This window comes from Haemorhous mexicanus, chromosome 3 (assembly GCF_027477595.1).
Source record: "Haemorhous mexicanus isolate bHaeMex1 chromosome 3, bHaeMex1.pri, whole genome shotgun sequence".
NCBI lineage: Eukaryota > Metazoa > Chordata > Aves > Passeriformes > Fringillidae > Haemorhous > Haemorhous mexicanus.
In genome coordinates, this window is record NC_082343.1 from 19706179 (window position 1) to 19850357 (window position 144179).

Genomic DNA, 144179 nt, shown 5'->3' on the forward strand with positions numbered 1-144179 from the left:
CCATGGACTCGTGTTCCTTCCTTCATTCCTCTTAAGGTCCCTTAGATGTTCTTGAATCTGATCTTCTCCAATGGGTAGCTTTTTGTTCTTGAAGTCCCCATCTTTACCTACTGTGACTTGGCTGGTATGGAGCACTTGCTGGTGAAGGCTGAGGCAGAAAAAGTTTTTACCTCAGCCCTCTCCATATCCCAGATAACCAGGTCTCCTTTTTTCTTCTGGATATAGCTTTCATTTCCCCTAGACTTCATTTTATCACAGATGTACCTGGAGAAGTTTTTCTTGTTGCCTTCGAGATCCCTGGACACATATGATTTTACAAGGGCTTTAGCTTTTCTAACCTAATTGCTTTGACAGTTTCTCTGTAGTTCTCCCAAGCTGCGCCTCCTAGCTTCCACCCTCTGTAGGCTTCCCTTTTGCATTTGAATTTGTCCAGGAGCTCCTTATTCATCTACACTCCTACTGGTTTTCTCTGACTTCTTCTTTTTTGGGCTCCTCCTGAGCTTGGAGGAAGTGATCCTTGAATATCAACCTACTTTTCAACCAACCCCTCTTCCATCATGGGGTTTACCCCAAGGTTCTTTACCAAGAGAATCCCTGGTGAGGCCACAATCTGCTCTCCTGAAGTCTGGAGTCCTGCTTGCTGTGCACTATTCCTTCTGCCTTAAGGATCTTAAACTCCACCATTTCATGGACACTGAAGCCAAAACTGCCTGGCAGGAAGGGCCGCTTCCAAATCATTGGGATCATACCTTGTTTTTGTGTAGCCTCAGTACACACCAGACATGCTTTTGCTAGTGAGCCTCCATAGTCTGATCACCTGCTTTCATCGCTGCTGGTTAGACGGCAGGCAGCAAGACAGTCAAGGGTAGACAGCAATGGGTGATGGAGACTTACCCACTGTGACCTTAAGACTTGCAAATGATGTTCTGCAAAGAGTCGGGGAAAGGGCTTCTGCCTCTTGGGAAAAGGACAGAGATGGCATTGTTTTATGCCTCTTGAAAACTTACCAGTGAGTTTTATTAACACCAGTCTCACAATGAGATCAATAAATCAATCAATTTCCATATTTGCAGCATATTTGCCAGAAGTGCCTTAAAGCACTTTCCAAAAATACAGATGTCCCTGTGAAATCTTTACATAAACAAGATGGCTGGCGAGGGGAGAATCAATGCAATTTTTATGTGTGTATTGATATTTCATCCTATACATTATCTGTAAATGGGTAGACAGATTTTATATAGTATGTATGACCTTATAAAAAGCATGTAGCTGTGATGCAGCCATCTACTTGCCCTTTCTTTTCCACCTGCTGAAAGGTCGTTGTGTAATTACTGAACTGCACAAATCACACTTCCTCCTGGGTAGAGAAAGCAGCGGAACTCTTATGTCTTAAATGTCCTAATAATGATGCAGTAAAACAACATTCAAGTCTTTAAATATGCACATCAAATAGGCAGACTGAAGTCTCACAGAACATGCCAAAGAAAACTTTATATTCAAATTATCTGTAGAGCAGTACCATGGTGGGTCTTTAACCAAGGCAACAGTATTCAGGAAAATAAGCCATGTGGGACTTGAAGTAATTCAGATTTGTAAAAAATAGTGGACTCTCATACAGGAGTAGAACAAGAAACTAAAGGAAGAGCATTGGATTCAGGCACAGGATGATCCTGTTTCTTGTGAGGTCTAAGTAATATCTATCATTGTGCTTTTCTAGATTCCTGAAAGAGGCAGATGATAATTGAGCCATATATAATAGTAACAGAGAGATGAACAATAAATTCTTTGCCCAGTCAAGCATGGCTTAGTTTCTGCCTGAATTTCATTTTCAGCAATTGCTAGACAGTCAAGATTGAATTCCAGACAAGCAGAGGTAGGACCTGGATTGCATCAAGAATTATGTGTTAGTCATGAGAATTACAGCATGATCTATTATTAGAGCAACAGAAAATAGCTTTGTGAAGTAAAGGAGAGGCTGAGAAGCAAATAAACAAGACCTGAGAGGGATCTCACTGTGTCAAAATAAAAGGAAAATAGCAATTTTCCCTTCTGGCAACATATTTTTAGGCTTTTCTGGTGAACTTGGCAGTGTTAGGTTTATGGTTGGAATCAGTGATCTCAGAGGTCTTTTCCAGCCTAAATGATTCCATGATTTTGTTCTGCAAAATGCTGCCTCAAATAGGAAGGAACAAATAGGAGGGCTCTGTTATATCCAGATGTCTTTGAATTGTCTGCCTCCTCCTTGGGGTGGATGGCCCTGACCTTTCCAGGTAGGTGAACAAGGATTTGTTCCCTGTCCTTAAAGGCATCAACTCCCTTAGCTTGGGAGTACCTCTGTAGCCTGCTCTTGCACCTGGCCAGGTGCCCTGTTGATTGTGGGCCAGATCCTCACCCCTGGACTTGACTTTCCAGCTTGACCTCAGAACAGCCTTGTTATTGTGGATTGACTTGGTGGTCTGGATTCTTTGTAGACCCTGGTTGCAACTCCTGCGTGGTTGTTCTCAGGGCTGGAGGGCCAGGCATGTTGTCCTGTTGGCCTCAGAGGATGCATGGCTCACTGTGTGTATGGGATCCTCTGGCACCATGCCATGGACAACGGTGGCAATGCATTGGGACAGGCCGGACTCAATATGAAATCACCAGCTCTGCTAACACACAGGCTGCCCCCAGAGATCCTTCCCAATTTATCTGTACCTCTCCAAAACTCCTCCCTCTTCTAAAGTGAAACGTTTTGGTGGGATCTAGTTCAGGCCTGCAGCCTCACTGTTAAGTTCACTTACATCAAAGGCCAGATAGGCCAAAAATCTTAACTTTGAGTCAAGCAGTCTTTGAGTGTGTAATCACACATTTGTGTTGCCAGTATGCCACTCCAAAATTGAAGGCTGACCTGGCACAATGAACTTGTCCAGCGTACCTTTGTAATGGGAAAGAGTGTGCTCAGTTGTGGAGTTGCAAGTTGGTGGTTTTTGGGGTGTTGGATTTTTAAGTAGAAAGGACTACTAAAACATCATACTTTCTTACTTAAAGAAACTTTTAAATAGATTTTTGACAACTTTTGCCTTGGAATGGGCCAGGAGTTGGCAGTCTGATATGGGTGCTGTTGTAATGGGTATCTGCTATGGACCTCCTATTAGGAAGAAGTAACAGATGAGGCCTTCAGATGAATGAAAGAAGCCTCATGTTCGTAGGTCCTTGTCCTCATGAGGGACCCACATGATGGCTGGTGGAATAATACAGCAGGGCATAAGCAACCTGGGAAGCTTCTGGAGTATCCTGATGACATTTCTGGCACAAGTAGTCAAGGAGCCAACAGGAAAAGGTGATTTCCTGGACCTGATACAGACAAGGAAGAACTAGACTGGAACATAAGTAAGGTCAGCCTTGGCTGCAAAACCCTGAGATGGTGGAGTTCAGACTCTGAGAAGGCTGAGCAGGGCAACAAGTAGCTCTGGACTTCTGGATAGCAGACTTCAACCTAGGAGAGTTGCTTGGAAGAATCCCATAGGACATGGCCTGAGAGCTGAGGGACTTGGCTGATGTCATTGCAAGGCCATTGATTATCTTTGACTATGTCAAATGGTCATTATGACTAGGAGAAGTTCCTAAAGATCCTTTAGAGCTTCCGTATCAAGAAAGGCAGGAAGGACCTCTGAGAAACTGCAGGCTAATCATCTTCACCTTGATGCCTGGGAAGGTGGAGGAGAAAAACTTCCTGAAATGTATTTCCTAACACATGAAGGAACAAGAAGGTCATTTGGAGTTGTCAGCATGGATTGATTTATAAAGATGAAATTACCCTTGACAAACCGTTTTGCCTTCTACAGGTTATCACTATCTTGGTGGACAAGGGGAAAGCCATAAACTCTCGATTTTTTGTTTTTTGGCTTTTTTTTAACTGTGAGGGTACTTAAACACTGGGACAGGTTGCCCAGAAGGGTTATAGGGTCTCCATCCTTCAAGATATTCCAAACCCAACTGGACATGGCCTCAGGCAACCTGCTGTAGCTGGCCCTGCTTGAGCTGGGGACATGGGCTAGATGATCTCAAGAGGTCTCTTTCAACTTAAGCAATTCTGTGTGAATTTGTTCACCCTATGTAGATTTTGCAACTGAAAAATGTCTCAATCTATATTGTAACAGTCAGCAGCAACAATGAATTAAATAAAATAGGTTATTTTCTAAAGCTATTATTCAAATTGCATTGAAGTAATTAAAAAATCCCATTGATTTCAAAGGGCTTTGGCTTAGTTCCAATACTTCTTATTTAAATAACTATCTAAATGGCCTGATTTTCACAAATATAGGGAATGCAGCTGCTCCAGAGGGCTTCACTTGGCTTTGATCAGACAAGTATGACTAATTAGTTGAACTTGCTTAAAATGTTTTTAAAAAGTTTGAAATTTTGGTTTGGTTTTTTTTTTTTTTTCTCCTGACACCCAACAAACCCAGTAATTCCTGGAGGGGTATAGCTTAAACTTTCCCCAGAGCTCAACCTTTTATATAAAATAACTTCATACAAAGTATTGCTAGAAAATACAACTGTGAGTATGAAAAACCAGCAGCATGGTAGAGAGACTGTTCTGTAATCATAGAAAAAGGCCAAGGATTTAGGTGTATCAGGCTTGTAAGGGCAAAACTCTGGGGCAAAGAGGGTTGGAGGGTGTCATACAACAATGTGTTCCATGTCAGGTATCAAGAGATGGGAATGACTGGAAATTGGGAAAGAAGCACTGGATCCCTGTTTCTTACAAGTGACAGCTGTGTGGGAGACTAATTCCAGTGACGGATGGTTTTGCCTTCTACTTAGTCAGTAGGTGCACAATGTGTAAATGATGATGTTTCTGAAAAAGATTGGTAATATAATATTCTAGACTGAGTAGAGATCTGAGATTTGTTATTGAAAAACTCAGATGGGAATGCTGAAACTGTTTCCTGAACACCAGGAAGCTGAGGTGCCAGAGGGAAAGTGATAGTAGTGACATTCTGGTGCAGTGTTCATCAGCTATTCTCACGCTTTATTAAAACCAATGAATTAAATACCTTCAACAATTACAGTTATTAACAGCTTAGGAATGTGAAAATCTCATCCTTAAAGAAGGTCACCTGGGCAGTGTTTCCTGTTCTGCTACTAAAATGGGTAATATCTGTGTAAATTATTTTGTCTTTTCTACATCTGAAATTATTCATTGCTTAAATGACTATAATAAAAACCAGGCCTTTAGCTCACAGGGATATATTGTTATAAACCATACTGTTGTTCCTACTTAAGCGGTCAACATTTTTCTTATATAAGTACAAGATGTTATTACTTGGGGTTTTTTTTTGTTTAATACTTTATGGATCTACATTCTATTTCAAATTATTACCACATCTTAAGGTTGATACAGCCAGAGCCTCTTGTAGTGTTGATTTCTTCTACGGAAGCATTGGTGAGCATAGCTCCATCTATATTTCTTCCCTATCTGCTGCAGAAAGAATAAAAAAGGCTCTGATTGATGCATATGACTATGGGAAAAGACAAATGGGGAATATCCAGCCTGGTTAAGTGCAAACTGGAAATACCAAACCAGACAGCTAGCTAAGCAGAGAGGCAGATAAAGAAGTTATGGATAGCCACAGAAATACACTAAGAATTACACTTAGCTCCACTGAGGAAAGACAGTGAAGAAGTAATGTCCCTCTTTAAGATATCTGAATGTCCAGGCATGAGATAAAGGACAGAAAGATATGTCTCCCCTGCCAACCTTTTTTCATCTCTTACTGAAAATTCAGGGAGTAAAGATAACCCTAAAATAGATACTTGTGGGTTTCTGCTGTAATAACAAGAAGTGGAAGAAATAACAAATGGCAGAAGAGGAAAAGGTTTGTTCTTTAAATGGTTAAAGCAGATTGTGGTGTGACTGGAAGGGACCAGCCAGAAGGGTGGCGAGCACCAGTGAGTGCTTCCTTTTCCCCAGTGATCCCCATCACTAGAGAGCCATGCTGTTATCCTACAGCAGGTAACTAATCTGAAACCCACTCTGAATCCATGTGCAGCAGCACATTGAAAATCCATGTGATTTATTGGTGTAGCTTGAAAAGTCACTTCTGAGCCTTCTCAAGAGAAAGCAAATTATTCTGTGAAACAATTTGTTCTTGTTGAATAAAAAAATAAAATCAACAAAATTCCAGTATCCATCATTTTTACCATTGTAAACGTCAATGAAGCTGTACAGGTTTCAAATTTACATGAATGTCAAAGAGGGAAAGATACATTTTTGGCTCACAGACTTTGAACTTGTTAAGAAGGCGCAGATGCAATGACTGATAAAACTGAAGCCTACGCTTTCTTGCTTTGCTGTGGAAGAGAGGAAGTGGTTTTTCATCTAAAATGTGATACCACAAAGAGCTAACTTTTTCCATGCCTGAGTTGTACAGTGTTCTTTGTAGCTAGATTCTTGGTATCTATGAAAATATGACTAATAAAAGGACTGCAGTTGAAGAGATATGTGCAGGAACCAGCTACTACTATGAAGCAACCTTCATCTCAGTATGGTCATTCCTCATCAGAGTGCTTCTAGGTTTCTTAAGATGGAGTGTTGTTCCTCCTCTCTACCTGGTTTAGCTGCTGCTGAGGTGCAACTGCAGGATATGACTACATAAGGGAGCTGTCAATACCTTGAGCTGCCAGGAACACCTGAATCCACGGGGTACCTGTCTGCTGCCGTAAATTTCTGTAAATTGCACCCACTCACCCCAATGGAAGAGTTGGTTCTACATGCTGGCCTCTCTTTTCAGGAGCACCGAGGATGTCTTGTGGGGTGAAGCTCATGGATTTAAGGAAAAAGAGGATGCTGTGCCAGAAGTTTTTTGCTATGATCCTGTACCTGAAGGTAGTAGCTTACACAGGAAAAATTTTCAGGGAGGATGGGATCTCAGATGTGGCCTTCTTTCTGCCCTTTGGTTTTGGGAAAGGGTGGGGGTGCATGCAATCTAGGGAGGGAACCACAGAGCACGGATTGCTTGGAGACTCTGTCTTAGCTCCCAGAACCAGCAGGATTCACCTTGATTGCTTATAGCAATTCCCACCTGCTGTGTGCTTGTGCTTCTAATCCCCCTTGAGTGATGCCTTCTTCCCACATATTGTGATGGACTGGAGAAATTGAGCTTCTCTTCTGGCACAACCACTCAGAGGGCCTTGGCTGAAGAGGTGGGCAGATATGCTCAGCAGGTGCCTATGAGCCTGTCTGGAGCATGCTGCAGCTGCCTTTGGCCTCTGATTGGTTTTCTTTCATATAGAAATTAAGCTGTTGAGAGGGGATAGGAGAGAATATGCCACATACTTGGGGCCCTCAGAGTGTAGAGGTGGGTGATATAGCAAAGTCTCGCAGTTTAGATGAGGCCAAAGGGAAGGTAACATTGAGGTCTTTTATTTAGTTACTGAAAACCTATTAGGTCTAATTTTAATTGTAGTAAGGCCTCATTGCACCAATGAGAAGGGGTAAAAAGGTACCTTTTAATGGCATAAACTAGTTTCGGTTTTAAAGCACTACTTAAATTCATTCTTCAGTGTTGAAGAGTGAAGAATAATTGCATTGGCTTCTTGATATCACTGCTTGGTATATTCAGACCATCTATGTGCATGTTATCATAACTGAGCAATGGCTGTAGATCTTTAGTGTATGCAACATAACTATGGAGCTTAACTTGAGGCTTCCAGACAACATAAGGTCTAGAATTTTGTCTCTGAACATCATTTTAATTGTCTTCTAATTGATGTTTTGAAAGAGAAAGTTTTGAAAGATGCAAATTGAAACTTTCTGGAGGCAAAAATCCCCTGAAGCCCCACACACTGTTTCTCAGGTTACCGACGTAGTTTCTTGTTCTTACACCAGCCTGCTGAAACAAGGCATCGTAAGAGCTCTCTCCCAGTTTCCCTTGACTACCCCAGCCCTTACAGGGGTCTGGTGATGTTTGGTATTTTGAAGTGCTTTACGATCCCTGATGAAAGATGTTGTAGAAATGCTAGAACTTTGTGTATATTTATTGAGAGGTCTTATTCCCATGCCTCAGCTGCCCATGTAGAATGTAACAAAAAATTATTTTCCCTGGACAGGGCTGGGAGAGCAGGTAGAGTCATATTGCTGCATCTGTCTGTATGATTCAAAGAGCAATAAACCTCTTTACAAACAGCACAAAACTCCAACCCTACCTCCTCCAGGTGCAAGGTTAGTGTGTCTAGGTGACTTGCCATGATAGAGCTGGGTGGGAATGAAGGGCTGCTGGTGGCTAGATTGCAGCAGCCAGGTGCCTGATCTTGTCCTTAGTGATGTGCTGCAGTTTGCTTTGGCTTTGTCTCAATGTTGGGGCGACCCCCACCTGTTGTGGTGGCATCTCTGGGTGTCACTAGCTGGCACGGTAGACAACCTGCCAAATAATCGGGGTTCTTTCAGATGGGCAGAAATACATGTGGAAGTGCCACATATCCAAGATGTACCATGCTAGCTGGCAACAACTCACAGGAATAACCACTCTGGCAGCAGCCTGAGCGTGCACATCAGACCTTCATGTACCACAGAATGATCCTGAGGTGATGGGGAAAGGCAAAGCAGTGGGAGACATGTTAATTGTCTGGGTGTCTTTACCAGCCCTCATCTTTGTAATCAAGAGACCCAAGGGTTCCTAAGTATCTGCTGGTATCTGGCTTTCAGGAAATTGGGGTAGTGGGATGCATAAACTGAGGACTAGGTTTTTTCCCAGCAAAAAGCCATGGAAAATGCGTGCTCCAAGGGTGTAAGAATGAGCGATTTACATTGCAGGAAGCAGGAAGTTTCTCATCTCTCTGTTTCCAGATTTTAGCTGACTGTGTAATAGATAAAGGTGTAAGAAAGAAATCATCTGGCTTGGATTATCTTCTTGCAGGGAAAGCATGAGAACAGATTTTGGAGATGAGCTAAACCCTGCACTATGGTTAACCACATCAACGAGCAAAAAGACCCCTTGCTTATATTAACAGCGAGATCATGATTAGCATCATATTTGATAAAAACATGTTTTGCTAAGCCTGTTTTCTGTTTCAGTTTTTTACAAAGGTTGTCGGGCCTTGCATACATTACTAAAGAAGTCTTGTACTACTGCTGCTGTAGTCCTTGGCCCTTTCAAACCAGGGTGAAAAGCACAGTATGAACCCAAGAGTGCTAGGGGTGGGCAGCTGCTAGATCCTGGTTTCTTCAAAGTGGGCAGCTTTGGATGCTCTGATAATTTTGCTGTTTGCTGTTTTTTTGTATCCTTGATCCTAAATATAATAGTCATTATAACATCTGACATGTGTACTGTGCTGTACATAGAATGCAGGAATCATTTGCTGTTCTGTGCTTGCAAGCAGCCTTCCCTTAGGATGGAGGGACAGTTATTTAACCATAGAAATACATATGGAAGCTGGAAAATAAATAAATATTAAACAGGAAGCAAAGCTTTTTCAAGAACTGAAGAGGGAGGACTATTATTTGACACTCAGGGATGCTCTCTATCCCTTGTGATGCTCCTGTGGGATCTTCTCAATCTGGGCTAGTTTTTCTCTTCACTTTAACAAAGGCTGGACGGGTTCTGATGCAGTGAGTCCCCAAGAGAGTTGGCAAAGGCTACCCTGGAATGTCAAGGGGAAGATCAAAAGTAGTGTTTTTAGTCTTGGTGCCTGATTTCATTCAAGCTGGGACCACACCTGTACAAGGAAAAGAAAATCAGCCAGGCAGCTAAACTCGTACTTCCTTCTGATATAGCAATACATTTTGCTAGAAACAATCCGTCAGTTATAATCCTTATACAACAGCTGCAGTTTCTCCTCTCAGCCTCTCACACTATGCCATTATAAATAGATTGTCATATTCCTTGCAGCATTAAATTGCTTTCTAAATTCCCAGTCCCTGGAAGAACTGATTGACTTGGGAAACCTGCCATTTTGGCAGCCCTCCAGAAGAAGTGATTACCTATTTTTTCATCTGTTGCCAAGCCCCTATAAGTATGGTACCATTAAAAAGTGAGTATTTAACCACAATTACCATAAGGGGGTATTTGATATGACAGTTGTTTCCTGCTGTGTTATGTTTCTCTGTACACAAAAGTAAATGGGTGGTTTTAATTAGAGGAGGGGGCCTTTCTATCTATATCTACACTTCTTTGAACACACAATACATTCTTGCTTCTTTAACCAATGCAGAGATTAAGGATTTAGAAGCGCAGCCCACAAAAAAACCCAACCAAAAATCCAAACAGAAATATACCTGTTGTAGGGAGCACAGAAGCAAATAAATGTGAAGTGCCTAAGGGTGGTGCTTTAAGTGGTGTGGTGTGCGGCTTCGGGATGCCAGAAGAATAACAACATTCACAGCATTTGGCTGTCCTGTGGCCCAATGCACTGTGCTGTAAGCACAGCAGTGTGCTGGGTACTCCAGAGTAGGGGATGTGTCTCTGTTTAGCAAGATCTATTGCCATAATGGCCTGATCCTGCTTTGTGAGTGAGTGAAAACCTCCCCTCTGAGGTGAATATGATACCATAACCCTTTAAAAACCTTCCAAGACAAGACAAAGGTGTCTCATGCTTAGCTCTGCAAAACAGGACATTTTGTGCTGTACAGGTCTTAATGAGGCAATGTCTGTTGCATTTTAATAGAATTCTCTTAGGCATAGGCCCAGATTGGAGCTCCTTCAGAGGCTGTTTATACAATTAACATTGAGTGCTTATTGATTAAAACCCAAACACAGCCTCAGAAGCAGGGATCAGTCCAGCCTAACCAGGCTCTAGACTATGCCCCCTCAGTGCTTGTTTTCTCCCTCTTTCTGTCTAGTCCCATGAACAGTGGACTTTTTTACTCCAGAGGGAGAGCTGCAGAGCTGTTATTGTTTCTCTTTTGCTCTTCACCAACTGTCTTTCTAATCTGGCTGTTTGGCAATTAAATGCCACATGAGAAGCTATGAGGTGAGCTGAGAAAGGAGCTGAGTCTCCCCTTCTAGGCCAGCAGCTATAAAAATATAGTTAATTCTCAAAGGCTAGGGGAGGAGGTGATATCCCTAAAGTGTAATTTTTTGGAGTTGATGACCATGGGAGAGAGCCTGCAGGACTCATCTCTCAAGAGAAGTAAAAGATGAAGGAGACATCAAGTTTATAGCTGAGGCTTAGAGTGAGTATTAGGAGGTTCCTCTAGGGCAGCTGTTATCATGCAGAGGCTTTCTGGTGAGCCTGATGACCTTGTGATCTGACAGGGATCTCATAGATGTATGTTCCTCCAGGGATCGGTGGCAGGTACTGACTCTGGTTTGGGTCATGGAAAGCCATGACACTTGGATGCTTCTCCTCTTCTGAAATGCTTCATTAAAGTGAAACCTAAACCCAGAGACCTCTGAGTGCTTTTTGGAATAGATAAATATAGTAATTTCATAGTTTTGGATGAGGGCAGGATTTCTAAACATAGCCATGTCTACCATCATCTGCTGTCTGTTCTTTTGTGAGGGGTCCTGTTTGACATGTATTTGAGTATTAGATTATAGACAACAGGCTATTTATTGATTGATGGTAGAGGAATATGGGGCAGAAATAATTTGTAATTGATGGTCACAGAAATGTACAGATATACAAAATTCTATTCCTTTGAATTGAGGAAGAATTTAAAGTTACTAGGCTGTCTGAATACCATTTTACATCTGGTCTGTGGAGTGTTTTAGCAGGCTCAGCCTATTTAGATTGAACAGATAATTATTTCATGCTAAGCAGAATACCTACTGATTTAGCACATCTAATGTTTTTAATCTAGCTAATAGGATTCTCTTCACTTGTTCTTTTCCTCCATAAATCCTTCTAATGTCCAATGCTCTTTTTTTAATATGCAAGTCCTTTCTCCTGAATGTGAAGATCAAGATTAAATAGGATGCTTACAATATCACTTATAAAGAAGTAGCTCTATACTACTGAAAGCAGCTGGCTAATAAGTACTGTAAAATTAGCATCCTTTTGTACTTTCAACCAGAGCATTAGGGAGCTTCATGCCTTGGTGCACCATCAAATTCAGGTCTGGGATAATATAAATGCAAAGATCCTAGAGTTTTTTTCCCAAAGCAAGGAAAAGAAGAGATCACAAACCATTACATAACTACTGTATTTTCCCTGTACTACCTTATTGCTGAGCTGCAGCACCTTATCAGTACTTCCTTCTGTCATTCCCTGTTGCCAGACCTCTAAAAAATGCCTGCAAAGCCTTCAATGTGAAGTAGTAAAGATGATGCCTGTCTCCAAGTTATGAAGATTATTTACAATCCAAATATTTAAAGATGTTGCTAGTTATATGGTAACTAGAACCCCTGTAACTCAATTCTTTAATTAAAGGTTTCTCTTGACTGAAGCAGAGATGATAGCTGATTTAAAAGCTGTTGCTGCAGCTAGGTTTTATCTACCTCTAAAGCTGACACTAGAAAACATGTAATTCAAAGCAAATATAAATTAAAAAAAAAAAGTTGCTGGCTGGTTGCTGTGCAAATGCAGTCAGCTATGAGTAGTCTGGCATAACAGAAAGAATATCTCTGATGGGGGAAACTGCACTCTGAGAAAGCCTTCAGCTTGTATTTTCTTCTGTTTTGTGACTCTGTGGTTTTAATCTCTCACAGGACTCTCTGTCCACAGAAAATACCATCTGAACAACTTTCTATGGGCTCTTTGCAGCTTATTACTTCTTCTGTGGTTTGGCCAACATTGTTGCTATTGGTGCTGGTTTTGGAGACTCAATTATTTGTGTAGTAGCAGGTAGTGAAGGACTTGGATTGGCAGTGCAAAGGCATGAGCTTGAACCTTACCAGCTTCCTTGTTCCCAATAAAAGTGAGCAGAAATGTGCCCTGAGGGGGATTTTAACAAGGCATCAGCTGCTCTGGAGAGGTACTCAAACCTCTGGACCTTTTTAAGTTTGCCCATCACTTCTTACAATCAAGAAAGAAATGCATGACTCTTCGAGGAAGGTATTTTAAGATTATTTTCTTTAATCTTCTGGGTTCTGTGGTTGTGACTCCCCTGAGGTCATACAGATATTTTAAAATGAATTCTCACTGCTTGAATAACAAGAAAATAATATCTTGCTTTTCAACTTTTGTATTCTCCAGCTTCATAACTTAGTGCACTTCTGAAGTGAAGCTGAAGTCCTTGGGCCATTTCAAGAGTCCTTTTGTATTTACACTAATAACAAACTTTCTCCCTCAAAGAACATTTGCCATAATTCAAATGTTTATTGCTCAGTTGGGCCAGTGAACAGCTGTATTGAGCAAAGCCCCATGTGACACCCATTGCATTCCTGGGTGATTATAGAGTACTGCCAGCGACTGTTTAATGTGTACATTGCGGTAGAATCTGCACAGCCTGGAGCACAGAGAAGGGGAAAATAAAAGTCCTTGCAATCTGAGTATGAAATTATTACACAAGGATACTAAAAGCAAGGAAGAGGTTGTTGCACCCCTAGTAAAATATTTTTTGTGCCTTCTTGTGCTGAATTTGTGCCTGTTTTTTGACAGAAGAGCACTCAGCTCAGCCTGTGTGTTAATGTGCCTCAGCACAGAGCCTTTGGAACTGTTCTCCCCAGAGATGGCTCAGAGCTTTTCTCCAAACCACATTTGCACTGGAAAATGGAGTCTGTCAAAATACAACATGCTGTGGGCTCTTACCAGCATTCAGTGGGTAGAAGGAGGGGACACATGACTGCTTTGGGCATCTTCAGCTTGTTCTGAGTGTGCCAGCCTGGATTGATGTGACAAGAGGAAGGCATTTTGTTTCAACCAGCGGTGCTCCTATTGCTTTTCACTTGGTCGATTTAAGTTGAAGGGAATGTTAACATTAAAAGCTAACAAAGGCAACAGCACTTCATATTGTGGTATTGTAGATGTGAGGTATTTCTGCACTTTTGAATTTATTTATTTTAAGATAATTTCTAGCTCACAGAAAAACTTAAAACTTTTAGGTTTATCATGACACAGAGTTGGAAATGCTGGAGTTGAATGTGTCCCTGAGATAATTTCTTGCTCTGACCTGTGCCAGATACCAGTGTCTGAAAAATTAAATTTCCAGACCAAAAAGCTCAGGAAAATTTTATCCTCTGTTTTGCTTATAAGACTTTATAAAATTTTTGCCATAAGTAACAAAGTTACTCAGCATTGCTAGTAGGGGAAAGATTTTAAATCATCCATGGTGCTTAGATTGCTGTCCTGCCATGAGCTACTGTCTTGCTAATGTCATCCAACAGGCACAAAGGAAGAATGAACTACTGCAACTTGTTAATAAAAATAGTTTTAGTCCTTGGGATTCTTTCAAACATGTTCTGCTTGGATGGATTTTTGTGCTAAGAACAATGTTTTTCCTCACCTCCAAATAATCTAAAACAAAAGAAAGGGCCTTGTAGCTGTTGATTGTCTTTTAGCATTTCCCAAGTAAAGAAGGAAATTATATTCAGGCAGGCCTTTTAAATTGATTTGGAAGTCTCATTTGGACTTGTCTTGCATGAGAGCCCTCCACTTCACTACCCCTCTGCTGTGTGCAAGCTGGCTCTACTCCTCAGCTTGGCAAATAATAGTCTCAAACGTGGGTTAAACTGACAAGCGGCTCCTCAAAACAAACCTTTTTTAAATGGCTTTATGAGAATTTCCAGCAAAATGTTTCAGGAACATTGGATCCGAAATTAGCTCCTTCTGATTAACCTCCATGCAGCAGGCTATTGTGGGGCCACCTTGATTCTTCCTGTTAATAAGGTTTACTTAAGTGGCAGAATAATGATAGTCTTGCAAAGTGAGTGCTTTTGCAGGATTATTGCTACAGTTTTGATGACTCAGAATTATCAAATGAGATTCTTTTGAATTGCACGTGGCCAGTAACTGTTAATACTTTTGCGGGGTATTAAAAATTTGAAACTGCTTCATGGTAGCATTTTTGTTAGGAAATAGGAAATGAGGCTTTGCAGGCTGTGCAGAAATTTAGTGCAGGTTTTGGTTTCCTCTTTTTGTGATGCTATTTTCTACAAAATTAAATACTCCTTAAAATAATGTTTTGGTTCATGTAACATTAAAAAAGCTTTTCATTTGGAGCAAATAATTTCTCCAACCCTCGATAAGGCTGTGCATAATGAACTTAAAGAATTGATTTTGCTTAGGAGCCAGTACCCCAAGTCAGACTCTTTGGGACTCATTTTCATGAGACGAAACTGGGAATGGAGCTGCTAGCCATGCTACAGCCCACATCCCTGAACCCAAGGGGAATAAAAAAAATAACTTTTTGTGTACAGCTCTTGATCTCTGTCTGCTATTACCTTGCTAAGAAACTTCTCTGAACATTTACTCGCTACTCTGATTTAAGTGAAGGTCTGTTCAATGTCTCCCCTTTTTTTCCTCCTTTTTTCATCTGACGTGCTGACTTTGGAGGACATTTTCTCTGAGACAGTGGGGAATGAGATACAATTTTCCCTTGAATTGCTTCCCAATCCTGTTCCTATCTAGCCTAAATTAGCCCAGCAGGATCAAAGGATGGCTGTTTGTTTTCCCAGTTGGGAAAGTATGCAGCCTGGAACAGCAGTGAGATAGTTGGCTGTGTAACCGGTGTTTCTGATGTGGAGTAGGGAGACAAGAAATGGAAAGGACTATGACCTGAAAATTAAACTATGAGCCCTCTAAAAGTTTAGAATAAAGATTTCAAGGCTTTTGTTAACACTCAGATGGTTTAGATATAAATGATCCATCAGACCTTTGAGTGAGGAAAATGCCAATATTTGGAGAAAATGCTCCATTGCAATGGAGCCACAAGACTCTCAACTCAAGGGAAGGGAGCAGGGATGCCTCCACTGGGATGCTCTGACACATCCTACCCAAGGCTGTTGCAGGAGAGGTGCGGCTGCAGGGTAGTCTCCACTCTGTTTTGGACCTTGCCGCATGGATAGTGCAGCCTGCACTTATTTTCTGTCTGTAATACTTAGGGGGAAGTGTGGTGCACTGATGGGAAACAGCTAAAAATGAGCAGGCTAAATCTGTTTGAATCTGCAATGTATTTCAACTTTGACCTTTGATATCTTTGGCTGCCACTGTCTCGCATCTTCTTTTATCAGAGACTTCCAGTCTCGTGTCAATTTTAAGACATGGGCTGAGGGCCCTAGGGCAAATATTCACTGAAGATTAGGAGGAGACTTTAATGAGCACAGTGCAGCAGAAGCACTTGCATGACAGTGGCTTTTGAAAAACCTTTTTCAGGGCAGTTGCAGCAAATCTGGAGCATGCCCTGATTTTGTTCACTTGAGATGCCAGCTGCAAGGCGTGTTGTTCCATGTGAATTTTCCTTTGCATTTCACCCACTAAAAATGCCTGTTCTGTGTTTGCTGGGGGTTTGGAATGAATTTGGGAATGTGTCCAAAAAATGGTGGGTGGGTATGTTGTGTGGGTGAAGGGTAGTGGATGGAAATCCTCGTTAGATGAGGGGACACAGAGAAAAGATGATGCTGGAGCCGGGACAGAGGGAGGGAGGAAACATTTGTTTCCACAGGGTGCCTCAAGATGCTGACCCAGATTTGCAACTCTGCAGTGGTGTGGTTTTCGCAGCTCTGACTGCGCTGGCAGCAGCTCAGCAGGAAATGGCTGGTGCAGCATGAACCTTCCATCACACCCTTCCATGGTGATGGACCAACTACCTGAAAGTCTCTGAAGCCTGATGGCTGGATTGGGAATTGCTTTCTGCTTTACTCCCTCTTCTTCTCTGTAATTACTAAAACTCTGTAGAAAAGCTGTGTAGTGGGATCAGGCTGTAGAGTCAGCTGCATCTCTGAGGCAAGCCCTGCTGTGAGCAGGTGATTGCACAAGGTAACCCCCAGAGATCCCACCTGGATCACCAAAATCAGTGGGCCTGTAGTGGTATGAGTGTGGTGTCAGATCCCTCAGGATATACCCACCAGTACAGAGCTGGCTGCAAGTGCATCCACCTGCCTACAAATTGCTTCAGTAAGAGTTTATCCCTTTTACCTGTGTCCTAATTAGTTGTTCAGTGACCAAAAAATGATCACTGCTTAATGTTTCCCCACCTTCAGTCAGGTAAAACTATCAGTGTTCTTTTATGTCTCATACAGTTCTGTTGAAGGAAATGGTGTTATTCAAACACATACAAGATGCAGAATTTGGACTGACCTAGAGCTTATTTAATAAAACTCTGTTGACTTTATTGACTTCTTCTTTCTGTTTGAGTTACAGATCCACATCCTCCTTTCATTTTCACCTGCCTTCAGAGTTCCGAGCTCAGACCTAAAAGAAGCACCAGGGAAAACTGGAAGGCTGGGCTTGCTGCTAAGGCAAGTCTAAGGTCTAACTCAGTCCTGCTGAGATCTGTTTAAACTGTCATGGACTTCTGCTTCCTGTTAGTGACCCCTTTTCTGCCTCTGGAAAGTGGGAATGATTCTATTGGCTTACCATCAAAGCATTAAACAGCTAAAGAAGTTGAGGCTTAGAAAGAAGCAGACAAAGCACTGTGGCAGCACCATGCAGTTCTCAAGGAGACTGTATTTGCTTCGTCACAAAGCAAGGCCACTGGGAAGGTTGTGGCAGTTCGGCTTCTTGCTCAACCCCCCTCCACAGGATTTGGAGGACAACGCAGCCTGGCTCCAGCTGTGTGTGAGTCCTTCGGTCTATGGATGTGACTGTAAGGTAGCAGCTCTTGGGATATTTCAGGTTTTTTCAATTTCCATTTCTGATAAGATAGCAAGAGAAGAGCTGGTGATCTGCTCCATGTACTGAACCCCAGAAATGTCACTACTCATCCAGTTTTGGCAGATGAGTCACAACCAATGTTATCCTAAGTGAAAATCACCTCCTTATTGTCCCATGAGGACCCGTGATGGGTTATCTTCCTGCAGGCCCACTTCTGTAGTGACTTGGCCAAGCAGGAGTTGGGTCCCTTATGTGGAACAGCTTCAGGCTGGCCACAGGGATCTGTATTTTGGCCCTATGCTGGGCCCCCTCTCCATGCATGAGGTGACATAATTTTAACCCTTTGTGCAGGGAGGTGTCAGCTCCCCTCACTGCTGAGGTCCAACACATCACTGCTGTGTGATGCCAGCCCCATGTCTGCCCTCAGACATGTTCATCGTGCCTGCCAACATTGATTTCAGGATAGAGGGGTATTTGTCAGGAACTGCAGCTATTCCTGAGATTTGCTAGTAGTTTTTAAAGTTGCTGCAGTCCATGAATGACCATGGAGGCTGCACCTTCCAGGTCACCCGGGAGGAAACACAGTCACCCCAGGACACGGCATTCTGTTGGGCTGCTTGTTCCAGCCTGCCCAGTGAGATGAAGGGACAATTCTTCCAGCACTATGCTGGATAAGGCCATTCTCCATAATGGAACACTCAGTGTGGTTCCTGTGGTCATGTCCCCTTAGCCTGGTTTGGGTTGCAGGAGGGCTGGGAGCATGGGGAAGACCTGGCTTCAATCCATGTGACTCTGCCATTTGCTGCTTCTTCAGCTGAACTTTCCCCTACCTCTAGTAGGGGAAATGCCAACTCAGACATGTCTAATTCTTCCCTTTCTCAGCCTGGACTTCTTTCCTTATCAGAGAGGCCAAAAATAACCTCTGCCTTCTGTCCAAATGTTGTTCATGCAAGATTGGCCTCCCACTACCCACATAGGAGAGTAAAGTGCTCATCTGGGATTTTGTCCCTAGGCATAAAAGGACAGTAGTGCAGTGAGCAGGGGATTTCCAGAGGCAAGGTTTGTCTGCAGCTACTGGGGATTTTCCAAAAAGGATGATCCAAAGCGGAAGCCTTGAGTAGTCCTGACTGCATCTGTTTGGGTACGTCGCATCTCATGGCCTATGTATCACAAAACATTGTAAGAAAATATTACTGTTTTGGATTAGGGTTTTTCTTTCTTCTCTTCTGAAACATAGATTTCTTCTTTCATTGCCCTCTTATTTTGATGTGCTTCTTTGTGGTTACTAGGTAAGAGAGAGACAGAAGCACTGGTGTAGAAATGTCCTGTATGGAAACAGAGACCTTGGTATAGGTAGATAGAAAGGGGCCAGATCTTCAGCAGAAGGTAGATGAGTGCAGGGACATCTGGTGGACTCAGAGGTTGTTCCCCTGCACAGGTGAACCTTCATGGAGGTGACTGTTCAGGCCAGGGCAGCTCAGGCACAGGGTGTCCCATGACCATGAGCACATGAGGGAGATGTGTGGGAGTGACAGAGGTTTTACAGCAGCTGGGGCTCTGAGGAGAAGGGGCATGATGTGGCTAGACCCTGCTTGATGCAAGTGCTGCACATCTCTTGCATGTTTGGTGCATGGGATATGAGGAAGCATGGGGAAAATACTTGAGCTTTGTAGGCAATTTTATTCATATCATATGTTATTTTAGAAGGCTGTTCAGCCATCTCCATCTTCCATCTCTCATTCATTCAGTAAGGCACTGCTTCTCCTGGCATACCAGCACAGGGGAGAATGGTAACACTGGCTACACCTTAGGGCTAACAAAAGTGTCACTTAAAAGTCAGAATTAGGGCCAGGGTTTTGACATAGCAATCTCCCAGCATGACACAGTAAAATTTTCCTTTTGCCTTGCTCTAGCATGAGGTTCAGCTCTTCCACATTCATTTGGAGACTGGATTTAAATCTGCAGCACCTTCAGTTGGGCCAGGATGTTGATTTCACTGCCTGACCTGGAATAGAGATTCTTGAATTATGGGCACCACTTATGCACCATTAAATAACCTTTGTAATGATTTCCCAGGGCTTTTCTTCTCAGAATTCAGGTAACCTGATCATATATTAACTTAGTATGCGAGCTGGAGGTGCTGGCTCTGTCATCAGCTTCATCAGGCAAGACTGGATGGACCAGTGCTGCTGTTATGCCCATCCCTGCTGGCTGCAGATCTACTTTATCCAGGGCAGTGGAAATAGATGGGGAGGGGAAAACTGTTCCCTGGGGTCAGGGTCAATGTATCAGGACATTAAAGCAATATCAGAGTTCACCACTTGCTTCTTGGAGGCAACAAATTGTTAAACATTTGGCCCATCAGAATTGCTTGAGGGATGTGCTTATATGGAGTGAAGTCTTCAGTCAGCAGGTTGTCACTAATGGATCTGGTAGCAATGGCAAAATATCTGCCCTTCTTCGGATTATTAAAGGGATTTCTCAATAGCTTCCACTATGCCTTTGTAAATAAGGGCATGAGCTTCAAGTGGCATAAAAAGACAAAACTGCCTTGGTATTGTTGCAGTCATTCTGCCCAGTGTGACGGGGAGTGTTGGCCTGATTGTTACCTTTGGTCTTCATTACTCATTTTTTCTGATTTCCACTCAGAATTACTCACACCACTTTTTCAAATGGGATATTTGTGGGTTTTATGATATTTGTGATTAAGCAGGGTTGAATGAGTCTAGCACAGTTCATGATATCTTATGCTAAAATAAGGTCTTATTTTTAATGTACGTGTTTATGAAAAGTATGTACACTGGGGGAGGATGGGTATTATATATGAATATACTGTGTATGGGATCTCTGCTTGTAGTATCAACTTTCAGGCTGTTGAAAGTGCTTCCTATTTTGTATGCAACCATATAGAATTGGATTTAATGCTGCATGGGGCTATGTAAAATGATGCACTGAGGGAATTGGGACTTAAAAAGGCATTTAAATGCACTGTAATATTTAGCTCCCAATGTCTGTACAGAAAGGAATGGTCTGAGACATTTGCCAACACTTGTCCACAGCTGTCCCAAGAAATACTGTCCCTGGTGTTCCTACTGTGTGGTGGGTGTGCAGTACTGACAGGTTATTGTGCTCCTCTGGCACTGGATTACCAGCTTTGCACCCTTGATGGGAACAGCTTTCTGGTATCCATTTGCTTCTGCAGGCCTAAAAACCTGGGAAAAGTTAGTCAGCAAAGAAAAAGACTAGGAATCCTTTGTTTTTGTGCTAAAAGAGAGGTATCTTCAGAAGAAAACAAAAACAAACTGGCTGATTTTGTCTTGTAGATCTGAGCTGAAAAGTCAAGATCCTGTGATATCCTGCCTGTGAATTTGTATTTATGCATAGCATGTGCTCAGGAGGTTATGGAGCTGCAGTATTGTACCAGCAGGAAGGCATTCTGCAGCTCAAGGAGTCTTGTTCTTGAAGTCTCTTGAATCTCAGGCGGGACTGCAGTGTCCATAGGGAACGACTGTGTTTTACGGCCCATCCACCTGACTGCTGAGAAACTGTGGCACCACAAAGCCTTTGAGAACATGTTACATCTTCCATTGGAGGTGGCATTTCAGCAAAATCTCTCTTCTTGCACCTAGCCGGTGTTATTCTCAGAAAAGAAAATCCTCTCTCTGCAAGGTGGTGGTGACCTGGCAGTGTGTGAGCTGCATGCAGGTTGGGGGGTAGTCACTGAAAGTTTTCACTACCTTCCCGGTGTAATTACCACCCCTGTGGCAGTTTTGATTTCTAAAGGGTTAAAGCTTATGAGTCACCTTATGTTTCCCTTCTCCATATCTTGATAATGAATGTTTTTTCCCTAAAGTCTAGCCATGACTGATGAACTCCAGTCATCACCGCTGTGAATGATTGCAAATTGTGCAATATTGTTCTTTGATGAAGATTTGTCCCTTGATTAAAAGGGGTGACCTCATCGTTTAGGACCTAGTGTGAGTCTTCTCCCAGGTATTTTCTTCATTAGCAGGGGTTAAAGTAACAGAGCAGGAGGAAGGCTCCTGTAATGGGAAAGATCAAACCCAAAGATTTGGGAATGGCTCACTGAAACCACCTGAGATTGTCACAGCCCTTTTCACGCAGTAACTAGCACATGAATTGAAGTTAGCTCACCAAATTTTTATGTGCTTCTCGCAGTGTGGGAGTATCCCCGAAAAATTAAGAGGCAGTGAGTGTGTGGCAGAGTAATAACACTCTGTTTTACACATTATAATATACATGTGGAAATTCCTTTCACAGAGAGTCTCCAGGTCAAGAGGAAGGAGACAGGGATTAAGAGAGTGAAGGAAACACTTAGAAGGCATATGAGACTGCTCCTAACAGCTCTGTTAGAAGGAATCAGAAACACTAAGGAGTTTTGCCTTCACGAGTGTTTGCCAAGGCTTGGATATTGTAGCTGTTCTTTGGTTGTCCACTGAGGGGTTCAGTCATCTTTTTGCTGGATCTCTTTGCTGTCAGAAACTCAAAATGGAGTAGTCAGTCACGGGGGTTGCACATAATGCCAATTTGTTTGTGTGGTGTGGAGGGAATCAGCCAAAAGCATTTTGTGTGTGTGCAATTGTGCTTATGTACGCAACATCAATTGGAACTATTTAATATTCAGAGCTGTTCAGAGCTCACTAAGTTTAATGGCCAAAAAGTCTGAAGCCATGACATTGTCAAGGAGAAATGTTACATTTACCACTTTTTTTGCTTGCAGTCCCCATTTTATATACTGACCTCAGCAAGTGTAGCAATGAAGACAGCAATATCAAGGAAAAAACAAATCAAAACAAAGCCTCCTGACTGCTTACACATGCATGTTCCCAAATCCTCCAGCGTGCTAGGTTTGAGTTTTGCAAAATCTTTTCTTTAAACTGGGCTGAACAAGCAATTATATTAAAACAGCCTCCTTTTCCCCACCTCTTCCCACTCCCTATCCAAATGTGCACTAAGATCTTCACACCAAAATTTGCTGTTTAAATTAAATCTTCTGAGCTCTTCCTGATATCTGTGTTTCTTTGGAATATCTTAGTGAAATGTGCATGTCCTAATCCTCTGAGCAGTGGCTCAAGGTTCCTGCTGTTCCCCAGCAGGCCAGGCTGCAGGACATTGAGCCAGCCAGGATGACAGAATGCTTGGAACCTCCCATCACTCTCCCGAGCCCAAGTTTTATTTACACAGTTTGTCAGAAAAATGTTAGTCATGAATTAAATATCCATAAGATCACTGTCCTCTTAAGCTTTTATTTCATCTATTTTGAAAGGATGTATAACCCTATAATACAATGCAGTCTTCTAATAAATGCTGTGGATGAGAGATGACTTGTATTTACAGTGACAAATGGAACAGATGAAGAGACCTGTTTTTATGGCCCATGGTGGCAGTTACATACATCCTTTGCCTGATGAAGTAATTCCTTATTTGTGTATTGAGCAGTAATTGTTTGTGTTTGCTCCATGTTGAATACAGAGGACATTGCTCACTCCCCTGTCATTTACAATGAGTGCTAATCATGAGCAGTGGAGTCAGACTACCACAGCAAGCAGTAGACAAAGAGCTGCTGATTTTGTTAAACCTCGAGGTGGGAACATCACTATTACCTTCATCAGGAGGAGACTTTCTCCCTGCCAGGTGCCCTGAACTATCCCAGGCCCTCCTAGGAATGAAGGTGTGATTGAAGAGTTGGGAGGGGGCCAGCCAGAGAACAGGATGAACCTGGGATTCCTGGGAACTGCAGGACCTCCTCTTCTCTTCTGGTCTTGATGTCCTGATGAGAGAGTGGTGGGAGGATGAGGGCAAAGGAGAAGCTGGGCTCTGGCTGTGCTTGGGATTAAAAATGTGTTTGCTGTCAGGAAAAGCTTTGGTGATTCATTATCAGAGCCTCTATGGGTCTGAAACACTTTTACTGCACATTTCTCAATCCCTGTTCTGCTCATTCTGCAGATAATTAGGTGACAGGCAAAGACTTTTGAGAAAAAGAAAAAAAAGAAAAAAATTCAGAAGTCAGAAGCAGCATCAAAGCAGCAGCTGGCAGAGCTGCTGCAGATAAGGCCTATGATGATTTCCATTAATCTGTTGCTTGATTGCTTATGGTTCAACCATTAAAATTAGTTCAGGACTAAAAACTGACCTTGAATTGTTCATCTCTAAAACTGAACACAAAGAAGGAATGGTTTTGATAGTGAAGATCTCTCATTCTTGGCAAAATTAGTAGTAAATGGATTTGCCCCCTCTGTTAGCTGCAGGTACAGACTTAGATGTACAGTTTGCAGGTACAGGGCACAGACCTTCATAGGAAATTACCCAGGTATAGAGTCAGGGCTTTGTCCTCAAAATGTGCAGGCAGCTGTATGGCTGAATGTGTAACCACCCCATGTGTGCCAGTGAGAGCAGCACACAAACACACAGTGGTGTACTTGGCTGTGATTACTGCTGTTTCTGGACACGCAGCTGGGGTAGTGACATTTGCTGGTTTCTGTCTGGCCATGATACCAGAAAGAATTTTTTTTTAATTTGAAGATAATGCAAACTGTGTTCTAATCCTTTACATTTTTATTTTTGGAACCTGTTTAGGTGATGAGCTGTGCCCTTAAAAGGGTAATGAAGGTCCAGTTCTCATTCCTTTCTGTCCTCCCAACAGTGCTGCTACTGCTAATAGTTGTGTTGTCAAGCTTCCCATGTGGGCAGGGAAGTACACCTTTGGTATACAAAGAGAAAAGTTCCTTTGGAGTGTTTATTTCTGAAGAGGTCCTTCACTGTAGGAAGTAAAGAAATAGAGAAGATAAATCTTGAATATGCGTTATGCCTGTGCTGACACAGAGGGTTCTGGTAGCTGCTGTTATCAATGTGTGTGTTTACCGCAATGCCTCTGGAAATACCTCTTGGAACAACTGTTTTTCCTTAGTGATTCTCTGTGGTGTTTCTGAGACACCAGGTGTGCCTGATCACTGCATATGGGGTGGATTTTCTCCAGCCAAGCAGAGAAGCAGAATGGGAATGGGACGTGGAGGGCCACCAGGATATTCAGGCTAAGAAAGTTGGGGCTGTTCAGCCCAGAGAAGGGAAGGCTGCATGGAGACATCATAGCAGCCTTCCAGTATCTGAAGCGGAGCCACAGGGAAGCCGCAGAGGGACTCTTTGTCAGACGTGTAGTGATGAGACAAGTGAGAATGGCTTCAAACTGAGAGAGGGAAGGTTTAGATGAGGTATTTGGAAGACATTCTTCAGTGAATCTCTTGTAAGTGAATTTGTGAGGGTGGTGAGGCACAGGAACAGGTTGCCCACAGAAGCTGTGGATGCCCCATCCCTGGAAGCGTTCAAGGCCAGGTTGGATGGGGCTTAGAGCAACCTGGTCTAGTGGAAGGTTTCCCTACCCATGGCAGAGGTGTTGAAACTTGATGATCTTTAATGTCCCTGCCAACCCAAGCCTTCTATGATACCTTACACAAGATGAAGGGTGTAATCTCCTCTGTGACGGTGGGTGTGGTAACTGCTCATCAGGGAACATTAATCTCATAATGACCCAGCAGACCAGGGTGGGTCTGTTGTCCCACCTGAAGACAATAATCTTGTCCCACATGGTCACATGTGTGACCATGACTAAATTAACACTCAACATTCATCAAGAAAGAATCTTTCACTTCATTATATCATCAGTTTTTATTTTTACACTCCTTCGATAAAAACCTTGAGTAATTACACACACTGTTGACTTTGGCATCTCCTCTTAGATCTCTGGGGATAAGCAGTGGACAGGGAGGTGACTCAGAGCACTCCAGTGATGCGGAGGCGGTGTCTAATTTAGGCAGGGACAGTTGGGTGCCTCATCTGGGTGGTTTGGCTGCCTCATCTGGATGGCATGGCTGCCTAGAAAGGAAGAGGACTGAAATCCCGAATGAAAGTCCTGTGACAGGATTCAGAGCAGACCTGTACGATAGCTGGAATGACGGTGTTCACCATGGTATTGCTGCATCGGACAGGGGGGAAAAAAAATCTGTTTTTACTTTCTTGCTGGCCAGATAGGATTAGTCTGAAAATTAGGAAAACTACTTTTATCAGACTAATAGTAAATGTATGCCCTCATCTAGGAAAAATCCTTTTTATTTTCAAGGAAATCTGCTTGATTTGCCTGATTAGCACAGCCCAGAACTATTTGCACAGTGCCCTGTCCTGGTGTACAGGTGATTGTTTTACTTTTGCTATCAGAACCTTTCTCTTCTGCTAGGTTACTGCCACTTACACTGGCTTCTACAGCATTTTAAGGCTGAGTCGCCATCTCATATATAACATACAAAGTCCTGCAAGTTTTCTCTACCTTTCTTCTTATATCTCTGTAGTTAATGGCCTTATTTCATAGAAGAAGAAGAGGAAGCAGTGTTCTTTGACCATGTTTATAAAGACAAAATTGATCAGCATTTTTGGAGGAAGAGCAGAATTTGAACACAAGGATGAAGACCACCAGGCATTGTTTATGCCATCAGCCCATCTTAGTGTGTTGCTGTTAATTCACATAGAACTGAAATTCTGATGGATGTCCTGGCATGCACTTAATGGTTTGGTCTTGGTCTTGCCCTGGATTCTTCTTTCTGGAATTTTTTCTCATCCTTTTGTGTCCTAAACAGTCTGGGTTTAAGTCACCTGGGATTTCTGAGCAACCAATGATCCCCCACTTTGGATAGTATCTTATCTCTCACATGGTCACTTTGGAACCTGCAGGGCCACTTCTGGAATATGGCACTCTCTGACTGGATTGCACAGTGCCAGCTCCTCTTTCCCTGTTTCAGGTAGTCAGCACAGAGGACCAATCAGCATGCTGACAATGCTTTCAGGCTGGACAAGATCCATTGCTATGACCTCACGCAAAACTGCCTTTCGGTGATGAGGAAGGAGGCAATCCTGGGGCTCAGTGTGGTTTTCATTGTGAGGGTGGCGAGGACATTGCTGCCTCAGCCATGGAGGACTGGCACCACCACTGTTTTCATCTGTAGTGACTCATTCCAGCCAGATCTCAAAGGATGAGCCATGAGTTAGAGATCACCTGCAAAAGAGCACCATGGTGAGGTGATGGAGCAACAGGGTATTGCAGGGTGATGATCCTTAGGGTAGTGACAGCCAATCCCACAGCTGCCTGAATATGGCAGACATTGGTTGAGGTGCTGCTTTGAGGCAGGGAAGGGACTGTGATTAAAGCTTGCCCATCCAGCTCCTGACATCTGCAGTTTGCTGCTGAACATAGAAACAAAGGCTGAGCTGACCAACCCCACTAGCAGCCACTGAAGGGGAGCTGCAGCAGTGCTCCACTGAGAGACACCTGTGGACAGAGCAGAGCTATGTAATACAAGCTGGAACATGAACACCTCATTAGGAGATGTCTTTCCAATACATTGCACCTGCTGCAGGGCAAAATGCTTCTTCTGGGATCTGGAGCCAGGGCCACTGGTGCTGGCAGGGATTTTACAGCCAACTCAGGAGCAGCCATGTGGCTGCCTTGTGAGAGCAGGATACTTACAAAGACTGAAGGAGCTCATCAGAGGTCAGGAGAACTACAAGAATTGGCCTGGACCAAGAAAAAGGACTGGTCAGGTAATGGCTGCATGCCAAATTGCTTTCAGCAAGTAACAGGGGGGAAAACGATTATTGGACCAACCAACGCATTAATCTCTCAAGGAGGTATCTAAGTAGATGGTAGTGTGGTGCTAATCCTCAGCGGGCTGGGGAGGCAGGCCCATAGTGTGTAATCTCCACTGCTGACATCTCTTGTGTGTGTCCCTGCACCGTGGTTTCACAATCCATCAGCTGCAGGATTGTCAGCATGGGAAAACAGAACTTATGAGAAATGCCTGGGACATTAACGTTAAACCTAAAGAAACTTTCTATTTAGTACCTTGCTATATAAGAAAAGGGCACTGTGATTTCCTATTAGGAACAGTCAGCCTAACCTGAGTTGGATAATCTCCCTGCTAAGTGAGAAAATGCATTTTGCACAAGATCTGTATTTATGGACAAGTACTACTTGCTATGCTCTCAGAAGGGGGCATAAGGAAGCCAGCTTCCTCTTCTGCCTTGAGTATATTATGTCATTTTCCTTCTACCCAGACGGGTAGAAAGCCCTTAGGAAGTCCCTCAATCTTGTGAGTAAACCAAGCAGGATTTGCCATAAAATGTTTAACAATTGCAACCATTGATTATACTGTCTCTCTGCCGTTACTAATTTACATGGCAGGAGTGTACTCTGCCTGTTTAAAGTTTGGTCGCAAGCATGCATCACAGAGACAGGCTCATCTGGCAAGAGCCAAATGGATCTGTAATCTTCTCTTACCCTCTTCAACCATCAGTGTCTTTCCCTCATCTCCAGGTGGCTTTGGTACATTTGACCTCACAAAGGAGGAGGGGACACCTAAACCATAGTGAGAGAACATGCTGTTCCCCTAGGAACAACAACATTTTAGAGGCTCAGCAAGGCCACACTAAGATAAAAGTGGTGGTGATCTACCAAAGAAGGAACTTTGCAGCAGCAACATGTGAGCTGGTGTCCCACATTGCATCACTTCACCTGCAGGGATTAGCAGCAGCTTGGCCTCCTGTACCCACTCTGGCAAGTCTTGGCAGCCCCCAGCATCACAGCTGTTGGGCCAAAATTAAGGGGGATCCCAGGCATGCTGCGGGACTCAGCTGGCAGCTGTAAGAGCAGATGGAAGTGAGGAGTGGTTTTCTGATTGGAGGGAAGCTCTTAGAAGGCAGGTGATGGTTTTAATTAAAATCTCATCCCTTTCAAAGGGAAAATTTACTTAATAAAAGCTGTGTAAACTCCAGTGTGTCTCACTAGCCTTTGGTACAATTCACTGGCAAGGGAAACACCCTCTGCAGTTAAACTGTCATATCAGCATGAAGAAAATGGTGAACGTAAATATTGTTCACTGCCTCAGGGAAGTGGAGGAGGAGGGAGAAAACCTTGTCCGGTGACCCAGAGCACTTTGCTCATTCACTAATGAGTTGAAATTCTGGAGCCCATTAACATGAACTCTACTCTCCCTGTTGCCTGGCTTTGGCTGCATGGGGGTGATCCCTGGTTGCCTCACCATAGTGGGAGGAATAGGATTTGTGAGACAGGGAGAGGGGGCCGAGAACTCTCTGCTGTACCTGCTTGCCCCATGCTGGTGATAAAGCAAGCTGTGGCTTACACTGAGGTAGTCATAAGTAGAACAAGGTCAACTGTCTATTTCAGTCAACATGACAGAAATAGAGTTGATCTCAATAAGATCCCAGCTCTTTCTTCCTGTTATCTCCTCAGTTCCAATTTTAGGATTGCTGTAATCAAGCTGAGGAAGAAGCTTTTTATCCCCATGGAGGGGAAGTTGCTTGAGGCCCAGGCTGGAGAAGAAGAGTAGCTTGAAAATATACTTTAAGAAAGGTTTTGTTAGCCCATGGGGAGGGTCTATGTGGTTCGGGAGCTGTTCCCATCAGTGTAGAAGCTATGCTGGTCAGAAGAGGGCCTGTTCTCCTTCTGTTCTGGCAGCAGCTGCACTGAAGGAGGGAGGTAGTTGGGCTAAGCCATCTAGTTGGCCAAGAACAAGTTTCCAGGTTTGCAAGTCTGCACATTTGTTAAACTGTTAAAAATGTGGCTTTGCATAGAGCCTCCCCTGCTTGCTGCCAGGGAATATTGATGTTCTTTTCACTGAAGGCGAGATGCTGACAGCTCTGTCTAATACAGACAGAAATAGAGTGGGGTGGAAAGTGGCACTGCATGCTAATCTAAATGCAGCAACTCATAGTATGAAGCATCATCCACAAGCAAATAAGTGAGGATGTTCTCTTAGGACAAATGTTTGGAGCAGTTTCACGGGAATTCAATTAGTTTCTTCTGAAACACCTGCAAATGCCAAAGTGCAGGGCTGCTGACGGCTGACTGAAGTGTTTTTCCTTGAAGCCTGCTTGTGTGGTCCTCCACCCCCTCATCTCTGTGGACTGGTGGGAGGGCTGGGAGCCCGGTGTCCTTCCACCTGCTTAATCAGGTGAGTAAGTTGTGCCATTCATGCCTCGAGAGAGGCTGTAGAGACTCAGGTAGTCTTTCAGGAAAGGAGTCGAGCTGATGATTTCCCTGCATGGGTGGTGTTTACCCGTGAGTCTCTTCTGCTCTGTGCCCCTTTGCTGCTTTGGCATAGGGCCTGGTGCAAATTCAAGAACAGACCTGGTACAAGGAGAGGTAGAGGAAGGGGGATCTGTGCCTCTTCTGCTGGTTCCTGTCTCAGTGGGCCAGTGGAGGGCAGGCAGCGAGGCAGGAGCAGCAGCTGGAGGTGACACAGGCACAAAACCCTGGGTTAAAAAGGGCAGTCAATGCCAGTTATCTGGGCTGCTATTTGACCCCCAAAAGTCAGATCAGTTATGCCAGTGAGTGAGGCTGGTGGGAGCTCAGCTCTGGTATTGACACAAATCTGCAGTCTGTAAGGGCTTCTTTTGCATTGCACTTTTTCACACCCTTGACCTTCAGAGCCTGACTAGTGCTTGCAGGCAAGCAGGACCAAAACTGTGGTCCAGGTGGAAGGACTTATGTGAAAGCTTGCTCTGGAGGATGAGAACCAGGAGCTACCCTTCCCAAATTAGAGCTATACAGAGCTGCTGCTCAAGCAGCTATGGCAGCAGCTGAAACCAGCATCTCTGATGATCTGTTCTGGCACACTTCCAAGTGCAGAGAAGTCATAAAGGTCATATTGTTGTCCTGCTTCCACTTTTGTTTCTGGAGGTGGAGGCAGAAATATGCAAGACAGAGTATTCTCACTGTTGTGGCTCAGGAGAGAGGAGCCACATTGGTTCATGAAAGAGAAAACAGGAGGGAGAGCATACCAAAGGTAAGAGTTGTCACTTTTAGCAGTCAGAGAGCCATCCTTCCTGGCATGAGAAGCAAAGGTTTTGCCACCTGGCTTTGCAGGGGGGTAGTAAGGCTTAGGTCTGCCCAGGATGACATCTACTGCCTCTCTAGCTGGGGTTCTGAAAGGATTCCCAGAAGTACCTTGTCCCACTATGTCAGCCCCAGCATGCCCTCCTCTGCCCTGTGCATGTCTGCCTGCAGCTTCCAGGTCAGGATAATCGGATATTTGCCTCTGGGAAGGGGACCTTGTGCACGGAAGGCACTGTTTGCTCTCATGGCATCGATCGGGAGGGTTGGGTGTGACAGGGAGTGGAATTTGGCCCAGCTGGCTGTCAATAGCTCTGCAGCACTCTCAGCTCCAACAATTGTCACAGCAGCAACTGTCTGTGCACTTATTTTCCATCAGAGCCAGTTTGGATAATTCACCTTTCCTGATCTCTTTTTGAAGCCAGAAGGGACTAGCCTTTATGACCCCAAACTGCTGAACAGAGTTATGGTAGTGACTCCAACTGGACTTTTTCCAGCCTTCTTGCTCTCCTCCTCATCACCAGTGTCTTCCCCTGTGCCTCTACTAAGGAGAGACAGAGTGAGGGATCTCACCCAAACTCTAAGAAAATGAAGTAAGACTGTGTCTGGCCTGGAGGCAATTTATAAATAAAGACCATCAGAGAGCAATTTCTTTTTTCTTTTCATACTCTTTTACTCCTTTTCTCCCAAGCCCTTGTCCCCTCCTGGGCAGCACAGATGTGCCTGCCTTGCCCTGTCCTACTGATGTGCTCTTGGTGTGCTCCTGATGTGTTGCTTCATGCTGGTGGTGTGGAGGCTGCAGGAACACACCTGAAGACTTCTTGTAACCAGAGTCTCTTCTGCTCTCTAAGGTACAAGTGCCCTGCAGAGACCAGTAACTGCCTGTTCACTCAAACAGCCACAGTTTAAATGGGACAATCATAATGATAAAAGGACTGTTAAGAAGATAATAATCTCTGTCTGTCCTGCTGAGATTCCTGGCCGTGCTGTAGCCAGAGATGATTAGAGAACCTTAAATAAAAATGAACAGGTTGGACCCAGGCAGGTTTGAAAAACTAGATGACTTTACTGAAGCAAACTCCTGTTTAATCATTCCTCTGTTGCTTTGAAGGTGTAATGTACAGCCAGGTAAGTGGAAATATGTTTTTTTTTTGAAGCCCTGGGTAAATGTCACATATAGGAATTAAAATGTCAATCTGCAGCTGCATTTGTTTAATGAGATTGTATAAACAAGGCTGTGAGCATATATCATCTCACTCCAGCATCTTAAAGGTTTTGAACCACTTCCCACACCTTCGAATGTGCAGCCATCCCCACACTCTGCTGGCAGAAGGGTCAGGGGGATAATGGGGTGCTGGAGGCAAACTCCCCCAGGTTGGCTTGTCCCCTAATTCATCAAACTAACTCATCCATCTGCAGAAGCTCAAGGTGTTTGCAGGGTGGTCTAGAGCTGTCATCTGCCACCAAGCACAAGGGATGCCTGCGAGGGCTGTGGGGTGAGTATCTGACCACAGTTCCACAGCAGTGACTCAGAGCTGAACTGGAGCAGGCATGGTCAGGAGAGGTGGGCTGACTTCACCTGTCTGACTGCTTGAATTGTTGCTTTGTTTAAAGGATGCTGCTTATCACCATGGCATCCTTGCCCTAACTCTCCTGTGGTGTGCCCCAGAAAAGGGACACCTGGCATCACCTGTGCCTTATCAAACCCACACAGGCTGGTAACTGTGCAACAGAAGCATCCACGTGGAGTTACAGTGCCAGAGCTGTTGCATTTCAGTTTCTCACTTAGGTAATTTTATAGCAGCTTTCCCATGGGGGATAAGCCATAAAAAGCATGCAGGAGTACCAGGATGCATCTTTATGTTTACTACTGGCTCTCAGTTTCCTTATAAATTCATCTTGTGCACAGTTTCAATCCCACCCCCTTGCTCAGAAGATGAACTGTTTGTCTAAAACACGTTGTTTCCTCTAATATCAGACGATCACTTAAGAGGAAAGTTTGTATTTTACTAAGGTACCTTTAAAACAGGATTCCAAAAGAAAGAAAAGAGGGGGATATCCTTTTCTTGCAAAATGGCTAACAGTGGTTTCTCAGCTTTGCCTGTGTAGTGAATTGACATTTCTAGCAAGGACAAACAAAGGCACCATGCGATGTATTAAAACTGAACAAGAATCAAAGATTGCTTAAAAGAACAAATGGGCAAATTTAGGTAGTGGACACATAGATGTTCAGTCTAGCCCCCAAGAACATTTTCTTTTAGCCAGTTCATGTGATACCTGATGAAGTGTGAGCTACAGGTTTGCAGTTGAAATACTGTGCTGGTTAGCACCTTTGTTTTCCCCAGTTTCCCAATTTTCTGCTCCACTGTGTAAGCTGTTGTGTTGCTTTAGAGAAGTCACTCAGCCTCTTGCTTCCCATTTCTGCTGGTAAAATTGGGAACTTGCATTGCTCTGTTCAAATGACAGTCTCAGGAGGGACAGGCATCTGTCCTTTCTTGTCTTTACACTCAGCCTGTTACTGTGATCTCCTGGCTTTGGTTGTTACTGTGCCCCTAAAACCAGAATAATGCTACCCCAGAGAGCAGCCAACCTTAGAGTGCCCCATTCTGCAGTCATGTGTACAACAGGTGAAATTCTTTCTTCATGCATGACCCCAGAGATTTGAACGTTCAAGGGACAGGACAGCACACCTTCTCTACTTAGTTGCAGGGCAGGTATTGTACATGGCTGTGTTGATGAAGGCAATTATGTTCTGGGCCTTTTTCTAATCCTACACAAGATAAAACGTCCTGATTGTAGAGTAGAAGAATGGTTGATGTGCAAGAAATATTTCAATAAGAATGAACTGTTGAGTTTGAGAGCACTTAAGGGGTTGTTAAGAATTGTGATGGCTTTTTTTTTCACATCTGTCAAATATATAGCATGTGCTTTTAGCAATTTTTACCCTTTTTGCAAGGTTGAATGGGTTTGATTGGATTTTATGCAATTAGTATACTGTGAGAGTTTGTGAGGATTTGCTTTAATTCATGAGATGATTTCACTTTGTCTGCCTGTGGCTTTCTTCAAATGTCTGAGCAAGTGCAGCATGCTGGCAAAAACATTTGAGGAAAAGAAATGTCCAAATCCCATGTGCTGCTACTGCTGGAAGTGGGAATTTAACTAAGATCTTCCAGCTTTCATAGTAAGGATTCTTGTGTGCTTTTCAGAAAATAGAAGTTTAGTTCTTAGGGAATAGATAAGTATTGTCTGTTTTGGGTGTTGAATTACAGATAGCAAAAGCATTTAGAAAGCTGTTCATTGAATATGGTCAGAAAAAAAGTCACAGCAGGCTGTTGTTTCTGAGAACAGGAGAAAAGGCCAATCTTAATTCATAGGCCAATAAAATGTATTAAGCATGAAGTCAGTAAAGTCATGTAGGAAATCCTCTGAAACTGGGGGGGAATAGCAACTTACTGTCAACGTTCTTAGAAAAATAAAAAGTTAAGTAAAATATCAGACAAGATAACATGTGGCCTCTCTTTGTATTGTAAGAAAACTTGGCAAAGGCTGAATATTCTTCAGAAGGGAGCATTGCTTGCTATGAGTAACCTCCACACAGCTCTCCTGTGAGGAGAACTCCTCCATAAGCAAGTCACAACATGTTTTCTTGGTGCACATTGTTAGTACTGTACTGAGAAGTTTGGTCAGAAAGTTAAAGGTTGCTAAATCAATTACTCCAAGTGTTTTCTAGCAAATATTTGCCTTAGGAGATGTCTAGCTTTGGGAGATGCACAAACAGGAATACAGTTTCTAGCTGCCTGGGTGGAGGGCACCATTTCAGGTGGTGAACTGAACAGAAGTCCATGGGGAGCTCCTTCCCCAAGCCCAAGCATGGCCTGAAAGGGAGGTTTTTGAGGAGAGCATGAACTACCCCTCCTTTGCTGTGAGCCCAGTGCCAACCAACAAGCCACGGACAAAGAGGAATAGAGAGCGTGGAAATGCTCTAGTGGTGTCTCACAGTGGCACCTCTGGGGAACTGACCAGTGTTTGTCGAGTCTGAGTGAGACCACTGTGTTTCTCCATCAAGCTGTTTGCTCCCTCGCTGGGGAGGGCAGCTGTTCATGCAGTGGCTGGTTTGCATTTTTGCTGGGTAGCATGGGGACTTAGCTTTTATGAATATTTTATTTAGGAGGTAATACCTCCAGACTGTGGTCTTTGTGGGGTGAAGTTACTCTATGGTTTAATTGCTCAAAGTCTTTCCACATATTTGCTCTCAGTAGAAGCAGATTGCTGGAGGTGAAGCTGTTACAAGTGAGAGCCTTCCCCCACTTCCCCTTCCTTCCCAGTGTGCAGGGGAACTGGTGCCCTGATGTGGTATCACAACACTTGAAACCAAAAGCCTGAGTTTGTGCTGGATGAGTTGCTGTCCTACAAGGAACATTAAGGATAAGCAACTGATGGTTTAAAGAATGGCTGTGAGAGAAAGGATTTGCTGTTTACCTTAGAACTATTGAAAAAAAAAAAAATCAAGTGTTCAGGGCTTCTAAAGTCTTGCTCTCTGTTTCCATAACTTTTTTTTAAACTGAGTTGCTGGATGATGATATTACTGCATTTTATATATATATATATTTTTTTTTTTCAATAGACCCAGTTGGATTGGTAGTTACAGCTTGAAAATCCCAGTTGAAAAATTAATTATCTGCATACATCCCAGAACCAAAATCTTTGGGTTAGATTCAATATTATCATGCTAACAACTTCTTACCAGCTCTAACTTCATCTTTCCTCCTGTAGCTCAAAGCTCAGTTGGCATTCCCAGTTGGTGAAACTCTTTGTCACCCCCATGGTTAGGAAGGACATGGGAGGATGCATTGCTCTGGATATTCCACTGTCACTGACTTGGGGGATTGATATGTGATGGACTGGTACATGATGAGATGTAGTTGCTGAACCAGGAAATGTGTAAACAGATTGCACAGTGAGGAAGGAAGGGGTCCAGAAATCCTGTGCTGCTGCCAGGTACTCTTCTAGGATGTGTGATGTGGCTTGAAAATCAATTCTCATCTTATAGTGCTCATGTAACAAGGGTGAGAGCTTATTATTTTGCCCATGTCAGCCTCTGACAGAAAGGATGAAAGGGATTCATGCTTATCCTTAAAATCTTGTCCTCCAGCCTATGCTGCTTTCCTTTTTACACTGACTGAACTGGGAGAGTCCAGTCTAATCTGGACATTCAGGATCTTTTCTGGACAGTGTGCCAAAGCTGGGTTCTATCTGAGTTTCCATAACACGGACCATCTGGGGGTCAGGCAGACAGGGACCTCCAGGCCTGGCTGTCTCTGGGCAGTGTAGGGCACATCTCCTTCCCTCCCCGTGATTTACTGATTTTGTGTGAGGAAATGACTGTTCTTCTACTCCCAAGAAGTTAGTGTGGGGTTTTTCTTATCTGCTCTAACTTCACCCTTCCTCCTGTAGCTCAGTGGGTTTGCATGCTGGGCTGTGGGTGAAACTCTCCAGTGCTCCCATGGTCAGGGTGGACTGGTAGGGTGGAGATGACACTTTCCCTGTCTCTGCCTTGGCAGATTGATGCGTGATGGACTGACCCAGGAGGAGATGTGGTTGCTGGGTTTTCCTCCTCCCAAGTACCTTATCCGGGCTTGTTTCTGACAGGGAAGGACTGCTTGGAAAAGCACCTATACAACATCCTCTCGGGTTGGCGCCGCTCGTTCACTGCCGAGCCTCTTGCGGCGGGTCTGGGGCGGACGGGAAGCACTGCCCGCTGCCGCCGCGCTCCGGGAGCGGGGCTGATGCTCTCCTGGCCCTAGTAGCTGGGGCCGCGGCCCCGGTCCCGTGGGCCGCGGCCACGGCCGAACGCTGGGCCCTCCCGGTGGCTCCCCGTCCTGCGGGGGGCGCTGCCGCGGGGCCGCGCGCGCGGACCGCCCCCGCCCGTCCGCGGGGAGCAGCAGCTGTCCCGGGGAGCGGGGCTGGCAGCGCGCCCTTCCCATTGGCTGTCGATGACGTCACACTCCCGCCTCCTGGCCGGCCCCCGGGTTTCGATTGGTCCGCGAGACCGCCCGTCGGCGCGGGCCCCGCCCCCGCCGGGTCGTACAATTACGCGGTAGCAAAAGAGAAAGTAACGAGAATGGTGCGGACGGCGCGCGGCGCGCGGGGCGGGCGGCGCGCGGGGCAGGGGGCGCGAAACGCACCGGCACCAGCGGCTCCTCCCGCGGCGGCCGCCGCCACCTCCGCGCACCGGGCCGGAGCGCGACTCGCCGGTGAGTGCTGGGCAGCCCAGCCGAGCCTCGCGGGGCACGTCACGGCACGGCGCGGCGCGGAGCTGGGGCCGCGGCTGCGGGAGCCCGCGCTAGGGCTGCCGCGGTGGGGAGCGCCGGCCCGGCCCGCCGCGCGATTGGCGGTAGCCCTGGCTCCCTGCGATCGGGGGCAAAACTTTAACTTCCCGCTTCTCGTGGGCTCTTTGGTTGTCTTCCCTCGCTGTGGTAACTGGGTTGTCTCCCTCGTTTATTTAAAAAATTTAACTGCGTCAGGCGAATGCGCTCGAGGCGCCCTTATCCTAGTTCTTATCCTAAAATAGGGCGAGGGGAGGGCTGGGAGAAGAACGGGCTGGGAAAGCCTCGAGCGAGCCGCCGCTGACCCCGCTCTGCCCAGCCGCGGTATCTCCGCCGTGCCCGGGCGGGCGGGTCGCGCTACGTAGAGCGGTGGCTGCTGAGGGTGACAGTGCCCCCGGCCATCCCCTGTTCGGGATGGACATCTCCTAGCCGGCCCGGTGCAGAGCCGGCCGGGGCGGCAAACGGGAGCTGCGAGGGGGAGCTCGCCCCGCTCGGGGGGCTTGCTGGAGTTGGTGAAGTTGCTCCTGGGATGGGTTTTTCAGAGAGAGCTGCTGCTGCTCCCAAAGTTGCTGGTGAAGGTGACGCACTGTCAGGGCTGGCTTTGGGTATTTTTCTCCTGTCGTCTTCGTTGTCTGCCGAGTAGAAACGGGGGGATTCAAATCCTGCGTGCTGCGTCTTGGCAAATGGGAAGGCAAAGGTGGGGCAGGCAGTGACCTTGGCTGGGGCAGAGGGACCACTCTTAGAATAAGCTGTGAAATGTGGTGGGAAGGGGGAATTTACCTCACGGACTGCTGGAGAGCAGCATACTTCGGGAGCCTGGAGCTAGCGTTTAACTGAGATTGGATTCACCTCTAACAGGGGGAGGGAAGTGCGTGGTGCACACTTGTAAGGATCTCCAGAAGCTTTTTTTTTTTTTTTTTTTTTTTTTGTTTTCTATTGGGTACTTTTTGTTTAGCCTTATGTGTTCAAGTTTGTAACTGTCTCAGAAAATTTATTTACAGGCTAATTTTATTCTAGCGTGCTGGAAAAGTTGCATATCACCCCTGACACATTCAGCTATTCAGCCCTTATGTGTTCCTCCTGTAGTGGACTCAGCCCAGTAGTTGCTTCCTTTTCAGTGACCAACGTGATAAGGGATCGTGCCTCTGTCGTTATCAGTGGTGAGCCTGGCAGCCTGGGGTTTCGAAATAGCTCAGTACCATCTGCATGTAGCTAAATGCCTTCTCCTGGGTGTCACTGCACAGTTCAGGCTGCTTGTGTGGATTCTGCGTGCCATGGGCGCACATGCAGATAGCTGAAGTATTCTCTGCAACACTGAAAAGGCTTTATAGCAGCTACTGTGGGCTGGTAACTGTCAGAAGGGGTTGTCAGGTTAGGGATAATGGGTGTCGGCAAAATAAGTTGCTGGATCTGTCGGTTTATGTGACTTCATGATCTGTTTTCATCACCTTTTTTCTTCTTTCCCTTCTCTTTTTTCTTTTTCAGGGTGATCTTGAGTTCTTCTTAAATTGGTAGCACTCAGCCTCCTCATGCCTCCATCTCCTTTAGACGACAGGGTAGTAGTGGCACTTTCGAGGCCAGTGAGACCTCAGGATCTCAACCTGTGTTTAGACTCCAGCTTCCTTGAATCTGCTTCCTCTGCTGGTGAGAGCCACTCCAGTCTGCTCGGTGCAGCTGTCGTGTCCCTGAAGACTGCTAATCTCACGTATATGCCCTCATCCAACGGCTCTGCACGCTCCCTGAGTTGTGGATGCAGCAGTGCCAGTTGCTGCACTGTGGCAACGTACGACAGGGACGCTCAGGCCCAAACTCAAGCGAGCACCAGCAGCACCCACGCCGGAGCCTCCCCCGCCTGCCCTACCAACCAAATGGTCAACAGCAATGAGAACGCCGGCAGCCTGAGCCCGCTGGGCGGAGTGGGGAGCCCCATCTCGGGCAGCACCAAGCAACTTGCCAGCATCAAAATCATCTACCCCAATGATCTGGCCAAGAAGATGACCAAATGCAGCAAGAGCCACCAACAGAATCAAGGGCCTGTCATCATTGACTGCAGGCCCTTCATGGAGTATAATAAGAGCCACATTCAAGGGGCTGTCCACATTAACTGTTCTGACAAGATCAGCCGGAGAAGGCTCCAGCAGGGCAAGATCACAGTCTTGGACTTGATCTCCTGCCGGGAAGGCAAGGACTCCTTCAAGAGAATCTTTTCCAAAGAAATTGTAGTTTATGATGAGAATACCAATGAGCCAAGCAGGGTGATGCCTTCCCAGCCGCTCCACATAGTGCTGGAGTCTCTCAAGCGAGAAGGCAAGGAGCCCTTAGTCCTAAAAGGTAATCCTCCTCGTTGCCCAGACGCAGTGTGTTGGTTTGCTTTGCAGTGTGTACTCTCTACTGTTAGCCTTGCTGATGGTTGCACCTTGAAAGCATCTGTTTTTTCTCTGGGAAGGCCTGTGTGCTTCAAGTCACCAGTGGCAAAGCAAATGCCTTCCATGGACAAATCATGGAATTGGTAGCAGAGAGATATGCTTGCTTTTCTCTGGATGTTGTCCTTGAGTAGCAGGAGGGGTGAGAAGTGCAAGGAGGAGGAAATGTGCTTCCTGGTGTCTGTCTATGCAAACAAAGGATTTCCCCCAGTGCTTATTCTGAGTATTTATAGCCCAAGGACCAGAGGTCCAGGAGGGGGTACTTCTCTTTTAGCTTGTCAGACTGACCTTTACTTAGCAGCCTTATTTTAGTTCATGTAAAGCTGCACTCATAGGTGCTGGAGATGGACAGTGGGAGAGTAGAAGTGGGGGGGAGAAAAGACGAGAGAGGTCATTTGTTCTGAGGCATTGTGTCATGGACCAATCAGCACAACTTGAGCAATCAAGCCTAGTTTTGGTGATACAGGGTCAGAATAATGGACAGGGGGACATTATTTGTTTAAGAAGTGATCTGAAAGTGGTGCGTTGCTGTGCATGAGTGCTTATGAATGTATATGGCTTTCCTGTAAAGGCTCGTCTTTTAATATGGAATTTGGTTTATCCCTTAATGCTCTGGTGGAGATGAGCCCCACCAATTAAGGCATCATCCAAGGACACTTGCCTTTCTTCACTTTGCTCTCGAGATCCTATTTATAACAATGCTGTCCTCTAGATTAAATTTCCTTTCCCCTGGGTGCTTATGCCTTTCGGAGGCATAGTTGGCAGAGACTGGCTGTAGCAGTGGGAAACTATGGAATGATTTGCTGTTTAGCTTATAATGTATGTATTTAATTTCCTTAATTTTTCTGTGCAACTTGCTACTTCCAGCCTGCACAGTGTGGCAGGAGAATGGAGTGGGCTGGTACTTTATCCCTTTTCCTCAGCTGAGTTTCATGGCTTTGTAGGACCTAGGGATCCTGTGAGATACTCCTCTGTGTATCTTGTGGAAGCTTGAAGTTGCTGAACTGTCCCCTTGCTCCTGGCAAGAGTGTGGTCATGTTGGGCTTGTTTTGATACTTGCTACAGGATCCCAGTATGCTTTTATTGAGTCTCTGGAGTTGTGATGATGCCCTTCATCTGTAGAAGAAGGAGATGAGGCACTTGGCAGAATGAGGCTGCCACTGGAGTTGTGCCTTTCTGGTGGTAGTCCTTCTGTTGTACAGCCTTTGCAGCTGGATATGTGGTTGTAGTCCGCAAGTCTTCCTATCTTTAGAAAAATGGAGTGCTGAAGGTGTTCTCTGTTTCTCTGAAAATACTGTAGCTTCTCTGAACCTTGCATGGTACTTCTTCAGTACCTGGAATGAGATCATGGCTGAGATGAAGCTGCAGAGCAGTAATTGGGCAGCGCTGAGCTGTTGGGCCCCGTGGGCAGATTGTGGCTGACTCTTCTCCCACCGCTGTGTGCTGCTCTGGGTTTAACCAGGTACTCGTGGCAGTCCTTGGGCCGTTTTTCGTTTTCAGACACTGAGAAATGTTACCTCAAAGCCCTGCCTAGCAGAAATCTCTTCCCCAAACTGGCCTGTCAACAGATCTGGAACTGTGCCAGAAGACGGAGAGCCCAAATCCTTTGCTTTTTGAATATAGTGATGAGCTGGGCTGAAGCAGACCTCACCTTGGGGAGCCTGTAATGAGGAGCTCCCCCATCACCGTAACTCCCCCCCCATTCTTTGAAGTGGGGCTTCAACTGGCGTCAGATGGAGTTGAGCATGGGATAAAGCAGCATTTGGGAAGGTTGCGGCTAACTTTCCGAGCTGGGGGCGTGGCGCTGGAAGCACTCGTTATTTAGTTTCACTTCACAGGTAGCGTTTTCTTCCGTCGTGCTTCTGCCGCCCAGGAGCTGGCGCATCCCCATCCCTGTGTTCAGGTGCTAAAACGAAACTGGGGGTGGCCGGGGGGCCCTCTTTGCCGGGGTCTGTTACTTTGAGTGATTTCTCTCGCTCTTCGCAGCCCGGCCTTAATTTATTGCCGGCCCATCTGATTCCCCCGTGTTGTGTTTGCAAACACTGGTTGCTAGCCGGGCTGTCCAAGTTCCCGTCCCCGCTATGCGGTGCCACCTTCTCCATGTTTGGTGCTGCCTGTCAGCCCGCGGCCCCGCTGCCGCTCTCGTGGCACGCTGGCACGTCGCGGGCTCCATCCCATCCCCGAAGACGGGGCTTGGGTTACAGCTCTGCCTGAGAGCGCCTGGCCCCGCAGGCGAGCGGCTTTGAGGTGCCCCAGGCTTTTTAAGCAGCACAGAAACCCTCTGCTGTTTTCCAAGGCCGGGCCGTGATCTATAGATAAATGTATGTGTGGTGTGCCTTATTAGGCACGAGTTAAAAAGAGATGGTCTGGTTTATTTTTAATGTAGCGGACCAGTGTATAAACTAGCGCTGTGACAAGCCAGGGTTTAGTGTATGCTGTGGCTTGGAAGATTTTAAGACTATCCATGCCTCTCCTTGCTACTTTCTTTAACATTTTTTTGGTCATAAATGTAACATATGCATAATTTCGATTTAAGCTCTTAAGAAAGATTTGCTTATTTCTTTTGCCACGAGGCACAACAACACTTGAGCAGGCATAAATCGTCTATTTTTACAAAAAATAAACCCATAAGAATCCCGTGTTTTGCAGTCCTGCTACATGGGCCCTAGCAGCCTGAGCTGTCCTGGCTAAAGCTGGTGCTCAGTCTGTTTATAAAAAAAAAAGGAAGAAGTTATATTTCTCCCAACACCCCATGACCACGGTATTCCATGTTTGCTGAAAATTAAAGGCCTCACTTTTTGTGGATGCTTTTTTTTTTAATTTTTTTTTTTCTTAGCATTGGAATGGAGAAGGGGCTGGTGATATGAGCCCAGTGTCCCTTCTGCTCAAGGCCAATGTCAAAGCTGAATTTGAGGAGGGGAAGAACATGGTGCTGTGACCCCAGGCTGGATCAGTAGCCCTGGCCCTCCTTGGTGGGGCTGTACCCCTTTCCCTCCTGCAAACCCAACAGTGAGGCATCTCTGCCTTTCCTGAGCACCTCAGCTCATAGCAAAAGTTTCCTTGAGTCTTGAGGGCTTGTGTGCTTGAGTTTGCTACTGGGACCTCAAAATGGAAAGTGGAAATCCACTTGCATTCAGATGAAAAGTACCATTTTTCATGACTGAAACATTTAGGCTTGGAGTTCAGCTTTTTTTTTTTTTTTTTCCCACAAACTGAATTCAGTCTACAAAGGAAATAAAATGAGAAATTGAAGCATCTATGCCAGCACATCTTGGCAGCTTTTAACACAAGAGGATTTGCCTTTGTCTCCCTGACCAGGGTCCAGTGGCATTGTCTCCATCCTGCCATTCTTCCTCTTCCCTCAAGACCTAGCAGTGGGAGCCTTGTGAACCTGCTTAAGGCTTGTGTTTTAGTTTGTAGAGGCTTCTGTGTTTGACTTCAAGGAATTTAAAAGCAGAGGTGAAAAATATGATTTGGCTTTTTTTTTTTAATTCCAACTATACGCTGTAAATTCATGGCTGGACTTCCGCAAAGGAGATGGGGAGGAACCAGCTGGTTCCTCCACAAAACCTGGTTCTTTCTTTGTTCTTGTTCACAGTCTGAGGAGCTTATTTATGCTCTGCCTTTCAATCTTCTCTCTGCTCATCTGACAGGGAAATAAATGAAGTGACTTGCTCTCATTATAGTGGGGAATGTAAGACCTGCCAAGAAACCACTTCATGCTTTCTGCCATGGTCTAAGAATAGTTTCAGATCTCTTACCACACTAGAGTCACATATCAGCAAAGTTGAAACAACTACAGAGGGACTGACATCCTTACAAAAGAAATAATTACTTTCTTTATATTCTTCTACATTCATGTAAATACTGTGATCAGCTGCCTTTGAAATACCTGACCTAGTCATAACTTGTACAAATACCTTAATTATTACTTTCATTAATTATAGAATTTAACAGTGTCAGTGTTGCTTTAAACCCTAATTGGATTACACTGAACAAGTGTATTTGAAAGTAAAACTTGATGTAATGGTCAACAAATCCAGCTGACCAACAAAACATGTGCCTGGCATTTATTTCCACCAGAGATCTCCACTGAATAAGTATTAGGTCATGGTTGTAATAGGGAAATGTGTAGTTTTAAAAATACTGGGCATTTCACATGAGTCACTTAACATTTAAAAATAAAATGTGTTTCCTCTGTGCTGCAGAGGAGAGCTGGCCCTGTCAGTCGCTGGGGGACAAGCTTCTCCTAGCTCTGTCAGGGCTGAGATTTTACCTTCAGTGTTCAGGCTCTGATTGCTGATGCTTAAAGTATCTTTCTACTGGAATAAATAATATTCTTGGCCATCACGCTAGAAAACTGTTTGTATGTGTCATTACCTTTTGCATCTAGATAAATTGGGATGATGGTGTGGCTGGAGACCAGGGTCTTTGACATATTTTGAGAGTATACTTCAGCAGAGGAGAGGTACCTCCACACTTTGCCTATTCAACGGTGATGGTAAATGTGGCATTTTCTCTGAGGTTATGGCATCTGAGAGTTTGCTGTGCTGGCTTGCATGGTGCCTATCACATTTTAACTGTCCTTGGGAAGAGAGCAATGACAGTGTCTTGGAAAGGGAGGAACAGAAAGGAGATTCCCCCTGCCCCCTCCTCATTTTTGGCTCCCCAGTTTCTTATACCCTTGGAATTTAGAACTAAGAGTTAAGAAGCAAAATGTTACATTAAGCAAACCTCTCTGATGGTTATAAAGAAAAATCTGGTTCTAGTTCTGTGTAAACTGGGGTAGCATTCCCTATGATGTTCCTGGTAGGTAGATGTTGAGTTATAATTAGCTGAATGCTTCATGTGCTGCCCTTACCCTTGCCCTGCCAGAGAATTTCCTCTACTGAAATTTCTCTAGGTTGGTGTGCTTGTCTGTCTTCTGGCTTTTTGTTCTTGAGGTAAACAAAACCTTTTGGAGAGGCTAAGGATGGAAGGGTAGCTGTGTTTGAGGTTTGAGTGATGTCTGGATCTTAACTAATACAGATGGGCTATTTTTAAAAAGAGGTTTTTTAGACCGATTTGCTTCCAAAGCAGCAGCCAAAGTTTTCACTGCACTTATGAGCACAGAAGTTTTTAGTGAGATTGCCTTGGCTTTATGATGCGTTTTAAGTGGGGGCACATCCCTTGTCTTTAGGCTATGACTCTTTACTCTCTGAAAGGCCCCATTATAGTTAGGGGTTTTTATTTATGCAAACAGCTCAAAAGTGAAGAAATGCCATAAATATAAACAGCATGCATACATCTCAATGTTTCCCTGCTTTGCAATTTCACCAGCCAGCCAGGAGGGGTACACCTCTCAAATATTCAGCATCAGGTTGCAGGGCTCTAGAAGTCATGCTGTTTAAATAAATAAATTATGGTAATCTGAAGATAACCTAATGCATTGTCCCTCTGTGTGTGAGATAAGATTTTGTGTGGTGCTTTGGCCTTTTTGGGAAGTCCCTGGTGGGCCTGGGAGAGTGCTGGCTACAGAAATCACAAGGCTGACTTGAATTACTGTGAGCAGCTGTTTTTCTGAAGCTTTGAGTCTAAGTTCTCACCTGAATCAGTCTGAAGCAGTTTTTTAAACACCTCTGTACTGTAAAAGTTAATTTGGTGTTATCATAAAGGTGTTTGGAAAGCTGGGGCTTAAAGAAGAGCAGTGTATATATCATGGATGTCACCTTTCCCTGCCTCATGGAAAAGTAAAGGCTACAAAGAGTCCGGCTGAGAGGAGATTGGATCAAGGTGCTGTGTTAAACATTGCATTTGCTTCAGCTTCCTCTAGCAGGCCTTTCTCCTGCTCTCGATCCATTGAATGTTGAGGGTTGTGGGAAAGCTGAAATGTGCATTAGCGCTCTTGGGTTTGCCCTGGCCACCACTCCTGGCAGTGCCAGTCTGGACACTTCTGTGACGAGGCAGAATGGGGACTGCTGTGGGCAGGAGGCACGAGGGATTCAGGGGATGTGTTTTTGCAGCTGGAAGTCCAGGGGTGCTCATGGTCTCTGCACAGTGTGTTGATGAATGCTCTGTGGTTTAGTAGTGAGGCTTGGGGGTTTTGTTGTTTCATTTTGTTTGAACACCTTGTGACTTTTTAGTACAGGAAACTTTTTGTTTCAATTAGTATCTATGGAGAAGGCAGCTTCACATCTGGGAGCATTTTGAAGGTTGTTTTTGGTGTGTCCTCTGCTGCTTAGAAAGATGTTGATTCCCCATGGGCCTGTGTCCTCCAGGAGGTGGTCTTTAACTAGTTCTGGAGCAGCATTTTGGGGGCTAGAAGGAAAGGGGAAGAGACGGAGAAGAAAGTCCGTCCACCATGTGGTACAAAAAGGGAGGAGCTGGACTAGAGGGATAAATCTGGGCCTGGACAGCAGGGCGGTCTCATGGCCAGGGGAGCTCTGAATAAGTGCACACGATAAACTTGCCATGAGGCATAGAGAAGTTATTTTCATCTCATTTGGGTTTTTGTTTTTTGTTTTTTGTTTTGTTGTGGGTTTCTTGGTTGGTTGTTTTTGGTTTTTTTTTTAATGCCCTTTGCACCATTTGTTACACAGAGCTTATCTCTCTTGTTGCCATTGGTGTTAAGTGTGTTTGACCCTGGCTCCATCCACAGTCACAGTGGTGCCCTGGGACAACACACCAAGTGGGAGATGGATTTAGGAGCACCCTCTTCCCTTGATGGTGCATTTTTGCACATCATTTTGCAAATTTTAGGCCCTGATTTGCCTCTGGGTAATTTTTTTATAAAATTGAGGTTCATCTTCATGTGTTTCTCTACTCGGACGAGGGAGTTGCCTCCTTTTCAAAGGAGTGCTCTGCTCCCAGTAAAAATAGGCTAGATCAGTAAGGGGCACAAGCTTCTGATCTCCTGGCACTTGGTTTCAGTGAGCCTGTCCCACAAGAGTGTGTGCAGAGACACCTAAACTGGCCAGTCTGCAGGGGACAACTGGGACCTTATATGTCTAGGTGCCACCTAGTCCCTCTGACTTGAAGGAATGAGCTTCTGATTGCTGCTGCCTGGAGCAATGCCACCCTTTGTCTAGCTCAGCTACACCCACCTATAGCTCCTGCAGTGGGAGCTTCTGCACTGGGTGGTCCCCACTGGAGGGTCTGGGCATGGTAGGGTCTGGAGGGAACTGTAAATCTGTCATTACCTGCTGCTGGAGAGCAGGAATGCTCCTACTGGGTGGGAGGGCTTGGGAGCCACTGCTCATGTCAGGGTTAAGTGCTGCTTTGTGTGCATGCAACACCCTGCTTCCAAGATCAGGGCTTTGAAGGAGTAAATTGGAAAATATAAATTAAGAGAATAATAATAGAGATGTGAACACATTGGCTCCTACTCTTTTATTATGCCCTAGCTTTAAAAAGTCTACAGCATGCCTGGATAAATTCCCACTTGATTCACTGCAACAGAGAAGAGCTGCTTCTAATTAAAGGTAATAAAAAGAAGAACAAATGTTACTCTTTGTCCACACATGAATTATCATATCTATATATTTATTTTTTTTACAATGACTTAAAGAAAATAGAAGATAACTTGCAAGCTTCTGTCATATCAGTCAAATTGGCTGTCTCCAGTTCATTATGCCAAAGTGTGATATTAAGCCTTATGTAAGCAGTTGAACACTAATGCTTTAAAGCAAAAGCTGTTGTTGGAGCAGTTGACCGGCACTATGTTGATGCTGGGCTCTTAATTCTTCTTGTTTTCTGTTAAGGTAATGGGAATCTATCTGTCCAGTTGATGAGGGCTAAGAATAAGACTTTTGCTGCTGCTTAAAATTTGTTGGCATATTTTAGGTACAGAACCACTCTGATTGTTTGAAATGAAATTATTCTTAAATTCATAGGTGTTAGTCCAGGAAGGCAGAGCATCATCTCTGTTGAGGGACAACACAGTTCTCATGTTTCCTGGGAAATATTAGTGGAGACAAGGAGTTATTTTATTTGGACACAAGAGTTGATTTTCATCTAGCTGGAAATGTTCCTTGTTTTATTGCTGTTTAGCTCTGGATTCTGTAAATATGTCTTTTTCTCTTCTTCCTCTCAGTTCTTCCTTCTTACCTTGAGTCTGAAGAATATGGATGCAATCTGGGTCAACTTTCTCTTTACCTGTGGGGTTTTTGGGGGCTAGCCTTGGTTTCTTGACCATTTAGACTGGGATGTATGTGCCAGCAGAGCTGGCCCTGAAGCTTTTGTCAAAGCGGGGGCTAGCATACACCATGCTAGTTCCAGTAGTGTGCTGCTTTTAATTTGAACTCTGTGGCACTGAGATATGTAAGACACCATCCTTTGCTTTCTTTGTTTTTCCTTCATGTGCTTTGGAATACCTGGTTAGAAAATGTCAAATCAGAGCCAGATATTGTTATTTCTAGATAAAAGGGTAGACACTTTTCAGTCTAAAAAGAGTTTAAATTCATCAGGAATGGATGGTACTCCCAAATGAAGGTGTGGTATATCAGCGCCCTGTTTTCCTTTCATATTAATGTGCATGGTGCTGGTGTTTCTGATGTAGAGGAGCAGTGGCTTGGACTGGAAAAGATCCTGTGTTATCCTCAGGAGAAACAAAGCAGCCTGCTTTCTCTTTAGAACGAAACTGTCCTGGAGAGGTTGCCCTTAAAAGGGGAAAGAGAATAAATGGGTGGCTGAAGCATGAAAATGTCAGTGTTCTCTAAAACACGCAGATTAAACAGAAAGGTCCACTCCTACGCATCCAGGATTACGCATGTCTGACACAGTGCTGGGACCCTTCTCCCTCCTCAGACGTGCTGAGCCACAGCTGCCCGCATCCTGCTCCTGTGCTGGCTTTTTCCAGGCCACTCGCTTGAGAGATACATATGGTGATGGCCAGGGCGGGAACTGGTAATAGATTAAAAAACAAATGAAACTTGCTCCTTTTGGGCAAATCTGCTCAGCTCTACCTCTGTCTGGGAAAACAGACCCATAGCTCTTTGTCAATATAAAACCATTTGTGGTATTGTATTGCATTAAAATAGTTTCTGTTCCCTCCCCTCTCACTTCTCCTGCCTCTTTTGTAAATAGCTTTAGCATTTCTTGATGACCTTTTTGTTAATGTGATTTCCAGTGGGAGCATTTCACAGTAGAAGTATGTATTCCTTCAGGGTTTGTGCTGACATTTCCAGTGGTTATTTAATTGGACTTCATGTTAGCCTGCATCCCCATGGGAACACATACTTTTGCCGTGAGAAGTTGTAATGTGACTAATTTTGAGTTTCTGCTATAAACGCTTGCCCTCCAGGGAGGGTACGTCCAGTCCTCCTTGGTGGCTGCAGAGTTGTCACTATAGTGTTTTTGGGATGTGGGATTTCTTGCCTTATTACTATTTACATTCTTGTATAGTTTAGTCCTTGTACCAAAATTCAGAGCAGGCCTTCTCCTCTTTCACCTTCCTGACTGCTCCCCAAGGATAACACAGTGCTCTTGAAGAACGCTAACTTATTTTCCCATGAATACTTGAGTATTTATTTTGAAATAAGCAGACTCAGCACTCCCATAGCATTGGGCAGATTTCCAGTTGCAATCTGGAACCACTGCCCTGAATACAGAGAGGTGGTCCCAAAGTATTCAGGCTGATGAGCCCAAAGGTTAGTAGCATCTCTTGGAAAAGCTGACAGGTAAAGGGGAGATATGGATGGGATATGTGGGTTTGCTTGGGTGTTCAGGGTCTGAGAAAAAACCCTAAATTTAAGACAAAAAAACTATAAAGAAGAGTTAAACTGAAGTCCAAGAAAGGTTTTCTAGTGACAGGTCAAGGAAGAAAGATTGTTTTTTTCTAAATGGAATGGATTTAGGTGATATAGTAGTCATGACAAGAGGAAAAGTGAAGAGGTGAAAGCTGATGGTGGAAAAAAGCAAGTCATGTGTTGAGGTGTGGGAGGCTCCTGGGGGTCATGGTGTGGTTGAAAATGGGTGGTAGTGGGATGGGAGGAGACGAGAATGGAGCTGGACAGAGCCAGCAGTTCTGGCACAGTCTGGCAGGGGAAGGGGCTTTGGATGACTTCTCACCTGCCTCCCCAGGATGCGACCCTGGAAGAGCCAGCTTTGCTGTGCCTGGTGTCAGAGGAAAAAATTAAAAGTGGATGAGGCCAAGGACCTCAAAAGCCAATGGGAGAGAATATGCTGTGGGAGGGGTGTGAACCATAGTGAAATAAAATTAGAAATAACATGCAGACATGTGTGCATGTCCCTCTATGCTGAGGGGAAACCTTTCCTCTTCATCTGGCGTCACACTCTTGACTTCTAAAGGGACCTCAAAGCCGTTGTGTCAAGGATGTCCTTGTGACTCCTCTAGGCCAGAATTTGTGTACAAAGTGACCTCTCATGATAGTTCCCACATGGAAAAAAACTGACCTTGCAAGTTGTTTGGAAAGTGAAGTTTTGCCTTTTTTTTGAAGTGCTGTTGGCAGCTCAGTTCGAGGGAGATACTAGATTAGATTGAGTGTGTCGAGGTGGAAGCTGTTCTTTGTGTGTGCTGTTTACTTTTACTTTTTTATGTTTGCTCAAAGCTTAATCTTTTGCAGCACAGCTGTTGCTGAATGCTGTGTGGGTGACAGGGAAAGCCCCATGGCAGGGTTTCCTTGGAACATCCCACAGGCAGGTGAGGAGTTCACTAATGTCACCTGGCTGAGTGTGGTCCAATAGGTCCCCACCCCTGTGGTTATAAGGGAGTGTCACTGCACAGCTGTAGCTGTGGTGAGGAGATGGCCATCCGCTTGGAGAGTAGGAACACTCCTACCGTGATCTGCTTGGATTGGCCCTGTTGCTCTAGAAGAAGTTTGGGAAGCAGAGCCCTGCTTGGGCAGGGAAAATGTGTTTCTTGTGTTGTTCTGAGATCTGAGCATCCCTTCTTTCAGTGCCTCAGGATGAACAGAGCATAATCCCCAGGACACACCAGGAGCCATCTTTGTTATGGCTAAAATCACTCCAGCAACATCTGTGAGCAAGTGTGATGGCTGCGTCTTCTACTGCAAGGGGGCCTTAGGTCCTGTGCCTGATGGGTGCAACCCCAGTGCCTCCGTGCCCTCCCTGACAGTTTCCTTGGTGCTCAGCAGACCTACACCTGCAGCCATAGCTGTCTGGTGGTATGAAGAGATAGTCTAGGTTGTCGTCCTTATCCTAGGAGTGGATTTGGCCTATAATGGCAGAATTCTGCTTCAACCTGTACAGCAGCATCTACCTTGGTAGAAGGCCCATGGTACAGGAGCAGCCCGCATGGTGGCATTGCAGTGGTGGTGGCTTGGTACCAGTGTGCCACCCTGCAGCAGGACCTCTAGATGCTGGTGGGCAGCATGGTGGGGGATGGCCCTGAGACCTGGGCCCTCCTTCCCAGGAGGCTGAGGAAGGAGGAGAGCACTGGGTGGGCAAAGCATCTGGACAATACCTAGCTTCTATTTTTACATGCTGGAGTCACGTTTGCTTAACCTTGAGGCATCCTGTGCTTTGAATCAACTTAACACAAAGTCATCTGTTCATTAATAACACAGGAGCAGTTTAATTGTTGTCTTAGTGGAGAAATATATGAGACTGTTATCTGCTGTTGCTTCTGGCAGTGCTTTTCTGCGGTAATGTAAATAAATGAGGTCACAGGTTTAAAGGAACAGGCTGTATTGCACAAATTCAAAGCATTGTCTTAAACAGATACACACCAATTGTCTTAGTGTTTCTGTCCTGTACCCCGAATGCTCCCTGTGACATTTCAGCCCTAAACTCACTCAAACACAGGTGCAGGGTTTGCTGTGGTGGTACTGACAGGGCACATGCTGAGTGGGTGTTTTAAAGCTTGGCTTCACTATTGAGTGACTAAAGCTTGTGGTGACCAGAACTGTGGTATTACCAGATTCTCTGCTGTACACCCCACAAGAGCCCAGCAACACAAGAGGAGGGGAATTTACAGATTGAACATCTCTTTTGCTGATACTTCCCACTGTCCTGGGATTTCTGTTGTTCTTGTGCTTGTGTGGGCGTTGCTTTTCTTTTTTTCCCCCCTATTTTTTTCCGAGATGGCTTTGTGGTATTGTAATCAAGGATGAGCAGATCCAGAAATCCGCCTGGACAGCTTAGAAAGCCATATAAAAGGTCTGGTTGTTTCCTAAGACCACGTGCTAAGTCTTAATGTGGCTCCCACATCTGCAGTCTGTCATGTATAAAAAAGTATGTTCCTGTTTGCAGTGGGAGGGGGAACACCCAGTACCTGCCACACTCAGAACAAAGTATATCCACACCAATGAGGTAATGCAAAGGTGTTTGTTTGTGGTGAGGGTTTTTGACTGTAGCTGCCTCTCTCTAAGCTCTCTCACTGGAGAGGAAACAAGGTCATTTACTCCCTTAACTATGGGGCAAGAGCCTGTTTCCAGATAGGAAACATATTGCGAATGTGCCAAAGCATATTGTGAACCCAAATCCTAGTTTGCATATAGTCATGCAGCCAGAGTCCAGCAGTGGTGGCTGAAGGAGAGACAGAGAAGGCCAGGTGTTACTGTACTCCTTGTACTTAAATTCTCAATATTCTTGAACAACAAATAACAAAAACCCTAAACTAAAAAGCTGCAATGGTACAAACAAACAAAAAAAATCCCCTCAAACAAACAAATCACCAAACAGCCAATCCACTTTTATAAATTTGTGCAGGTAAGTTTTGTTTCTCTGGATTTCTTTGAAGATGATGCTATTTCAAGGCCATAGTCTTTCATAAAAAGCTGGCTGCCTTATTGTTGCTGTACCTTTTGTGCTTGTTTTGCACCGTATTTGCCCTCTTCTGATGGCAAATGACAGACACTGTGTTAAGCATGACTTTAATGCCAGACCCACGATTCTTGTCTTTTTTTATTTGTTCAGAGCTGCTTTGGCTGCTGTTCAGCTGCTCACCTGGTCTTGCTGTGCTGGTGTGAGCTCTGGACTCCTGGGTGGCTTTGGAGCTAGAAAATCTGTGTGCGGCTGCTGCTTGGGTGCTGCCTGGTGGGGGAGTTTGAGGAGCGTTAAGTGAGATGTTTATGGGCAAATGGCTGCAGAGAATTTGAGCAAATGAGTGGAAATAGCTGGAGCACATACGGTGCTGACTTAAAACTTCCCCAAAAGTTTTGAGGTCTCAGACACTCCAAAGTCTGTTGTCACTTACTAACTGTTCTGGCAGGGCAGAATGTTGGAAAATATCATGCAATTACAACTGCAAGAGGTTCTGCAACCTGGGTCTTGTGTCAGTGGTGAGCCAAGAGCCCCTGGTGTTCTGTTGTATTCTGCTAAATACCACGCAAGGCCCTCTGCCAGCAAGGATTCTGCTTCACCAATTGATTTCCTCATGGAAGAAATACCTTGGGTTCCCCAGAGTGCTGAGTGTCCTTGTATGTCCATCTCTGTTTGGATTTGAGTAGGTTCAGCCCTCTGAACACCTGCCCAGCAGCCGTTCTGTAACAGAGCAAAGGCACTTGGGATGTTGTCCGTGCCCATGCACAGGCTGCATCCCACTATCTGGGCATACTTCCCCATGCTTTAGTCATTACAGGCTCTATGGAGAGTGTTTAAAGCCAGGAGAGATGAGCTGCAGGCAGGACAGTCTGTTGAAATGGACATCTATCAGTGGCTCATCTGCCTGCTGGCATTTTGGTTTGTCACTGAAGTTGGCTACACTCCTGAGTCCAGGCTCCATGGCTGTGGTTCACGCAGCACTGCCATGTGTTCCCATGGGCTTTCTTGGTGGATATATTATGTTGCCTCTCTACTTAGGTTGTCTCTGTATGATGAAGGCTTTTCCGATATTGCAAACAGCATCTGAAAAGCTGCTTTTAAAATGCGGCTTTTGTGCTAGTAAGAGGCTTCTGTTAAGTTGTGCTTCTTGGCCACAGGTGCTGTTACTGCCCTCTGTAATGCTTCCTTCATTCCCCTGGTTTGGAAAGGCTGGGGCAGGGTCAACCACAAAACAGGTCTTGTTACAGCCCCTGGTGGCATCTCTGCATCTATGCCTTGAGCTTCCTTGTGGTCTGGAGTTGTAGTCAGTAGCAGTGGTGTCTTGCACCTTACTGAGTTTAATGAATCGACTCTTAGACCAGGCTTGCAAGAGATTTGTGTTGGCCTCTGGTGTGGGTACAGCCTCTTCTCTTCCACCTTTTCTACCCTTTTTAAATGAAGACTTGAAATGAACTGAAATAGCAGCTGCTTGCCAAGGGAATACAGATGCACTTGAATACTTTGTATATTGTATTTACCTTCATGTGGAAAATCCATCCCTCTCTTTCTCACTGATCATTATTAACTTTGCTTGGACCTCTTTTGGGAGGTAGTCTCAAACTTAAGAAAAGCCTGAGCATTATACATGCTTGAGCGCCACTTAAATCACTCTAGTGCCTCATAAATTGGTTTGTGCAAGGATCATGTGTGTTGAGAATGGCACTCAGGAGGTGTCTGGATCCTTTTTTGGGACCTGCATGACTCATATGGCAGCACAGATACAAGCTAAGCTCCTGCTGTTGGATTACAGTTCAGCTTGCTGCCATGACTGCATCTTGCTGCATCTTTTCCTGGGTACTAGTGTTCTTGTCCAGTCCTCCGTTACTGACATGTCTGAGCCAGTTCAGGTTAGTAATCCTCTCCCCAGTAATGTGTACTTTTGGGAACATTTGCTCTGAGAGTTGCTTTAAATATTGTTTGAACTGACTTTTTAACTCTCCTCTCACATGAGGAGATGAACAAGGAGAGTGGGGGATGTGAACTGATGTTAGGAATGATGACACTGGCAAATGTCTATTAAAAAATTGTGAATGAAGGTATTATATGTCTGGCTATGCCACTTGTTGGGGCATCTTCCGCACGTTGTATTTGGGGTCCCTTCCCATCCTTTGCCCTGATATTCTGCTGAGTCTTACAAGGCAGCTGGTGAAGCAAGATGGTGTCTCCCACACCACCGTGTGTCCCCACCTGAGTGATGAACCAGTGGGGTCCTACCTCCAGCTGGGGGTGCTTATTCCCAGAAGTCAGCAGGAGAGGTGGAAAATGGGCATTGGCTCTGGGGTCACTAAAAAAACTTTTTCACGTTTTTTTTTGGGAATCCCAGCATGCTGTGGCTATTGTTTAAACAGCAATATTCAAGCTGAATGGATTGCTTGCCCATTCAGGAAGATGGGGAATGTGGGTTAGGGTTTGGCCTTTAGCCAAGACTGTAGGCTGGGGCTGTTGGTTTATTAGATGAGACTTCAAACATCTTCAGCTTGGGGACCATCATCTTGTTTGTTTTCTTAAGTGTACTGAGAAGACTTTTCAGGCCCTGTTGAGGCCAGGTGGTGCAGTTGAGCTCAAATTTTTTTCCTTGCTCTTCTTTCTATCCTGATCCCCTGTTATAACAACTTTGAGAATAGAGATCTTTAAGGCAAATCTTATTTGCTCTGTGTCCTGTAAACAGCAGAAATAGCTGACGACAAGCACATTTTTGAGGCAGGGGAAATATTCTGCTTTTTGTGGGTATTTCAAGGATTTCAGGGAAATTACATTACTGGTAGTGTGTGAAGGACACGAGTTTGGATGTGGAAAAGGGCACTTTCATTACAGGGGCTCAGATGGTTGTAACTAGTCTGGGTGCCTCGTGCCCTTGAAATACAGCACAGGGCACCGAAATGGGCCTAGGCATGTCACAGACACTTGAATTGGACATTTGAATTGCAGCCCTCAGTAGACATTGAAACCCTTTGCTGTGTCTAATCCAGAGCCCGAATGGCAGCATATTTTGCTTCACTTTAACGCCTTCACTGGATCACTGTGAAAGAGCATGGAAAAGACAAATAGCCTCCCTCTTTTTTTTTTCTTTTTAAATAACATTTTGGGGGGGGGTGACATTCTGCATTTATTTTGGCTAGTGTGGCTCTTTCAAGTAACTTCAGAGTTGCTCTCCCCTCTCCTGGGTTTTTTTTGGCTTGCAGTTAACAAAGTGCAATTGAGCCTGAGCACTTGGCTCGTGTCAATGCTGAGCATGACTTCAAGTATCACAGTACAACAGCAACGTGCGTGAGGTGGGGGGGAGCGTATCCCTGCGTTTCCCCTCTTTCCGCCTTTTTCTTTCAGAGGAGCCACCTGTTAGCATTACATCAGCGGCTCCCAGGAAAGCCTCCGCCTCCTACCAAAGGCCTTGCACAAAGTAGTAGTTCTTGTATTGTTTGCACTCAAAGAGCTGATGTCATGCCAGCTGATGTCATTGTGTGCTTTTTGGGATTGCCATGGAAACTGGGCAGGTGGGGAGCGTGCCGCTGATGTCAGCGCAGAATGAGGTGCAGAAAGAAGGTCCACTTTGCTTGCTCCAGCTCTGCGAAGACACCCTCCTCAAAAAAAAAAAAAAAAATTTAAGGGGAGGGAAATGGTTATTGAAAAAGTCAGCAATAGAGCAGGGAAGGCATGAGCTTCCTTCACTGAAAAACTGACTTCTCTCTCCCCCCTCAGATCCATTTCCCCATACATTTTAATGTCCTAAAAATAACTCTTGATATTTTCAGGTGGCCGGGGCAGCAAAAGAAGAGCTGTTTGCCACATGTTAAGCAAGCACCTCAGTTGCTGTTAGGTTACAAGGAGTGGTTTTCTTTTGTTTGGGCACACAGATGGGTACATTCTGTTCCCTGGAGCGATGCCGGGGTGAGCTGCTCCTATCCCCCTCAGAGCTTTTGGGTGGGGGGATGCTCTGCAGGCCTGCTAAAGGGCAGGTAAAGCTAAGACTGTCCCAGCTGGCTTGCTGTGCTGCTCTTGTGTGCTGACAGCCCCTTGGCCCCTTAGTTTTGGTTAAGTTTCTTTCTTGGAACACCTTCCTTGTTGCATGGGCTGGTAGGTGAGGCAGCCTCAGCAGGCTGATGTTGCACAGAGGCATGTTTGTCTGTGACCTCTGTTGTTCCTTGGCACCATCCACTGCGCAGCGGGAGGACAATGCCTGCTGCTGATTCATGCCACCCTTGCTGTTAACAGCCCAGTGACACTGTTACAGTGGTGGTGGAGACAGTAGAGCCAGCTCCAGCCCTTGTGGCCCCACTGTGTGCTCTGAAGGAATCTTGGAGTATCTAACCAAAGTATCTGCTTGGTCTCTCTTCCCAGGAGGACTCAGTGGTTTCAAGCAGAACCATGAAAACCTCTGCGACAACTCACTCCAGCTGCAAGAGTGCCCCGAGGGGGGAGGAGGGGGCGGTGCCTCCGCTGTGCCCCCTGTGCTACCTCAGTCCATCCCCACCACACCAGACATTGAGAACGCTGAGCTCACCCCCATCCTGCCTTTCCTCTTCCTTGGAAACGAGCATGATGCTCAAGACTTGGAGAAGATGCAGAGGATGAACATCGGCTACGTCATCAACGTGACCACTCACCTGCCCCTGTACCATTACGAGAAAGGCATGTTCAACTACAAGCGGCTCCCGGCCACTGACAGCAACAAGCAGAATCTCAGGCAGTATTTTGAAGAGGCTTTTGAGTTCATTGGTAATTACCCTTGTCTGGAAATACTCCTGTTTGTTTTTTTATTGTTATTATTTTTACCCATTATAACAATTTAGAGTAAACTGTATGCTTTGCCAATAACTCTGAAGGCTGGTTAAGGCCATATTTCCTTTAGTTTGTGTTGTCAGAAATGCTGAGCACCTCATATTTCTGTCCTTTCTCATCTCTGGCCCATCCGGTTAAGTAGCCCAAGGTTACAATTTTTATCCTGTGATAGTAACACCCACCTTCAGGCTTCTAAATTCAGGAAACCCCACAAAATTGAGACTTCCGTCATCCCCTCTTTTTGATTCCTTTACATTCCTAGTTTCCACACAGTGGCTTTCAGCCAGTTTTTCATAGTGACTGTTCTTAATGGTCTCTCAGTCTTTGCTAACTTAATGAGAAAACTGACAAACTTTCACACTTGGCTTGTTCCACCATTAGATTTGTAGCTTCAGAGTGTATGTGTGGTTGAGTGGATAGTGATGAAAACTTGCATTAATAAGCCTCTAAACCCTGTAGGCTGTGTGAGAGAGTTCACCACAGACAGGCAGCTTGTTGTGGAGATTGCTGAAGAAGTGACCCAGCAGCGTTGTTCTGGACCTCATTACAATCAACACAGCACAGCCCTCAGCCAAGTTTGGGGCCATGCTCAGCTAGGCTAAAGCCAGACGGCCACTTAAGCAAGGCTGGTCAGAGAGGACTTCAGCATGTGGTACTGAAAGCTTTTGAGGACCTTTCCTTGCCTTTCTAGATGTTTTTGTGGACACTGCTTTTGTGGCATAGTAAAGGTGCTTCCCTAGCACAAGTATGTGTCCTAAGAGGTTTTCTGAAATATGCCAGGGGAACCATTGACATAAAATTCTATTTTCTTGTGCTGATACTGAGCTAATTCCTTTACCAATATTTCAGGCTTGATGGGGGAGTACTAGACAAAGGAAGAAGTGTGCTTGTGTGTGCACCACAGTGTAGGTCCTTGACTGACCCCGTACTGGGGGTGGGTGCAGAGCCGTGTTCCTCCCTGCCCTCCTTTGTGTTGGCTCTGCACTCAGGTGCACTCAGGCTTGGCAAGGATTTGGCCCCAGCTGTGGGACCAGGTGCCCCAGGGCAGGAGGGCCAGGCTCAGCAGGTTACTGTGGGCACATCTGCCTCTGCTGTGTGCTGGACAGGGCTGGCAGCTCAGAAGCAGACGGCTCCTCAGCCTTGCCTGGCTGTGTCTTGGCAGGGGGTTGCAGTGTGCTGATGCCTGTGCTCTGCAGCCACACTGCTTTAGTGAAGTGAATAGAGAAATCACTGCTTATGCTGCAGTTCAAGGGAACTTTAACACTCTGAGCCTTTGGGCTTGTCTTCTACAGTGTGAAGGACCAAAGGATCTCTGATTCAAATCTTCTCTTTTGTTCCTAACCCGGTCCCAGCAGTACCAGTAGTGCTGTCAGCTCCCCAAGCTGCTGGTTACTGTGTTCCTGGGAAGGTGAACACTTATTTGGGTGAAGGGCAGAGAAAAGGAAACCTTGCTTTGATCCTCCAGGAAAAACAGCTGTATCAAGAAATCCAGTAAAACCTTAAACTTTGAGTTCAATAAGATGAGGAGATGCAATAGGCTAAGCTTAGGTAAAGAGACTGTGAAGCTCCATTGAGGTCTTTGTGAGGTACAAGAGAGAGATTTCTGCTCCCCTCATCCCCACAAATTGCAGGATTAGAGTTCTCAAAACCACTAAAAGAGCGTGTTTGGCTTGTAACCTCACCAAGAGCAGGGAAAGCAGCTTTGCTCTGGAAAGGTTTAGAAAGCATTTCAAAACTCATTTTACTTCCTTTTTAATAATTACAGCTTGAGGGTCTGTCTTTGTTTTAATAAACAAATATTTCTCCATTGAGAGTTTTTTGTTTTTCCTTCTCAAATTAACCAGCTGGGGAAATAACTGGTCAAAGCTTTCCCTTCCTCAGGGAAAACTTCAAATTGCATTTGAAAAGATTTGGAAGTGTTTAAACAGTGGATTGTTGGCCTATGTTTCTTTAAATATGTCTTCCAAAAACCACAACCAACCCCAGGTTTAGCTAAGACTAAAGCTATAGGAAGTGAAATCATCAGAAACTCTCTGGGAATGTGTGTCAAAATGCATTAGAGTTTCAGCTTTCTGAAATACTAACTGGCAAAAATGTCTAGAGGGAAGTTGGCTTCATTTGTGCTCTCACAGTACAGGCTGAATATGTGGGGTGGGTTGAACTGTAGTCTTGGTAGGGTTGGATTCGTGCCAAAACCTGCAAACTAAATTCATGTTCCTCCTGCGGATTGAAATAAAAGTAGTTTGAAGTGTTACTTCCTGAAAATTCCATCTCCTGTTTTAACTGTGGCACTGCCTCAGGACATGAGAAAGGACAGTCACTACCATGCCATCCTCATCTGCCACAGCAGATAGTATGGCATGGTAATGACTGTCCTCTCTCCTGTCCTGTTAGCATGTGTTTAGAAGGACTCTGTCCCCCCTAAATGCTGCCCAGGGTGCCTCCCTGTAAGTGATGAATCTTGGTGGAATGCATGTGTATCCATCTCCTCCTTTTGCAGAGGCACCACAGCAGAGCGGGTGCACTGAAGCTCATTTCAAGAGTACTTTTGTAAAGTTTCAGAGGACAGTGCATTGAAACACATGTATTGTTATGAATTGAATCTTAAAATACCAGGTTCTAGAAGTGGTTCCCTGCTCTGAAAAACAGTGAGGTTGAGCTGCTGACATAATGCAGTGGTGTTGCAACTGAGGTGGAAATGGAGCCTGAGATTCCTCATCATGGACCTTGCCCTCCTCACAAAATGCTCCCTGACAGTAAGGCAGCATTTGTCAATGCATGGTTCCACTAATAAAGAGCAGAGAGTGGATGTGAGGATTTTCAGTGTCAGAGTGGACTGGGGGTTTCATATTCAGTAGGTCTGAAATCTCGGGGGAAGATGTGATGGTGGGGAAGGGGAAGAGACACCACTGTGCTTGTAAACAAATCAAGGGACTTTTCACATAAAGTTACTCTTAATTGCACTGAGCTTGTTCTGATTTACAAACGGGCAGAAATCTTACTTTCTTTTGTTTGTCTCGTTTGCAGAGGAAGCTCATCAGTGTGGAAAAGGTCTCCTCATCCACTGCCAGGCTGGTGTCTCCCGATCTGCCACCATCGTTATCGCGTACCTAATGAAGCACACACGCATGACCATGACGGATGCCTATAAATTTGTCAAAGGAAAACGACCAATCATTTCCCCCAACCTTAACTTTATGGGGCAGTTACTGGAGTTCGAAGAAGACCTGAACAATGGAGTCACCCCGCGAATCCTCACACCAAAGCTGATTGGTGTTGAGACTGTTGTGTGACGGCCATGCTGCGATGGGGCAGAACCTGTTCTTCACCTGATTTGGGGCAGTGATGGGTGGGTCATGGGCTTTTCTTTTTAGCTTTCAAAGGGGAGTTTTGTGGCAAACTTTTTGTGAATAAAAACCTTTTTTTGTAAAGAAAGGTTTTAAAAGATCCAAGAACTTTGCAGGGTTTGGGATGCTGTTGTGATTTCCTTCTCAGACACCGGCAGAGCAGGGGGGGCTTCAGAGCAAAATGAGTACTTTTTAAAATAAAAACAACAGGAAGAAGAAATGTTGGGCTTTTTTTCTTTTAATTTTTATTTTTCCCTCCTCTCTGGCTACTTGTAGAGTTTATGGCTAAGTAGTCTGTGCAGGTTCATAGACTGAAGAAACCTAAGTTGAAGACGAAACACAAATAGCCAAAACAAAGCATAAAAATCCCTCCCTGAAACAGAAGGGCCTTCGTTCTGCAAAGGCTTTGCTAAAGATAACCTAGCAAAATGCTCACGGATGCAAAGGAAATCAGAGCAACTTAAAAGTCTGCACGGCACTTTTCACACTCCTGACTCAAACTAAAGAAGAAAACAAAGTTTATTTGGCGTGTTTCATGTTCCAGTTCTATTTTTCTATTTTGGGCTGTTAGGTTTTAACAGTAAGGGACTTCGATCATTCTATGCCATATGCCTTCACTGGCTTCTTGTGCAATAATAATTTGGGGTTTGTTTTGAGTGTTCGAACCAATTAAGAGTTGGCTGCCCACTAATAATAAGATAATAATTTTTTAAGTCTAATAGTGCAACAGCAGCCAGCTTGATTCAGAAAGGATAAATGAGAGCAATTATTTAGTTCCTTTATATGATTTTGATCCTGGTTACAGTGCCATAAACCTTGTTACATATGTATATCAGAATGTACAAAAATGTAGAACAAGCAAAGTTTATTTAAAAAATATTTTTTGCACAAAATATTGGTGTGTTTCAGTTGTCTATGTAAAAGAAATTTGATTATAAAACAAAAAATCTTTTGGAAAGTGTGTGTCCTTTTATTTCTTTAGCCATTTTCCATTTTCTTTCTGTGAGATGGGGTTTTTGTTTTGTTCCCTTTGGTTTGTTTTTTTGTGGCATTGTACCTCTCCCATTGACAACATTGATCTCTCTTTTTTGGTATCTCCCCTTCAGCACTGCGTTCCTGTCCTCTGCTGGTCGAACATGTTTTCTTTACTTTCTGCTGTACTCTTCCATCTCTCTGTAACCAGATTTTTCTTTCTGGTTCAACTGAATTAGCACTATTGGTAAGGGCTTTTTGGAACAGACCTGTTATTTCTACAGCTCAGTAGCCATTTGGAAAGATAAGAAATAAACAATCTCCACTGATTCCTTTTCGTATTCCTGTAGTTAGCTTATCTTCTATGTTACAAAATTGTCCAGTTTTTAGACATATGTTGGTCACGTGCTTTTCCCTGGCTTCTCTAGAGCCCCCTTGTTTAGCAGTTCCACAATTCCTGGGAATTGTTCTCCTGGGATTTTCCCCTCTCTCTTGCCCTTCTTCCCTTCGTGCCCCTCCTTTTCCAGCTGTGTCAGTGTTGTGTGGTGTGTATTGTAGTGCTGATGTTTCTGCCTGACAGTGTCCCTTGGGCAGCTGACTTTCACTTTCCTTGTTTGTATTAACTTTTATGGTATGACCTGATTTGTTCTGGACTGTTACCATCTCTAAAGTTTATTTGTATGAGTCTAAAATGAGTTAGAAAACACTTTTTGTGTGATTCACTTGTGCAAACTGATCTGTCCCAGGAAGGCTGATAGCAGTGAAGGCTTTTCCTAGATGAAAACCTACATGGACTGAACCAAGTGTAATACAGGACCTGTTGGAAAACTTAATGTATAGTCATATTAGACATGTATATTTTTGAGGACATTTTACTTACAATGTTGTTACTATACAGATATTTTCTTGAAACTTATCCCTTTATTAAATTATTTTTCTACTGGAGTTGAATTTTAATTTTTTTTCTTTTCTATGATTATTATTGGTCCTTTTGTTGAAAACACCTTTGGCAGTGATAGTTGCCCAGGAAGCAAAACTTCTTGAACTGTGACTGTTCCAGGAGCTAAGGGAGAGAGTGGCTGGGCAGAGAGGGTGCCATTTGCTGTTTGGGAGCCTTTGTGCATTGGGAAGAAAGGAAGTCCCTTAGCAAAGCTGCTCTGCTTCCCTCCCTCCCTGCTTTCCTTGTGTTTGGGCCCAACCACTTCCAGTTGTTCTCCATGAGCTGCAGGTGTCCCTTGTTAGGTAGGAGGGAGGAGGTTAGAAAAACCTTTCTTACCAGAGAACCAAAAGCAGAAGCAGCAGGGTTGGGGGCTGGCTGAGAAGCTGGTCCTTGCAGCCTGTTTGTGGCCATAAACACTGTGTTATTCACCAGCGGTATGCAAGCTGTATACTTGGGACCCAGTGTAAGGGAAGGAGGACTTGATTCAAAGTTGATCTTCCATGTTACTGCTTTTCTTGTTCGAACACCTTGACAGGGAGGAAGGTTGTGCTGCACCAACACAACTCACAGCATCCTCGCTCTGGTTCAGCCTTGGCCACTGCATGCTGAGTGCATTAGGATGAAGTTTGCAGCCATGTAAGTACTGGTGTTTAATTGTTATTTGAGCCAATGAGTAGCTCTTGCCACCCTGAGTGAGTTCCTGGCAGCAGAGGATTCGATGTGTTTGCCTCTGTCAGGCTCAGCAGTTTGGCTGCTGCGGCTCCATGCATGGGTGTGGAGCTGGAGTTTCTGGTGCAGGAACCCTGCCAGCCTGTTCTTGTCACTGTGAGGAGCAATGCCTGATTTTATTCTCCAGCGTGATGGTCTTGGAAATGATGGGGCAGGACAGTAGGGGCGGTAAGGCTGTGAGTGAACAGAGTTTGCTGTGGGTTTGTTGGTAGTGGAGGTGGGCTGATCAAACCTCTCCTTTGTGCAGACCATTCCTTGGAGGGGACCTCTGGAAGGTTATGTCCCACTGGAGGCAGTGCTGGGAAATGGCAGCCTGAAAACTGCTTCACCAGGGAACAGTTTGGAGAGTAATGCTGATTTTTTTCTTAAGGCAGAATTTACTGAAGCTAGTAAATGATCATATAGCATCTTTATGCTAACGTCAGGAGAAATTTGGTGAGGGTTTGAGGAGTCCTGCCTGTATGCACGTTTTGGATCCTTTTCTGCTACCCAGTATGATGTGCTGCCAATATGTGCCTGCGTGTCACTAGAAAGCCCCTGCCTGAGCACTACGTGCTCCTACCCAGAAAAAAATACAAGATCTGCCTTCATTTCTGGGAGGGAGCAAGGCTGAAGAGATGGGGGCCAGAACTGTGATAGGGTTTAAACAGGCGTTGTTGTTGCTGTGGCACAGGAACACCAGAAAGGTATTCATGACTTTAGGGACAGAACTGAGGCTTGATCACCCATTCTCTGCTCTTACAGCTGGCTGTGACAGCCCCCTCAGCCACTCCAAAATGAGGCATGGTAAAAAAAAAAAAAAGGGAAAATCACTCCTTTTATTCACATAGCCTTTTATTCACATGAGTGTCAGTGACACCAAGATCTGCTTTTCCTTGCTCAGCGTCAGCATTGAGCTCTTGTGCAAGGTGTGCTAAAATAGGCACAGTCCTGGAAAATTGATTCCTTCACAACTCATTTTCCATTTCTCCCCTGAGTTCTTGTTTCTGAGAATATCGTCCAGGTCCTGTGAGTGGCTCCTTGAGATCCATCTTGCAAAGCAAGGCAGACAAGGTGTTGTGAGCAAGTGCTGCTTGTTGTTGGGAATTTACTTTCTCTTTACAAATGGTGACCCAGTCATGTGTGAGACCTGCTATAAAGCTCTGTTAAAGGTAGAACTGTTCAATTAATCCATCTTGCAAGCTATCCTGACTTTAGGGTTGGACTTCCAGAGCCAAGAGATTGTTTAACTTTCCACGCTAAGCAGTGCATATGCTTTATTTTTCTTGATCACACTGGGGATAACTGAATCCCCCTTCTTGTCTTGGCAGATGCTTTTCTGAGGCTTCCTATGGCTTTACCTTTCACAGATGTGCCAGCATCCTTTGGAAAAAGACAGATGAAAGGTCCCTACCCTACTCTCTTGACAGATATGGACTCAGAGTGTTTTGAGCTGAAGCAAACTTGTCGTAAGTGCATTGGTGTCTTATAGTCACAAGATCTGCCAAGGACTCCTCGCAAAGAGGTATGTTCAAAAGCATAGGCGGGAGCTGACAAGGCTGAGGAGCCACAAGGGGTGTGGGAAAAGGCAGATAGGGGGAGTGTTTTGGCCTCCAGTCCTGCTGATCCCTGGTGAAGCAGGCTGCTGATATGTGTACAACCAGCAGCAGGAAAGTCTCTGGGAGCAAAAGATGCTGATTCATTGGGGAGGACAAAAAAAGCCTCTGGGAATTGAAGATGCTGATTCAGTAGGAAGGACAAAAATAAAGCCTGCTCTGTCTCAACTGAACTAAGGAGGGACTCAAAGAGAGATAATTAGTAGTTGAGGGCTGGCTCATTATCAGGTATCTGCTTTCCTGTGGCCTGTTTGTCTGCTGTTCCTGTATGTACCACAGAGGTGTTACTGATGAGCAGTTTTCAAATGGTTTGGGCCAGCCTGAAATCAGTAGCTGATAATCAGAGCCATTTGTTTTCCCAGTGAGTGTGCAGCTGCTGGAAACAGAGTTCAGGTCCTGTTGTGTTCCCAAGAGTGATCCTGGGTGCTGCCAGCCCCTGTCCTGGGTGCTGCCACCCTCCCACTGCTGGGTGCAGTGTTAACCTCTCTGCTCAGTCCAGAGCTCCTTTTGCTGAGGGGTTTCTTGCTTCTGCTGTCTCCACTCCTTCTGTTAGGCCTTTGTCCTTGCGGAGCATGAGCTGGAGGAGCAGGCTCCTTTCTTGTCTCGCTTTAGATGTCTTCTGCATCTTTTTCAGTCTTGTGATTCCTCAGACTGGAGGTAAGCAACTTAAAGTCAGTAATTTTTAAGGCATTGCAGCAGGATGAATGTTTGCAATGATCTTGATGGGCTTCTGGTGTGACTTGGTTATTATCAGGCAACAACTCTTCCTGGGAACCCAGAGCCCAAGATGTCCTGCAGCAATTCCAGCTTGCAACTGCCTCCTTACTAGAAACAAGGGGCACTGTTGGGATGGCAAAATTGCATATTTCAGTCACCTGCTGAACATCTCTAGTTGGTGCTGCCCAAGTGGAGAGGCCTCTCAGATGAGCTGGAGTGAGGAACAGTAGCAGAACTTACTCAAGGCGCAGCCAGGAATCCTACTGCTGACTCGGTGACTGAGCTGCCCTGCTCTTTGCATCTTTATGGAGTCAGTATCCTATATCCTGCAGTATGTAGCAGTGCATTATTCCCTGGCCTTGGAAGCTGTCTGAGGTTCTGTTGAATTTGGCTGGATCCAGTCTGGCTTAAATCCTGCCCTGTGAGATGCCCATCTGTTCAGTGTCTTCTTGGGATGTGATAGGAGTTTGTCACACTGAGCCAAGAGCCTGTGAGGTCTTGCTTCAGGGCTGGGTTCATTTCATTGGCAAGGAAAAATAACCTAAAGGTTTATTCCTGAAGATAAGAACGGCTGTATTTTGGAGGAGAAGAGTTCAGCACAGTACAGAAATTCTTGAAACATTTGAAAAAACCTTCATGTGAACCAGAGAGTAAAGTAAAAAATGTAGCAAACTGTTTCTGTTAGATTAATCCCTAAATGAGAAGTTAAATATAATTTGACTCATATGCCTTGTCTTCACACTTTTGTACCTTAGTTTCTTTGATTGTCTATATATAAGAAGTGACATTGGAGAGCATGGATTTATCCTGAAGACTCATTTGTCATGGAGGGATGAAGGAGCTGTCTGGCACTTGTAAGTTTCTTATCAAGTTGCGCTTCTGGCTGACACCAGTGGAGCATTTAAAGAAGATCACATTGTAGAGTAGCATAGTAAGTTGCTATAAGGATGGGCAGAGGATTGTTTGTGATGCAGGGACTCTGGGTAGAGGGCTGCTGGGCTGTAGAATCTCTGGTCCAGCACACATGCAGGTACAAAATGTCTAGTCAGAGGCATTGGCAGCAGCTTCAATGAGAGCATGTTGGTTGTTAAAATCTGTTGGGGTGATGGAAGAGGATTCTGGTGTGAAAAACTGAGATACTGGCAGGTGGCTAAGGAGCTGTTCATATTTTCAGAGATCTGAACAAGGTCTGGCTGTCCTGAACCAAGCTTTGCCCTGCTAGCACCCATTTGGAAGCTCTTTTAAAGGCATTCAGCATCGATGCAGTGTTGTGCATGGGCCTCAATGTTTTGCTCTTTCTTGTAACCTTTTAACACCTGGGACTGAACTTTTGCAGTTACTGATAGCAGCTCGTTTCCAGTGTGAGGCAAACAGGTACCGGGGGGCACACTGATGGATTATTTTCCTCCTCAGTTTTCAGCTGTGCTGCTTGAGTGGTGAGGGCAGTGGTGACCATCAGGACATGGTGTGGAGTCCAGCTCTTCACCTGCTGGAGTGCATTCTGTTGGAGATGCTCCTCTGGGCTTAGCTTTTCTGGGCTGGGGTCTGTGACAGTACCTGGAATGGAAACTCCAGTGCCCTGGGAGAGCTGTTTCTTCCTGCTGACTTAGCTGAACTCTGATGTGTGTATCAACAGTAACAATCTCAGAAATTTTGAAGAGTCCATTTCCTTCCATTCATGTTCTGAATTTTGAAGTATATTGACGATTTGATGCACAGTCACAAATATGTAACCTTTGTCAGGGAATCTAGGCAGATGAAACATTTACTGCTCCATAGGAGATGAATGAAACATAGTAAACATAGTATGTTGGACATAAGAAAGGATTTGGTTTATTTAGAAGTCCTCTCTGCCTTGAAGTATCAACCACACTTGTAAATAACAACATGGAAGCGGGAGGCAAGACTGCATCCTTTAGACAGGTGTTGTCTCTCCCATTCTGCAGCTGGGTCAGATGAAAGGGATCTCCATGGTCAGAGTGAGGAACAGAGCTCAGGAGCTAGAACCCCTCTTCCTTTACTAATGTCACAAAACCATTTCTTATCCCAATAAATGTGGTGATTAGCTGCAGCTTCAGACACTTAGGGCCTTCTCCTTGTAGCTGGAGCAAATTAGATGCTCCTTGTGTCCACCTGTCCTATGAGCACTGAAAATGCCAGAGGAATTTTAGCTGCCACAAAGTGACACTGATGGCTTGTTAGTGCCATTCACCACTCCCCTTTCTCTCTAGTGCTGTATGAGCATTAGCAAGTGGTCCTCCACACCTTAGCTCCAGGGGCAGAGCAGCATGTACATATGGCTACTACCCTCCTATGTTTAACAAAGCTGTGATTACATTCAGATACAGAAGGGGCTGATAAGCTGTTTGATTGCTCAGCAGAGAAATGGCACCAAAATAGTTGTAGTGCTGTTTCTAATTGCAATGGATGAGCAGCCTGGCTCGTTAATCCTCCCTATCAGCAGCACATAGCCTGTCTGCACCAGAATAACCCTGATCTCAGCAAACCTGCATCCAGCCCTGGCCTTCTGTTTTCGACGTATTTGGAAAAGACCAGCTTGCAGCACAGCCCCAAAGGGACTTCTGCTTGGCTGGGCTGACCATCCACGACAGAGCTGACCCAGGGCACGAGGGGTTCTGAGGTGTTTCAGGAGGCTGCCAGGGTGCACACACGTCTGTGCAACCCTGACCTTAGGCCAAGCAAGAGCGTTGCTTTGGCAGGTGCTGCAGTGCAGGCACTTGGATAATCGCAGAATTATTAAGGTTGGGAAAGCCCTCTGAGATTGAGTCTGACCATTACTCGCCACTGGCGAGGGGTGAACCATTGCCCTGGCATCTTCTGTGGCTCAGAGGGTGGTGTGCAGGTCACTAAATATGGTGCAGGCAGGAGATTTGCTTTAGGGATGGGCTAACGATGCCTGTTGAAAGGTGTGAGTTTTTTCCTCATCTTTTTTCCTTCATTTTAGTTGTGCATGTTGTATTGGCTTTGAAGGCTGCAGAGCTAGCAACATCTTACAGCACACTGCTGAGGTGGGATGTGTCAGCTGAATGCTGACACCTGGCTGGGACCACTCAGTCTGTGCCAGCACATCTCAAGATGAGTACCTGCAGAGCGGAGCCCTTCTCCATTCACCACTTTGCCAAGAGCATCTTGAAAGCCATCCAGTCAACATAACTGCTCTCCCAGCTGAATTCCTGAGGTGGCTGGGCTGGATGTGGCTGGACAAACCACTGGGGAATTAAGTAAATAGACTCTTGGTACCTTTGCCCTGCTTTCGCTGGGTGACTGCGCATTGTACATAAGGAAGCAGAGGAACCATGGCTTGGTGCAATCTGTCAGAGTAAGGGTCACATATGGGGAAACTGGGCAAAAGGATTTCTGAATCAACCTAACTCCCAAGGTAGTTTACTATAGTATTTTTGCTTCTTCAACCTCTCCTATTCTACATTTCTGTCTGCCAGGTGCCTCCAGTAGCATTCCAGGCGCATGGTGTACACACCACAGAATAATGATGGCTTACCTATTGAAATCTCCTTTCTGTGTCAGCTGGAAATGGTGTTTCTCTTTGCTTCCTTTTTCACCCTTAAGGTGAAAAAAACCCCAAGCTTTTAATGATTGAAGGGTGGAGAAGACATAATCACCTTGCTGAAAAGTAAGGGAGATGGGAAGAAACAGAGAAAGGCATGAACAGGGAAAATTGGGCACAGAAGGGAGAGTCCCACCCAGATTTGAGGAACAGTGATGGGTCTCTCCCAAATGGTGGGGATTTGGGAACACCACCTCTGGCAGTTGATAGCAGGACCTCTTGAGGTGAGGTGCTGGTCAGGTATAGAAATGAGTCCTAGGATCTGGTCTGGAGCAAACCCCGCTACTTTTGCTTCACTCATTTGTTTATGATATTGGACTAGTTCAGACACATGGAAACAGTGACCAGATAGGCAGGGAGTTTCTGTGTGGCCAGAAGTCCCCCTTAGTCCCTGCTCTGGGCAGTGGTGACAGCTGGGCTGAGATCAGGCACCTACAGAGGCAGTGGAGTAATTGTGTGTCCATTCAAGGGTTTGAGAACTGGTGGATCTCCACTTCCCCAGGATGGGCCTGGGGTGAGCTGGCTGAAAGCTGGTTGGGTCCAACAGGCATCCTAATGCTGGGAGACAAGGCTGGATGCCCAGCCACTGGCAGCCTTTCCCACCTGAGGTCCATCTTGTCGTCCCTGCAGCCCTTTTGCCATAAAGGTTAAATTCTTTGTCCTCATGAAAGGGACTTGGGCACTTTGTCATTGCTCTGCTCGCTCTGTCAGTCTCACTGTGGCTTCCTTGCACTTATCATGAGAAGGCTCAGGTTTCTGTTCCTCATAATTTGACTAAACCTGAGCTATTGGGGCTAAAATTTTCCATGCTGGCTAGGTGCCAAGGCTGAGCACCCTTTTATGAACACCTGAAGCTGATTTAATCTATTTCCCTTGTATTCTTAGGTAATTCTCTTTTAACTTGAACTGATGAGAGTGCTTGGAATAACATGTTTGGATTTTATTCACGAGGAAGATTAAAATAATTTAAATTTCATTAGGAAAATTATGAATTTCATTAACAGCAAGACATTGCATAGAATGCATAATTCTCTTAAGAGTTTTGTTTAGAAAATAATTGGAAAGAAATCTTTTGACAAGGTCAGAACATGTCACTTTAACCTTTTTCGTGATGAAACTGTTCAATTGCTCACCCCCTAAAAGGAGCTTCATCTTCTGAATGCACATCTAAAATGAAATCAAGTTGTTGGTCAAAAGAAGTGACCAACAAGTTTTGGCTTTTCTCAAAACTTTTTGGTCATCTGGGAAGAACAATTTTTTTAAATGGCTTGGTGTATATAGTTTTTGAAACTATGGTGTTTCTTCCAATAAGAAATGCTAACGTTCCTTATTGGAAGGAATAATCCCAGTGGAAAATAAACCCAAATAGTAAATGTGAGAGAGAGGGGACCTTTGTCTGCCTGCCTTGGCTGTTTCACAGCCTTTGAAGTCCCCTGAGGGTGTGGAGGTGCCGGGCCAGTGGCTGGTGTGGGTCACCAGCAGGAGCACTGAGTGTGACCTAGGTCTGTAAAGGATGTCAGAGTGGTGTGCTTGACATCCTGAAATATGGCTGCTGCTCTTCCAAAGGAATCCAAGGTTTCACCTGTAACTGGAACCAGATAGAAGTGTCCAGCCTGGCCATGGTGGGAGGGAAAACACAGAAAGGGGCTCCTGTGTTGGGTTTGTATTGTCTTCAGGCAATTAATCCCACAGCATGGACTCTGCAGTTGTGCTGCAGCTAAATCAGATTTCATGGGGCAATGGGTGGGAAAGAAAAATGGCAAAATGTTTGTGTCAGTGGTGGACAGCACTTGCAAGGCTTCTGTGCCTTGCCTGGAGGATGTTTGCAATGTATTTGTTCTACCAAGACTGGCTGCAAAAGCGGTACAAATAGACTCATATCTCTGAATTGGGTCTTAACATGAAGGTGAAATTCTCTTTATAGAAAATCATGATGTATTCTCATGCTTGTAAGAGATCTTAAAAAATATTGACTTACAGAGACTCCACAGAGTTTCAGGCTTTCCCAAAAAAAAAAAACTTCAGTCTTTTCAGCCTGCCAGACTTTGAGGGAAGTGAAGCTTCCCTTCTACATGATGGTTTCTGAAAGCAAACTTTATGCAGGTATTTATTTTCTTTCTTCCTAATGCTTGTCTGATCCCCTCTGGGGAAGCACTCAGACTAGAAGCACTCAGCTGTACTTACTGGGAAAATCCTTCTCTTGATACCCTGAAAGTGTAAGAGAAGGACTTAGGGGAGTTTTGTGTTTGTAGTCTTGACAAGTGAACTGCCTATTTCAGTTGAGCTGAGACTGAGTTTGAGCTGGACATTCCCTGCTGCATAACCCTGTGAGGATCCAGCCCCGCTGGAGGCCCTGGAAACTGTCAACTCCAAGCCAACATCAAAAGCAAACCAGAGCCAGTGATGCTGCTGTGGTTGTAGCAATGCTCTGCCCACACTCTGACGGATATGAGCTACTGAAACAGCCCCTGACCCGGGGCTTGCCACCAGCCAAGGCAGTGGTGACAGCTGGGGCTGCTCTCCCTGACAATGTCACCTTACACCCGTGTCAGGGGAGAAGATTTTCTTGTTTCTGCTTCTCTTTTTGGGCAGGCAGGCATTTATGTGGTAAAGCGTGTTCTTAATTCTCACTCTCAGCATTTCATCTGTACAATGAGGGAAGGGAATTATATCTCAGGGCTCTGTTCTGCTTGCAGAAGTTGTGGGTGCAAGAAGACAGGTTGGAAGTCCTTCAAGAGAAGCTGTGGCCTTAGGAGTAAATCACGGAACTACAGAACGGTTTGGGTTGGAAGGGATATTAAAGATCATCTTTTTCCACTCCTACCTTGCTGCAGCTCTCTGGATTCACCCTGAAAACACCTGATGTGCTGCATGAGCTATCAGGGTGGGAATGCTTGTTATTAGAGCATGGACATTCAGAGAGGAAGCAAAGGTGTAAGGTGACATTGTCAGGGAGATCAGCCCCTTTTTTTTTTTTTTTTTTTTCTTTTGCTACAAAATTGCTACAAAGTATTGGGGTGGAAGTGCTGAATTAAAGGAGGTTTGATAACACAATCAAGAAGGGAAGAAAGCAACACGTGGAAATTTGTCTCTCTGTGGTAAAGGAGAACAAGCAGTAAAAGCTGGTAGAAAGACTCACAACACACTGTGAGAAAATCAGCCCAAAATTTGCTGTAAAGAGCAAAATTGTTCATAGTTATGATTAGACCATTATCCTGTGAAAACCTGCCATCTAAGGTTGAGTTAGAAGCAAGCAAATTATGCCTCAAAGGGATTTTAATATTTTGGTAATTCATAGATATATATTATTTAGTTGGTAATTTACCTTTTATTTCTTACATAAGCATCTACCCCTTTTTTGCAGGGCAGGTATCAAAAATATTGGTTAAGTTTCATGCAGATAATTCCACTGATGAGGTAAAAGGTATTATTTTAAATAAATTTTCAGCAACTTCTCTTTATTAAAATTTCAGAATTTTGTGTCTTGTACGCACAGTTTTGGTTTTTATGGACAATACTAAGGTTGGCTCCTCTGAATTATTTTGTAGAGATTTGTGACATTTTTAGAAGTTGCTATCAAAATTTTTATAGACCTGTCATCACAGCATTTAAGCAATCTAATTTGCTCAAAAGCATCCTTGCAATTAGCAGTTTGAGTAAATTTTTAAATGTCTGATTTTTGTTTTTTCTGCTTTGGGGCTAAGGTCCCCAAAGCTTCTAAACTTCTGCAAAGTGAAACCCTCTCAAATGTCTGATCTCAAAAGCCCTGGGTCGCTGCCTGAAGCTGAAGCTTTCAAGGACATCTATGGTTTGATTCTCTTTCCACACACCTGGTTCCTCTTGCTCTTCTCCCCAGGGTCTGTGGGTCTACAAATGGAAATTCTGAGATAAGAACCTTTTTTCTTTCCCCTTTTCCCCGCTGTTATGTTTTGACCACTTGCTTATCCTGTTCCAGGCAGGATACAATATTTCTCAGAAAAGCTGGTCCCTTCCTCTTCCTTATCAGCCCCACTATAACCCAGAAAATAAATCAGCGAAAGTTCAAATTCCAATCTAGTTATCAAAATGACAGTGCTGGAGTTATTACAAAATATATTTGCCTCTCTGTACCCATGCGTTCAACATTACTCACTAATGTTGCCAATTTGAGCAAAAATCTGTTTGTCTATTTGAAAGTGGCTACTCATAAATTCAGATTTTAAGCCTTGCCATGTTTAGCACCAGCTTTTTATCACTTTCCTGTAGTCCCTGACTCCATGGCTGGTGGTGAGCATCAGTCATGCTCACAATCTGACCCACCTCAATCCACTGACAATGGATTTTTCCCACTGCTGGAAGTTCATCCTGTTTACTATGCACTTGCTCAGCTTTCTTCCTTCATCATCTCCTTACCTGACCCTGGGGTGGAATACCACAGAAATAATCCTCCACAAACACTTAGCCATCCTGTTTTCAGTTCTCCTAATCACAGACTAGCTGGCTGCTTGACTAATTTTATTTGTATTATTTAATTTTATTCAGTAAGCCTTTAAAGGATTTCTTTCTGAATGCAAATAAAGGGATTATTATTTAATGTAATTATTTTATTAATATTACACTATTTTTTACCTTATTGTGTTGAGGTTTTTATATACTTACTGCATTACAGTCCTGATGGCAACACTGGATTTTGAAATTCCAATGAATAACTTAAATTAGCTCCTAATCAGAAAGAAGTAAAACTTATGCCTGAATTCTAAGCTACTCTGACCTGAAAAATTCATTTCTGAAGCACCTTTTTGCTGTGGTCTCCTCCCTCCCTAGAGGACAGCATGGTATTAAAATTTGTCCTTATGAAGCTAATTTGGTGTTGAGTTTGAGTGTAAACTCTGAGTCTCCTGTTGACTGTGTGGCCCAGCAGAAGGGTGACCGGGTAAGTCCATCTGTATTGTCAGGTCACTTCTCAGATCCAGTCCAGCCAGGTACTTTCCCAAAAACTGAGGGATACCTGTGGCATATGAAAAATGTGCCAGCAGTGAATGGATTTAATCATTGCTAAATCCCAGATGGAGGCTGGAACTTGCAGTCCTCTATTCAAATATGCTTTTGTTTTTCTTCTGGTTTTTTTTTTTTTTTTAATGCGTAAGGAATTTGATGATTGGCAGCGCAGTCTTCACAGTTTCAATTTAAAAGCAATGCTGTTCTTGGTCTGTGTGCATGGGCAGGGAAACTGAGCTACTGCCAGCCTCAAGGAAGTTCTTTAGCAGTAACACTCTTGCGGTGATGACTTGCAGTCTGTGAGTATTCCATAAAAATAACAAACAAATCTTGTGCCAGAATCTATAGAAGCCTTTCATAAATCCTGAAGCAAACTGGGGCCATAGCAATTGCTGCCAGGCAGGACTGAATAGTGTTTCTTTGTAGCATAAAATCTGGGGTGAAAAAAGTTGAATTAAATTCCTCGAAAGAAGCAAATTTAATACATTTAAAGAATAAGCAGCTTTCTGGATAATAAGCAGAACCACAATTCTCTCTGCACATCTGTCTGTTGTTGATAATGAAGGGGGGACTTGGTTACGAGGACATAGGTTATGGCTGCGATTGCTCAAGAAACAACATTTTCTAACTGATTGGAAAGAATGGAAGTGGGCAGCTGGGAATGAAAATTTCCACCAGAGGAAATGATGGGTTGATGGAATTGTTATGCAGAGCTTAAAAAACGACTTGGAAACAGCCTTGGGTCTAGAACATCTGTACCTTGCCTGAAAATGTCTGCACCAGATACTGCAAGAAATGTTCTAGTTCATCCTAATGTAATGGTGGGTTTTCCCAAGAGATCCTGACATTCCTGATGGTTTCCCTCACAAAGAGGGGTGTGCAGTGAGGATGAGACACTGTTTTATGCACATATGAGGTGCCAATAGTGATTCACTGAAGTCTCTGTCACCACATCCTCAGCCTGTTGTCCCCTGCCAAGTTTGCAGACACTCCTGACTTGAACCTCAGTGACAAAGAATGGTAAGATGGCTCCTGTGCTGCCTCTGCTCCCAGGGGTCTGTGTTCCCCAGGCCAACAGACTGGGAGCCCCAAAGGCAGACAGGAATCCAGCCTTTCATTAGAAGTGTGATATGAACTTGGAGTAAAGCTGAAATTAAATGTGGATTAAAAGGCTGGATGTCACTTAAAACTAAATAGTCATCGACTGGTGTGAGGTACAGTCTCATCATGAGCCCCTGTATTATCTAATTAGATGTAATAGGATCAAAATATAACAATATCATTAAATTACAATAATTGCAGAAAAGTGTGAATCAGCACAGCTAAAGCTCATGAAACTTGGTGTCAGTTTTCATGCATTAATTGTTGGAAGTGGCTAAAGCAGCAGCTGTGGTGAAACATTCCTGACAGAGAGGGGTGGGTGTCTTACTGGGGCTGGGTTTGGGGGTTTGACCATACACCAGAAAACAAGGAGCTGGCTTCCTCAGGAGGATGTCCAAAGTGACTTTTTCCCTTGCACTTCTTTTTCTGGCTATGGCTGGGCAGAGCTGGGAGGATTTGTCACCATTCTTCAGGTTCTCATGATCCCAAGTCCACTGCTTGGTGGAGAACAAACAGGTAAATATGCAGGGTGAACTCCCCTGAACCTATACTGGGTTTTTCTGGAGGGTTACAACGGAGTATGACCAGAGAGTGAGGAGTTCTCACCTTCCTATTCCCCTTTCCTTGGAGGGAGGAGGTTCTGCTGTTTCCAGCTGGAATGCTGAGGATGTTGTGTGAAAGTCCTTCTGTGAACAGGACATATAGAGGCATTTCCCACCCCTGCATGGGTGAGGCAGATGCTGGTTAGAGGGAGTTCTGTGTGGAAGTCACTAAAGCAAAATTTGGCTGGTGACTGCCCCCTGCTGAAGAGGCAGGGAGACCATCTGACCAAACACCAAGTGATGGGGCAGAAAGGTCAGGCCATTATCTTTTAATTTCCACAATTGGTAAGTGTCCAGCTTGATACCAAGGTTTCCAAAGGTGAGTGAGAACATTTGGAAACTTTTTGGTGAATATTTCTGTTTTGGCTTGCTTGGTAGATATGCTTGCTCAGTTCCTTCCTGCTGTCTGTGGTCCTAAAGTCTTGCAGGGCCTGACTAAGGAGGAATGAGACAGATTAGTGGGTGCTGGGACTTTTTTATGACACAGTAGTGTGCTTTTGGAGCAATAACTTTGGACAGAGTGGATGTCAGCATTTGGCCTTGACACTTATGTGCCTGTGAGTGAGAAATGCAGCATTCCTAGGAAAAGGGGAGTGAGAGAACCAGTAGTTGTTAAGGAGAACCACAAAGCCAGCAACCAGCATGATGAGGTCATTGTGTCTGAGGGTAATGTGGTTCCTGGGAAAGGTTTTAGCAACTGATTACTTTTCTGCTCATGCAGAGACAGTTTTTGGATCCTGCCAGTGGTTGATAAAAACACATCCATTGCTTCATGAAGCCGAAGCTTACCAAGTCCCTAAGTGGGGACTGGTGTGTGTTGGGGTATATGGGACTCGGTCGGTGTGTGTTGCTGCTGATCAAGAGACCCTATATTTTGTGCACTCAGGCTGTCTTACTTCCTCAAAGACACAAATTTGTTCACTCTTCTTCAGAAGGACGCTCTCACAGCGGGTAAGGAGGCAGCCCTGAGAATTGGAGCCTGAATTACTCAACGACTCTGAAGTGTGTTGTTTGAAGAGGGAAGGATAGAAAAGTGGAGGAGATAATGACTCTGCTCTCTTGGCAAAAGCTGGAAAAGCACAGGGATGCAGAGGAAGATTGACTTGTCTCTAGGATACATTAAGACACTACATTCTGATCTGTAAAATGTTTGAGCTTCAACAATATAGAAATTAGAGGGATGATGTCTCTAAGAGCAGCCACTGGCATGCTTTCATTTCATTGTAACCATTAAAATGTGGCATGTCATAAAAGCTGTGCCTCTCCACCTGCCTGAGCACAGATATCCAGTTAGACACAGCAGTTATTGATGAGCAAAGGCAATAAATGCCTGCAGGGGGATGTGTGTGGCTTCCTGTGTATTAGTAATTACTCTGCTGTTGTCTTACAGAAAATTAATGAAATCCGAGCAGTGGGAAATCAGTGCTGTGTTGTGGCTGGCAAGCAGCAGTGTTGATTTTCCTCTCCTACCCCCACCCTCTGCAAATTATGAGGTGCCTGGATTAGTGACAGAAGAATGAGTAAGGTTTTTCTGAGTTTGCTTATATAAAATCTAGTCTAAGTACATTTACTGAGGGGACACAGTTTTTCCTGGCCTTAAATCACAGCCTACTCTGGCAGTGATTCCCAAGTCTTTCCAGTGGGCAAAGTTCCCTTTCCCACCTACCACCAAGAAGGGCAGGCTCAGCCCCATCTACCCCCAGCTCTCTCAATGAGTCCCAGGGGAGAAACATATGTATTTTACAGATGATTACTAAATTCTGTGGAGACACAATCCTAGTATTGCTCCAGGTAGTTCTTATGAAAGCACTGCTGCAAATAAATACAGGTGGCCTTTCTTATTTTTTGTCTTAATGTAGGAACTGTTCATCCATGAGGTGTGAACAGGCCCCATCACCAATATCCAACAAGAAAGGGTCATAGGCCTGCTCCCTAGACTTTGTTAGTCCACTAGCTGCATCTGAGCAACCTCTCTTAAAAATAGTTTAAGATTTTGAACCTCCTTAGGTCCAAACAGACAGTGTTATCTCAGATGCCATCTGCATAAAAATCCTCGCGTGTTTCATGCCAGTGAAGCTGTCAGCCAGGTCTCTGAGCCATCTGAGACCCCCTTTGGGGCAAGGTACAAAAAATCTAAAGGAAGTTTTCCCTCTGACACTGGAATCCTATTGCTTTTGGTTGTCTAGATGAACAGGAAATAGCTAAGGAAAGGGACTGGATTTTAGAGATAGATATAACAGCACCCTAGAGAAACAGATTGCTGGAGATGTGGGGGGGGGGGGGTGGGGAGGGGTGGTGGTAACTGTAGCAGTAGCTTGGCCATGTGCTATACGTCCTGCAACAAGGAAAAAGACACTGCTGTTTGGGTATCTGCATGGCAGTGCCCCGTGTCCCCTTGCAGAGCCTGTGCTCTGGCAGCGTAGCCAGGAGGGCTTGGGGTGCTGCCTCCATCCCCCAGCAAGGGAGATTACAAAACAAAAAAAAAGAGATATTAATTAACCCAGGAGGTTAATTTCATTAGGATATGAAAACCCCTTCACTGATCCTGCCTCGAGCGCAGCTCACTGCATTGGGACAGCTGCTCTCCTCCCTGGCCTGGGAGAGGGGGAGGGACAGGAGCTGGGGTGCTGCAGGGGGAGGACATAGGTAATACCCAGCCCTTGAGTCTAACTGAACCTGCCAGGGGATGTCACACCAATGTGCAGGGACACATCCGAGGGAACATTTATCTGGCAGCTTTGGATTCGACTTGTGAAGGCGCCTCTGAATGCCAAGTTCAGGTAGTTCAGTGCACAGCAATTCCCACTTGTTCTGGAGAGGAGCTGGAGGATGTGTGTGTGTGTGTGTCCCTGGCACCACAGCATTCCCTGCCTGTTTACAAACTGTGTGCTCTGGGATTTTGTGTACACTAATGCTTGGCAGCATACATAAACAGGCTTGCTGTTGGTGCTTGAGCAGCAGTGGGCTCCAGCTCTCCTGACTGTGACTGCTCTGCTCACATAAATAGAAGCATTTTTTAAGTCCTTCTGACTTTGAACACTGCACTGTGAGCCAATCTTTTATATTAAAAATAACACTTCCTTGCAGAGTCTCTTTTGGAGTGTCTGTGTATCTCTGCTTTCCTTCCCTCTTCTGTGCTTAAATAAAGACTGATTAATTAATCAAGCTTTTCTCTGCATAAATGATGAGGATCTCTGGCAAGCAATATGATACTGCTATCTTCATGCTGTCCATTGAAATCTAGGGAAAGCAAACTACTTGCAAGTCACTGTTAGTGGTGCAAGACAGTGCTGTAGGTTTTGAGCAGGGGAAATCATGCATAAAATATTAGATAAGGGCTTTATTTGAATTAATCTGATTTTTTAAAGAACTGGTTAATTGTGTATTTGCTTCACCTAAAAGTAAAAATGGATCAAAGTTTCATCCTCTGCACCTGTGAACTGTGTAAGGCCAGCACAAAGAGTTAAACCTGACCAAAGCAATATGGAAATTTTCAACTGCAAAATTGCATTTTTCATTTTTATTTTACAAGGACAGTGAACTGTTTAATTTTTGTTTATGACTTGAGGAGGGTCCCTTTTTCTTGGTTCATTTTGCTTGGTTGGGGGGTTTTTGACCTCCGTATCAATTAGAATTTGTGTCGGAAGCTTTTGGAGCTCATTCCTGCAGAAAGGTCTGCTTAGGAAGATAAAGAGAAAGGATTGTTTGACATATCAGTAATAAATTAGATCTTCTTATCAGTGTTACTTATCTTATAAGAGCCCATTTTGGTGTTGGGAGGCATGTGCTAGGTTCTCATTTCTGTACTGATGTAGTAGCCAGCCTTGCTAATCATTTTGTCGTCTCCTGCCTCTTCTTTCTCACTTGTAAATTGAGGCTGATGATGCTTTCCTCCTTCATAATGTGCTTTAAAACCCATAGAAGGAGATTGCTGGTGGATGATCAAAGGGGAGTCTGATTGCGCTGTTCAGTACATCAAAAATGGAGTTTATTACATGAGTTCTACTACTGGAAAGCTTGAATTTACATTTACAGTTGTATGAGTCTGACTGAAAGCTCTCTGACGTCAATGCAGGGCTTTGCATTGGTTTCAAAGGACATTAAATTAAGCTTTATATAAAAATGCATGCTTCATCCTTTTTGCTGGCTGCTGTATTTTCCATTTGTAAAATGGGACTTAATTCACTTGAACTATCAGAGGATATACAAGGCATATTTTACAGTCTGAACAGGGCGAACTCCACAAAAATTTGGAGCAGAGTTCTCTTTGTGGTGATCTTAGAAAATATAGCTGTTTCTTGTCTTTGAAAATAGCAGAAAAACCACTATAAAATGGGGATTGGAATCCTGATCTTCTCCCTCTTCAGGCTACAGAAATGTCTGCTGGGTCTATCCTGGCAAATCCCTCCCAGTGATTGAATGGCAGGAATTCAACCTCCTAAAAGAAGAAACAACATATGTGGGCACCGAAAATAGATAGAGACTGTTCATTAAGAAAAACCGACATAATGTGTGCTCTAGAATTAATAGTGCAAGAAGAGATCAGTGATTGCTTATCCACTGTCCCTTCCCCTTTGTTTGCAGTGTCCAAGGAGACTTTTGTGCAGTAGGCTGAGTGCATCCATGAAATCTCTGCCCTTGCCATTCACACTGCCCATACCTGGCCCACAGTAGCAGTGAGTCGTACATAGAAGTGAACACATCCCTGTTAAACTGGCAGCCTTTGAAGACACTGCTCTCCCTTCCACGCATGGAAATAAAACAGCTAGAGTCTTCTTTTCTAGATTGTTCCTCCTGCCAGCAAAGCCTTGATTTTTAAGATCTCCAATTAACCCTTTAGAAGCAACTAATAATCCTGAAATTTTTTATTCTTTTTACTGATTACAATTATATGGTAGCTTTAGCCTCCTATTTTCTGCAGCAACCCAAAGGCAAATGCTCAGCTGAGTTATTTCAGCAGAGAATCAGACCCAGAGAGGGGTAAACTGTGGCTGGTCTGCTGCTCTGTCCATGGTCTGCCATGGACAGAGGTATCAACAAATTTGCCATGGACAAATCCGTAGCAGTGAGACAACACTGTCTTGTCAACACCCTCCTGTGGCACTTTTGGAGATAGATGCTCACCCTCTTGGTTTCTTTTGGTGTGTTTTCTGGTTCTTGACTCTAACCTGAATCTGGGCTCTGCCTGTCTGGAATTGCAAAATGATCCTCATTTCCCTGTACCTTTCTCAGAATCAGTCCACTTGCAGCAGGCTGGTGGTAAGCCCTTTTCCTCCTGAAAGGTAGTTTATCTTCAGAATAACCACACTTATGGGCAGTGGCAATCATGGATAAGGTTTCATAAACACCTGCAACTTTTTCTCAAGCTCTAAAACCAAATTGCTCTTTTCATCATCACACTGAGGAATATCATAGGTTAGAGACAGATTACTATATAGCCTGGCTTTCAGGTGTATGTCTTCTACTTCCAAGAAACAACTCTTTCAGCAATCAACATAACAGATGTACAAACATATATGCATGTGGAGCTACTGTGATGTCATGGGATAACACAGAAGCAAAGATATTGCAAAGGTCAGAAAAATTCCCCAGATTTTACTATAACACAAAGTCTGCTTCAGAATTGGTCTAGAGCATAGCTTTCCAATGATGAGGTTTTCTTCCTCAGCTGAAGATCCATCACAAGGTATTGGATACATAATCCTGATGGTCAGCCATTCCACTCTTGCTATGTGTTTTATTTCTAGGATGAATTGGCCTAGATTAATCTTCCATCAGTCAATTCCCACTGTATTTTTGTTTGCTGAATGGAAGAGCCATTAGTTATGACAGTTGTGGAAATTGGTGATTAAACTGTGTGGAAAACATTTGTAATGTTTTTTTTTCCCCCCATAAATGCTCCAGACTGAGTTATGTACATCCCTCGATCTTTAGCTCTTTTCATTATCCACGGAACCGGTCACAGTTTCCTGATTGCTTTCTAGGCATGTGGATAGCAGAATACAGCATGGCAGTAGCTGCAACAGAGTCAAATGAGAGGTTAATTTGGCTTCTTAATGTTCCCCTGTTTGCATGCTTTGATTATGCTGATCACAGTAAGTCACAGTGGATTGAAAAATGCCATGAACAGAAGCCTTCTTTAATAGTAGCTGGTTCCCTGTGAGCATGGCCTGGGTCCTTCCCTCAGGGGTACAGTACCATTCAGTCATCTATCCCAGAGCACGAGATTGTTCTTGGCTCACCAGCAGTTCAGGCTAGCAGCCGTCACTGCCTGTCCTCCTTCTTCCCTGATCCTCAGATCTCTCTGTCATTTGTAACCCTGGATCGAGAGTGATTTTGTTTGTACTGCAGCTGACAAAAAGTGATAAATAACACTGGGCGAGGACCATTTGTTCAGAATGCTACAAAAACCCACCTGTGTTTGGAAGTGATCCTGTATTGCCTGCTGGAGATCTGATATCTGCCCAGGTTCAGAGCCACATGGGTCAGTACTGTCATAGTTCTTTGGTCCAGGAGGGAAGTTATTGCAGAAGGGTAAGAGCTGTGACCTCAGTTCCAGTCCCACACCAGCCATCCTCTTGTCTTGGTCAAAACTGTGCCTTTCTGGTACAATATAAATGTTCTTGCCCTCTCCTGGATCTTCAAAGATCTCAAGATTCAGCTTTAGTGATCTAAACAACACTTTGGACAGCTATTTTTAAAACTTGAATCCACATTAGCTTTCGTTAACCTTCGCCTGTTATTTTTATAGCACAGGGTATTTCATCACCATATGATACCATATTTCATCATCACATGATAGGAGTTGGTGCTCTCTTACCTATTTCTGTAGCAGAGAAATATCTATCAACTACTACTGTAATTTTTTAATTTTACAGATAGCTGTACACTTTCTGCATAGTTTTCCTTTCTTAGCATCCTCAGAAAACCTGAATCACCTTTATTTAGAGCTAAATTAAATTTCTTTTTTTTTAAATAATCTGTTCTTTCAGATTTAAATTATTAGCTAACAACTTCTGCAGTTGGCCCTGTGTAACAGCTTGGGGTTTTGATGTTGTTTCAAGAGTACAGTTGCTCACTTCTTTTGAAGCCAAGGGCTTTTAGAATTTACTTTTTTAATAAAAAGTGGACTCTTCATTACTAGATTATTTAGTAAAATGCTATTAAATAATGATAGCTCATAATGTCATGTGCCTTTTTTTCCTCTCACTCTCAAATGCTTTTCGCTGTGAGAAATGGCAGGAAGTAGATTTAGATCAGCAGTTTGAGCTGTCCATTTGTGGTGCTCAAAATGAGGAGTCAATGCATTCGTATGTACCAAAGTCTCACCACTTGGTTTCTGGTTTGATTTTCTTTCTCCTTGCTATCTGCTAGATCAAGCCAAGATACAGCCTCTTCGAGTCAGGAAATGGTTGAAACTGTTGCTGATAATGTAAAAAATATGGGCATAATTTTGTTGTGGCAGTTTGACACCTCTGAGACAAGATCCTAGTGCTGAAAGGATGGTCATGATGCTGAAGGAGAAAGCTGTGTTAGAGAGGGAGGCTTCAAGATCTCATCTTCTCTGATCACTTGCATGATTTTGGAGGTCTGTAGGAGATAATGACACATTATTCTGCCCTGCATTTTTTCAGAGCATTGACTCATGCATTTGTATTTGTTGGTGGGATGTCAATGGCAAATGTCAAATCATTCTGTATTTGACAGAAAAAGCAACTTCTTCCAATTAAAACCTCCCTGTATACACAGTTGTAGCCAAGAACAGATTTTACTGGTTTTCCCCTGCTGTCTCAATGTTTTTTCCATCTTTATTCCTTGCTTTCTCTCTAATAACCTGTTTCTGTCATGTGGTATTTACATGCTGCTCACAATAACATCTATAATTTATGAGCCTTACTTTTGGTGCACTGGAAGATCAAAACAATGTCCAAAGAGCATGACGCAGTAGTCTTAGCTTTGATATTACTTTATTTTTAGTTGTTCTCCCTACACAGAGCAGCGTGACATTTTCTGTCAACTCCTGCTACAGATTTTCTAGACTGCATTGCCTGAGGCCCAAATGATTATAAAGTTGTATTTTTGAGGTGGACTGTTTTAGATTTCACTGAGATGTTAGCAGCAATCACTCCTGAAACAGCTGGGGGTTTTTCCCACTAAATATTTTAGCTGCAGATTAAGGCAACAATTTTGCTTCAGCCTTTTTGCATCTTTTTCAAGATAAGGCTGCCTTAAAAGCAACAGAGCAAAATACTAATGAAAGAAATATTTTCTTCTTTCTTTCTTTCTTTCTGGTACTTGTTCCAGTCAGCAGTACGCTAGCTCTCAAGGCATGCTGTTATCAGCACTTGAGGGCTTTCCAGAGAGAAAAGAAATGTCACTAGTGGGGAAAGCAAGTCACAACTTCAGACAGCAGATGAGTGGCAGAACAGGAAACAGGGCCAAGATTTGAATCCCAGTGTCTAAAATACTGCTTGATTGAGCAGGCTAGAAGGTATTTTTTTAAGTTCACATCTGCCCAATGGTTTTCAGTATCTTCAGCTCATCATTATGCTCTCCAGTGAGCTACAGGGAGGTGGGGAATCTGCTTGGATGCTTCCAGACAGTGTTACCAGCTGTGGGGAAGCTACGGTACAAAATTCTACCTGCCCCATCCTAACCTTTCCAAAAATTTGCTTTGTGTTATATTTACACAGTCCTCAGTCCCAGTTTGTATTGTATGTGCAGAAACGAATGAGAAGCTCAGGCTGCTGAAGGGCAGCATTTATCACAGGACACTGCAGGTGGATTTTCCCTGGGAAGGGCTAGGGCTTGTTTGTGTATTTCTATTCTTAAATTCTGTATGAAACCCAATCTGAAGCACTTTAGTAACAGCTGGAACTGCCAGATGATTTCTTTGAAAACTCCCATGAGATCAGATATGATCTCACGTTTTATAGATAAAACATGACTCCATTAGAAATGAGAAGTCCTAACCATTGTGCCATACACTCTGGATTCCCAGGGGGAGTTTTTTTAGGCCTGCCATTAGCACTACCAGCTCTAGCCTGTCAGCTCTCCAGCAGGCATTTAAGCTTTTCTAGAAGCCAGTTGTGTGTTGGCTCCACAAGCCCAGTGATATACTCGGCTTGGTGCGCCCTGCTCCTGATCGGGTCGGCCAAGCATTCTCACAGCACGGCTCCTTCAGGCATCCTCACTGCATTCAATGCCAAGCTGTGCTCCATCTCCTCCAACACAGATTGCTAGACACTGCCCAGGTTGGTTGGCAACTCAAAATGCTCAATAAAAATGTTATGGCCTTCAGTAAGCAATGGCAGGTGAGTTGAAGTTGACAGGAGAAGAGAAAGCTCTGGGGAAGCCATATAGCACCTTCCAGTGCCTGAAAGGATAGGCAAGAGTGCTGGAGAGTGGCCTTTTACAAGGAAAAGTACTGATAGGATGAGGGGGAATGGCTTCAAACTGAAAGAGAGTAGGTTTGGATTGCATATTAGGTAGAAATTCTGAACTGTGAGGGTGGTAAGGCACTTGCAAAGGTTGCCTAGAGAAGATGTGGATGTCCCATCCCTGGAAGTGTTCAAGGTCAGAATGGGGTTTGAGCAGCCTGGTCTGGTGTAAGGTGTCCCTACCCATGGCAGAGGGTTGGAACTGGATGATCTTTACAGTCCTTTTCAATCCAGACCACTTTGAGATTCTGAATTCCATGTGTGGCGGGGACTTTGGGAAGCTGAAAGCAGCCGATCCATTGAGAGGAAAAACAGTTCAGGAACTGCTAGCAGGGAGAAGGGAAAGAGTGAGGATCATGTGCTTGCTCTTGAATTTGAAGTAGAAAGAGAAATAGGATAGGGTACTGCAGGGAGAATCCAGAGAATGTTAAAAGGATTAACTGTGAGCAAGGAGGGTTATGAAGAAGAAGGAATTTTATACTGAAATAGGGCTAAAAAGCAAAAAAAACCCAAAAAACCCAAGCCAGCAACAAACCCAACAAACCAACCAAAAACCTCCAGAAAAGCTGGGGTTTGGGGAGGCAGCTGTGAAAAGGAAAAGAAACACGATGTCTCTTTTAGCCTGGAGATGTAAGATTGATTTGTTTCTTAACCTCCTTAATGTTTGACTAGATGTGAAACCAATAATTACTTTAATTTGTTTTTAAGATACTGTCCATTGTAGCGCAATTCCTGCTAAAGGAGGGATTTTCACTCAAGAATTTGGGGTAATAAAGGAAAGGGAAGAGGCTGCATGTGCAAGGTAGAAGACCCATGATTCCTTAAAATGCAATACAAATATTTAGGGGGTAGGAAGATCCTGAAAGGGTTGTTTCTGAGTTGGTAAGGCCCATAATCTTAGAGAAGCTTAATTACCCTTCTTCTCCATTTCCAGTGCTGGTATCCATGGGATACCATGGGCTCATGGGAAATCTCTGTGCAACCCAGCTATCTATAATTCCTACATAATATGTAAAATTTAAATGCCTAAGGAAGCCTTTATTAGAAACCAGAGTATACTTGCCATGCTATTTAGACAACCGGTATTTCAGGGTAAGAATACAGAGATATGGTCTACAGACAGGAGGATAATTATATATGGCCACAGCACAACGTGACTGAATCCCAAATGAGGGTTCCCAGCGCTATGTCGGTACAAAAGTCTGCTTCTCTCAGTCAGAGCTGGCTTCGTGGGATGCATCCCATGAAGGGAAAATGCTACTGCAAACTCTTAGAGCTAGGAAGGTGTCAAAACCTCAGCCAAAATATGAAGCTGTATTACATAAGGTTTGGAAAAGTACAGATTACCCCTCCATGGCTAATCTGTCATAGCCATCTGCTGGATTGCTGTTGTCTCACAGCAAATACAAGCTGGATTAGGTAAATTTAGAAGCGTTTTGGGTTGTGATTGGGTTTTTTTGAACTAGTTCAGTCACTGTGTACTGTTTCAGGTGAAAACAGGCCTAAGGAAAGTTAGTGTGACACACTGCACTGTGTTGGAGCTCACAGGCTGCTGCTGAGATGAGCAGCTCATCAGGCATAAAATAATCCTGATTTTGGCAGATCATAAACGCTGAAATGTGAAAACAATGGTATTTAAAACCACTTTCTATTCTTGCTATTCTGTCAATAAAATCCCTGAACTAAACCAGTGGATGCAGTTGTTGCCCAGTCTCTAATGACTCTTTGTGCGCAAACAAACCAGTGGATGAGAGTAGGTGGCTGCCTGTCCGACACCCCCCTCCAGGCACAGAGGATAGATTTGCTCTTCCAACCCAGGCATCACACAGTGGATGACAAGTGTACTTCTCCCAGGAATGTCTGAGCTGTGGCTCAGAGCAGCGATTCAGGGAAGGTGCACCCTGAGCACGAGGCATGGGTTTTTATGGTGTAAATGTGGTTAAAATTACGGGAGAATCTCTTCCCCCTCCACTTTTTTTTAAATCAAATTACTTATGAGGAGGCATCAAGACCATTTGCACAGGCAGAAGAGATGAGGATTGGACTAAAGCAATAGATCAAATGCTTTCTTTTCTGTCCACATCACTCTTGGATCTATTTCACCACGTGGCTTTCTGTGGATGAACAGTACAGGCTTTGGCATTGCATACAGGTGTGCTGTGAATGTAACATTCCTGAAAGTGGACCATTTTACATAAAATAACTTCCCTGCAGCTGCATGCCTTTGATTTGGTTTGCACATGTTCTACCAAGCTTCCTTGACTGGATGTGCCTGTTGCTGTCTCGCTTTCTCTGCTGGCACTCGGAGGGAAGCTGCCGCTGCCCACTCTGCAGAGCCAGTTATTTCCAGCCATCAAACCAGCTGCAGCCAGAAACTTCATAAATGTCATTAATTTGGGGTCCTGCTCTGCAGCTACAAGTCAATCCACCTTTGTATGTCCTGCACCTATTTACGACCTAGCAGTCTGTCTCTGGGGGCTTTGTGCAGTTCTTTGCTCCGTGCCACATGGCTGGTAATGTAGTAATGGGGTATATTATAAAATTTCCTCTACCACTTTTTAGAAGCAGCAGGTGCAGTATCAGCAGACTGCTCTGGTAGTAGAGCGCAGGTAAGGTGGGAGCTGCTTTGTGGAATCCCTCCTGTCTCTGCTGCACCATCTGATGTTTAGACAGTGGTTTGTTTCCTGCTCCTCTGTGTCAGTGAGCTCCCAGCTGGGAAGACTACAAAAGATGAAATATATTGATGGAGAGGTGTCACTTTTGCAGCAATGAGCAGCTGCAATGTTCCCTGAGAGTTCTTCCATGCAAAACCTGGGAGAAAGATGCAATATCACTGTCTGCTTCCTACCCAGAGCATGGCAGTGCTGCATGCTGTGTGGATGAACATCCACCTCCAAGAAGCTCCAGAGTTTGAAACAAAATGGTTCAAGATATGCAGGAGACCACAAAGAAATGGCAAAATGACAGTCAGCACCTCAGACAGAGGATGTAGGGCAATCAGCAACCTCTAGACTGTCAGGCTGTCTGTGGCTAAATTGACAAGAGAGAGCTGCAGTGGAGACACTTTGTGGATGCTTATAGGAGTTCCTCAAAAAGAAAGAAGTTTTTCCTCAAGACACTCTAGCCTACTGGGGGTACACTAGGGGCTTTGGGGGTTAAATCCCCAAAATAAAATCAGTCTTGGCAAAAAACCCAAATGAACATGGACTGTTTGCTTATTGATGTTCTAGCTTGTGTGTTTTATCCAGAAGCAGGTGAGACTGGAGCTTAGAGAAGTAAGGTCCTTTATCTCTGCCTGCACAGGGAAACCAAGTAGAGAGAGATATGAAAGGATGTGATCTGGCCCCTTAAAGGAAATTCTCTGTTGTCTGCAGTGATATGCTCCTTCTATTCCTCAACTGCTTCTTTCATATCGTGTCTGTGGATCTGAAGCTGAACAAACACCTGATGTATGGGCTTGCTTAGTTCAGCCAGATGCCTTCACAGCTGCTTTGTGGCCCCTGAAATGCTTAAAATGGTTAATTGGAAAGGCAATACCTCACATGTTTCTTGGATGAGATATGCCATACAGACGGGTTAGAAAACACTCAGGTTTTGTGTGTGGGAACAGGTTGCCCAAGTGCTCAGCATTTGCCCAGCAGCACATACCTCATGTGGATTGGGGTATGGGGTGCAGAGCATGTGCTCTGGGTGATGGCTGTTGTGCCTTGGGAGCCCCTCTGGTCTGGGGACAGCTGAACCCGGATCTGTCTCTCCTGTTGTGGGTACAGCCCTGGGAAAGGGAATACATTACACCTATTATTGGCAGTGACTTGAAGGGAAGCCAGGCTATCTTACATGTAAACCTTTGAGGATAAAGGGAAGGCAATTTCATGCAGTCCTGGCTGAGGGACAACATGCTGTGCCTGTGCCTGCTACATTACCTAAGAAAAGCTTCTCAAAAAGAAGCTCCCCGAACCAACACTTTTTGGTTTACCTTTTCATAAGTCAAAACTTTAGGGTAAGTGTCAATTCAAGAGAAGGCAAAGGCTTCCTCTAAGAAGAATGGTTGAGGTAGTCTGGGACAAGGACCTGGTGGGGAAAACACTGAGACAGAGATGCTGTGGGGGAAGGAGGACAGTGGCACTTGAATGGTGAAATTAGAAAATGAAGGAGCCTGGGAGGGAGCCAAGTGCATTGGGGGAAAACTGAGCCTGGAAAAAGAGCCAGCATAAGCAGAGTCAGCAAGTGAGGGACAGAGAGTAAAGAAACCTACTCTTGATGGGTCTAGGAAAGAATAGGGCGGAAGGTCCTGAGCACAAAAGCATGTCCTGTTCAGGGCCTACAATAGGGCTGAGCCTTTGTCCTCTACTGCCAGAAAGCAGCTGCAGAGCCTGGAGTGTGGATCTGGGCCTCTGCTTGCTGAATGGCACAGGACAACCCACTGAGCTCCTATGCAACTGAAGGGCTGAGATCTCCTTTTTGGGTCCCTGCCTCCTGCCAAATCTCACTGAAGGGACCTGGTGCAGGGCCCCACAGGCAAACAGGCACAGCAGGACAGGGACATGGGACATCCAGTGTATGGGAGAAAAGGAAGGTTTGCCTCAAAATCTCCTTATTGAATGAAACAGAGGCTTGAGGGGAAAAAAGAGGCATCATGTAATTAAAGATTTCTTGTAATAGACAAGATCACCTTAATTTCTTCCTCTGGCCAACTTTCTGAGTGCTTGACTTTTTAGCCTCGATGCCTTTTGGTGGATATTTGGGGATGTAATGTAGCTATGGAATTCCATTCAACAGAAGAGGACCAAAATGTTTCTCCACTTTTGTAAAGTATTCATAAGATTCACAAAAGAATCTCCAGCTGGTAACACTGTGTCTTGGCCTTTGAATCCCCAGGTGATTATTTTCTAGCATGATGTAATTCCCTTTCAGAAAGCGAAACCCAGGCTTTGAACCAGGCAGACAGATTCTGCCTTTCTCTACCCTGATGTCTTTTCCAGGTGAATGCTCTTATAGTGTTTGGCCTTTCAAATTACACAAAGGAATGACTGAAAATGTAATGCTTCTTGGGGGTTTGATGTCATTCACAGTGTGTCATAACATGTCACAAAAGGGCAGCAATTCATGGGGCCTGCCTGGTGCTACAATGATGTGAACTCCTCTTGTCTGCAAAATGTGTCTGGGGATGATGAAGCTGTTGCAGGCTGGATGCTATGGGAAGAGGGCACAGGCAAAAATTTTGATGAGCTTTAACACAGTCCTTATGCTCAGCTCTGGCATTCTCCTTGTTTTTCCAGATCTGCTGGCACCTGAATATTTTGTCCTTTAGAAAATGGTCAAAAGCTGTTCCTGGGGCTGAACACCAAGGAAGGAGTGTGCAGGCAGGACATGGATTGCTGTGTACAGGGTCTTGCCTGAAAATTTCGGGGGAATGGATTTTGATGAAGAACTGGCTGACTGGAACAGAGGACAGGTGGTTTGATCAGCACATGTGCCTGCTGTATTTAATCAGCTATAATAATTACAGATAGATTGAACCAAGGTCCTTATGGGGTGCCACTCAGCCAGGCTTTCACACACATGGGGATGTCCACGGTGATGTTACGTGGCAGGCAGGAACAGTGGAAACAGTGCCCTGTAATCCCACCTCTGCTCACTCTTCCACCCACAAGCCTGACACAGGAAACCTTCCCAGTCATCCAAACAATTCCCCTGCCTGAAATGGGCTGCATTGTTTCCAAAACCTGGCTGAAACACCCTTATTTTTACACAGGATGATTTACATGAAGATGGTAGTGTAATCCTGTTGTTAAATTCTCTACCAAGACAGCAGCAACCCACATGAAGTCTCAAGCTACAGGGTTCTATAAGTGATTGTTTCCATAACCTATCATCCAGAGGGGAAGTAGGGGTTAGACAGCAATAGCCAGGGAAAGGCCTAAGGGCTTAGAGGGAGATCTTGCTGCCTGACTCCAGCCAGATTCACTGCTCACCAGCCAGTAGCAGCACCAGGCTCATGGTAAAGTGATATGCTGTGGATTAGAGTTATGCTGTCTGGTTGTTTCCATACACAGGACAGAGCAAAATTAGAGAACTGCGTGAAACGAACAAGCATTTAATCTGCATGTTTTTACAGAGGTTATTCTGAAATCCTAGGCAATGTAACAAAACTGGGCTTTCACAGGCAGTGCCTTGTGTCCTTTCCATACTGATTCCTAAGCCTGCTAATTGAAATTGAAATTATCAGTATGGTTAAAGATCCTATGGCTTTGTTGCTGCCCTATAATTTTCAAAATCAGAAATGTAGGGGTACCAAATAAAACTAGATAGGTGTTTTCTCTGACCCAGAATGGTTGCTTTTACTACCATTCTCTATCTCCTCCCTTGGGAAATGGGGCTAATATCTGCGCAGCTGAGGATGTGACTGGAGCCATCCCACATGTCACAGGAGGCTGCTGGGACTGGGTAGCCCATGCCTACACTCCTTGTCTCAGGTCCAGGCTTGTCCCAGAACTTGCTTGTTCTCCTGTATGACCTGTTGGCCTATTTCCAGCCTTACAGACAAATCTCAAGGGAAAATATAAAGCAGGAAGTAGTCCAGATCCTCTCTGAATTATACAAATAACAACGGATAACCACATTGCACCAGCCTTACCTGAAGGAAAGCCAGATTTGTGTCTCTCAGCTATGATGAGAGACCCTCTCTGCCTCTTGTGAGATTTTGTGAAGGAGTGCATTTTCTGTAGAAGGGAAAATGTTCTTAAGACTAACAAATTTTGTGTAACCTTCCCATAGGCTTGCTCTTAGTGTTCTGGGCTTTTAAAAATATGCTTTTAGTTGCAAATAGAAAGCTTTATGTCTGGTCATTCCTCATTAGCTGCTCAAAGGCTATCCAAGTTAGCCTTTGTTCTAGTTATGTTAAGAGTTCTAGTTCTCCTAACCATTTTTCTCTGGCCCTTCCCACCATATTTTACAGTTTTAGAGAGAACACTTGGTCTTTTCCTTCACCTGTCCTGGTGCTGGGAGGGTGGCAGAGTAGCAGTGACTCCTTCCCTGGCCAGTGCACTTGGAGCTGGGTGTTCAGAGCCAGCATTAGAAGACTGCCTGTTCAAATGCTGCCAAAGACATGACCTCCAGCACAGCATCAAACTTCAGCTGAAATGCCAGTCTGACATTGTGTGAAAGTACAGTAACATAAGTAAGATGTTGGCCATAGATTTCTGATGACAGATGTAAGTGAAAGTATGAAGTGTGCTTTATAAAAATAGCCTACATGGAGAAGGTGCTGGAAGTGCTGGCTATAGAAGAGGCTTAAAAATAGGTCATAGATGACCAAAAGAGTAAAATGGCAACATCAGCAGCATTCATTGTGCAAGTCCAACATTTCAGGGCACCTGGACACTTGGGATCATCTGGGGGTGAAACGGCACCTGTGTGTGATAGACCTTTTGCAAAGGCAAGATATGGCATGGAAAGTCTAACTGGGTTTACATCTGAAATGCAGATCATTGTCCATTTATTGAAAAGGAGTCATGTTATATTCCCCCTTTAATTTCATATGAAAGAGGAAGAGTTCCCCAAGATTTCCCACTTTCTTTTCTAGTCTTTTGCGACATTCCTTCATTAGCTACTGGCCTGTTCCTGCTCTGGGCCGTGCTGTAGATGTGTTTGCCCAGTGATTACTTTGGGGGAAGATGTGACAAGCTATCTGTCTCGACAGCATGTGCCTCCTCTTTACAGCTAAATCCCGCTCTTTCCAGCTACATCCAGGGCAATCCTGTAGGTTTTGGTGGCAGGACTGGCAGAGTACAGGCTGAGCAGGAGTTATGAGACCCTGTGTCAGTGAGTGCTGTGTCTGTGCCAGCTCTGCCCTCACTGCAGCCGGGGCAAAACACACCCAAGAAAGACTGCATGAGTGTGCTTGGACTAATCTGAGAGTTTGAAGGGCTTGGGCTTGTGCAAACCTCTCAGTTAAAAGCTGCACAGAGTGAAAATAAAAGCTGAAGCAGACTAAGAACTGAACAGAACCTGAGAGTATTTGAGATGTAATTTTACTTTACAGTGGAAGATATGAGAAGTAGAAGTTCAACCTTCAAAATGAACCCCAATAACTCCTTCATGCTCCCCAGTGATCTTTGCATAATGAATACTTGAAAAATGGACATGACCATATTCTGTACCTTGCTCTCCTCTGTGGTCCTTACTGAATTGATGTGTAACACATAGATCTGCCACTGGAATGAGTGAGCGTATTCCAGTGCTGTCCTCTTGTTATTTCAACTAAGAGAAATTAGATTTTTACACAATTTTCATTGCCCATTTTACTTTGCACCCGTATTGAGAGGTTGTCTGTAGGCAGTGTAAGGATTCTTCCATTCTATCTCACATGTCCAGTGAGACCTTCAATCCATGAGAAACTCTAACCAAACAATTTTCTACCTGCTCATATTGCTTGTTTCATTGAGCAAGAGCTGCAGCATTTCCCCCAGCAAGAAGGGGCTAAACTATTTATTAAAATAGGAAATCCTTCATTATTTAAAATCATAAAAGGAGAAAATAGGAGCTACATTTTTGGACCTGGATGTGCTCTAAGATCATTCTTCTAATATGGGTGTGGTATACAAAGAAAGCATGAATGGAGGTTTTTTTTGTGGTCTTTTAAGAATTTCAGGATCAAATAGTGTTGCTTTGCAAGCAGACAAATAAGTTTCATTTTTTTGTAATCACCAGATCTTAAAACACTGTGATCACCAGCCCTACAGTCACTGAAGGCTGAGTAAGAATAGACATTGGGTTGCTTTTTTTAGGGCACAGCAGCACTCTCATTAACTCTTTCAGCGCCCTTCTGCCACACATTAGCTCAAAGTAAATTATTGCAATACAGCAAAGAATTTCTAGGCTAACATGTGGTGATTGTGTGCTGGCTGGAGATCACAGACTGTCAGGTGTTTGCTCCCAGTCCTCCACATTTCAGTCTGTCAGGGCAGAGCATGTGGGTCCTTCTATAGAAGCTCAATGACTCTGCAGTCACTGTGCTTGTACTTAAAAAGGTGATGATTTATGTAGTTTTTGTTTTTCAAACGATAAATCTTGCCTGGCTCTGAGGTTCTTCCTGTATATGACAGAATACAGCCATGTTGAGTATATTTGTGTAGATGTCTGTCTGTCTCCATAAATTATTCATGTAAAATGAGAGAATTTTGATATTCCTCCATGGAACAGCCAAGCTGCTGTAAAGCAAGGCTTGTCTTCTCTACAACAACCTTTGCAGTCCTCTTCAGGCTTAAATAATGTTCCAGGGCATGACTGGGCTGCCTTGGCAGCAATGCACTGTTGGGGTTACTGGGAAAAAATAATACAAGGAAGTGTAAGTAACAGCTGAACGGAGGAGAAAATTTTGTGACGTTTTTCACTAACACGTTTAGAACAGTGTTGTTAGGGAAGATCCTGCCAATGTAAGGGTTTTTCTGTTTGCAGTTGTGGGACATCAAACTCATTTGTAGTCACTTGAAACAATGAAGAAGTGTTGCTTAGTGATTGAGCTGTGAGTAATGATGGTTTTCATACACAGCATGGCCAGCATTTCCCTAGGTGTGTCTTTAAAACCCATCTCATGGTGCTGCTGCACTACCCTGGAACTTCTGGAGAGGTATGAAAGGCTGCAGACAGAACTCTTTGTCCCAGGCACTGTATGTTCAGTGGTGATTTTGCAACAAAGATGTAGAAGAAGAAATCTGAGTTTTATTGAGCTTGCTCAGCTGTATGTTAGGTAGCAAAACATGAAGTGATGTCTGTTGAATGACTCTTCAGTGGCCAGCCTGAGAAAAGAGGGCAGAAGGAGGACCACATGGGATGGAAGACAGCATACTGCAGTTTGAATAGCACTGGCCAAATCCTGGGCCCTTTGTTTCCCTTTCAGCAGGTGTTGGAACACTGGGCCACATGGCTGCTCTGTGTGGACACAGAGCTACTGTTAAACTTTCCTTTCTACAGAGTTCAGATGTAGTGAAACAAGGGGAAATACTTCCTGCAACAGTGGCATGAACCTATCAGATTCCTACAACAGTAGATTGACTGAGTTGTCCTGAGGCTCACCATCGATAAATGCCCATCATCTCTTAGCTTGAAGGAGAAAGAACAACAAAAAACCTGTACAGTTTAGCACTTTTTCATAATTTTCTTTTTTTGTCTATTTTAAGTTAAGGGGATAGAGGAGGGAAGACTGGGAGAGGAAGTTGAGATGAAGAATCCTCCTCCATGCCCATGGAGAGCTGCAACATTTGCATCTCTTTTTTGAGGTTAAACCCTTGTCCATCATTGGTGTTAGAAAGAGACCAAGCTGCAAACACACCTGGGAATGCCTCTGCTGCAGGGTTTTGCAGTCCAAAGAGACAATCACCCCTACATTTCTCTAGTACTCAGCTTTCAGGAGATTGCTTTGAATGGTTTTGACATATTGGATGGTATAGTAGTGCTGAAGCTGATACTTTGATTTGCAGGGAAGTGATGCTGAGCCATCACTGGAGTATTTTTTTCTGCAGGAAAACTCCAGTTAAGGAAAATGTCATAGCAGGCTATCAGTTCTGGCATGAAACTGCTAACAGGTGAATATCACGATGGGAAGTGTTAAATGGGTTTTGCTCGCTCACTGATGCAGCTGGCTTGTTCTCTCTCTTACATAAAAGAGAAATGGGATCTGCTCTTAGGCTAGAGTGAGAATTTGGGTTTGGCGTGAGATGGAGAACATGTAACCGGGACAACAAAGCCTGAAGTGAAGCCTTAGGCTGAGGTTTAACACAGTATATCGGGAGAAGTGAGGGCAATGTTATTTTAGCTTTCCAGGCCTTAGCCTGTGTGAGTGATTTCAGTGCAGCTGTTACAGAAAGCGTAAGAAGGAGGTGAAGGGAACTCTGGAACATACTGCTACAACCTGGAACTGGATTTTTAAAATCATCTTTGAAAAACAATTGTCTTATCTGCTTTTGAACTCTGATGCAGCCAGCTGCTGCCATCCTTGTAATGCTGCATTACAAGGATGCTTGGCTTGGCCTTAGAAGTCTTTTTCTCTTTCCCTGCAGTTTTAGACTGCCAGTTCTTGGCCTGGTCTGGGGAAATGGCTTTCTTCTTCCCCTTTGCAGTGATTCTTTACGTTCAAATGGCTTTCATCCTGAATTCTCCTATTTTTCTTGGTGGAAGAGGGGTTAGTTTGGAGTTTTGAGGGTTTTTTTTGCTTTCCGCAACCAAGTCAATACTCCCACATATGTGGAAATAAGAGAGACATACGTGGAATTAAGGGAGTTTGTGTGCAGAGTTTAGCTGCCTTTTGCTGAAGTGGACAGATTTATGATGGGGAAAGAATGAACTACAGCTTTGGCTTTGGCAGAAAAGCAGTACAGGTCTGGATCCATGCTGGAGAAGCTCTTGACTATGCTGCAATAGAAAGTTTAAAGTAGGAAGATTTTTTGCTCAGAGTAAAGGAGATAAAATGATGTTCAGAGCCATAGATTTTATCTAAACCATGCCCTTACTATAAGCAAACAAAAAGGAAATATTAGAATATTGTGTTTAATCGGGTATAAGTGCTTTACTCTTTTTCTATTTCTGTTTCCTCCATTCCTCTGGACTCAAATCCTTGTAAATTAAAACACAGGCATTTCCCCATAGCTACAATTTAATTTGACCTTCTTCTGAAGGAATTGTAATGTGACATTGCACTTCAAATGTGAAGGGAACATATTCCCTCCAGCACTGCCCCTGTACTGGCTGGTGTGGGAGTACTCTCAAATCCTGGCTGCCCAACGTCTACCAGCTATGTGTGACTGTCCTGCTCCTAACCCAGCTGCAGTGTCACTTCTTTTGGAATGACCACTGCTCTGCCTTTTCCTCTCTGTTTCTATCCTTACTGTTTCCCACTGTAGCTTTAGTGAAGCACTGGCAGGGCTTTGTCTGTGAATGTGGATAGGGGAGTACAAAATCTGAGCCAGGCCATGGTGGGGGCTCCTGTCTACTGGTCCTGCTTCTTTGGGCACTCCTTTGGATTGTCCTACAAAAACTTAATCACTTCAGACATAAGGACCAAATGCTCTTGGCAATATATTAAAAAGATCATGCCTAATCTTGGACCTGACACATACATAGCTCTTCACACATTTGAAAGTAAGGCTATTAATTAGTTCTTGGAGCTCTAGCTGTGAAAGATGATCACTTTGCTGTTGAAAAGAGCATATTGAATTAAATAAACAATCAGACAAAGCAAGGGCACTTTTCCTACAGCCTTTGAAAACATAAATAAGTTCTGACTTTTCTGTTTTATGGGGGAACTTGAGGTCCAGAGAGGTCAAAAAAGCCCGTAGGTACTGAAGTCCCTTTTACCTTCTGTTGTAGGTGCCAAGTCTGCCTTGGAAGTCTCTGCAAAACTGTGCACTACTAGAAAACAATCTTGCTTTCACACCAGTTTATTTTTGAAAATATCTCTCGTGGAATAATCTGGTTTGTAACCAGATGACAAACTCAGTTTCTATTAAAAATTAGTCTTGAGTCTTTGTGTACTGTATACATAATTCCCTCTTTGGGATTGTTTTTTTTTTCAATTTGCTCCTTTTTATCACAATCCAGTGAGGGAAAAGTAAGAATGAATTTGCTAGTCCTAAAACAAGGTGTTAGGCAAGGCTGAATAGAGGAAGCAAGTTGTAGGGACAGAACGTAGCTCTGCCTTCCTGAAGGAATGAAAGGATGGATGAAGAATGCACAACAGTTATCCACTGCCTTGTTCCTCTGTGCAAGGTGTTAGTCACTGTTCCAACCTCTGGTGCTCTTTGTCTGTGCAGGCTCTCCAGGGTGTACAGAAAGAGCTTTGAATTCACCTGTGGTTGCAAGGAGAATGGTGTCTTACAACCCTGGCAAGTGAAATGCTATGAGTGAGAAAAGGAAGACTTGCCACTGTAATTTTAAGGTTTTGGCCTGTGTTTCCATAGCAGGCATGAAAGCATGGGATGAAGCTCAGGCTCACACAGGATGGTAATTCCAGCCTGCTGGAAAAGTTCTGTACCCGGGCAGAGCAGCTTATGCCCCTCTGCTCACTCACTGTAGCACTGTGAATTCATTGAGTCCTTTTGAATTAATCTCAGTTTATGCCAGTGTTCTGGGAGAGAGGCACACATAGGCTAAATTCTGGTCTGCTCTTTAGTGTTGAGACGCTGTCACACACAGTGTTTAGATGCAAAACGAGCACAGATGCTGACAGGAGTCCCTTCAGGCTATGGATAGTGGTGGTGGTCACTGAGCTGCTGTGTCCCCCTGCAGTGGAGCAATTGCACTGGAAAGGGGACCTCAAATGGGATAACTCACAAATTTTGTTCAGTGGCATTCATAAAACCCCTTAATTGGCCTTTGCATTAGTGACTGTTTTACATTTGTAACCGTTAATTAGCTTTTGCATTTATAACTGTTTAAAGTTGCTAGTTTAATCAATTAAAAGTGTTCAAGTTAATGAGGTAAATATTATAAAATCATTATAAAGTTATACTAGTTATTGAATGTTTAATCATCCTGTTAAAATAATTAACAAAATAAGAACTATGGCATTCACATTCTCTGAAAAATCCCTTCGCCAAGAATTTTTCTCCTGGGAAGCTGGGTAGCCTCAGAGAAAAAGGAAAACAATAATTATATCATTTGCTTCTCCTCTGTTTTGCTCATGTGGAATATGTTTGGAGATTGTTTATCCACAGGTGATTGTTTCATTGGTTTCTGGTGTGAGTTGTTTTTTCTCATTGGCCAATCAGTGCCAAGCTGCGTTGGGACTCTGGAGAGAGTCACGAGTTTTCATCATTATCTTTTTAACATTCTGGAAGTATCCTTTCTGTATTCTTTAGTATAGTTTAGTATAGTATGCTTTAATATAATATAGTATTGTAAAATAATAAATTAGCCTTTTGAGAACATGGAGTCAGATTCATCATTCCTTCCTTCATTGGGGCACCCTGCAAATCCAATAAAGAACCATACTATTTTTGTAATCCTTTGTTCTTAACCCAATTACATTATTTGTGAGTTTAAAAATCTCTTTTAAATATCGCAATTTCAAAGGTCCTTGTTGCAGTTTCCTCTCACCAACAGCACACAGCATTTTACAGATGATTTCTAACCCACTCCAGGTAACTTGTAACTTGATACCACAGCAACTGTGCATAATAATGAGAGACATTCCTGCCAAAAACCTCAGCGATATCGTCACACCCCAGTGACAGCACACTATTGAAAAAAAGATCTTACCTCATCATCTACTATCATCAATCTACTAGCATCAGTCACCGGAGACTATGGGAGTGGAACTGCAAGTATAGACTGAGGGGACCGAGAAGGTGAAAGGGGTAACCTGACCTGAAGAGCTGTCTTTTGCTGTCTTTTATTGTTCCTTTGACTGTGAGTTAGCTGCAGTAGGGGACCCGACACTGCAGACTTCAGCAGATATCTCTTTTTAGAGTCCTTTTTACAGATTTGAGGGCAGACTAACTGCATTCACTGCTGTGCCATCAGGTTCTTGCTTTGAGGTCAAACATCGGTTCAGCTAGAGGTTTCCTCAATCCTTGGGCTCAGGACTTTTTTTTTTTTCTTTTTTCCCCTTCTTTTATCCCTTCCTCCTCTTTGTTTTTCCCCTTTAAATAAACACCCTATTTTTGTTCAAATCTCCAAAGCTGTATCTTTTTTTATCACATTCAGCAAGTTGAGGGTATGTCAGACCCATGTCTTCCAGAATTTCCCAGAATTGTGAATACCCCAGGGTCACAGAACCTTAACAAGGTTCCTCTGCTACAGCTGGAGAGGTGTCAACAGTGTCCTGCTGGGAGGCTTCCTGGCACCTGGGTCCCACCAGCAGCACCATGGCAGGGCTTGAGGAAGTTGGTGGTAGCAGCATAAGAAGAGGCAAATGGAGTCACACTTTTATTCAAATGAGTGCAATGTGATCTCTGTGTTTGGCTTAACAGCTGTTTACACCTCATAGGATGGATTCCAAAAGCAGGTTGTATTTTCTCTCCATTAAGGCAATACACAGTGTTTATTCTACTTAATCAAGTGGCAGAAGGAGAACATAAGCTCTATTTATTCACTCCCCTTTAAAAATGTGTGAGTGATGCACAGCTGAAGAGATGGGTGATGCATCTTGCCCAGTCTGTGCTGCATTAACTCACTCATTTATGGTTTTTGGCTGGAGCTGGGCTGACCAAGCTGGGTGAAAGAGGAGAGATGACAGGGAGAGCCCTGTCAACATGTTTTGCCTTTCCTACAGAGCTGTGAGCTCACTGCAAAGCAGAGTTCAATGTGAATACAGCTCTTTTCTCCCAGCACTTCCATGCATGTGGGGTGGCAGGTTAATCCTTTTGTGTCCACGCACAGGTTATGCAGCTAAGCAGTGGGAGTAAGCAGAGGATTGCCTCCAGAGCAGAAACATTTCCTGCCTTTCTGGAGCCATGATTATGCTAAAAAAATGTACTGATTGGAAAATGGAGGCTAATATTTTGAAGATAATGTCTTCCACAACCTACAGAAACAATATTTGCATTGGAGGGACATGTGCTCAAACTTATTTTGCTACTTCCCCATTAAAACCAAGAATTTTCTAATAGCCTATACTCCAAATAACTCAGGTTCCCAGAGCAATAAAATTCCTTTAAAACTTACACCTTTGGGCTTAATTACAATTTTCTCCTTGAGAAGCACATGGCTGGCATAGCGCATTTTTCAACCAAGTAATTCCAACTGGTGCTTGAAAAAGTCACATTGCCAGAATGATCAAAGCATTCACTGTTTGGAACAAATTAGCAAAAATCTCTGTCTTTCTTTCAGTTGCCTGTTGCCATTCCGCATACGAAGGCGACCCTCTACAACTCTTTTCCCAAGTATTATAATGGAGCAGGAAAAGACAAAAGTGTTTTGTTCCAGGGAGATGTGTTTTGAGCCATCTTTAGCCCCCGGTGAGTTACTTGTTCCCAGAACTGTGGCACTGCACCTTCCGCCCACGAGCTGGCATCTGGTGCGCCACTGTTATCTGTTCTCAGCAAGCCTCCAACATGTCTGTGACCTAGAAAGACAAAAATACCCTGATAACAATATCAGAGATTTTGTGAGGTGACACGTTGTGCCGCTAGCAAGTGACAGTTTTGGTGGGGATCTGAATGAGGAAGCTTGTAGGGTCTATAACACCCCTGAAATGAGAAGCAGGAATCATAGGGTGTTTCTATACCCAGAATTGTTCTGTGAATCCACCCAATCTCTTCTCTTTGCCTGTGGTGCTGGTCACTGCTCTCTCCCAGAATTGTTGTAGATATCAAGGTAAAAATAGTGGTTGTGCAAGATCTAGCCAAGAACAAATGCCTCTTTGTGAAGGTCCCTGTTCATTACTAAGAAATGTGTAAAATATCACAGTATTCCTAATGGTCTGTCTGGCAGATATTCTCACCCAGCTAAAGCTACTAGTTATCTAGAAAAAGCTGGAAGGAGAAAATGCTGAGCCTGGAAAAACAAATCTGATTTCTCATCAATCAATTAAACAATCTGTCTCTCAATCAATATCTAGCAAGAGGAGGATGGGCAATACCTGCAGCCCAGCCCTACGAGGCATTTTGCTCTCAAGAGGTTGCTTTAAGAGGTAGTATTTCCAAGATTTACTTTTAAAGTTAAAATGATATCTGCTGCTTTCAGTAGAGAAGAAAACAGTGCCACGTTCTTCAGATACTTTCAAAAATCTCATAGGAAAATGTCTTCTGTATGGGTACAACACTGATGCTCCTAAAGCATTTTTTAGGGACTGCACGGAGGTACAACCAAAGCAGAGAATCAGTTCTCTGTCAATGCTCTCTGATAAGATACAAGCACAGGTGGAGGGGAGATCTACCCTGAAGGGAGGATCTTTGACCGTTGGAATGGGACTTCATAATTGTGTACACAAAGCTAAGCAAAAAAATACTGTTAAAATCAGGACCATCTTAACCTCATAATGTACAACAGGAGCAGGAAACCATTCTCATATGCAAAGAACAGGTCCTGTCTCTGAAAGGTGTGTTTCAGGAAAGGATGAACAGCAAATCAGGGGATAACCAAAGTAACTTTCCATTTCCCAAGGTTATGGTCAGCTTGGATTTGGATCAGGTAGAGAAACTGCAAGAGTATTTAATCTGTTGTACACAGCAGCTTCTTTGTTGTTTTCTAGCCACTTTCCTTGCAAAATCTGGAAAAGGTATCTTCCTCTGTGTAATGCTATCACCAATAAACTAACTTTTCCCAGAGGAACTCTTCTATCTGAGGAGAGGGAAAGTCACCAGTCTTCTTTCCACATTTCTTACCACTCTTTTTTGATCTGGTTTTCCTTTAGCTCCTTTCAACCTCAAATTCATTTGTCATTACTCTTTCATGGGTTTTTAAAATAATATGTTGGTATAGGAAATTAGGCTTGAGAGTGCTGCCTGCCAGTTCTTTTCCTTGCCTTTTCACTGTTGCTTCTGAAGCTATGCTCATTATCAATTACCTTTAATGGAAAAGATAGCTGTCACAAATGTTTTTCCTTAAATAAATTAAGTTTTATGAGAAATGGAATCTGGAGAAGTACTAATGAAGAGAAAATAGTTATTGGACATTTTGTCATTTCATTTGCAGAAGACGGCTGGCCAATCAGCATTTTAAACATGTATTCTTTGAAGCCATGGCTTGTATTGTATTTGTTTACTAAGGAATAAGGATTTACTTTTTTTTCGTCCCCCAGGGAGAGCTATATGACAAAGCACAAACAGTAGGGAACTGGACTTTTGCGTTAGCCCCTCTTCTTTTTATTTTGTTCTCTTTGACTTCTCAAAATGTAGTTTTCATATTCTTTGAGCTCTCTTTTACCAGAAAGGTTGCCAGAAACTTTAGCAGTGATGGAGGTTATGACTCAAGAAGAAATAACTGGAACTTGACTGAGCTGCCCACTCTTTTCTCTTGGAATTTTGGATCTAAACTGTTCCTTGATAGTGTTAGGACGGAAAAGACCAGAGAATCCTCATTAAATGTGTTTTGAAAGTGTCATATGTCCTTTACAGGTATTTTTTTTTTCTTGTTTTAACTAAAAGGAAAGGGAACTTTTGAAAAATATGTATTTCAGATTAAAAATTCTGAATGTTTCACAAGGAAAGCTCCATGTTCTCATGGGAAACATGTGAAAATATTTTCCAGTAAATAATTCAGTAAAATGAATTCAGGTTTATGCAGAATTGCTAAACTTACTCCCAAATTCATGAAAGGAAAAATTTTCTCAAAGCTTTTGCCACAAAAAATATCTTTGGTCACATATGAACCTGATGTTCATTTCCCTAATGGTTTCATGTTTTCTAGATGGTGAATTAATCCTGAGACTAGCAGTTAAGAGTTCACAAGTGTGTTTCTGACCTTATAATCTTTGTGGGGAGCAAGGTTGGCCACTTGCATGAAGTCACTCACAATCCCACTGAGGGTCTGTCTAGATTTAATCAGTGAAATAAAGATGTCTGTTGGGGGATGTGGGACTTAAAATTGTGCTCTTCGATTGTGATTTTAACTGATTTTGAATAACACCTGTGAGCTTGTGAAAATATTGTTCTTGCAGTCAGGAGATTTTGTGCTTTGGTACTGACTGGGGATACATTCTATTTCCCACTCTGCCCAGGCATCCTCTCTAGTTTTAACAGGGTACTCAAATTTTGAGTACTTCAGGCGCATCACATATGCTTCTTTACATTGTCTTTTGAGGACTAAAGCATTTATTGCACAGTGGTGATAGCACACCACCAATTTTTCCATGCTGTTGTCTGAGTTCCAAAGATGTGTTTGAGCTGTGCCAAGCTGGCAGCACAAGAGCTTTCATTTGTACAAACCGTAGAGCTGTGATTCCCAGTTCCCCATTCAAACAGACACTGGGTGGTGCAGGTGGCTCCTTCTGCTCCTCCAGACTCAGCTTTTGCCCTGACCTGCCAGGAGAGGAGATCACATCTGAAGCAGAGGTCTGAAAGTGAGAGGTTGAGGCATGTGGTTACAAAGATGCGTTGGAAGCAGCACAGCACAAGGTCAGAACAAAGAGTGCGTTTGCAGCTGGTGAGGCTTGCTGGAGTACAGCATGAGATCAGTGATTTCATCCTTTTTTAGGATAAACTTTCTGCAGTCACTCCTAAACCAGTCAGTTGTGTGAGTCCTGAACTCACAGTCTCATCATGGCTTTGAAACAAGACCATGTGGTCTGAATGACTGACTTACACCAGATGTTGTAGAGCGGGCTGGGTCATACTCAACTCATAGTCTGAGTATTTTTCATCTGAATTTGTTGATGAAATGTTGCAACTAATGAAAGAAGAATTCTTGTATAAAGCAGAGACAGGGAAAACACCATTTTCCAGGTTGTCCTGGTTTAGAGCAAATTTGGGAGAAAACCTCCAAAAGGGGTTGGAGAAAGCCCCTCCAGAAAGCCCACCCACACGACCCCTCCCCCCACCAGCTTTGGGAAAAATTTCCTTGGAGAGAAGTGGAAAGAACCTCTTTATTTAACAGGCCAAGCGCTCCCCAGCACAGAAAATGAAGAATACTGGATGACAAAAGTTATTCACTACTCCGAAGAGATGACAAATCAGAAAGTCTCTCCTGCGGGTGCTCGCTCTGTTATCAATCCCTCCTGCACTGGGGAAGGCTGCTGCCCAGAGTAGGTCCCCATAGGCCACAAAGTGCAAGCTCCCAGTGCTCCCCAGGTCCCAGTCCTGAGCAGATTTGAATGGTTACAAGAAAAAGAGAAAGAAAAACAGTCCAGGGAAAACTTGGACTGCCTCAGCTAGCTAAACTAATCAAAAAGCAAAAGAAGTGCTGTGTTCTGCCCTGTCTGTGCCCAGACAACACCAGTGTTCCAGAAGACTGTGGAGGAGTGAGTCCAGTCCCTGATAACAAACTCTGTGCTTCTTCTTCTTCTCCCCACCTTCGCTCCCAGCCAGTCTTGAAGGCACAGAATACAATATCCAGCATTAACAGAACACACGACTGGGGTTACAAGCCTCATAACATCACCCTAGGACAGGTGTAGCTGGTTGGAAATGGGGATTTTGAAAGAATCAGTGAGCTTTTCAGATCAGTAAATTAAAAAAATGTCTATTCATGAGCAGCCGTGGAGGGCCAGGGACCCTGTTACCGTGTAAGAGGACACACTGGAAACCATCCCTAAAAGCTGAGGGGCTTTGAAAGAGATGCATGTATCAAAAGAGGCCAGATCAAGTCATGCTTGGAAACACTGTATAGTCAAGGTGTCTGCACTTTATTGGAAGGATTTCAGGAAAACTTATAAAATAGTTTAAAGCTTTAGGGATGTTTCTTACAGCAAGGAAGCAAAGTTTTCACTCTACTAGACATCTCTAAGAAAAGACTGATACTGGTCTTCATTATTTTCCTAATCAACACCTTATCAAATTTAGCAGGGAAAAAAAAAAAAAGAGGCCATCTAGTCAGGGAATAAGGGAATATTGAAATGAAAACCAAACAAGAAGAGAAATTCAGCCTTTAATGCCAGAAAAGTCTGTAATACTTTCTGAAGAGAAATTGGCTGGATGGACACTCTTGGAGTGGAAACTCTAGTCCTGAATGACAAATGGTTCTTAATGGGCTTAATTTGTTTCATTCATATAGTTAGGAAGGAGGGTAGTTTTGTGGTGAAGTCATATGGCCTGCTGAAAGAATCATAGTGGATAGTTATAGCCATATTTCTCAATATTCTTCACCAGTGTATTAAAGTCCCTGTTGACTGAACTCTCCACAGCTCTGCAGGGACATTGCTGTTGTTCCTATTGATCTGTGGTGCTCAGCAGGAGTTTATTTCAGGAGTTATTTCTCTTGTACAGTTGAGAAATGTTGATTCATCTTTTTGCTGCAAATATGACTAATAACAAATGCTTTCCAGGAACAAGCCCCAGTAAATCAGCCACAGATGTGTAGCCGAGATTCAATTAAATTGATAGGGCACACAGTTCAGCTCCAATTTAATTATTTCTCATTTTATGTAAATGAAATTTCTTATTGCAGTGAAACTAATTATTTTCTCATGACAGTGCCTCGTTTGCATGCTTTAATCCTTATTCTGTCCTTAGTTTAACCTGCAAACAAAACAAAAGGTTCCTCAAAATTCAGAGGGTGAATTGAAGAGCTAATCTTTCATTAGTATTCTGGTGACATAGTTCCTTTGTGATCTGGTTGTGCTTAGCCTTCCTATAACACTGCCTGATTAAGTCTGTGTATTTGACAAAATAAATGATTAAGTATGACATCTGCCAGGTATATAACCTCAGAGGTAAACACCCCAACCTTTGGGAATTTTCATCAAAAAATCTGCATTTGGCCAAATTTGCAGTTAAATTAGGATCTAGCTGCTTAAACAATATCTGATTTATATTTCAGGGATGAAAACATCTATTTTTTCAATCTACTGCCTACCTACCTTCTACCATGAGTAATGCTCACTCCATTTGGCAGTAAGCACAAAAACAAGTGAAGCTGCAGAAGTTTTTCATGCCACTATTTTTCTCTGGGACTCAGTCCCAATGAATTTGTCTCTGCAGAACCTCTGTGACTGGTGCAAGGGCAGCGTCCTACAGGCAGGGAGCTGGAGCACACCAAGAGTAAAGGAACTACTGCAAGGCACAGGCAATGCCAATGGTAAGGGATGAAATTCAACCTCTTACATCTTGACCCAGTGCCTAAGCCACATATCTGTTCCATTCTGTATGTAGATTATACTTCAGGATGCAAAGCTATTTGCTTGCTGTTTCCTGTGCTATTAGAACAGGGATGATGTTTGTTTACCAGCCACGTACATGAAGTCCTGGGAATTGGGCATGACCTATTTTACTATGAGAAAAAGATAATGGAAGAAACTGTGCAGCCAGTGAAAAAAATCCTGTCCCTCCCACATACCTGAGTGAGATTTCCACTGGGAAAGACAAAACCATTCTGGGGTTATCTGCCTATCCAGCCCTTTTAATGTAATGTTTTTATTGATGTTAAATTCAGCAAAGTAAGCAAGATGCTGTATTTATCATCAGTAACATTCTCCTTCTTCTCCTGTTGCGAAGCAGAGACATATAAATTGTCAGGTGCCTCTTCAGGCCACACTGACCACTCTAATAGCTGTGAAGAATAGATGGAGTGTGTGCTTTCACATAGAGATAATAAATCAGCCTTTCTTTTCATGGGCTTTCATTGTGCAGTAATTTTTCACACTTCCTCACACTAAGCCAGGACTGCTAAAGTTCATCCTGGAGTGATTTTACAACCAATGGGAACAGCTTAATTAAGTGCTATCAGTCTAAACACCAATCCCCACTGCTTAGGTTTGTTGCTGGATTCCTTGATGGTTTAGCAGCTTGGACACAAATGTTCCCAGGAGCTGGTGCTGCCAGTGTCCTGGAGGCTGCTGAGAGGAAAAAACTATTTTGTTCAAGCAGTCCCAACATCTCAGGCAATTTAACTGTCATGGCAGCTTACACGTACACTCAGAGATGCAAACAAGTCACTGTGAAGTGCAGGCTCTGTGCTGGTCCCTGTTGAAGCCTGACAGCTCCAGCCAGACATGGGCCAGGGTCTGCCTGAGCCAGCAGGGGACAAGGCTGACAGCTGAAGAGGAGCAGAGAGAATGGCCCTGCCCCTTTGTCTCTGACCTTTTGCTGGCAACCATCCACTTGAGTATTATCTGCCCACTTCTTACACAAAGGCAACAGCCATATCTCGTAGGGACTTCATGGAATTGATGCCATTCTCTATTGTTTTTCCTTGCTCAAGTATCTGCTAGGATTAGTTATTTTCTTTTGTGGTTGGAAGGAGGAACAAGTTGGATTTGTCTCCCTCTTTTGCAGTCAATGGCATGAAGACTTTCAGTTTCAATCCAGCAGGACTCCTGCACTGGAGACAGCTTGTAGGAAAAAGGAAGGTGCTGCAAAGGCTCTTCAAGCTGGGCTGTGACTCCATTCACCCATGCCCCTCTGAGAGGCTGCTCCTTGTGTGAGCTGCCTCCCCCTTCCCCAGCCATGGCCACTGCAGCAGGCTCTGACTTCTGGGCACACTGAACCCAGGGAAAGAGCTCTTATCATGGATTATTAAGCCAAATTATAACTCTCTCTTGGTCTTATCATAAGAAATGATGTTATTCACTCTGATGGGAAGGTGTGCAGGAGCCAGCAGCAGAAAAAACCTGTGAGACAGATGTGTGTGGGGGGATGAGATATGGGTGCCACGTGGGGGCAGGCTGCTTGCCAGAGGTCCCTGCTCTTGCCATGGCAGCAGTGAGGGTAAACTCAAGGCTTGGAGAAAGGACTGGGAGATGGCAGTGCTGGTGTCTCCTCGCATCTTCTGTGGGAACCATGTAAGAAATGGGGAGCTGCCTGCTGGGTTTGGGGTGGGGAGCCCCTGCAGACTGTGACCAGAGCGAAAACAGACTTTGGTCTGACAGAAGGAAAAGGGAAATGTGGAGCTGCATTTACACCAGCTGCTAATCTTGCTGTTGGAAGCTTATTATTTTTTTTTTTAAAGACATTTGATGAAAATGCTTCTGTGTAATTTACATTTGTATCCTTTGTGCTCTATAATAAATAACTCATCTACATGTAGAGAAGGGACAATTCTTATACACAATTGTCTGCTTGGCATATGATCTGCAAAGCGAATGTAATGATTCTCTGCTTCTGTGAGCTTTTATTAACAAATACAGGAAGAAGAGCAGAAAAAAAGAAATTTGCGGAAAATTGCATAGCTCTTATGAATATTACATTTCTGGTTGTTTTTGGGATTTGGACATAACTTAGGCCAAAGCTCACTGTTTAAAAAGCTGTAACAATAGTGACTACTCTTGTTTCCAGCAGTTTGAGTTTATTATCTTTCATTATTTTTTTGGCAGCAAAATTAAACAGTTTATTTTTGCTTCCACAGAACCACAATTTTGGCGAAGTGTAGACAGCTTGCTATCTAAACTTTGTTCAAATAAATACTGTCTTTTTTTTTTTTTTTTTTTTTGCCTCTTAAAACTCACTTGCTGCTATGCTCCAGAAAAATTTTGTAAGCTCCAAATGGCAAAATGAGGAAAATTATGTACATATTTCTTCAATTGTATCCTGGTGCTATCTTTATCTGTAGGATTTGCAAGCAAATTGACTTTCAGTCCTATCCTTTTCTGGTATCTTCTCTGCAGCTGATGAGAGATTTGCAAGCAAATAGACCTTTTTGAAAATTTAAAGCAGATTTGTCGTTTCACAGTTTGTATCTCTTTTGCATAAATAAATTTTTTCCAGAAGGCTTATAGGAAGTATTATCTGACGGTCCCACTGGCCAACTTCCTAAAGATTTTGTTTGTTTCCCACTGATTTAAAAGCATCTATAGTCTTCCCACCCTGCCTCGCCATTTCACCCTCCCCAGAAGCCTCACTTGTGTCACTTCACATACATTTATGACATCTCTATCATGTAAGCAGAGTGTTTAGAGGGAGTGAAGTGTATTTAAATAAAATCATTTTTCCCAGGGGAGTCATATGCACTATTATCATTAGGGCTGTTGCAGCAGCTAAATTTACCAGATACTTTGCAATTTGGGAATTTGCAAAACCAAATTCAGTTACTTACTGTCTGCCAGAATTCAGCAGTTTGGATAAACTCTCCCTGCCAGGAATCTCTGTTTTAACTCCATGCCACTCCTTTGCTAAATCAAATAGGTTCAAGGAAAGAGATGTAAGTTCCTTGCAAAGTCTAGGATGTAACTAAAGACTTTATAATAATGAATGTGCAAAAAGCAGAAAATAAAGTGTTAAATGGGCCATTTAATGCCAGGATCTTCTAGCATTAGAGAATTTGCCTTTCAAAGTGGGCATCAGTCTCATCTCCCAGGTAACAAGTGACAGGATAAAAGGAAATGCCCACAAGTTGTTTCAGGGAAGGTTTAGATTGGACATTTGGAAATTTTTTTCCCAGATGGGGTTATGAAGCACTGGAACAAGCTGCCCAGGGAAGTGTTGAAGTCACTAAGCCTGGGAAGGGTCAAAAACCACATGGATATGGCCTTGAGGACATGGTTTAGTGATGAACATGGTAGTGGTAATAGGTTGACAGCTGGATTTGAGATGATCTTAGGGGTCTTTTCCATCCTCAATAATTCCATGATTCTGTTAGATTTATTTAAGACAAATTGTAGGGAAATGGAAATTTTCCAGGATTCTTTTTATTAGTAGCTAGGCCCAGATATTTAGCTTATCATTTATGCAATACTGAACAACTGTACTTGCAGGTATCTCTTGTAAGTAAGAGGAGAAGTTTTCATGTTTTCTACAATCCCCAGCAGTGAAATATTCAGAGTAGTAACCCAAAACCTACAGAATAACCTCATCTAGAGGTAAGATGTAAAGTGTATTGCTCCTGCCAGGGGGCATCTCACCTCTTCCTTGCCTTGGAGAGCCCCAGTTCTCCTCTCCCTGACAATTCCATCCATCCTTATCATGTGTGACAGCACCAGGAGACGGGCAGGTAACACAGAGCACAGATGGCACATGCGCAGAGTCTCGTTGGGGAGATCAGTCTCACACCACTCATCACAGAGCTGTCAGAGCCCATCAAGGGGAAAATTATGAGATTACTGAGCCAATGGGAGTGTACCAGCACATGGAGGTTGTGCAGCTGGAGCTGGAGTAGGAAAATGAAGCATTCCAATGGAAAGCTTCAAAGGCAGTAGGGAAGGCTAGGGAAAATATTCCTGTTTGAAAGTTTTCATGGCATGTCTCATTTTGGGATAAAACACAGTTCCTTCTTCTTATACCTTCATGTTTTTGGAAAGTACCTGTCTCTGCCTCAGTGATGTGTGTGGCCCCACACTGGACAACTTTGAGTTTTTTTCTCATAAAAGAGTAGACAGAGGTTTTTTTCTCATAAAAGAGGAGACAGGCCAGATTTTCCATGTTATGTACAGGTGGATCTTGCCTCCTCCTGCCCTGGTAGTGTCTCACTATCCCAGCACAGTGCTTGAGGATCCCCATTGCTGCTCAGCCCTGCATTTTCTATCTCAGGTAGCTTGGAGGAAGTGATCACATCTTCTCAGACAAGCAGAGAAAGACGAATGAACAAACTGGTTTTGTGCAAAGTTCACTGCTTGTGGCAATAGTTCTGACCAGCAAAAATATCAGAAATTCATACCAGATCAGTCTTGAAAATTTGAACTGAAATATATTAAGTGAGAAAAATGAGTTTGACCTGCCACCCCGACCTGAGCACAGAGCGAGTCTTCTGGGTTGTTTTTCTGGACTACAGAAGCAGAATGGAAAGCTGACACTGCAAACCCATTGTATTTATTGGAAACCTGCAAGGTTTTTTGAGCCACAGAAGAAGTGATCATGCAAGTACCAGCCATGGGCAATTGATAGACAAACCTACCAGCTGGCTTGATTTTAGCCAGACCAAAACTGAATGCCTCCCATTTCCCAGCTGATAGCATTAAACTTCAGAGCTACAAAGAAGTGTTTAGGGAGTGTCATCCATTGTCTTAGAGACTGAGCAATCATTTTGTTTCCAAGAGTGTCTTCCTGCTGAACACTAGAAAAGACACCTGGAGGAATTAATGCTCATTTTTTCTGTATTGTTGTTGCTTACTGCTAATGTGCTTTCTCTAGGCAAGTGGAACCTGACTCCCAATGAGCACATGCTGGGCACTGAAGCTCCCCACCATCAGCAGAGGTTGAGGCTGTTTGAGTGGTGCAGTGTCTGCGGTGTAGCATGGGATTTATCCTCTGGCTCACTGGAAGGATCCTCCTTGGGATATGCCAAACTCAACCCAGCAGGAGCTTGCCAAAACACTGAAGAAGCAATACCTAGGAAGGCTCTGCACTAATTCCAGCTGCGATTGTAACTGGGGGAGTAAATTGCATATTGGGTTTGTAATGAAATGGGTGTGAGGGGCAAATTAGCATGAACTTTCTTGATGAGGAATGAGCCTTGAAGGCTAAACCAACAAGCGTAGTAGGAATAACAGATCACAGAAGGATGAAGGATGGTTCTGGAGCCCTCTTCCTTTAATTTTTGTGTCTCTCATATCTGCAGAACAGCTATAATGGAAACAATAGCCATGTATGTCAGGGCTGACTTTGTCCCTAAGGTAAGCCAGGTAAATGATGGGAAGAGTCATGTGTTCAGGAAGGTGCCAGACTGCTTTCCACACTGGCTTTGCCCTGGGCCACAAAAGCAGCACATGACTGGCAGTGCCCATATCAGCATGAGAGCTCTGCTAGAGGAGGGAGGAAATGGGTTAAAATAATTTGCTTGAAGAGAGATATTTAATGTGCTGCTCACTTTATTCACTTCTTCCTCTGCAAGAGTTGTCAGGCAAGGCTTTCCATCAGTGTGGTTTGGTAGGCTTTCAAAAAGTGTCTCATTCTTTGAGAAAGCACATCTGAGGTAGGTGAGAAACAGCTTCAACTGGGAAGTGTTGTAATTGCTGAGACATTAAACATGTGAAAGGATGGATTTGTGCTGAATACATGATTTACTGAAAATAGTCAAGTCTGTTCTGGTTGCCAGCACATTATCCTCTCTAGGTCACTGTATCTGCACTGAGTACCTTTTGGGGCCCAGAACAGAAACAGAGTCTAAGGCTTGTCTGTGCTGGACCTTTGCTAGAGGATGAAATCAGGAAAACTTTGAACCGTGCCAGTAAGCACATGCTCTGTTATGTGACCCACAAGTTGTCCTCCTCAGTCCTGCCAAGACAAAACTTTGTTCTTTTAACAGCTCATTGTCACAGCTCTATGACAATAATCATATTTCTGGATGGAGATCATCTAAATACAAATATTTTTGCTTTCCAAGTGCTCTGTTTAACTGTAGTGCCTCCTTGACACTGCAGAGCTCTGCAAAGTCACTTTGCTTACTGCTTTTGTAGGACAATTGCTTACAACATGGGAATAGTCCCTGCCATCACTCACTGGTCCTTCAATTGTGACTGTACCTGCGAAAGACAGAACACATCCAACACAGATTTGCATAACATGTAAGAGGACTTCTCAATATTTAAGAGACCAGCATATATATATTTTAGGGACAGATGGAGAGCAAAAACGAGCATGTAAGAAAATGTTCCAATTTCACCTTTACAGGGGGCCAACAGAGCAGATGTTTACATCTGGAGGTCAAGCCAAAAGTACGGCAATTCTCCAGCAGAGAAATAGCTAAGATTCTTATAGAGAGCAGGAGAATGGCTTATAAATCGTATCTTCAGAGTGACTTCACTAATCAACATGAAGCAGAAATGCAAAAACTGACATAAGTAAGCATCAAAAATGTACCATTTTTCTCAGGGATGCTCTTCTGAGTAAGATGCGCTAATATAGCCAACTGAGGAACCCAACTAAATTAGGTAATTTCCCTTCTATTCAGTGGGAGGAGGAAGAACAGAAGCCCTAAAAATAAGCCCCCACTGTAAACAACATTCAAAATTAGTGTTACAGGTTTTATTATTATTTTCAGTGCCTAATTCCTTCCCTTTGTGACAAAATGCAAAGAAAATATATAACATAGGCAGGATTCCCTTTCCCTGCCTTTCACTTTCTGCACATAGAAGGAAACCAGTTCTCTGAAATAGTTATATTTTTGACATTTGACTAAGACCTAGAGATGCTAAGAAAAATACTTTCAGGATTTTATGGCTAGCCTTTTCGTAATGCAGTATGTGAGGAACAAGTGATGGGGCAAGCCATCACTTGTAAATGTGTGTAAAAGTAAAAAAAAAAAAAAAATCCATTTGCTGCTGTGAACACACTATCACAGCACACTAGTGGCCCCTGTGCTCACAGCTCTGTGTCTGACCTGGGTCAAGTCACTGCAGCTGCCCAAAAGGACCAAAGTAGCACCAGGAAACACACAGCCTTAGCGGAGGGGAACTGGGAAAAAGGCAGTAAATTATTCAGATGGCAGAACCACCCCTTTGGGAATCACTGGAGGTGGCAGCAGGCAGCAGCCATGCCTGAGGAAGGGGAAGGGGGAGATGCAGGGAGAAAGGACGGATCAAAATATCCCTGTGGGAGACGAGTGAGCAGCTGCCACATCCCCCTGCTGAATGTCACTGCAAGGAAAGCAGGGCACGCTGCACCCACCGGGAAGCTGGGCACTGGAACAGCCATCTGCACTTGGTGACCGCTCCAGGCACTCCTTGTGCCCCATGCCCCGGCCTGCTCCCCAGCCCACCTCCTGTCTGTGCCACCTGCCTGGCCCACATTCCCTGGCCTCTGCTGCCTGACACTGAGCACAGGGTGGAAGAGGGTCTTGTCCGTGATGTTCTGGTGCCTTGGTTCTGGCCGTTAATATTTCATTACCGTTCTCTGGTTCTGGAGTGTTGGTGGAACTTCTGTCCATCGCGGGGTGGCACTGGGAGGTAAGCTGAGGCTCAGAGGTTATTTTGAAGGGTGCTGTGCATCCTAATGTGATTCAGCCACACAGCAGCACCTTCCCAGCTCTCCAAAGAGACAGAGCAGCCTCTGGGTTCACTCACAGGCAGGCATTTGGCAAATATAAAGAATCTCATTGGTCCTCATTGAAGCAACAACTGAACTCCTTTCTTGTTGGTAAAATGCTTTCTCATAAGCTTTCTTTCAAATGTAGAGGAAGGTCCCTTTAAATTTATTAAATAAAGGACAGAAAGTGTTTCTTGTTTGCAAAACTGAATGAGGAACTTTACTAGGATCAAAAAAAAAAAAAAAATCCTCTTTGCTGCTTTTGTGAGTTATAAAGTCTCTTTTCTAGCTTTTGCTAATCCATTTTCTTTTCACCGGGTTTTTCATGTGGACTTAGAGAAATATTGCAGTTATTTACGTATCCCACAAAGTCAGTTTATATTTATTCACTTTTCCTACTTCCACATCCTTTCTAGCAGAAACAGAACAGTAGCCACAGGGGAGAAAATTACCCAGGCAGATTCTCCATCTGTCTCTTTTTCTATTTCTCAGGGTTATTTGACTGTGCATATTTTTGTGAATCTTGGTGTATCATTTTTGAATGATGCAATTTAAAACAAAAGAACCCAAACCCACATTTTCATTTAGACAACTAACCAGATGCTCTTAACAAAGCTAACCTTGACTGTGGTTCTGTTGGGTTGTGTGCCATAGTTTTCTTTGTCTGAGGGAAGACACTGCAGGCTCTGACATTTTTTTCCTCATGGTGTTTGAATTCCTGAATCTGTCCCTTAGAGGTAGAATGGCGGAGTAACCTGAGTTGAAATAGATCCATACGGATCAAAGTTGGCTCTGCACAGGACAACCCCATAACCCATATTTTGTGCCTGAGAGTGATGTCCAAACACTTCTTGAACTCCGGCAGACTTAATGCCATGATCAGAACTTCCAGATGATCATGTCACAGAAAAAATAGCATTGTGAGGAGCCTGAGTAGATGCTGGCCACAGAAATAAAGCAGGAAAATGCTAAGATCATCTAGATGGAGGAAGAAAGATATCAGTGATACAAAAGCCAGAGAGTTTGTAGAAATTTGGAACAGAAAAATCCAGGTCAGGAAGATGCTATGTGAGGAGAAGGCAGAGGTCTGAGAGACCCTTTGTGTGTGAAGAAAATAAGGGACAGGAGTGAAAAAAACCCCGAGTTGCAAGGTCTGTAAGGCTGCAGGACCCTTGCTTTTGGTGGCATTTTTTTCTGTGATGACTCTTACTTCCTTCATGACGAATTAGCTTGATGTATGTTCTCTCTACAAATACTTCAGTGAAGTTTTGGCTTGGAAAAAGTTTGCACAAATTTCCACTCATGGCACTACAAGGGCTCTGGTTGGGCTGCTATGTCCCTCTCCCAGTTCATCAGTTTTACCTCTTCTCCTTGACTCTCATTGTCAAGGTCACAACAAGTTTGCCATGCCCAGCCCTGAACATCCAGTATCTTTCCCAACTCAAAGCTCTCAGCTCCTCTGAATCAGTGTGCTCCTGTCAAGAACAACCTAAAAGAGTATGTAAGTGCCAAAGTCACTGCCATAAATCATGGGTGGCCTAAGGCCATTTTCGTCTCTGAGGGTGGTCTGCCCTTTGTGTAATGTTCTGCCAACATTCCCAAGGGCTGGTCATTTATTCACAAAGTACACACTCTCGAGAACCCACTCAACACCAGAGGTACTGTGTGTTCATGCTGACAGCCTGGGATAACCCATCTCCATCACTCCATCCCTGGGAAAGAAAATGAGCCTGAAACTGAATGAAAGGGATTGCAGTTTGCTGCTGGGGAATGCCACTTGAAATTTTACTCATGCTTGATGCTAGATACCTTTCTCTGGTTGCAGTTGCAGCATATTGCAGAGCTGATTAATTTGGCCACTGTGAGTGATGGTCATAAATTTAGCCTGTTTTTCTCTGGTTGAGCTGTGCATGAAATGATCTGAGTTTCTTCAAATGTATTTGTTATTCATAAAGATTCTCAGAACAGTTTGGACCAATACTTTTCTGCTTGCAACATTCTCAGGCTGATGATTTGCAATCCACTTTCCACTTTCTGTGGTTTGTGATTTGTTTTCCAAGTCAAACACCATTACCTCTGTTTGCCAGGGAGTGACAGAAGCTTTATAAATAGAATAATAATGCATATTGAATAATGATTTTGTTTTGTATGAGGATTTTGGCACAACTCCATATAGATCTGGGCATTCTACAATACTTTCATGAATATCTTATTTTCCTCATAGAACCAAGACAAGTTCTGGTGTAAATTTGCAAAGCCAGCTGTCTTCAGTCCACTTGTCCCTGGAGAATATCTTAATAGCGATGTACTGAATTATGACAAGTTGCCTTGACCTGTGCCAGCTGCACGTTAATCACTGTTAATGTTTAATGTTTCAAAAGCTGAAAATATGTCAAAGGACAGTGCAAACTAAGACTTTCTGTATAGTTTGCCAACTTAAGACATCAATTTTGCTTCCCTTCAATCTGATAGGAAAATTCCCAAATTATCCCAAAACTAGGTTCTTAGCTGACTCATCTGGAAGGTGTTGTGACACCTCAGGACTTGAAAGCTTGTTTTTCTATTTAAAAAGGTTAGCAAAGTAAATTTCCAGTGCCATAGCCCAGGCCAAATCCAGGCCATGCTTGGGGCTGCTACACCATTCCTTTCTCCTGAGCTGCAGCAGTGTGTCTGAGAGTCATTTCACCCCAGCCTCTTTCAGTCCTTGTGACTCTGCAGGCACAAAGAATATATACATTTTAAAATACCTCAAAGCTGATGGGAGTGACTTTATTTAGATTGCTATTGGGGTTTGCCACTGGATTCCCTGGACTCCTCCCAGAGACATCTTAATTCTGTTCCTACTGACTGAAGGATGTGACATATTTCTACATTTGTGGTTCCTGCATTCCTGGGAAAGTCCAGAAAGAGATGACCCCTCCTAAGAGTTTGAGAAAGAGAAAAGGGAAAACAAAAGAGAAATATGGCTCATTTTCCATAACCATGGCTTTCCCTAGTTCATTTCTTCATGCACTTTCCATATTGAGCCAGTAGCAGAAGCCCTTAGTGAGAAACAATGTTTTTTCTGATGTGGCTGTTATTTTGCTTATTAAGTTGATAGTGAGATACAGCAAAAACAATGGGAAAAATCTGTGCAGGGGTAACCAAAGTTCTATCTACTCCATCTACACTTCAATGGCGTCAGATATTGAATGAATTAATTGCTTGGGTTGAAAGATATTCTGTCTTTTGTTACTATTTCAATAGCATGAACTGGTGTAACAGTATAAATTGGCTGTAATGATGTGGCAAGCCCTTTTCCAAAACTCAGTCTACTTTACTGCGTTCAATAAAAATATCTCCTTTTGACAAAGTAACTGGCAATGTCATTCCTTTTGCAAGACCCCCCTCTTCATTTCAGCTGCCATGCTGTGAGTACTATTTGCATTCCCGCAGTATTTAAAGACCCCAGCTTTCTTTGTGGGTGCCCCATCCAAGGCATGTTCCTCACACAGTGCCACAGCTGAAATGGTAAAGCCCTCCTGAAAGGACATGAACTGGCACCTCTGGAAAGTGTTGCACTCCCTCAGAAGACAGAACCAGCTTGGGTCTGGTCTAATCTGGGGCTCTCACCATCCTGGTTCTCTGTGAGGCATTAGTATGCCTTCAGCACTACAAGCAATTTATGGATGTTATGGGATAACACAGGACAGATGTGGAACAACTTTTTCTCTTCCCTGGTACCGCCTAACCAGGTGAAGCAAATAATTTCCTCGTGCTCCTTTCCTTAAAGTGGAGGCTGAGATAGCACTATCCTTTTGTGGAGTCCTTGGAGATGTGCTGCTGCTTGTTATCATTGCACTTGGTGAGGTTTTGTAATACGTGGATCTGGCAGCATCAATGCTTATTTTGCCTCAGCTTCTCTGCAGTGCTCCTGGCCACAGCAAAGCCCCTCATTGCACCTCTGTGTCTGTTCTACTGCCAGGATAATGCGCAGTTTTGAGATGGCTCTCAGATCAAAGTTTTCTGGTTAGGTTGCCTTACCCAGTCATTAAAGGCGTTAGCTCCAACTTTCTGAAGTCCTGTGAAACCATCACAGCTTTTTCTTTGAACCTGCTGCAGTCAGAGAATGGGAGTCCTCTTCATCAAGAGCCTTCAGACATGCTCACAGTACTTCCAGCACCCCCACAATTCATTACTTTTTAAAAAATAGTTTCACTTTTCTGTTTAAAATTATTTCAAAGTGGAGGAACCTTCTACAAGATAAAATACCGGCATTTCATTGTCCAGATTCTACAGTAAGAATAAATTATAATTAATAATAGATAGGCAAATACTGCAATATTACAAAATGTAGATTGACAAGATTTTTTCCATACATTTTGAAACAACCACTTTCTCTCCATGATTCAAGAACCAGCTATCTAAGAATATAATTGGGTTGTATTAATGTCAGGTATTTGGGTGAGTAACGTGTATAAATTCTAGAGTTTGCTCTTTCTATAGCTAAGGCGGGCTGTTGCTGCATTGGTACATTCATATTAGTATCAAAGATGTAGAGTCAGGCAAATCATAGTTATAACAAATCAATTATAACCACTAACTCATAACTAACCTGGAGTCAACCTGAAAATACAGAGTTTAGATTATTTTAAATAGAAGTGTCTCCCAAACCCTCTCTGGCATGTCGTATCCAACTGCTCCTGGGCTGGGAGAAAGACTAAAGTCACATATAATTTTTAGTGATCAAAGGTATTTCATTCTCCTTGTCAAATTATCATTTTCCCTGAATAAGGGTATATCTTGCTTTGCTCAGAAACCCCTAAAACTCAGAAATCTTGCAAAGCAGAGGATTTCCAAAACATTTTGATTTTCTACTGAAACTTGATATGCACCTGGTGAGTGACATGTGACCTGCTCTTCCATGTATGCTGCTACTTCCTTACAAATTCCCTTCCACTTCTAAGAATGAGCTCAGAGGGTGTGAGAGAGCAAACATGGCATGTGCCTTTAAATGCAAAGCAAGATACACTCCAATCAATTTTCACCTCAGTAGAGGTGATAAGACATCTGTACATTTCAAGGAAAACTTCACAGGGAGGGGAAGGATGAGGGAGGAAAGGAGAAACTTCCTTATCAGGACCTTTGGTTTAGATTAACCCATTGCTAGAACTGGAAATAAATGTCAATTTGTCCTGATGGCTAGCCTGGGTTGAAAGCCTGGGTTTTGACATGCTGAGCTGATTATTCAGCTCTGGTCTGCTGTGCATGGCAAATGGCCTTCACCCTGCACCCAAACATATTTTCCAAGGCAATCTGTTTGCTGACACTCAGCCTCACAGAACCATCATAAATGGCTCTGAGTTGTCATTGTGAATCAAGATAAAAGTGATCCACCTCCTGCACAGAAAATGGAGATGTGCATTTTGTCCCAATGTGTGTGTTAAGCTCTTCTTGGGCTCAGGCTCACAGTAGCTTTTATCTTTCAAACTGTTCATTATCAGGGTACTGCAGCAAACCAAATGGGCAGGGATTATGCAACCACCACTGCCCATTATCTTTTCCCAACTTCTTCTCTCCCTTCAGAAGCAACAGTGAAGAATTAATTATCATTCCTTTGAAGAGATATCTGAGATCAATTAGAATCTCCTTCTGCACAGCTTGCTTTCTAGTCAAAAGTGATTATGTAAAATCATAATTCCATTGTTTCAACTTTGATTGACTTAGACTAGGCTTACAGCAATTAAGCAAATATAATGAACAAATCATCAGCTGTTATATGGTAAGATAACAGGCTATAGCCAAATTGTTAAACTGCAAATACAAAATGCTGAACTTTTTGCTTTTTGAGGACCTCCTCATTTAAAATCATGACTGAAACCAGATCACTTGTGCCCTTACAGCTGATTCAATTAATGTATCTTCATTCTAACACCATCTTGCCCCTCAGCTTTGAATTCAAAGACAAGAAATCAGCCGGAATGTGGGTGCCTTTTCATCAGGCTTTGTTGGGGAGAACACGTGCTCCTGGTACCCCCTCCTGATGGGGAGAGCTCAGGTTGCAAACTGATCTCCTGCCTTCCCATACTTGTCACTGCTGCACTTGGAACACAAACTCAAACTCGGTCAAAGCACTCACAGGAGCACAATTCTGTGAGAATACTTGAGAATAGCTGAGCCTGAGGCTATGCTGGAGGAATAGGCATGAAGTGGTAAGCCTATAAATTTTGGCCTTTTGCCTTCACACCTACAGGCAGGACAAACACAGACACATTTGTATGTACCAAAACTAGGTAGAAATTCAGGTTCCTAAATTATAACCTTGACTTTTCCAGCAACTACCTGGAGATACTTCCTAAATATATACTCTAGTGATGTAACTTTAAATGCTTGCAGACAGTTGTTAACACTGGATGTATCCATGGGAAGTTCCCTCTCCTCACCTGCTAATGAAGGTGTTTGTTGTATGTTGCACATACATCAGCTGATCTTGACAAATGGATGACCTCAACCAACAGAGCTGCTGCCAAGCTTGATGTCTTAATTTTGTATATAATACTTGTAGGATATTAGAAAAATACAGATGGCAGCTGTAGATCAGAGATTTTTAGTTACCCTCCCAAGCTTCTTCCCTAGCTACTATTGCTCTTTCAGGATCTATCTGACTGTCTCCAGATCCCGTTTGAATTTTTGCTCAGATTTTCTTAACTCATCTGTTTCCTTCCACCAGCTTCCTTTTGTTCCCTGATAGTTCATGCCATTTTACAGATAGGGGTGAGAGTTATTTTGAGGATCCAGAAAGGACTTTTGCTTTCAGCTTCTCACTTCCAAAGGTACACTGGGGACACTCAGATGGAGCCAAAATGTGTGTGCTTCAGTCCATCTCCCTTCCAGAAAAAGCTATGCATATTTTTCAGGAATTTGATAAAACTAGCTTCTGCCCCTGAACAATTTAATGTAGTTAGAGTAAAATAAAACAACAGTGGCAGGTCATTTAAATAAAACATTTTAAATAAAAAGGAGTCCCTATTGTAAAAGGCACTTCGGCAAAGTTAGACATTTCCCTGGTTCCACTGGGTTTGACCACAGTTTGCCTTGCAAGTAGAATCTCAAAATGTTGTGGGGTTTCCATCCTGTCCCATCTCATCTCTCAGCTTGTGCCATGCCATGTCTGGCTGTACTTGGGAATCAGTGGATTTATACTGGAAGATGCAGAGGATTCTGAAAGGGGTTGAATAATACCTTCATGCCTGATCAGGGGTTTTTTTGTTGTTGTTTGTTTGTTTGGTTTGTTTTTTTAAATGAAGTGTAACGTTTGGTGAACAATACAATTATCACCTGCAATTGCTGTGGACTACACACAAGAACCATTGTGAACTTCTTTCCCTGCCCCATTACTCACTTTCGTGGAAAAACAGTGAGTTTGATAAACAGCAGTGACACCTCTGGGGTTGGCGACTTTGTGTCACTGCTCTGAATTCACAGGGCCACTGCACGTGGAAGCTTAATGATCACATAAATTCCAGGTGCCGTCTCACCCCTGCTACAGAATCCATCAAATAAATTTATCTCAACGCTCTACTGCCTCCATAGGCATGCTGCAGGATTTTCCATGCTGCTTCTTTCCCCTCTCTCTTTTACTGCTTTGTTTAAATCACTGCTCACACCCACAGCTGAGAAAGGGAGGTCATGCATCCCAGCACAAGTAACAATAGGGGTTTGCTGCTACTGGACACCTGAATTTACTCTTACTGGGATGGTGTTGTGGCACTAAACTGCTCTGGTGGAGGCACCTGGTGCCAAGCTGCAGAAAGACTGCCTGGGCACAGAAGAACTGGGTCTGTAATGTCTTTCTTTTATTCTCCTTGCCTGGCTGACACCATTTTGACAGCCTGCTTAAAAAGCATCAGCTGAGGAGTTGAGCACCTGCCTAGTCACTTTGGGTGGAAAACATCCTGAAGCCTAATTTAAACAAAACCCAGTGGGCAAATTGACCTATTTCATGGCCAGTGTTTAGGTCAGTGTGTTCAGTATCCATGCTGCTCATCAGGTAGCAATTCCCACCACGCATGTATGTTTTTCACAAGCCTTGCTTGATTGTTCTTCCACATCTGACTGACCACTCTTTCCCAGGACTGAGCCTCAGCCCTAGAGCAGAGCACAGCAGGAGACTCCCTGTTTCAGCACTTTGATAGAAAACAGAGATGCACTAGACTTGCCTTAGGTTGCAAGACAAGACCTGACGCACACAAAAACATCAGTGGTTTGTCTGACCTTATAGCAAAAACAAAGCACTTTACTGGCCCAACCTGCTCCTTGGTCTGCCATCTGTAGCCAGTGCCCAAGAAGAGCAATGCCCTGATGGACATACACACCTCAGAAGTGCCCCTCTGGGTCCCCATTGGGATGTGTAGTTGGATCAAAGGGGGAAAATTAACATCTAAGACTGCATTGCAGCCCCCAGCATGCAAGGAGGCTCTGAAGAACTCTGGTTGTAGTTGGAAGGGCAGGACCAGCACTGTAGTTGTGGTTGAAGGGCAACCTACCCTCGTCTTCCATGGTCAGAGGACAGGTTTGCTTTACAAAGAGAACACTGCCTGCAAGTTCAGCAGCAGGAACGTAGTCACTGAAAAGCATCAGAAAGCAAAGGGAAGAGGCAAGTGCTGCAACAAAAGGGACCAAACAGCATAAATGTACATGGGAATGGTGAAGAGGTTCAGGAAGCAGAATTCCTCCTTCCCAAGGTGAGGATGTCCTGGAACATGACAGGAGAGGGAGTTGGTGACAGCAGAGCAAGGTCTGATCAGCACTACCTGTAATGACTGTTGCTCTCAGTCCTCATGGCCTTGAAGTAATGGGGACATGTGATCCCTCCTCTGCTCTGGGATCACAGCTCTTGTGAAAAAAAAGAATTGCCAATAGTTTGTTTCTTAGGATCATTCTGGACCATGTTGTTTGGAAACGTGGAACTGGGCAGTACAGTGCCATCTCTTTCTCTTCTGGAGAGGGACATGTAAGAAAAAATATCTTGAAATGGTGCCTGAATGCCTGTGCTGGAGGGGAACTGCACAGGACAGAGACAAAAGTCACTGAAACAGAGAGAGCAGATGAGAATTTGATGGACAAAACCTGTTTCTAGGACAGGAAAAATGTATCAAAACTGACCATCTATGCAGGAGTTTCTAACATTTGGTTTGCTGTAAAAGAAGGCAAAGTGACTGCTACCTTTAAAAAATAACAATAAAAATATCCCACTGTGCCTCGCTCATTGCAAACATTTTTAATAGCTTTTGCATAACCTCCAGAATTGGCCCATTCAAGCAGCCTTGGTTTCGGTGAGGGAAGGTAGTCAGGCACAAACTGCGCCCACCTAGTTGGTGAACTGTGTAAAAGGCTCTTGAAACATTTTCACTTCTAATCGTTTGCAGAAAGATTCTGTGACATGTGTTACTATCCGCCTTGAGGAGAGCTTGACCCAAGGGGAATGTGAAACAGCAAACTGTGTAGTCCCTTGAAAAATCAGGGTGACAGCACAAAATCCTCAGCACTCCCCTCATGCTGCTCTCCCTCCTCGTGTTTCTGCCTCCCAAGTGCTTTTTGAGAGGAGACTGGAAGAAGTGCACAGTATCTCAAATGTTGCTGAATTATTCACAGGTTATGGAGCAAAAGGCTTTCTAGCTATATAACCATCCTAGAGGACTTTCACAAAATTCTTCCTGGTTCTTATAGGGCAGCTGTTCTGATCTCAGCATGCAGCCACCCCTTGAGCATCCCTTTTGGTTTGAGTGGATCTTGGGCATTCTTTGAGAAATACAGGGATACAGCCTTTGTCAACAGTACTTGTGAATTCCTCTGTGCCTGACCTATGTCCTTTTTTCATCCTGAATTTTTTCAGAACTTGTTTTAACATTTCAGCTGGATAATTTTCCCATTGTTTTTCTATGATGTGAAAGAGCATGTCAGCATTTTCCCATTGGTACTGGTAAAACTTGTGGTTGTTCTGCTAGGAAGTCCTCACCAGCTAGGACACTGCAGAGGAGCAGCAAAAGAAGTAGATTTTCTTTTCTTTTCCCCTCAGCATTCTGTTTTTCTTTCCTCCCTAGCTTTGGATGGCATTGATGGCACATCACTGTTCAGCGCTCCTGTGCACGTGCAAGCTGAACAAGAGCAGCTGCAAGTGCCAGACCTGCCTATTGCCTTCTCAAAGAGACAGTGACGGGAGTGAGAAGAGGTGGAGTGAGGGAATGTTTGTTCATTGTGCTCAGTCTCACAGGGCCTCAGAGATAGGCATGTTTCTCTTTTTGAGTGCTGAGATCAGTCTTGAAAGGGGACATTTGAAATAAAGACAGAAAAGCAGCAAATCTGAACTCTGTACTGCACTTGACAAAAGCTTTGAAACAGAAGGGGGAAAAAAGAAAAGCATGGGAAAGGATTTTTCTTTCCTGTCTTGTACTTTAATCTCTCTCTGTTTTTCTTTTATTTTGATTTTGTCCCTGTTTGCTATATCAGTTGTTGTTATCATGCCCATGGAAGTGGGTTTTGGAGAGAAGCCCTTCACAGCTCCCGCTTCATGTCAAACTATCAGCATACATGACCAAAGCCTCCCAGTTTACCAAGGCATGGTCACAGCCCCATGTCTCTAATACACTGAGGTCATGATGGACTCCATCAGGAAATTTCTGATGGATCATGGCCCCATTCAGGCACAGGAACAAGTTAGCTGCAGTAATCCCAAGCATTGGTACTCATTGCCAGAGCTTCAAAGAGTCACATAATTGTGATATCCAAAATCACCTTGCCATCAGCCAGTCAGTTCAGGAGTTAGGCACAGAAAACCCTCTCTGTCTGCAGGCTCACAAACTTCATGTGCAGGTCGAGTCTCATCCTCCAAGCCTGAGAAGTTTCTTCCATCACACCACAGAATATGGACCCTGTGCTAAACAGGGTGAGAGGCTGTGTCACAGCCCCACATCTCAGGAGATACTTGGGGAATGAGGGGTAACTTCTGCTTGCCTTGATATTAAAGGAAAATGATCTACATACTGTGTCTTTCCTGGTGTTGTAACCAAGTGACATTGGAAGGGGCCAGTTCTGCTAGATGAACTAAATTTCTTTTTAATATTTTCTGATCCTCTCATGGTCAGGGAGACTAATACAGCCTCAGCAATGCTCTGAGATTAAGATGTTGACTACAGCCTATTCCACTGGTAGGTGCTTTCCTTTTTCAGTGACAGTTTACCATCCTCAACACCCAAAGATTTGCTTTGTTGTCCTTTCTGGCTTCCCACCAGGCACCTGTCCTCAAAATTGCTTCCAAAGTACCGGTTCTTGGAGCTGGCTCCTTGAAGAAGATCAGGCTGTGCAAACAAGCGTTTGCCAGGCAGTCTTAGTATATTGTGAATAAGTATGGACAACAGACCTCTCTAGCACTGATGTCCTTAATTTCACTTCTAAGGGCAGGTGGCCTTTTTGGTGTTACACCTGCAAACAGCTTTGAAATCCTATCTTTTGTTGCTGCTGGATTGGAGAAGGATTTTGAAGTTTGGTCACAGGTATCAAGGGACCAGACCTCACCTTTCACTGTAATGTAATCAAATACATGGTATCTGCCTTCCAGATTTTACATATAATTATTGTCAGCTTGTGCTTGATGAGCTGCCTGTAGAAGACTATGTTTGAGGTAAATGCTGCCTTTCTGATAAAACACTGAGGTGCCCTGCCCCAGCTGTAGTAATCAAGTTAACTCAGCCTAGCACAAATGGGAGATGACTTCAAATGTGATATCAGTATCTGGTCAAGAGACACATGAAAATATTTCTTGGAACCCTGTTTTGCATTGGTTTTATGAAAATATCTACTCTAACATAAATTTGTTTTCAGTATGATCTGCTCCACTGTTCCCAAATGCTTCTAGCAGTTGGTACATCATTAAAGCTAGAAGCTGATAGAGCTTTCAAGAAATTACTAGGGACAAGTATAAATAGATAAAATAGAATTTGGTTTCCAATACTGAAAGCTTGCTTTCAGGAGGATTGCTAAGCAACTCCTTTGTAGCCTTCTCGTCTGACTGTATAAAACCTTCTACTTTAAAGCTTATTATTCAGTCGGAAAGCAAGCCCCAGTTGGTGTGTAGCTAATGTTTAACTCAAGATGTGCCTTATACTCAAAGGTATTAGCCTGAGAGGGATGTAACCACTGATGGATGCATGGGGGAGAAAGTCGATGAACAGCAAAAAGGAATGAATCACAAACACGCCTCATTGTTCCAGGCAGCTCATTTCTCTGGCAATTGTAGTAGTAGAACTGCAAGTGAGTATTGTGAGGGCAGGTACAGCACACACTGGGGAACTGGAGCATGATTCAGGGATTGAAGGGAATGGTAGCTCCTGCTGAAGGCTCTCTCTCAGTAATGTACTGCTGGTAATTTAAGAAATGCCTTCCTTAGAAATGTCCTTGTTCTAAACTCAGCTCTGTGAACAGGCTTGGGCAGCTTTCTTAATTTGTGTCTTTTACATGAAAAAGCTTTTAATTCCTTTTCCTTGAGGGAAAAAAAAGAGCACCATTTAGCAAACAACATGTACCACATATTGTAGCAGCTGTATATGGGGGGAAAAGGTTTTGATAGGAAATTGTGAAGTTTAATTGTGCAGTTTGGATTGTGCTTTTGCTGTGAATTATTTGGAACTGCTTTATATAATCTCTGGGACAAGTCAGTACATCCCAGACTGAATTAGCACTGGGAACTGCTGTGGGATCTGAAGGGGAACTGGTTTTGGCAGTGAGTTCAGCTGGGACCAGTGATATCCCCTCTGCTGAACAAGCCTCTTCATGAGCTCGTCCTAGGTATCCCATTCTAGCTCATCATCATTTTTCCTTTAGCTTTCACTTTATGACACTGCAGGTTGTTTGCAGCAGTGTGTGTGCTGGTGTGACTCATGGAGCCCCAAAACGGCTGTAAAAGTTCACATAGGGAAGAAAAGAAGGGGGAGTGCAAGGTCTTAGTTCTTTCTTGGGGGAATCTCCTTGCAGATTGTGAAACAGAGAGGATCTAGCAAAAGAGCAGGGAAATCAGAGTTCCTGACTGTCTGCATTGTTGGCATGGGACCCGAGTTTTATAAAGCTTTCTCTGTCCATGGTATGTCCTGCTAGGATGGTGTGAAACAGATGGGACCCACAAAATATTTTATGTGTCTGTCTCAGAAGGTAACACTAAACTGTTTCCCAACAGATGATCACAGTTTCATGGATGTGACTTGTCAAATGGACTAGATCACCAAATAAGAGGAAAGGGAAAGTGAGAGGAAAGGTCTAGCTAGCTTCTGTCTCTCCTGACCATGTGCATGAATTAAACATGGGGTACAAAATGACCCTTGGGATCCTAGCAGTGTTATGGGACCTGTGATGACACAGGTAGTACCAATGTTCCTCAGGAGACAAGTTGCACTCCTCATCTGCCCTTGCTTAAATTTGAAGTGAGCATTACTGCAATCTAAACAAGTTCAAGCAAGAAACACAGAGTATGTCTTTTGCTCACCCTCATTAAACTTTCAAGATACATTGAAATACAAGATAGCAAACTCCAAGAATCCTGGGCCAAGAATCCTGGGCAGAGAAACTGTGTCTATGTTAGTAAAGTCATGGAGCCAAGCTGAAAATTTTGTTGCATTTGTAGCTTTGAGAATCCAGTCTGGTTTATGTTCAATATATGGGAAAGAAAGAAGAAAATAGACAGCTTTATTTATTTTATCAATAAATGAAATGGTATGGGATGGGACTTATAAGTGCTCAGACTAGAGTAAGGAGGGAATATCTTAAGTCTTATATAAGTGAAGGAGTGTGGTGTTGTGAGGTCCACAGGACAAGGTGAGAGATGAGATTTTGACTCTCATGTTCTTAAAAGGCTGATATGATATGATATGATATGATATTAAAGAAATTATTCACTAAAACTATACTATAGAAAGAGAAAGGATTCATCAGAAGGCTAAACAAGAATGATAATGAAAGCTCGTGACTGACTCCTCAGAGTCCAACACAGCTGATGGTGATTGGTCATCAATTAAAAACAATTCACATGGAACCAATCAAAGATGCACCTGTTGGTAAACTATCTCCAGACCACATTCTGAAACAATCAGATAATTATTGTATTCATTCTTTTCTGAGGCCTCTCAGCTTCCCAGAGGAAAATCCTGGGCAAAGAGGATTTTTCAGAAAATATCATGGTGACAAAGGAGTAAAATTTTCTAATTAATCTCTTATAGTATGCTGCAGAGACTTGCTGGGAGCAACCCATAATCGAATAGGCTTCTTTAATATGTCTGGTTTCCTGTTTGCTCCAATCCATCACTCCAGAATTAGCACCAGTGTAGTGAGGACTTGTGAAACTTTTTAATCTGTTAATGCTGCAAGAAAACAATTGCTTTCCTGACTATTGTACTTCAGCTAGGAAAATGTGAATAAATCAGTTTGGTTTCTCTCATTCCTCTCTCCTCCTTTCTTACCTGTCTTCGTTCATATTTTCTCTGATTCCCGTGCTGGAGCATGTGCATTTCTATACATGCGGTGTATTCCATGAATTTTTGTCCAAAGGAAGGTGTTCCATGGTCCCCTCAGGTAATCTTTGAAAGAAGCCTGTGGGATAGTCTTGGGATAAGTGGTCATGAAGTCATGAAGTTCATGGATCATGAAGTTCCTGGACCATTTGGGACCTGCACCCTTCTACTGCTGGAGAGCAGGACTTGTGGACAACCCAGACACTGGTGCTGACCATGGCAAGCTTTTCCAAAGGGCGCTACAGTGACTGGTTGCCCGCTGGTAGAAGCAAAGCTCTAAGGAAAGGAGAGTAGCTCTGTAAAACCTTCACCTGTCAGTTCTCAGCCACGGCATCAACTGCACCAGTCCTTTTCTGGCTCTCCTGAGGTGTGCCTCAGCTTCTCTCTTCTCTTTCTGATCTCTTTTAAACTTTCTTTTCCTTGCACAGTTTGTTCAAATCCCACTTGGAGGGAATATTGGGGGGAGGGGAATACATTGAAAATTAATATCTGATGGCCAAGATTTCCTATTGTCTTGGAATTTTTTTGACATTCTCTCAGATAATTGCCTCATTCAAATCCTGAAGAACTGCTCCAGCTCTAGGTAAGACAATTTAGTGCACATATCTCCAGGCTCTTTGTCTTTCTGCTAAAGAATAAACTTCAGTCCATTCTGTCCAATAATTAGTTATTATATAAGGGTGGAGAAACAGAAGGATGCACAGCAAACTTATACAAATAGTACAGAATCTGCTCAGATTCTCTATACAGTGAGTGAGGGTCTACATGGTGTCAGGGTTTCCTCCTTTCTTCTCACAATACCCTGGCCATTTCACCCTGGGCAGTGGGCAGAAGAGGGAAGGAGTGAGAAACTGTTTAATTTAACTGTACCCAATGGGACCTCTTCCATGATTCATTTCTTTAAGATGCAAAAGCTTCCAGAGGGCATTTAGATGGTGTAGACACTTCCATCCGTGCATATTATCTTGAGGTATACTGCAGAAGTCAGTTTATTAAAGGTTCTTAATATTTTTCATTCTGCCAGGTGATCTCCATCAGGATGTCTCTATGTGCACCCCAGAGTCACTACAGGGAGCACAGACTGCCATTGCACATGCCACAGCCTGTGCATAACCAGGCCTTTCTCTTCTCAACACCTTTCCAACAGCATAAAAAGCTTGGGTGATTTTGTTTGTAATCCAGAGGCTTCAGTTTAATGTTTAAAACAGACATGTTTAAATCTTGTGGAAATTGCCTAGGAGTTATTGTTCCTTTTTATTTAAAAAGGTATACAAACCCTGAGAGATGTAAGAGAGGTAGCACCATGTGCAACTATTTAATAACAGGGTTTCTGAGGCTGTAATTCCCCTGGTACCACCCAGCTTCTGTCCTGCTATTGGTGGTTAATTATAGCATCCACAGAGCTCCCAGCAGTGGAGCACAGGGACACAGCGTGGCCTCTTTCTGCTAGACTTTGCCTCTGCCTCAGCCTCCACTTCCCCTCCTGCCTGGAAGATAAAGAAGCAAATCCCAATTTAGCCATCAGGGTCTGAGACATGCAGTGAATAATTCAATTCCTCATCTTAACACATGGATTTAGCTGTATAAACAAACTCAGCTGCTTCTGCAAAGCAGACAAATATATTTCCCAATGTTTTTTGGGAATGGGATATATTACTGTTGTTAAAAGATGTGAGACTTAAAGAGAGAAGGGTCAGGAAAGATTTGGTGGTGAAGCAGCAGGGTGAAAAGCCAGTGAGCCCTGACTGCCAGACCTGGAACTGGGGCACCAGGAGGCATCCAGCCTATCAATCAGGTAATCATGCCAGCAGGAACTCTGAGCTGCTTGCCTGAGAGTCACAAATAGGACCATGGGAAATGCTGACATTTGCCTACAACAGTTCTTTCTGACACTCTGTTCATCATGTCTGCTTTGTAAAAGCCACCAGACTCCAAGAGGTATGAAATTAGTCAGTTTTGTGGCACAAAGGAACTGCTCCAAGAGCCTCCTGGCAACAGCAGACGTGCAGAGGTTTCAGTACATGTGAGAATGTTGCTGGACCCCTGAGTCAGCACAGCTGTAAAGTGGGGTCAGAATGACCTTTATTTCCAGTAAAGAAGATGAGACTCGGTGTGAAGAGGCTGACTGACAAGCAAGGGCAGTCACAGTGTAACTTACAGTCTGTTGGCTTACTCAGCTGTGACAGTGGGCGAGCGCAGAATTGCTTTGGCACTTCCCTGTGCCTCGGAAAGGGAGCCTTTGGGTGAGGGTGCTCTGTTTGTGGAGCTAATTCATTCCTCTCTGCAGTATTGGCTGAGATGTGTGCACACACACAAATTTGGCTCTAACATGGCCTCTGATCCTTTTCTCTATTATTGTCATTTATCTGTTATATGCTAGTATGTGTGCCTTGATGCTACCTACATTTATCAGATTTTAAGTACTGTGAATCATCTTCTGCTCCTGAAAGGAAAACTGCAGTATTAATGGAGGGCAACATCCCATGTGAAATCATAAATGAGTTGGAAGAAACGACAATCCCATAGGTATCAGTCAAACAGTGGAATTAAAATTTACACAGGCTAAGGACACATCTCCATGCTCTGCTGGGGTTGACCTGCCAGCTCTTTGGATTTTAAATTCAATCTTGATTCTGGACACTATGAGAATTCTTCTTGGCTTAAATGTAACCAGAAAAATGAGACAAGGTTTTGATACAAAAGGTCTCCCTCTACTTTTTTTGTTTTAAGAAGTAGGACTTGGTTCTTACTATCAACACACCATGAGGGTCTTGCTACAAGGGTTTGAGAAAAAACAGAATTAAGCTCTGAATACATAATCAAAATAGAGAACAGTGTGAGTTTCCAGCTGGGTAGGTTGCTACTTTTCCTGGCTTGGGGGTTTCTTGTCCTGCCTTTTAATGCTTGTTACAAAACATGCAACCCATATCCTGGCAGACACCAAGAGATGAACTGTGTCAAAACATTAGCCTACAAGGTCAGGAAGCTTCAGTTAAAGGAGTTTATTTGCAGTGTACAGACATGGAAGAACCAATTCCTCAGCAAAGATAAATTAAAGGGACAATCAGTCACAGGCAGAAATCGATGTCAAGCCTGGTGAGTGCAGTAGCAGATAGGTTTGGTGTGGTGATGGAGGTATATCTGCAGGAGAGCTGTGTCACACCACACAGCTGGGGCTCGAGTCAGCGAACCCCAGACTGGACAATCATGACCCAGTGATCCTGTGCTCTCAGATGGTCACAGCTCAGAGTGGCTCCTCTACCTGTCCTTTCTGTGGGGCAGACATGTCCCATGGCATCCTTGCAGCATACACAGCCTGGCTGCACCAGGCAGTAGGGTCAGCGAGCTCTATAGCATGTCCTGCTGTAGGGACAAGCTTCAACAACCACCAACAAGGGACCTCTGGGAGCATCTCACACTTCCTTCCTCGCCTGTGCATTTTCCACAGGAACTGGGAAAATCCAAAACGTGCAGTCGGGCATCAGGCAGCATCTCAAGGGCCTTGTCACCAGTCCCACAGGTACCACCTGTGAGTATCTCAGGATATCTCCTGTATTTTCCACAGTATTTTCCTGCTCACTGCACTTCTGTGGGGGAATCCTTTGTATCTGGCTGAAAAGCACTCAGAGGACAAGCTCTCAGAAGGTGCAAAATAGGAGTTATCAGACGATGCTGATAATCTCCTGGCTAACGTCCCAGGGGGTGAAGGTCTGGGATGGGTATGCACTTGAAGTCTCCTGCGCTCGGTTAAATTGCTCTGAGCTTTGGGTGCTGAGAAACTGGGTTGGCTGTCCCCTGGGAAGTGTTTCGCATTAGAGTCCTGTAATTGCTCTGGAAATAAAACTGGGTGTTTGCACAAGGCTAAGGCCAGAGGGGCATAAATGGGTTAACCCTCAGCAGCTCAAGTCATTCCATTTTCCAAAGAGCTGTGAATACACAATTAAATTTCCAGGAGCCATTAAGCCTACCCAGCAACAACAGATTTACTCCTAGCTTCTTTGTGGACCCTTCTCTTACATGCTGAAACATCTACCCTTGTGATACACAGCCTGCTCCTTTCCCACCCCTCTCAGTGAAGGCTCTACTTATTGGGCTGCTCCTGCTTCCATGCACTTTGCTCCAAGGTTTTACCTCGAGCTCGGTGTCTCCCTGTGTGTGGCAAAAGCCTTTGCTGTGTATGGTGTACATAAAGGCAAAAGCAATCCACCCAGCTGAAAGGCATATGTCATCTAGTGTTACATGTTCATTGCACAAAATGAGACAGAGTCCTGATGCCTGGCATCTCCCTCTGAAATAAAGGTTTTCTTCTCCTCCCTCCTTAAATTCAAGGAAAATGTACGGTTTGCTCTTTGCCTGTGTATAGGAGGGACAGTAGGTGAAAGAGGGCTCTCATATCAGTGCTGGGTCATGCTTGGGCAAAGTTTTCCTTCTCCTTATGAATTGGGAGAGAAGAGCAACCTGATAGTCATTCACTTACTCTTGGCTCTTCTTCAAATTCTGGGGGTCAAATTTGTCCCTTCTTGGTCCAGTTTCCCCACTGCTCAGGGGCATTACTGCCAGCATGGAAAGGGCTGGCACTAAGCCACTGTACACTGCATGCTGGGGACAGCCTCTGCCACATCTGTGGCACCTCACCTGGCACAGGATCCCACTGCTAAGCCTCCCAGCCCTTCTTTCTGGTGACTTGGAAGTATTTGCTAACAGCAATAACAAATTTCTGGTCTAACACCAAGCACTATTTCCTAAACAATTATTCAGCTGTTTCAGCTCTTCACAGCCCTGATTTTTCTCACTGAGAGACAGATAATTAAAGCAACAGGCACAGCACAGATTTGTTGCTGAACATGTAGAACTTAATAAACAACAATGCCATAGGTTCATTAATACCTCCCTCTGTTACGTTTCTCTTTTCTTCTCTGAAACTAGGGGTAATGGGCAAGAAAGGCTGAAGAGAACGGAATTAGGAGACAAGAAAGCCATTCAAAGCAGGTAGGATACTTGCCCTGTAGAGGTAGTAGACCAGTTGAACAAAGGAGCTACAGTAGCATCCTACTCATGTGGTTCCTGGTGATGCCCAGCCATGGCCCAGAAGCAGTTGGAACTGGCAGATGCAGCCATTGCCTTCCCCACTTTTTCTGCATCCACTGCCCACTCCTCCAAGGAAAGAGCTGCTGCTTTTCCATCCCTGAAGCCAGCCCTGGATGTAGATAGATGGAAATTGGCCAGAGTGAGAGATATGTGGCCTGTGAGCTCTTCCCACAGTGTAGGCTGGTTGTAGCCAGTGACTCATTTGGTGGCTCAGAGCACGAGCTAGCTGTGGCAGGCAGGGAAGCAACCTTTTCCCCCACAGGGTGCTACCCTGCATTTTTTTTGCCTTTCCTTATCTCAGCTGTCATCACCTTCCTCTGCAAAAAGGAACATCTTCTTGTAAGCAGGATTCTCCCCCATCCCCCACTATCAGGCAGGATTGCTGGGTCTTTTCCAAAGGCTGTTGTGTCACATTTGCTCCCTTGGAGGATGTTCATCCCTGTATCAGAGTCCTTCTCCTACCACATCATCCATGAAAGTCTAGGATTCCTGATGTCTTCAGGAGGCTGACAGTTCCTTTCTGAAGGGCCATAATCTCCATGTTCAGGTAGCCCAGAGATGTTCCTACCTGCCTAAACCCATTTGAATAATTATTTCTGTGAAAGCATGAACAATGTCAGGAGACTGATCTTCAGAGCCAGAGGAAGAGTGTCTGACTAGGTCAGAGAGCTTAAGATGAACTCACAGATTTGTTTGAATGGCAAAGTTTTAGTGTGAGAAGAATGTAGGTTAATTTCCCACACTCAATTGATGAACTCTATTGCTATCTTACTCTAAAACTTCCATACCTTCTTGGTGATTTCTCAGGAGCAGCTCCTCACAGCACAACCAACAAACTCCACCTCTCTTCTCAACTAGCTAACCCACTCTTTTACAGCAGTCATCCTTATTGGACATACCTGGGGCCCATTAAGGGCAGGCCTGTTCCTAATCCTTGGTAATTAGTACAGCTGCAACTCCTCAGGGTTGAGATTGCTTTCTGCACTATTTCTATTCTCTTACATTCCCTCCCCCCCACAGAACTCAAAGAGAGCAGTGGTGCTCAAGGGGGCATCCCTGAGACCTTTGACCAACCATCACAGCAAGTGTCTGTCCTAGGGCTTCCCTAGCACCACATGCCATGGGTATATGGTTGTCCTTGCCATGGCCTTCTGATCTGAGAGGTATTTAAACAGCCTATTCAAGGCAGGGCTGCTCCTATGGGAGAAAACTCTATTGAACTGTTTCCTTGTTTCTGGTGATCACACCCTCATTTTTGGGCAGGGTACTGCTTTCAGGCTTGGTTTCCCATCCCATCATAAGGAAAATAGCTCTTATTTCAGGAAGGAAAAGAGAAACATATGGAGTACTAGCACCCCAGAGGAGAAAAGTCTGCCAATACCAAATGGATGCATGGTGTGTTTGTAAGGACAGGCAGCGTCTGTATAGAGAGAGACCACCTAATGCCTTTCACACAAGTCTCACAGCTTAACTGTTACATACGCACAATAGCGTGGGAAAATGTGTTTTTTTTCAAATAGCTTTAGTGGGAGGTGAGTTAAGAGGTCATTTTTTTTCCTAAGAAAGTCATCCAACACCTGCAGTGCTATCAGAGAAGATACCATGAGGACATGCTTCTCATGGAGAGTGAAGAAGACCCATTCCATAGGTACAATAAGGGAAAAGCTTGAGGTAGAGAAGTACCTGCTGCTTGGAGAGGGAAGCCAGCTGGATGTTATCATATGGGTTATAACATAGAAATAGGTGTGTCCTAATCAAAACACCTGTGACAAGATCAATGCTGTAAGAGAATAGCTGGTTGCTGCTGTTTCTGTTTCACTGCTACTCAGGAGGATTTTCAGGCTCCTGAGATTCAAAGAGTTGGTCTCTTGTGTCTTGCATTGGAGAATCTGCTCCTGATTATAGAGTTTGGAGAAGGAGTACTATTTATCAAGTTTGGCTTTTAGTGGAGAAGTTATACTTAAGGGTGGAGTACAATGTAATAATCTGCCTTATTTTATAGACTATGATTAGGCTGTCAACCTTTTTTTTTTCCCCCTGATATTATAAAGGGAAATTATTAAGTTACTTTTAGTACAGAAAAGTATTAATTTGACTTTTATATCTAAAAGGTATTAGGTGTTGGTGGCAGGAAGGAAAAGGTTGCTATCAAATCAAGGTGTTCAGGGTAACTTTGGGATCCATGTGTATGGGATAGAAGACTACCCCTGTGGCTCTTTATGGCTGGCTAACAGTAACCAGAGCTCAGTCAGAGTTTCAGGCAAGTTAAAAGTGGAAACTTTTAAATAATGCAGGGGATCAGGGAAGGCTGTGGCAATTCATACTAATGTTCCTCTCTAGTCTTGAAATACAGTCTCAAAGTTGTTAATGACAAGATAATATTGGTAAAAATTTAAAAAGGCCGTGTTGTTTTCAAGCTCCCCAAGAATGTGAGTAAAAGGGTATAGAACTTAGAAAAAATTAAGCAAAACAATTGAGATGACACCTCTAGTATGCTTGTACTGTCCATTTATTAATATGTACAAATATAACAAAGTCTGAAGACACAGAAATGTGTGCTAGTCTTCTCTAGGATTTTTTTTTCTCAAGCATAACATATTCCTAGAAAGGAGGTAGAAAACCTCCAAGGAAACTGTTCTGACTGCCACTGATGATAACAATAGTAAACAAAATCATCAAAATCCATGGTTATTGCCAAGACAGGTGAAAGAGTTAAAACAGAATATCAGCATTTAGTGTCCAAAACGTGACCAGTTTGAGGATTCTGGAGCACTAATACTTACCAATTGTCCTTCACTGGACCATAATCTGCTCCTTCAATTATTCTGTCCAATGCAGGAATACTTTTCTAAGGGGTGAGACAGGTTTGTGACCTTCACTTCTTTAAAAATTGTAGGAGGGACCTACCTGGAGAGAAGAAAGTGATCTTCTTCAGCGGGGGATCCCCTCAGGTTGAGGAGTCCAGAAACCCTCTGAGATGAGGTAAGAACTTGTGTTTGGGCTGGTTCCTGGTTGGTTTGTGTTCCAGGTGGTGGCTTGTGCCAGAGCAAAACCTGCAAACCAGTAAATCCCAATGATGAGGCTGCTGCTACTGCTGCGCTGAGCAGTGCTACATGGCTGCGTGAGCAATGTCCCTGCTCTAATTATAGTTTAGGGACCAGAAATAGATGATCCCATGTGTAGTCACACAGTCCTTGCTTGCTTGTCTAACACAGCAGCTCTTCAGAGAAGATCGTTTCAGTGGTTGTTTTTTGCCAGATTAGAATTTCCTAAGTTATTAAATAGTAAATAATTTCCATGAATTAAAGCACAAATAAGAGAAATCTAAAGACAAGAAAAGAAAAAAAGCCATGAATTTATATAATCTGTACCTGGAAATGGAAAATGCTCGGGACAGATGCAAAGCCATTTACAGAAATCCTGATTTACTCCAAGGAAAATTGTATATCTTTTGTGGTCTTATGCATGTATGAAAAACAAGATAAAAATGAGTTTTGCTTCAGTGTGCAGCATTTTCTGCTTGGGTCAGAGACAGACTCTTCAAAATGAGAGCAGAAAACCAAACAAACCAGCATAATTATTTCTCAATATCTTTTTTTTTTTCCTTCAGTAATGCTCTTTTCAAATACTGAAATCGTTGGGTCCTGCTCAGGCGTGTATCGCAGCTGTCCAGGGGCTGTAGTGACAAAATTTTAACAAACACTGTCATCTTCTGGGCACGCCACAGCAGTGCAGCTTCCAGGTAAGTAAGGCTGTTTCTCCCTGCCTGAGAGAGCCACTGGTTCTCCTTACTTGGAAACTATTCTGGTAGTCTACTCAGCCTAGATCCATTGGCTTGATCACTCTACAAAAATGGAGCTTCGTGTCTTCAGGTGAACTTAGCACTGAGGGACCTTGGTTTGTGTTTGCATTTTCATGCTTAGAAACCCTGTAGGAATGGGATTTACACAAAATCTTTTTTTTTTTTTTTTCACTTCTTGGTACATTTTGCTAATTAAAAATGTAAGGAATATGTGGTTCCCAGGGTGTTGAGTTCACAGCTAATCCTACAGCCTGTCTTGATCATGGTCCCTGAGCAGGAAGATCTATTTCTGTTTCAGCCCCACTGGACGTACTAGGGATGCTTGGCGTGCAGAGGTAACCTTCTGCTATGGGATTAAACCTCTCATCAGTTCAGCCAGTGCCACACATGGTCAAACTTGGCCACTGGTCAGAGCTGCTTCAAAAAACCCATTAGAATTCAGTTTTCATTCTCCTCCCTCACCTAGGCTAGAATTTGGAGGTTTAGCAGAAACTGAGTATTCTTTTATAAGTCTCTCAAAGACTTTCAGTCCTCTTGTGGACATCTGGTTTCTCAGTGGCTGGTTGGTGAACAAACAGGATATTGGCACTCTGAGCATTCCCTCCGTGGAGCAGAGCTCCTAGGTTTCTGTTGCTCTGCAGCCATTATCACTTTACAAATAATTATTTATATTGTGGTTGACTTCCCCAGCTTTGCATCATCTAAAGCCAAGCCAAAAGGGTGGTGGGAGGAACAGCTGTCCTCCTTCCTTGGGCTAAAGGGAGTTGCTGAATGCTCTTTTGTTTAGTAATATTCACAATAATAGAATTTGGTGCTCAAAAGATGGACCTTCAAGACCTGACTGACCAAGAAAGTCTTTGCTGGGACTCCTGGGATGAGTGAATGGCAGGAAAGTCTCTGTGATATCTATTTTGAGGGAATAGCAGCAGTAGCCAATAGCTAAGAGAGGATAAGAAGGGAAAAGGGTATGGCAATGTGTGTGGGTTTGTCTTTCATTCTTTTGATTCTTGGTTTGTCAAATATCAGACTTTCATACTTAATTGGATGCAATAGTGTCTTGCAAAGACACAGCATTTGCAAATCTGATTTAATCCTCCTGACTGGAAGAGCCCCTTGCAGTGTTTTGAGTTTAGGCTGATGGCTGAATCCAGCAGAATAAGAGAGGGCAGTAAGAAGCTTGTTGGGGAAACTGGTCTTGTCTCTGTGTTGCTCCAGGTACTTGGTTTGTGTCATTACTCTGCATGCTCTTCCTTGTGCAGGGATTTTTGGCTTGTGTTCCCATGGTGGCTGGTGTTTATTGCCAGCTACACTGCAGTGATATGTGTGAACACCTATTTTCATGGAGCAGTGCCTCTGGCAAGAATGTTGAGTCTATTTCAGCAATGTTATGTTTTTCGTCTCTTCCCAACAATGCTTTATTTAAACCATGGCTACTTTTGAAAGACATGTAGAAGACATTCCTGGTTTTATAAGGAATCTAGCTGAAAGCCAGTTTAGAGCACTTAAGAGCCTCATTATCCACAACTGTATGAAGCCTCGCAGGACTACTGAAATTCATGAGCTGCTCCTATTTAGAAACACTAGAAACAGCTCCTGGCCCAAAGCAGTACTTCACAGAGCGCTTTCATGTATTTTTTTCCTCTTTATCCCCACAAAGTTTGTTTCACCTGATCTAAGAGTCCAGAACAAGCAGCCACCCCTCCGTGTGGGGCTACTTCCCCGTGTGACCACCCAGCACCAGGCTGATTATGTTTGGCAACTTAAATATCTATAAACCCCCTCCAGGAGTAGAAGAGGTGTGATGGGCAGCAAAGCTGCCAGATTTGGGCGTTGACATCTGGGAGCCTTGGGGAGCTATTTTATGGATGCAGTTTGGACCTCAGTAAGTGAATTTTGGCCATCTCCATTGTTCTGGAGGCACTGCAATGGAACCAGGTGGTGTGACCCCACATCTGCCTGTCTCTCCCCTGCCCAGCAATGGTTCTCCATCCTTGTACTTTGCCAGGTTGGAGCAATTCCACCTGGTCTTGTGGAACAATCCTGCTGTCCCGTGCTCACTCTGTGACGAAATTATAAGGTATTTTTCCACCTCTAGAGGACACTGTGTCCTTCCATATGCTCACTTCTCTGCTGTGCTCTGGAGGCATCAGCCCTGCTCAGTGGCTGCCTGCCAGGGGTTGCAAAACTTTGCGGTGACCATTGTACCCAGGCTGGGAAGTGTGGTCATGAAGGTTTGAGTGGCTCTGTCACCAGCTGCTGTATGTCAGGGTCTCTTCACCTCCTCAGTCCATAGTTCCACAAACCCAGGAGGCTCTGCCAGCTTCTGAGCTTGGGCAGGGTGAGGCAGAGATTTGGAAGGGCTTTGTAGGTGTGGGAAAACATTTTCTTTCTCTCAGCACACATCTGCCCAGAGGTCACCTGGATTTTTCAGTGCAGTGTGGGGACCTCTTTCCTTATGGCACTTCATCCCTTATGGGTCTGTGATTTTGATCCCACTGCTGTTCCCCACACCCATGATAGCTGGCAAATGGGGAGCTGTCAGGCTGAACACAGGCCCAGGGAAGCCATCTCTTACTGGAAGACTGCACAGGTTTTCATCTGCTTTCTTTTCTGTTTATTAGACTTACTGGCTTAGAACTTGACTTTTTCTTTTTTTTTTCTTTTTGGTCACTGTTGGCTCATTCTGGTATTTTGCATTACAGTAGAGAAACTTCACCATAAATATGCCTTGTGATAGTCAAAAAACTTATGAAATACATTAGCTTAATGATTTTTAAAATGTAGTAGTGGTTGATCGGGAGTTGGTAGTATACCGGGAAGTGGACAGTGAAGTGTGCGACAATACAATTGCAGTGTTGCCGGGGGAGGTGTAAAACAGCTTCAAGTCTTTAATGCCCTAGGTCTCATGGAGTCACATTGCTCCTGCTAGGAAGTCCCCTCTCAGAAGCAATTTTGGACATAACAGTGGTCCCCTCTCAGCAGGTGTGTAAGCAACATTAGATGCCCAGATGCAGGGTTCATGCTTTAAAGTCTTGTTTTAAGCCTCTTGCAGCTAAGCCACATCCTGGCTTTGAATCTGAGAACTGGCAAAGCTGACAGTGGAGCAAGGTTGTTTCCTTTAAAATTCATCATAAATGGGGCATTTTTGGAGAAGGAGGATTCCTTTTCCAGTCCAAAGTTTGGCCATGATTTGTGTATCCATGGGTAATAAAAGGTTGGGTTCTTCCCACCAACTGTCCACCCCATGAAGTCCATTTCCAGCTTTAAGTCAAATCTGAACTATTTCAGGTCTTTCCCAGAAATCCACTGAAACCTGCCACCGAAAGAAAAATCAGAAAGATTCAAAGGCCGAATCATGATAGGCCCCAGGTTGCTACTGAATTTTGTGTTTGGTGTGTTGCTAGTGACAATCCATGGCTTACAGCACAGGAAAGTAGATGGGGGTGGGAGTGGGAGGCCATACAAGGGGAATTATTTTTTTGTATGCAAGGGAGGTTGAAAATAGTCTTCAAACCTTCCAGCTTTTCTTTCTGGGAAGAAAGTGGAAAGAGGGGAATGTGGAAAGCAATGGATTGCTGTGCAAAATGGCTTTTGGTAGTTACCAAAGTTGGGCAAATTTTTGTTTACCAAGCATTTTATAAGGAGCAGGAGTGCAAAAACTGTGCAAGTGGTAAACAAGACAGCGGTGGTGAAGGCAGAAACTGATTGTATTGATCCAGCTTTGGAACCACAAAAGCCATCTGCAGAAGTCCTTCCGGAGCAGGAAGAGATGGGGGTCATTATTTTCTACAAAACACAGACACTCAGATGTATTAGTGTGTTGCTGAAGACATATCCAGTTTTCCAGTGCTTCTTTGCTACCCTGTGTCCCTGATCCACCTCTCTTCTGCCTCCCAGGGAGGTGGACATGGTGTGGAGGTAGCAGCCTCGGTGTGTAATGCAGTCACTGACCTTTCCCACAAATGCTTTTCTCCACAGCCCTCGGGACATCTGCTGGCCCTGGAGAACCATGAAACATTTTGAGTTTCCTGGTCCTCTGTGTGTTTCTTCCTCTTATAGGAAAATATATGCTAGAATATTTGTTTTCCAGTGGTTTTTTTTTTCTGCCCAGTGTTAGCATGTGTGTGTTGTCTGCAAGGGTGCCTGCAAGGCTGGAAAGTCATGGTGAAAAGAAGACCATTCAGACAGGGATTTGTAGGGACAAGCTGTCTTGTTTCAAGGGCGATGCCCTGCATGGAGGGAGTCCCTGCACAACAGGAGTTTGCCCAGCTGTGCTTCTCACATGAGTTGGGCAAGTTTCTCTTACCAGTGGGATTCCTCAGGGTGGTTTTTTTCTTCTCTTGCTGTTCTCTGCCCTTGTACCATACCCTATCCAATACTACTCATAGTCTGACTGGCTGCAGATCCATTGCCTTCCATCCACATCTTTCCCTGAGCTCAATAACTTCTTTGGTGAAACCATATCTCCAAGACAGACACCTGTTTTGAGAATGATACTAGCAGAACTATTGCTTTGCTTGTTAGCCTGGGTCCATCATGGTGTACCCTGAGTCAGCCTGGCTTGAGTGTCATGAGTAATTTTTTACTGCTGTTCATCACATTTTTTAGACTGCTTTCCTCCTGTGAAGACATACCTATTCTATGATCTTGTTACTTCTTACTGACCTAAGCAAATAAAATGCTTTAAATTCTACTATAAGGCAGCTGCTGAAACACATTTGTGGGTTGCGGGGTTTTTTTACACCCTCTCCATTTTTTTACAGTAGCTTTTTTTTTTTTTACAAGTGTAAACCAGGACTGGACAAAATGTTTCAATACTTTGACTTGCCAAAACTGCGTATAGAGTCAAACCACTGAGAGGACGTTTTTAAACTGTTTTTAACACTCATGGCTTCTGAATGGTAACACTTAGCATTCTTTTTAGTATGATTCCTTCTCCAAACTCAAGTATACTGACTAAATCCTTTCCTTTAAAATATTATTGTCTAAGGTTTGATTAAAGCTGTGAGGAATGTGTGTGAAAGTGCTTCTGGTAAGTCATTGTTCATGAGAGCTGGGAATCATAACTGTTTACATTTTTCAAAATTTTCCCAAAAGATCTGAGGCGCAGTATGGAGAACTTGAGTTTCTACAGGAGCCAGCTGAGTCAAGCAGCTGTGGGGAGGAGGAAAAGTGGAGTTTTGGAGCAGTGTTCTCTAAAACTGCAAGGGGGAATATTTTTAAATGCAGACACTTGTCCATACACTGATGTTCCCTGATACAAGTAACAGAGGTCAAATCCAGCCATGCTGTTTCTTTGTGGCTGCTGTCTCATGGGGCATCCTCTGGCTGGCATTTGATTGACAGTGAGGAAGCAGGATTTCATGTTCTACTACAAACCCATTCATTTGGTAAGACTATCTGTGATCCTCTTTGAAATCCCTCAAGCAACTGTTAATAGTTGGGTCCCAGGAAAAGTGATCCAGCAGGATGGACCCATGGGGAGGCCAGTTGCCTAGCACTAGGCTCAGTGTTGTGAAACAGTTGGCTGAACCATCAGACTGACTCAGCTAAATGAATTAAGTAATTGCACAGCCCTGCAGAGAATATTAGTGAGGAATTTTCATATTGCAGCTCTTGATTCCCACCTCACAGTCCTGTTACCACAAATACAGTCCTTGGCTGAGCAGGCAGTAATTTGATACTAAATGAGGTTGTTATTAAGCAGATGCAATGGAATAAAGCAGAGTTTTATGTTGCATTAGTCATCTAAATGCTTTTTTATTAGCATTCATTAGGCTGAGGCATAACTGAGTGCAGGGTATTCTTCAGCCAAAGCCTGACCCTTCGGAAGGAGGGTAATAAAGGAGCTAAGAGCTTGGGAATAGGAGCTAGGCCACACATGGCAAGTGTACATCCGCTCACTCTCTCCCACTTCTGGGAACCACCTCTGCAAAAGAGGTCATGAGGAAACTTGGGGGATGACCCACTCTGCCTGGGGATGAAACTCCTCCTTGTCTCATTCTCCAGGTGTTAATTTGACAAATCACCAAGCCCTCTTGCAAAGCAAACCATCTGCACAGGCACACATTGCTCTTTCCTTTGAATTGAGTGCATCCGGTCATGGGACTAATGTTAGGGGTTTTGTTGGTTTGTTTTCAGGGGATCATGGAACCTCATAGGAAAGATAGTATAAAATAAGGTAAAAGCCCTGAGTCTTAATTCTGACCAGTTAAAAAATGTGTACAAATGTATGTGATTATCAAAGCTGACTCCACCAAGGTGGTATTAGCCATATTGGTGGTTTCCCTACAGGGATGCCTCTGTTCCGTCAGGGAAATGGATCCTAGAACTGGTGGAAAAGCCACCCAGAAGTCAGCGGTGCCTCTCTGCCAGCCCAGGCTC

At 43.9% G+C, this 144179-nt stretch overlaps 1 protein-coding gene across 2 annotated transcripts; it reads left to right on the forward strand.

Moving 5' to 3' along the window:
- The first annotated feature begins 6502 nt into the window (after positions 1-6502).
- Positions 6503-62143, forward strand: DUSP10 (dual specificity phosphatase 10). Of its 2 annotated transcripts, XM_059840997.1 has the most exons (5): positions 6503-6688; positions 6777-6871; positions 38404-39249; positions 56439-56816; positions 59907-62143. In XM_059840997.1, exons 3-5 carry the CDS (start codon positions 38448-38450, stop codon positions 60170-60172), a joined length of 1446 nt encoding a protein of 481 aa, XP_059696980.1. In that variant the 5' UTR covers positions 6503-6688; positions 6777-6871; positions 38404-38447; the 3' UTR covers positions 60173-62143. The 2 variants fall into 2 exon arrangements, with proteins under 2 accessions (XP_059696980.1, XP_059696979.1); XM_059840996.1 differs by lacking the exons at positions 6503-6688; positions 6777-6871 and adding an exon at positions 36701-36846.
- The last annotated feature ends 82036 nt before the right edge of the window (positions 62144-144179 follow it).

What these genes read in the sequence shown, in the direction of transcription:
- DUSP10 (XM_059840997.1), top strand. Translation starts at nt 38,448, where the DNA reads ATGCCTCCATCTCCTTTAGACGACAGGGTAGTAGTGGCACTTTCGAGG. An exon ending in GGAGCCCTTAGTCCTAAAAG is followed by an intron (nt 39,250 to 56,438) that starts GTAATCCTCCTC and finishes CTCTCTTCCCAG; the next exon opens with GAGGACTCAGTGGTTTCAAG. An exon ending in AGAGGCTTTTGAGTTCATTG is followed by an intron (nt 56,817 to 59,906) that starts GTAATTACCCTT and finishes TCTCGTTTGCAG; the next exon opens with AGGAAGCTCATCAGTGTGGA.